This window comes from Xenopus laevis, chromosome 2L, assembly GCF_017654675.1.
Source record: "Xenopus laevis strain J_2021 chromosome 2L, Xenopus_laevis_v10.1, whole genome shotgun sequence".
In the NCBI taxonomy this organism is placed as follows: Eukaryota; Metazoa; Chordata; class Amphibia; order Anura; family Pipidae; genus Xenopus; species Xenopus laevis.
The window spans coordinates 46,280,628-46,424,806 of NC_054373.1; the positions used below are offsets into that span (position 1 = coordinate 46,280,628).

Consider the following 144,179-nt stretch of genomic DNA (forward strand, 5'->3'; position numbering starts at 1 on the left):
AAAAGGAGAACAAAAAACAGCATCTAACCGTGAATCCTTATTTTATGCAAATACACCAAAATGTATTATCCACATAAAAGCAAAAGCCTCACCTTGGTGCTCACCCAATCTGGGCATATAATATGTATAATAAGTGTTAAAAACATAATCATAGCTTAAGAAAGGATAATAATGTAAGTGCAGCAGTAGATGAATCCTTCCAAAGCCTGTCTCTAGTTTTTAAAGGTTCCCATCAAGCTAAAATAAAAGTTTGTGGAGAATGGGGCCCGCACATTTATAATTTGGATGGAGTAGGAAGTGAAAGCAGTGCTTTATTGATCTGGAGCTTAGGACAATAGAGATGAGCTTTGAATCGATTTTTGGTGACTTTGGCTATGGACATGGTGCTTACTGGGCAGGTCATTAAAGGAACAGTAACACCAAAAAATTAAAATATCTTAAAGTAATTAAAATACAATGTACTGTTGCCCTGCACTGGTAAATCTGATGTGTTTGCTTTAGAAACTATACTTTCATTTATATAAACAAGCTGCTGGGTAACCACGGGGGCAGCCACTCAAAGCAGAAAAAGAAGAAAAGGCATAGGATACATTTTAGTATACAATGAGAATCTACATAGCTTATCTGTTATCTACTATGTGTCCTGTGCTTGAATGGCTGTTTCCATGGCTACACAGCAGGTTGTTATATGAACTATAGTCTTTCTGAAGCAAACCAGTGCAGGGCAACACTGCATTATTTATTCATTACCTAATACACTTTTTTTTTATGTTAAAACACTCATTTTTTGATGTTACTGTTTCTTTAATGAGATAAAAACAGTCCACAAATGATACAATTGCCACTGTCTTGGACTCTTGGTAATGTTTATAATGCCCCGCCGTCTCAGACTTGTCATTAATGGGCAGAGTTAAAGCAAACATGACTTCTGTATGAGCTGTCCCTTTCTCTGATGAGCCAAACCCAGCTGGATGAATTACCGCTTCTATTGCTGTGCTTATTGTGAATGGTGCACACCTTACAGACTGTATTCTAATAGGTACACATAGTTGCTATACATACTGTTTGTTGACACTGCAATATAAGACAGTGAGTAGCATCGAGAAAGGCAAATGTAATATTATATATATATATATATATATATATATATATATATATATATATATATATATATATATATATATATATATATATTCAATGCAGAACTCTGAACTGCTCTATCAGATTTCTTCTCTCTCCAATTTCTGAATGCACAGTTCTTTGTATAGCAAATGTCAAGTATGCATATACTGATGACCATCTGTCTGTGACATTATTTTAATTGGTTTAGCACCTGTTTTGCAGCATTTCTTTTGCTTTTAGGAAAGAGTATACAAAATGGTTATCTGAATGTCAAAAGGGTTTAGCAATAGTAAAGTTGGAACCTTGTGTCCTTTATTTTTATCATGAATCACACAGAGCTCCTGTAGGCCTGGGAAAGTTGCCCACACACTTGCACAGGTGATGCCGTCATTGTATAGGCTTTAATAGCTTTGAGCAGGCTGAAATCAGCTCAATGTCTAATTTATTTCTGGGTGATACTAGCAAGTGCACTGGTGCAACTCCTATGTTGATAAATGAGCCCCGATTTCTCATTCGTACTCCTAAGTGTAAGGGCACACCTGGAGATTGGGGAAGATTTAGTCAACCGACGACTCGCGGCGCATTGTTTTCTGAAGTTGTCCTTTTTCAGCAGGATAGGGAAAAATACGTTTTACCTGCAACTTACTTGCTGCTTTCAAAGTAAAACTCCCAAACTTGGCTGCCCTTTTATTAGACACCAGTGGGATCACCTGACTATAGTTGGAGAGGGTGGGAGCTACAACATGGAGCTGGTCACTGCTCTTGTAGAACTATAACAAACAGGGGAAAGTTGTGCTCACCACTAGTTTTTAAAAATCATTAGGCGGGGGTGCAATGAGGGTGTGACCACAAAATACATATAGACAAATACAAGATTCCTCTGCACTCAACCCATTATCAATATATTTAAGACAGAGACATTTTGTGCATACTGCTACTGAAAAATGCCTTACCCTTTAAACAAAACAGGGATTGTTTGTCCATATATTGCAATATATTTAAGCTGGCCAACTACGTCAAAGTCATCCCATATCTGGCCAGTCCTATGCTCAATTTTCATCTGATTCATTAAGAATTCTATTGCTTCATTATACATTTTATAAAAGGGACGAATACGTTTTACCTGCAACTTACTAGCTACTTTCAAAGTAAAACTCCCAAACTTGGCTGCCCTTTTATTAGACACCAGTGGGATCACCTGACTATAGCTGGGAAGGGTGGGAGCTACAACATGGAGCTGGTCACTGCTCCTGTATAAACTATAACAAACAAAGGAAAGTTGTGCTCACCACTATTTTTTAAAACCATTTGGCGGGGGTGCAATGAGGCTGTGACCACAAAATACATATAGCCAAACACAAGAGTCCTCTGCACTCAACCCATTATCAATATATTTAAGACAGCGACATTTTGTGCATACTGCTACTAAAAAATGCCTTACCCTTTAAACAAAACAGGGATTGTTTGTCCATATATTGCAATATATTTAAGCTGGCCAACTACGTCAAAGTCATCCCATATCTGGCCAGTCCTACGCTTAATTTTCATCTGATTCATTAAGAATTCTATTGCTTCATTATACATTTTACAAAGGGACTAGGTTTTACCTGCAATTTACTAGCTGCTTTCAAAGTAAAACCTCCATACTTGGCTGCCCTTTTATTAGACACGTCAAAGTCATCCCATATCTGGCCAGATGAAAATTAAGCGTCACCTGACGAAGGGGCGTGCCCCCGAAACGTTGTGCAAACTATGACACAATAAACACCTAGGGGTTTACCCCATGTTGCAATTGTTCCTGTGTGCCGATCTCTCCTTGTTCTGCTCTACATTGTAGCTCCCACCCTTCCCAGCTATAGTCAGGTGATCCCACTGGTGTCTAATAAAAGGGCAGCCAAGTATGGAGGTTTACTTTGAAAGCAGCTAGTAAGTTGCAGGTAAAACCTAGTCCCTTTGTAAAATGTATAATGAAGCAATAGAATTCTTAATGAATCAGATGAAAATTAAGCGTAGGACTGGCCAGATATGGGATGACTTTGACGTAGTTGGCCAGCTTAAATATATTGCAATATATGGACAAACAATCCCTGTTTTGTTTAAAGGGTAAGGCATTTTTTAGTAGCAGTATGCACAAAATGTCGCTGTCTTAAATATATTGATAATGGGTTGAGTGCAGAGGAATCTTGTATTTGACTATATGTATTTTGTGGTCACAGCCTCATTGCACCCCCGCCTAATGATTTTTAAAAACTAGTGGTGAGCACAACTTTCCCCTGTTTGTTATAGTTCTACAAGAGCAGTGACCAGCTCCATGTTGTAGCTCCCACCCTCTCCAACTATAGTCAGGTGATCCCACTGGTGTCTAATAAAAGGGCAGCCAAGTTTGGGAGTTTTACTTTGAAAGCAGCTAGTAAGTTGCAGGTAAAACGTATTCGTCCCTTTTATAAAATGTATAATTAAACCATAGAATTCTTAACGAATCAGATGAAAATTGAGCATAGGACTGGCCAGATATGGGATGACTTTGACGTAGTTGGCCAGCTTAAATATATTGAAATATATGGACAAACAATCCCTGTTTTGTTTAAAGGGTAAGGCATTTTTCAGTAGCAGTATGCACAAAATGTCTCTGTCTTAAATATATTGATAATGGGTTGAGTGCAGAGGAATCTTGTATTTGTCTATATATATATATATATATATATATATATATATACATACAAGGTTTGGGAGCAGCAGCTAACATTGTTCAATCATATCTTGCCAGTAGCTTTTTTTTTCTTGACTGGGAGAAATGCCAGTATGAATAAATATAAGGCTGCTCATCACCGCCTTCCCCCAAAGAATGTGTTAAGTCATCTTGCATGCGGCTAGATTTGTCAAGTCATTCAGTTCAGCTAAGTTTGCCTCGCCCCGCCCCTCCCGCATGCTGATTGGTCCCATGGGACAGAAATCTGCTTCTGATTGATAGACTAACCTGCTCTTAGCAGATCTGTAAATCTTTTTTTTTTTTTTGAAGCAAGCAATGCAAACTACTGAAATGCTAAAGTCTACATAAACACTTCTGTGAGCCTGAGCAGCCTTACGTAAAGCAAACCAAAAACTCTTTCATTTTTCCTTATATGTGGGAAATATGTTCTTTTGCTGATATAAGCTAACCTGCTCATTACTGGCTGTGAGAAGTAGTAGGCTACAAATGCTACTGTATGTATCATCTGGGCTCCTTTACTCGCACAAGTGACCACAGCCCAATAGCACTGAAGATGCGTGGCTCAGAATATGTCTTCAGTCATCCAGCACCAGATTCTATTACAGAAAAATCCTATTTTTGCCTGATGATTCCTAATTAGCCCTAAGCTTAGCCTCTCAACAACCTAGGGTAGATCTACATGAGCGCTTTTGTAGGATGATGCCGGATCTACAAAACACATCCTATAAGTCGAATGTTGTTGTGTGGGTTAAAATATATTGGGACTGATACAAAAATCGTACGCATAAACTACATGTAAAATTTTCTATTCAACACAACACGACTGTCGGATGTGAACGTTGCATGCGGCGTCTTCATCCGACAAAATAAAAGAGGAATAAATAAAGTCAGAAAGACTTTTTCCCCTCATTGAAATATATTAACTGAAGGATGTAAATGCATGAACTAAAGACTCCATCGGACTTATCTGATCCGACTTTACATTCTAGCCTAGGGGCATCAGATTTTGGAGCATCCTACAAAAGCTTGTGCTGTTGCGAGGAGGATCAGATAAAATCTGACCCAAAAAACTGTTTAAAAGAGCTCGTGTAGTTCTACCCTAACCCTTAGGTTAGGGGCACACAGGGAGATTAGTCGTCTGCGATTTTTAAAAGCGAGTTCTGTCGACAAGTCGTTAGTTTTGCATGCAGCTACATGCAAATCGGCAGCTATTATGCACACAGCTATTTGAGATCGCCTGTAGCTCCAAAGCGCACAGAGACCCTTTTTGGAGCAATTTGTCAGAAATAGCATGTACATAGAGAAGTACTGAAATCTCCTACAAGCACACACACTCAGAGATTAGTAGCCGCGATAGTATGTAAATTCTTGAACTGGTGTAATGAAGTGGAGACAACACACCGGGGGAATGAACGCCAGGACGACTTCCGGCTCTTGCGTGGGAGAACGTAGTGCGTAAATTGCACTACTATTTATATAGTGCAAACATATTCCACAGCACACTTAGTAAGATAAAAATGTTAGGCCAATAGGAGTTAGTTCCTTATTTTGGTAATGTATGGTATCCCAAAACCCAGAGTAAACCCCAAGGTCGCAGTCCCAACTCGAATTTCTGCCTATAACAGCCGCCGTTGGCATTGGGAAGAGCCCTCCGCTACTCAGATGCCACCAGGACTTAACACAAGAGGACCAAAGGGGACGCTCTGGGCAGGCAAGGGAACTGTAACGTGTAACTGGAAAGGAGAACAAGGAGCATGGTCAAGGGACAGGCCAGGTCAATACCAAACAGATAATACTGTACCAAACCAGGAAGCTGAAGCGTAGTCAAAGTCACAGGCCAAGGTCAAACACAGATCAGGAGAGCAGCACCAAATCAGGATCCAAAGACTTGTCAAACACAGGCAGGGGTCAGTTCAGGCAAAAGATTGGCAAGGTCAAGGTCAGGCAGTGGTCAATAACAGGATCAGACAATATATCGCACCCAGGACCTATGGAATATAGACCTATACTGTGCAGTGAATTACATTGCCCAGTATAGCCAGTCAAATGCCTTTACACAAATCACCTGTGGCCATTGGCACAAGTGATTGGCAACAAGTGAAACAAGCCATGCTTACTAGCAATTACCAAGCATAACCATAGGAGTGAACCAGGGTCTTAGCTGTCTGCTTGCATAGAGCAGTGGTAATGCAGACAACACAGAAACACCAGGTCCCTGTTTCAATGGCAGGCATGGATATGCCTATATGGGTGGTTGGCAAGCATGACTGCAAGAGGAGAATGATGAAGCTTGTTGTGTGTGCATATTTAATATTTATAAAATTATATATACTTCTTTGAATGTATCTATGAAAAAGCTTTAGACTGTAAGCTCTTTTGAGCAGGACTCGCTGATCCCACTTTACTTTGTAACCCTTATTTGTCAAATTTCTGTAAATGAATGTAAAGCGCTGCATAAGTTGCTGACACTGTCTAAATAAATTATGCTCTTTTTGGACGTGAAGAGCAGAGCTTGTTCAATTGATAAACCCAAAGAATTTTTAAAATGATAATAAAATGGTGATAATAATCACAAGGACCTTACCAAATGACTAATTGCAGATGTTCAGGATTATGATGTGGCACTGCTCCCGCCAAGCAACAAAAAGGATACTTGATGAAAAATCAGAAATGTCCCTTGTGCTGTGCTTCAACTTTGGAGATAACAAAAGACATCAAATAAAGTAATAATTTTCGCAACTTTGCATAACTAAAGGTATAAAGAAGCAAATGCTAAGCCAAATCTTACAGGGGATATTTATTTTTCCTCCTCTTTGTGTTGGAGATTTAAAGATGAAGCACAAAGATTATTGAAGATGTTTTGTAGTGGAGCCATTGAAGGATGCAGAGTAGAGATACTCAAAGACCCATTTAAATAACTGCAAGTTCTAAAGAGTGATCATTAGTGATATATAATACACAAGAGCCATGAATATCCTGAAAATTAGATCCTTATAAAAGGTGCTTAGTAATGTCATTGGTTATAATCGGAAGCTTAGTGATGTCATTTCTGTAACATGACTCACTGAAACTTGTTTATTATAATAAATAAAAGTACCCCCTGATGCAAAAAACTAGGATATTAGAAGTTACCTCAGAGTTCCATGACCATATAAAAGCATGAGGCCGAAGGCCAAGTGTTTTTATAGAGGTCATGGAACTCTGAGGTGTTTTACAATAGGGGGTACTTTATTCACTATATATTGCACTTCCCTATACAACAGTGCGGTGATCCTCTTTGTGGGGAAAAAGTTCCCCATCTATTTGTCTATAATGTTCTCTAATGTACTTGTAAAAAGTAATCATGTCCCCTCGTAAGCATCTTTTTTTCCAGAGAAAACAACCCCAACCATGACAGTCTATCCTCATAAGTCTTCCATCCCTCTAACCAGTTTAGTTGCACGTCTCTGCACTCTCTCCTGCTCATTTATATCCCTTTTAAGGACTGGAGTCCAAAACTGCACTGCATACTCCAGGTGACCTCTACAGAGGCAAATTTATGTTTTCAATTCTTGAGTTAATGTCCTTTTTTATGCAAGACAGCACTTTATTTGTTTAGTGCCCAAAACTGCACTGCAGTGAGGTGAGGTCTTACCAGGGACCTATAAAGAGGTAATACTATGTTTTCAGCCATTGAGTTAGTGCCCTTTTTTATGCAAGACAGAACTTTATTTGCCTTAGTGGCCACAGAATGACACTGCCCAGAATTAGACAACTTATTATCTACAAAAATGCTTAGATCCTTCTCAGTTAAGGTAACTCCTAACACATTGCCATTTAGTGTATAACTTGCATTTATATTATTTCTACCAAAGTGCATAACCTTGCATTCTGAATGCAATCTTCATTGTCATAGAGATCTTCATTGTCTCCAGGGCTATACAGCAGAATGAAAAAGAGAAAAATAGCAGGTGATTAGTTGCCCATTCCTAAATAAGCATAGTCATTTACCATACAACACTTCTTTTTCTTGCATTCAGTTTTCTCCATTAAATCCAAAACAAAAGCTATGGAATTAGGAATGATAACATTTATACTGTAGATTTTTCAGATAACAAAAGCACTAAATAGTCAAGCAGCTTGGCCTCAATGTTGTTGAGAAAGTGTATCCTCATTATAATCAATATATTCTGACAAAGTGATATTACATTGCTTGTTTCCATTACAGAGGCTGTATCATGTAATAAAAAAAAGTCAAAATGTATATGGTGTAGAGCATTCTCGGCTGTAAAACAAGATCTGTGAGTTCTGGGAAATAGTATTGCAGATAATGTTATATTTCTGACTACAGTCATGCCTGTATTCTGTTCCTCTAAAAACATCAGATCATACCCCTTGTGGTTCTAGTAAGGTAAATGTGAGCTATGGTATGTGAAAAGTACACTATATAGCCAAAATTATGTGGGCACCTTTTTAATTATTGTACACCTATCACTGCCATGATGTCATACAATGACATTCATTTTGTACTTCCTAAATTGTGGCAACACAAAGGGGTATATTTAATAAAGAGTGAAGTTGGATATCACCACAGTAATCTAGAGTGAAATTCCGCCATTCATTTCTATGGGATTTTGAAAGGCATATTTATGAAAGGAGGAACTTTCCCTTTCACCTATTGATAAATACTCTTATAAATGTTAAAAATCCCATAGAAATTAATGGAGAGTGGAATTTCCCTCTAGAGGACTGTGGTGATCTCTAACTTCACTCTTTGATAAATATACACCAAAGGGTGAAGACACACAAAGCTACCAGTAGCAGCTACTTGTCATGGCTACAAAATAGAAAGTAGTGATAATTGGCTTTGCTAAGACACGATGGGGGTTATTTATCAATGGTCAAATGTTAGAGTAATGTGATTTTTTTTAAAACTCTAATCTAATCTAATAAATTGGATTTTATTCAAAATTCGAATTGTATGCTATTTCTGAAAAATTTGGTAAATTTCACCTTCACCACCTTGGGAATGAAACTTAACTATTTGAAGGACTGGCACATAGAGAGAAAAACATAAATCCATAATTTTCTAAAAATTGGACACTTGGTCCCAAGAACAAATTGCAACTAATTTAGAAATATGCACAGATAGCACACTACTTTCAAAGTCTAGGAGGCTCTCTAGCAGTAGGATGTGCTCTTACTTGGTTCAAGCCCCATGTATGACCTAAACTCCTTCAAGGCATGTTATATCCCAATTATATAAATTGCAATTACCTACTGTTTGGTCCTCCACCACTTCCAATAACAAAACCTGATCCAGAGAACTTTATGCTCAACTGGAGGAGTAACAGGTTGGCAACTTGATGGCAAAGCTTCTCAGAAGCTCTAGATGTAACCATTAACAAGAATTAAAGTATAAGATTAGCACAAGATGGTAACACGCACCTTCTAAACTCCAACTATTGTTCAAAAATACTAACAATGGTATATTATCTGATCTTATATATACAGTCATATGAAAAAGTTTGGGAACCCCACTTAATTCTTTGGAGTAACCATTCTCACAATCCTCCGCATATGCAGCTCCTGTATTTTCTTGGCCTGCCAGAACTGGGTTTTACAGCTACTGTGCCTGCTGCCTTCCATTTCCTGATTACATTCCTTACAGTTGAAACTGACAGTTTAAACCTCTGCGATAACTTTTTGTAGCCTTCCCCTAAGCCATGATACTGAACAATCTTTGTTTTCAGATATTTTGAGAGTTGCTTTGAGGATCCCATGTTATCACCTTTCAGAGGAGAGTCAAACAGAAGCACAACTTGCAATTGGCCACCTTAAATATCTTTTCTCATGATTGGACACACCTGCCTATGAAGTTTAAGGCTTAACAAACTAATCCAACCAATTTGGTGTTGCCGGTAATCAGTATTGAGCAGTTACATGCAGTCAAATTATCAAAATTACAAGGGTATCCAAATTTTTGTACAGTCAGTTTTCACATTTGATTAATTTTCATACAACTGAATTATGTGGGCTGAGAGGGGTTCCCAAACTTTTTCATATGACTGTATGTATGTATGTATGTATGTACTGTATATATATATATATATATATATATATATATATATATATATATATATATATATATATATATATATATATATATATATAGATATAGATATAGATATATATTAGCAGAAGGACCCATGTTCCATTTTGTCGTGAATTAAATGTGTTTTATTTTCTATGCATATCCAAGGTTTCGGCCCACACTTGAAAAAGGCCCTAATGTGGGCCGAAACATTGAATATGCATGGAATATAAAACACATTTAATTCACTAATTCTGCTAATCTGTATGACAAACTTTGACCCTTGCACCCAAAATCGTCTCTGATCTGGTAAGAGTGCGAACACTGAACATAAAGTATATACACAATATATATATATATTCTGATATTGTGCCATTCTGTAGCCTTTTTGGGAAGAGTTCTGCACAAGAACAAACCATATCTGAGGGGTTATATCCCAGGGACCATGCATATGTTCTATTATTCCATGAACCCTAACAGGTCTCTACTTTCTTATCTGGAAAGACATATACATAAAGGGGTGTTTCACCTTTAAGATAACTTTTAGTATGTTATAGAATGGCTAAAGCTAACTTTTCAATTGGTCTTCTTTATCTTTTTTATACTTTTTTGCCTTCTTCCTCTGAATCTTTCAAGCTTTCAAATGGGGGGGGGGTCGCTGTAGTTTTCATATTTCCTTTCACTGTTCTACATATTATTAGAATTAAAAAATGTATGCAAGGCTTTCTCTCCAGCTAGGACTCTGGGGTATCTACATTTTTTGACCCCCTTCATAATATAACCAGCCCCTGTGGCAATACATAGACTACTAATTATTAACAGCTTGTGTTGCTAGATTCTTATTTGCTTTGAACATTGTAGGGGTAGGATGTATGTACAGTCAGAATGTAGTTTGAAACTCAACAGCCCCATGAAACAAAACGTGTCACTGTACCAATTATCCCATTTGTTAATTCAGTTTCCTATCTCTGCCACTTGCCTGCTATCCCTGTGTGTAGGTCTTTGGACAAGTTAAATTGCAATAATTTGAATTTTTAACTACAGCAAAAGTTAATTGTGTTTGTGTCCATGGGATCTCCTGAAATGCCTGGTGCCATCTCGGCCCTCTGGAACCCCCACTAGTTATGCCCCAGCATTGCCATATGGGGTATCCGAGGGACTCTGGCACCATGTCAACCACTGCACCCCACTAGCTATGGCACAGTATTGTCATATGAGGCCTACTCCTGGTGCTACAACCACTGCACCCCCTCTAATTATGCACACGTAGTGCAATACTGGCCCTCCTCTGACCCCTGATACCATCTTAGTGCCTGCATCCCACTAATTATTCCCATATAGAGCAATACTGGCCCTCCTCTTGCCCCTGGTACCATCTCAATCCCTGCATCCTACTAATTATTCCCATATAGAGCAATACTGGCCCTCCTCTTGTCCCTGATTAGGGATGCACCGAATCCAGGATTCAGTTCGGGATTCTGCCTTTTTCAGCAGAATTTGGATTCGGCCGAACCAAATTTGCATATGCAAATTAGGGACGGGGAGGGAGAGTGTGTGACTTTTTGTCACAAAACAAGGAAGTAAAAAATGTTTTCCCCTTCCCACCCCTAATTTGCATATGCAAATTAGGATTTGGTTCGGTATTCAGCCGAATCTTCCCCAAAGGATTTGGGGGTTCGGCCGAATCCAAAATAGTGGATTAGGTGCATCCATACACCTGATACCATCTCAATCCCTGCACTCCACTAATTATTCCCATATAGAGCAATACTGGCCCTCCTCTTGCCCCTGGTACCAGGTCCAGACTGAGAATTAAAATAGGCCCTGCCATTTCAAGTACACAGAGGCACAAACAGCCCCACCAGCCCACTAAATACTGACTTTCTATGACACCTTATAGCAGCCCCTGTGGCATTTGCCAGAACCCACAGATTGCCAGTCCGGGCCTGGTACCATCTCAATCCCTGCACCCCATTAGTTATGCCGAGTGTCACTTGTTTTGGATATTTTCATTACTTCCACTGCACAAGTGACAAAGACTAAAGCTAAATGGCTAAACCAGCAGGGGTGGATAAATGACATTCAGATTGCTCAGCAGAGATCACTTCTCTAGTTTGTGCTCAGGCCCAGCTGTGAGTAATACTGGCTCCACACCCCATCTGATTCCAGCCTGGCCTTTGCCATTCCTCGTATCTAACTCACTAGTCACTCACTCCCCTATTAGTACAATGACAGAGAATCCAGCAAATTATAAGCCAGGCTTTCCACAGGGCGAATTCTAGGAAAGTGCTCCCGCCTCACTAGCCAGTACTGGGAAGCTAATGAGCGCAATCTGGATCAGCACTGACATCTATTAGCGCGCCAGACTTCTTGTCATTTGTCTGCGAGAAACTACAACACGAAGCCCCGCCCCCAGTGACGATCACGGGCCGCGCTGACACTCTCACAGTTTGGCCCATGGAATCCTTGCTTTAAAATGCCAACTCATAGAGGCACAGGGAAGCAATAGCGGACTACATATTCCACCGTCCTTCGCGGCGGGACATTTCTAAAACATCAATCACTGGCTGCTTTTGGGAAATGATAGGCGGGGATTTACTAGAACTTGGACACGTCACTGCACAGGACGCAGCGTCTATCGTGGCGAGAGGGCGTGTCCTTTGGTATTAAGAAGGGGCGTGACAGTTCCTTCCCCTCTGTATTAATTATTCAGGAGGGTGGGTAGCTCCTGCGCTGATTGGGCGCGGCCGGTTTTAGTCTCTTTGCGTCATCAGTTTGCCAGCTGATCGGAGTTTGGAGCCGGCTCGCTGGGAGTTGCGGGGAGACAGGACAGGTCAACGAGTGGGAGCGGTCACTAGAGAAGCCCGATGTTTTCTGCCATCCCGGCGGCGGTGTGTTCGGCAGCCCTGATCTCTATTCATACCGTTTGGAATTAATCCTTATAAGAGGGTTTTATGCGATCGGGGAGGGGTGTGTGGGGCATGTGCAAGTAGACTGAGCGCTAGCCTGGGTGGGGAGAATGCGGTACATTGGCGATTGTGTGTTACTAGGAATGTGCCAACAAGCTGCCCACAATCTGAGGCACTACACTTCCCAGCAGCACCACTGAAAGCCTCGGGGACAAAAGGGTTGAGCCATTCACAGACTCTGGAGGGCAGTGGGTTTGACAGCCCCGCTGATTGCTATGGCTTGTGCAATACGACTGGGGGTTTTGGGATAGGTGAGTGAGCTGCAATGGCTCTGGGTGTGGTACATTCAGCTCCATCTGTGACTGAACTGGGTCCCTGGTGATCCCACTAGACATTCGTGCTGCTAGAGGATGCTGGGAGGGGTAGTTTAGAGAGCGCAGCCATAATGGGATCGCCCTATAGAGGGAGGTGAGTGGGGGCTGCTGGTCAGTGGCAGAGAGTTGCTGAGTAAGGTGGTGACGCATGGACAGTTAAAGGGAACTGCTATATGCTGGTAATACAGTGATCTGATAATACAATGTGGTGGCCCAGTAGGACGTAGAGAAGTTTATAGTAGTGCTGCTTGGATTGTATTGAGAGGGAGACTAGGTGTGCCAGGCTCTGCAGGTTATATACAACATGTACAGTATGGTTAGTGTTAGTAAAATCCCTATGCTAGCTGGATATATGGCATAGCAGTTTACTAGCCAGACAGCTGCTGTGTTAGGCTGCTTGCCTTTATCATGAAAATGAATGTATCTGGGTGGCTAGTGGGTGTGGTAGGCAGGTTGGTGGCTAAAGTCAGATCTTGCAAATCATATGAAACCCAAGCAGTTAGTCGATATAGCAGACTGGGTATAAGAAGGTGGGTTTTGAGGAATATATTGATAGATCCTGGAGAATGGAAGGCAGGGTGGTATCATGGGTGTGGTAGGAATGTATGTGGTGGAGGAGGGAGTTGTGGAGGTAGCTGAAGTGCTATGACAGGGACTAAACTGTAAATAGGTGTGGTAGGCAGGCTATAGCTTTAATCTGGTGTTGTTGGTTTGTGATCTTATGGAATCATTAGGTTGGTGGATGTTACAACATGGTATGCTAGCAGCTGTAATGGCTTGAATGCTGTAGTGTGTATGTGGTGCATTGGGGTAGCTTACTAACAAATGTGGTGCTGTAGCAGTTTGTAGTAGTTATTGTGGATATGTGAGGGTGGATGTGGTGGGAGGATGGACTGTGGAATTGTAGATAAGGGCAGGCAGGTGACATAGTGAGTTTGATTTGTGGATTTGACTGGTGACATGGTTTTAGGGTGGAATGTGGTATTGTATATTTGAGTGGTGTCAGTGTGGCATCATTTATTGGTTATGGAGGATTAGGCAGAGTGTATGGGGGCAGTAATGTGGCAAGAAGATGAGGAAGGTGGCCTGCAGTCTAGTGATTGTGAATATGTCAGGCTGGTGGGAAGCTGGTATTGTAGATAAAGCAGGCCCGAGGGTAGCAAGCAGTGGGGGAGTGGCAGATATGTGTGTGGATAGCACAGGCCTGTGGCTGGTTATTGCAGATGTGGCATGTTGTACTGTGGGAGTGTGGCAGGCCCAGACTGTGGGTTCTGGCAAATGACAGAGGGGCTTCTATAAGGTCCCATTGAAAGTCAGTATTTAGTGGGCTGGTGGGGGCTGACTGGGCCTCTGTGTACCTGAAATGCCAGGGCCTATTTTAATTCTCAGTCTGGACCTGGATGGTGGCATGTTGTACAGTGGGTGGTTGGCATGTTGTACTGTGGGAGGGCGGAATGTTGTACTGTGGGTGTGGCATGTTGTACAGTGGGAGGGTGGCATGGCAGCCAGGTAGGATGGTTACATTGGGATGGGGTTTGTGGATACAATGCTAGTGTAATATTGGGGTGAGGATAAGGCAGTGGTGTGGATATGATAGCAAAGAGCATATGGTAATGGAGGAGTGTTGGGCAAGTTGAAGAAAGTTGTTGGCTTCCAGGCCTGATGGCTTGGTTATAGTGAGGGGCATTTGGCACACGCACACACTCATATATAGACTTTATAAAGCTGGAGCTGCATGGGGTGGGGAGGGGTAAAGGTCAGTGTGCGTCCTACACATGAGCTGATGCAGCCTGTAGTGTTGTCACTAGTGACTATGGGCTCCCGGCTCCGGTCAGCGCTGCGGATTCCCACGAATGAAGAGACTGGGCCACACCCATCGCGCAGACGTGCCCCGGAGGCTGAATGTAACGGTAAGGACTTGTCCGAGCACGTTCTGTCTGAGCTGCACCCCGCCCGTCCACTCTCCTCCCCTGTCCTGTCTCCCCTTCTCTTTAGCACCGGTTCCCTTTGCCTTCCCTGCGTCTGTCACTTCGTATTGTATTTCGGCCGCACCTCGCCCATTTGTACTTATTTACACCGACCTCTTGCCTCGGTCCCACTGCTATTTGTCACTTTCTGAGAGTGGGGGAACTGGAGGGGGAAGCTGGCAGTTGTAGAACAGTCGGGAGCCGCTACAGGTTGAAGGCTGCAGCATTTATGCGTTTTCCATACGCGGCCGCCGCTTCCCTGCCCGGATTCATTAGGTCCCCAGTATGACCAGCTGTGAGTGATTCACTCTTATGCAACAAGCTGCTGTTACTCACACCGACACTGGGGGTGATAGAGCGGCAGCCACTTGCCTGGGTCATGCCCCGGGGAGACACAACAGCTGCTGGGACTGCCGACTCCTTATGAAACACTTGCCCCGGTACTTGCCTCTCTGCAGCAGGGGCTTTATTTGGCTTCCCAGTCTCTCTTCTCACTGCCTGACTGCTCACCATTGTTCTTGTTCTTGGCTTCCAAATTCCGATTTCAGCTGCTGCTGCTTTGTAATGTGCATCATCAAGTTCATGGGAATCAAAGGTTGAGGAGCAATCATGCCAAATTATATATGATCCCCTTTATTTTCACTGTCTTGTCAGACAACCTCAATGTGTGCTGTGCTAGTCTAGCAGATAACAACTATACTAACTCCTTGTGTTACTAGATTACTGTATTAACTGGTACAGTAGTGATTGTGTTACTAGATTACTGTATTAACTGGTACAGTAGTGATTGTGTTACTAGATTACTGCATTCACTTGAACAGTAGTGATTGTGTTACTAGATTACCGCATTTATTTGTACAGTAGTGATTGTATTACTATATTACTGCATTAACTGGCACAGTAATGAATGTGTTACTGGAATACTCTGGGCTCACAAAGTGGTACAGCAATAATTGTGTTACTGTTACAGAAGTGACTGCGTTACTCTGCGCTAGGTTGGTTTTGGCCAGATACCATCAGGAATAGAGCTAAAGTGGGGCCCCGTGCAATGCAAGAGGGCACCTACTGCCTTGCCCTTTAACTGGCCTTGGTAATTCCAAGGTAATTTGAGATAATGAAGATATGTTAATGAAGCGATTGAGTCGGTGCGAGGAGCTTTTTTACAGACTATCTTCTGTAGTTCAGATGTATTTCCAATGTTACTACCCTTCTATTTGCCAAGAGAGAGAGTCAGGGAAAGTCAGCAGCAGTAAATCAGGGGCAGTAAAGTGGCACAGCGTTAAGCGCTACTGCCCAAGTTGACCTCACTTATTTACATTGCATTAATCTAATTGGCCAATACACTGTGCAGAGCAGTGTGGCAGAGACATGTGCAGTAGCACTTAAAGCTGCCCACCCTTTCACTGCTCATGACATCCCGTTGCTAGCCTAGTGTAGACTCCTCCTCCAGAAGGGATACCTGTACCTGATAATCGGGCAAGTGCTGACTTTTCTTACAAATATCTTAAAGAGGTTGTTCACCTTCCAGCACTGAGCCTGGCGACTTAACTCCCTGAATCTGACCGTGTGTCTCTACTCTGTCTACTAGAATATCATGTAAACATGATATAAACCCAATAGGTTGGTTTCAGTAAGAAGTTATTAAATCTTAGTTTGGATCAATTACAAGGTACTTTTTTATTATTACAGAAAAAAAGGAAATCATTGTAAAAAATTTGGATAAAATGGAGTCTATGGGAGACGGCCTTTCCGTAATTTGGAGCTTTCTGGATAACTGATCCCATACCTGTATTGTAATACAGTACAATGCAGAGTTTGCTCTCACCCTCGGTTGAGTACTGTGCCTAATTCATTTTCTGACACAGACCAATGTTCCTTTCTGCTCCTGGTGCCCTGGTTAGGTTTATGTACAGGCAGCATGTTGAGGGGTGCAAGGTATAACATCTGTTATCCTGAAACCCGTATTCCAGAAAGCCCTGAATTATGGGAAGGGCATCTCCCATAGACAAAATTTTTAATCCATTTTAATAATTTTGTTTTTCTCTACAATAATGAAACAGTACCTTGTACTTGGTCCTAGCTAAACTGCATGAATCCATATTGGTGGCAAAACAATCCTATTGGATAATATTAAGCAGAATTAAGGTATGCAGATAGAATTTGCCAAAACATCCCTTATCTGGAAGATTTCGTGACCTGGTCATTTTGGATAACCGGTCTCATAATTGTATATGCAAAAGTTTGTGGCTGAAGTCCAGTTGAGCACTAGGTGCAGAAAAAGAGAGTTCAGTTTGGAATATTTTCTGAGGCTTGCTGATAAAGATGTTGTTGCAGCTAAGTCCTGTCTCCAGTGATAAAGGGGACATATACCCTACTACATGACCGTGTAACAATCACTCAAATGCTTTCCTATTAGCGGTTTTTATGTGTAACCTTTGTGCCCCCTACGTATTGACCTGGCAGATTAGGCAATTTTAAGGCAGTAGGAAGCATCTTTTGATGATACCCTGCTCAAGTCTACTGCTCAGTGTTACAGGACCCTTAGAACTGAGCAGCAAAGTAGCAGAAGGTGCTTCCTGTTTTAGTAATTTAAGCTTTTGCATTTTAATCAAATAATTAACTTTTTAAAATTATTTTCCTTTTCTCTGTAATAATAAAACATTGCAGGTATGGGACCTGTTCTCCAGAATGCTTGGGGCCTGTGTTTTTCCAGATAATGGATAATTTCTTCATACCTTAAAGTCTCCCAGAAAATCATGTAAACAATTAAAGGGGTGGTTCATCTTTAAGGTAACTTTTATAGAACGGCCAATTCGAATCAACTTTTCAATTGGTTTTCATTATTTATTTTTTTTATAGTTATTTGCCCTTTTCTTCATACTCTTTGCAGCTTCCAAATGGGTGTCGCTGACCCCTTATAAAAAACAAATGCTCTGTAAGGCTACAAATGTATTATTATTGCTACTTTTTATTACTGATCCTTCTATTCAGGCCATCTCCTATTCACATCCCAGCCTCCTATTTAAATCAATGCATGGTTGCTAGGGTAATTAGAACCCTAGTTCCCAGATTGCTCAAAATGCAAATTGAAGAACTGCTGCATAAAAAGCTAAATAACTCAAAAACCTTTAATAATGAAAGATGAAAAACAATTGTAGATTGTCTCTGAATATCACTCTCTACATCATAATAAAAGTTTTCTCAAAGGTGAACAACCCCTTTAATAAACCAATTAGGCTGGTTTTGCTTTCAATAAAGATTAACCTTAGTTGGGATCAAGTACAAGGTACTGTTATAATTAAAGAGAAAAAGAAAATCATTTTGAAAAATTTGGATAAAATGGAGTCTGTGGGAGATGGCCTTAATTTAAAGCTTTCTGAATAACTGGTTTCTGGATAACAGATCCTATACTTGTACTTGATCCCAGCTGAGATATAATTTAGCAGAGATATAATTTATCCTTATGTGAGGCAGAACCATCCAGTTGGGTTTAATTAATGTTTTAATTAGGGATCAAATCCAGAATTTAGTTTGAACCCAATGCAAATCCAAAAAGTAGCGTGATTTTTCTGTACAAAAACAAGGGAGTGAAAAAAAATTTTTAACCGCATGCACAGCACTCTTTCGTCCCCTCTCCCCATAATTTACATATGCAGATTAGGGTCAGGTTCAGTATTCGGCCGAATCCTAAAACTCGGTGCATCCCTTCTTTTAGTGATTTATTAATAGCAACACTCTTGTTCTGCATAATGTGACAGGGTCATGGGGAAGGAATGAATTTGGTACTGTGCAATGTTGGACCAGGAGACCGAGCATATGACACGCGCTTCACCAAGATGATGGCCACAAAGTCCGCAGCAGTGATTTAATTCAACGTGCTGGTACAAGTAAACTATAGCAAATTGGGTGCTTCAGGGGGGGGGCACGAATGCAACAGTTTGCAATATTAATTTAAAGATACCTTTCATTCTCCTTTAAGGCATGGAGATCCAAATAACAGAAAAACCCCTGATCCGGAAAACTCTCGGTGCAGAGCATTCTGGATAACTTCTTGTGCTTTGTACTTTCATTTTATTTCTCTGTACAGACTGACCAGACACTTTTTCATAGCTCCCAACATTTTGGAAATAGAAAGGGCCGAAATATTTGCCACACCCCCTAATTACCATGTCCATCTTACAAAATTTGGCATTTCTGTGGTTATTTGTTATTACATTTTTGCTAATGAAGGTGAATTGCCCTTTAATCTGTGAGTCTTAAGTTCTCCCAAGAGACTGTCTTATCTTAAATTGTAAGTATAAGTATGTATTCTGGGCTCTCTGCCAAAAGCCAATTAAGTTAGAAACTTTGTATCTTTTTCTGGCTGTTCAGTGCAGGAGATGAAAGAGAAAGTTGGGACATTTCATTAAGGGCAGGGGCACACAGGCAGATTCGGGGAGATTTAGTCGCCTGGCGACTTTTGTAACATTTAGTTGATGCATTTCTCAGCAGAATCTGTGGAGTATTAGCAACTATTGTATCAATTTTAACAGCTGCCTTTAATGAAACTCAGGTATTCTGTTCAGCAGGGACAAAGATAAGAAATGTAACAACTAGGGGCAGATTTACCAAGGGTCGAAGTGAATTTTCAAAGTTAAAAACTTTGAATTTCAAACAATTTTTCAAATTTTAAAAAAACTTCGACATTCAAAATCGAAGTAATCCAATTCACTTCGAAATTCGACCCTTGATAAATCTGCCCCCTAATGTACCAATTTAAAACAATATAGAGAATCAGCGACCCCCCCCCCCTCCCTCCTAAAGCTGCTTTAGAAGATGAGAAACCTGATTTACACTTCAGTATTAGAAAAACACATAGAAAATAGAAAGTTATAGGAAAAAGTCTTTATTTCTGGTAAACGAACTGAAACCAACTGAACTGAAAAAAGTGTTTGAAGGGCAACAACCCCTTTAAGTAAATTCAAATCATGGAAATTCACAGAAATCATGGAAATTCATAAAACTGGTGTGATTTTATTCTGGCATAGAAGCCATAGCTACCAGTCTGCAATTAGTTGTGATCATTCAGACACCAAACAAACTAACATTTTACCATTATTTGAAATTTCCTCATAGTATGGGTGCATCAAACAGGGTTCAGTTCAGGAGTCAGCTGAAACACTGCTTTTTTTCTGATTACTTAGGCAAAATTCTGGGTTTCTGGCCAAACCATATACCTTTAAAGGGGCCATATACAGTACAACTTCTTAACTTGAACAAAACACATAGAACTTTATACTGAAAATACATTCTCCCTATTCTTATAATTAGAAAAATCCATATTTCTAAAAATTACTATAAAGCAGTAGTGCTACCTGTACTGTAGTTAGTTTTAATAGAGCTAATGAGCTCTGTATAACCAACCCCCTCCTATTGGTTGTCTGTGCACTAGTAAACTGATTAGCTACCTTACAGCAGCCCCCTGTCTTTTGCCCAAGTTTGCAGTCCAGTCTGCATCATCCTGTTCCCATGAGTAAAGGGCAAATTGAAATCTGTTTATACTTGGGTTGGCTGCACAGTGGGATGTGTATGAATATACTACACACACACACACACACACACACACACACACACACACACACACACACACACACACACACACACACACACACACACACACACACACACACACACACACACACACACACACACACACACACACACACACACACACACACACACACACACACACACACACACACACACACACACACACACACACACGATTGTGTTTTCTTTTAGATTTTTTTGTTTTTAGGATTTGGACAGTAACCACATGGTGGAATCTTTGTTCCTGTTGTATATTGGGTTTGTTTTGTTCAGCTGATATCTGTATCAAAGTCCTTGTACCAAACAGTCATGTGGTTATGATCTAAAGGAATCTGTGTCCAGTGCCATGGGTCAGGCAGAAAACTGTTGGGTTACTACACTTGGTTAGTTTTGTACCTTTATTTGTAAATGACTTCTTGTTCTGCTGTGGTCACACTTTTTGACTTTTCTCACAGTTGCCAAAACGGCTCATGGTATCAAAAATGACCTAAGACAGGGCAAGGTAGTGGTGACAGTAACCTCTTATCATAAGTTGCTGAAAAGATGCAAAAGCCTTTTATGATTGTCCGAAAGTAATGGGGGGCAGTTAGCTGTCTCGCTGGGTTATCAGGCTGAAGCAAGCAGTCTCTTTTCTTTACCAATGCCGTCTTGGGTGCAGAGCATAAGAAATTAAACCACTAAAGCATATTAAGGAGTGCCCATCACCTAAATCAATGTATGCAGAAATGTTCTACAAACTTCATGCACAACAGATACTGCCCCTACAAAGTTACATTCTCTGTTGTGTTGCAGGTGAGATATATATCATTAATGGGGGTGTTCACCTTCAAGTTCACTTTTAGTATAATGTAGAGCGTGATATTCTGAGACAATTTGCAGTTGGTTTAATTTTTTATTATTTGTGCTTTTGGCGTTATTTAACTTTTTATTCAGAAGCTCTCCAGTTTGCAGTTTCAGCAATCTGATTGCTAGGGTCCAAATTTCCCCAGCAACCATGCATTGATTTGAATAAGGGACTGGAAAATGAATAGAAAGACGAATAATAAAAAGTAGCAATAAAATTTGTAGCCTTACAGAGCATTTGTTTCAAGATGGAGTCCATGACCCCCAGTTGAAAGCTGGAAAGAGTCAGAAGAAGGCAGCAATTCCAAACTATAAAAAATAAATAAATAAATAATGAAGACCAGCTGAAAAGTTGTGTAGAATTAGCCATTCTATACCATACTAACAGTTAACGTAAATCTTTAGCTTTTAGTATGATGCAGAGAGTGATATACTGAGACCATTTGCAAGTTTTTTGTTTTTTTTTTCTTTTCATTTTTTATGTGGTTTGGGTTTTTTACTTTTTATTCAGCTTCTAGTTGGCAATTCCAGCAATCGGATTTCTAGGTGCCACATTACTCTAGCAACCATGCATTGATTTGAATAAGAGACCAAAATTAACTTTGAATAACTCAAAAGGTGAACCACCCCAATAATATACGGACACACAGATATATAGCATAGTTATCGGGGGACCATAGGTGTCTCATAGTCGTGCCATTTTAAGTGTACACCAGCTCTGTGCATTGCTTACCTTGCATTTAACATTGTTTTAACTTGGCAATACATTTCTAGGAGACGGTAACTGTGCAGCAAGAGTTGTCCAAGTAATACCCACTAAAGCTGGCCATAAATGTAAAGATTTTTAAAAGATCCAATCGTTACCGTGAGACCACATTTATCTCGAAATGTATGATTTGTCCATCAACTAAAAAGACCATTTCAGGCGATATTGCCAGCAAAACTGAAGAGTAGCTGCCTGCTTGGCCCTGCAAACATAGATAGATTGCACTGGGACGATTTTAAACCTGGCCGATCAATTTTCTGACAAATGTCGGCTGAAAAATCGTAAGATGTACAATCGTTTGAATCCCACCAACCCGCACGATAATTTGACGGGTTGGTCGGATTGCGCTGAAATCTGTCGTTCCCCAAAGAAAAATCGTTGCGTCTACGGGGACCTTTAGTCCTTAGGAATAAGCGGAAGATGCATAATTAAAATTGTAGCGTATTCGCACACATATGTCTGGTAACCTAGTAATGCCCTATTCTTCTCCAATACGCAGAGTGGAATGTGTCCCTTGTCATATGTTATAGAGTTTTCACATTTTGGGCTGTTTATCTAAATTTTATATACTTACATATATAATATGTCTCTCTATTTCTCATTCTAACACTGATTGACATCTGGTGCTGGGGAAAGTCCTCCATGGCTTCCAGATCCATCTACCTGCCATGTGATTGTCTCCCCCATTCCCAGCCTTTCTTTAGAATGCAGCCTCTGGTTTCCAGTAGAGCAGTGATCCCCAACCAGTAGCTCGCGAGCAACATGTTGCTCTCCAACCCCTTGGATGTTGCTCTCAGGGTCCTCAAATCACGTGCTTATTTTTGAATTCCAAGCTTGAAAGCAAGTTTTAATTGCATAAAAACTAAGTATACTGCCAAGTTGAGCCTCTTGTAGACTGCCAGTCCACAAAGGGGCTACCAAATAGCCAATTATAGACTTTATTTGACACCCCAAGGGACTTTTTTCATGCTTGCGTTGCTCCCCAACTCTTTTTACATTTGAATGTGGCTCACAAGTAAAAAAGGTTGGGGACCCCTGCAGTAGAGGGTGGATGTGAATGGGTCTCATTTGTGATGTGAGCAGACAGGGATAGCTGGCTGATCTGTCTGTCTAATCCTGTGACTTGACTCATGGCATGACGTGAGCATAGCTAAGCTTGCACAGTGACTAATTGGATCAGAAATGGAACCACCAATTGAGATGGCAGAGTTCTATGGAAGCGTGTTGTGGTTGTCCAGGAGATGCCATTCTTGCAGATATTTAGCTAATCTGGAATCTGATTCCAATGATCCGATCATCTATATAATGCAGTTGACACACTTTTCACATTCATCCATTTATACGGACTCTATCAAAGATGGAGGCAGGGCAGGTAATGTTGCAACCACGACTAAAAATTATATAATTTCTGTATGTTCTGCATGTTGCCCGCCATTGGTTGTTCCAACACTGTGCTGAGATCTGGCATGGCTTGAAGAAGGGTGACTTCTTGAGTAATGCCACACTTGGAGTTAGAACAGTGATCTGATAGGCTGGGCCACTGTTTCCATTCGTCCCTCAAGCACAGCATAACTCCGGAATCTGCTCTGGTTCAAGCAATTTCAGAGATTGACACAGGTTAGTAAACAGGGAGCTGAAGTGGGGGTGGGCAGAGGAGAGAGCAACACTAATTAACCCTCGATACTCGACCGTCGAAATAAAATCCTTCGAATATCGAAGTCGAAGGATTTACCGCTATTCCTTCGTTCGAACGATTGTAGGAAAAATCATTCGATCGAACGATTAAATTCTTTGAATCGAAGGATTTTAATATATCGATCGAATGATTTTCCTTCGATCAGAAATTTGTTAGAAAGCCTATGGGGACCTTCCCCATAGGCTAACATTGATGCTCGGTAGGTTTTAGGTGGCGAAGTAGGTGGTCTAAGTTTTTTTTTTTTAAAGAGACAGTACTTCGACTATCTAATGGTCAAATAGTCGAACGATTTTTAGTTGATTCGAAGGTCGAAGTAGTCAATTCGATGGTTGAAGTAGCCAAAAAAAACATTCGAAATTCGAAGTATTTTTTATTCTATTCCTTCACTCGAGCTAAGTAAATGTGCCCCTAGGTTATATCTAGATCTAGTGACATGTTTCTGCTAAAATTGGAAAGGGGGTAACTGTCTCCAGTGGAAGGCCAGAAACATGAGTGGCTCTGGTATGAACACTCCAAATGTCTTATAAACCCTTCAAAATATATACATTGTAAATGTCCCCAGAATATTTTCCTGCAGGGGACACAGTGAAAAAGTCAATATCTCTAGATCAGAAGAACCAACTTGTGACTCCCTAGCTGCCCCAGAACCCGGCAATTCTCCATGATCTAATTTATTTCCCTGACCAAGGCTGTTCCCAGGAGAGACAGCCCCTTTGATTTATTCCAGCTAGCCCTGTGGGGAGGAGCGGAGACTTTGAGAAGGGAGAAGTTCTGGAAAAGGTTACAGGGAGGTGGAGGCTGGATTTTAACATTGTGTATACGACACTATGGGGCCGTCAGCTAGGTTGGAATTCATATCATATGTGCTAGGCATGTGAGGAATGCTCGGCATCCCAGCCCCAGTCCCAGCAATGCACGGAAAAGGAAATTTGGTCTGGGTGTCTGATGAGCACTTTAGCAGATGTGTTTCTTAGCAAGGTAAGAGGTAGCAACAAAAACTGAGTGCTCGAAAGGAGACTTCTCATCAAAATAGCTAGAGTCCAGATTAGTAGTGTGGGATAAGCTTTTTAAAGGAGAACTACACCCTAAAAATTATGTGGCTAAAAATGCAATATTTTATATACTGATCTTTTTGCACCAGTCTTAAGTTTCAGCTTGTCAATAGCAGCAATGATCCAGGACTTCAAACTTGTCGCAGGGGGTCACCATCTTGGAAAGTGTCTGTGACACTCACATGCTCAGTGGGCTCTGAGCAGCTGTTGGGAAGTTAAGCTTAGGGGTGGTCACATATTTACGAGCAGAAAATGAGGTTTTCTTGTTATAAAAGCTGATTCTACAAGGTTGATAATTAAATCATGATGCTAGTTGCACTGGTTACTGTGCTGTCATGTAGTAATTATCTGTATTAATTACTAATCAGCCTTATATTGTGACATTAATATTCCATATATACAGTATATTATGCGTCGGTTCCTAAGTTCAGTAAGTGACGGCAGCACAGAGCATGTGCAGTGAATACACTGAAAAGAAGATGGGGAGCTACTGGGGCATCTTTGGAGACATACAGTATCTTTACTGCTAAAGGGCTGTGGTTGCTTTGGGCTGGTGCAGAAGCCCAAACCACAATGTACAACATTTCTAGCTACTTCTTTAGTTAAGATTAAGTTTTCTTTTAATACTGGCATGTCAAAAATGCTTATATAGTGATATATTATTTTTAGTTACCTGATTAGTTATAATAGTACAGTTTACTACAGAACTGATACTCCCGAACTCTAAATGGTAAAAAAAAAAAAAAATATTAATCTCTTGTGGCTCCATGTATACTTATAACAATAATACAAAATGTTGCTGCAGTTGTCTGGCTGACTTCATATGTTAATATACCCACTGATTAAGTGTTTGTCAAGCACAAGGTAGAGCAACGCACTGTACAATCAGCAAGGCCTGTGGACTCTTGGTAACATTATCATCTATGGTGATTACTAGGCAACAACTAGGCCCGGACTTGTGGAAAGGCTTGAGCCTTGGGTGGGAAGATGTTAAGGGGCAGCAGGTCATCTCATTGCTCTGATGGTCCAACTAATCCAAACAATGGAGCTGAAGAGTGGGATTCAATACACACTGGACTGTATAGCTCTGTTCTAGTGACTTTAATGTAAGGATGCTACCAAGGGATCTACCACCATTGCATGCATTTAAATCATGGAGCTGTTCTTTTATTGCAGAGCGGACGCCCACTCTTTCTAGGCCGCATGTTTCTGGCCCACTAGGAGCAGTTCTTCAGTGGCAAGCTTTATGTTGTTCCTCTGTGCTAAAGCTGCCAGTTGAAGAACTGTTGAAAGTGGCTACTGTTCAACTGGGATTATTGATGTTTTCAAGGAAAACAAATCTATACAGAGGGCAGCTGCAAGTCAATCCCTCTAATCCTGCTGCTATACCCTGCAAAACATGGTAAGTAGATTAGATCTGTTATTAGGCATGTCTACTGGTGCTTTTTTTATATAAGAGCAAATGTATTGGGTCCCCTATTTTTGAAAATGCCCATATTTATAACCCCCAAGTTACATTTACCCACAGGGAAAGCATAATTGCTTTTCAACCAATACATACACACAACATTGCAAAGTCCCTAGTTCTATGGCCCTTTTCAGGCCGGCCAAAAAGCATCACATAGCACCTCCTGCGATTCCCAAATGCTCGAAAACCCTCCATTAAAGCCCAAGAATGCTTGCATTGCTTCTAAATTACAACAGTACCGTAATCCATATTAATCTATCAGACCTTTGCTTTCATTGTGTGCGTTTTAGTAGACTAAGCACAGTTAATTGCTGTTCAGTTGTAGGGGCTAGACAAGGGGTACAACTTTTTTACCTTTATTGTAATATTACTAATGTTTAAAGGATAATTATTCCATATTCTTTCAACAGTGCAATGAATAGGTATTTTGCTGACCATTTGCCTATTTTAGGGGTGTTCACCTTTTAAATTATGATATTCTGAATTTGCAATTGGTCTCGTTGCTTGGATCCAAATTACCCTAGCAACCATGCATTGATTTGAATAAGAGAGTGGAATATGAATAGGAGAGGGCCTGAATAGAAAGGCAAGAAATAAAAAGTAGCGATAACAAATGAGAGCATTTGTTTTCTAAATGGGGGGGGGGTCAGTGACCCCCATTTGAACGCTGGAAAGAATCGAAAGAAGAAGGCAAATAATTCAGAACCTATAAAAAAGAAAAAATGAAGACTAACTGAAAAGTTGCTTAGAAGTATCCACTCTATAACATACTGAAAGTTAATGTAAAGGTGAACCATCCCTTTAATTAAAAAATTGACTTGTTAATTCTTACTAAACCAGGAATTTGCAATGGGAGTTACTTTTGTCCTCAAATAGTTGGTTAAAACTAATCACTAGTCCATCAAGAAGCTCTTTGTTAAAAAAAAAAGCCATTTTCTTTCCCCAGCTGCAGTCTTTTGTTAGGCCTTGTGTTAAAAGAGAAGGAAAGGCTTCGTACACAAATGTTAGGCACCCCCAAGTGATGTATTGACCTACCTGAAACCCCGGGCCGGTGCTCCTATCAGCAGAAAATGGCACCCATCCTCTTCTGTCTTCCTCTTCCCTCTTTCTACTGTGCATGTGCAGTAGAAAGAAAAGCCGAACTTTTAACTAAAAAGTAATATAGGGTCTACTGCCCTTTTAAAAAATTTTTATTGGGGAGCAGTGTTGCCTTAAAGGGACAGTATACACCCCTTTATAAGATTAAATAGGGCTTGTGCTGAACATAGTATTTGCCTGTTTTAATCAAGAAATATCTATGGTTGCTGTTATAAAGCACTAATATTCTTGCTTTATGTCAGAAATCATGGAAAAAATAGGATTTTTTTAAATTAAAACAATAGAAGTCCAATTTACTGTGTTAATCTTTAGCAAATGAGTTTTTACCTGTATATTGTCCCTTTAAAACCTGCCAACTACCAAGGTGTTTTTGCATAACTCTCAAACCAAATCCTGAATTCTTTGCAGAGTAGATCACTAGTATCCATCTTTTATCATTGTATGGCCACCACTCACCAGCTGCCGCCAATAGTGACCTTAGTCCGTTCTGCCACAATGAAAAACAACATCACTATTAGGCAAAGGGTTTCCATATACGGTAACTAACCCCTATATGTAAGTATATATGTGTGTGTATGTATATATGTATGTGTATATATGTATGTATGTATGTATGTATGTAGATAGATAGATAGATAGATAGATATATCTATATAGAGTGCCTGCTATAGATATAAGACAGTCTCCTGTGCAATATAGCACTCTACTACCATGGGCTGCCTTATAGATCACATGCAGATGCTGTATTTTTTGTGTTGGCTTTCAGTGTGTGTTGTAGGAAATGTAACAAGATGGAAGCTTTGGGAGAGAAGGGACAAGACATCAAGCAAGAGTTATAAGAAAAGACTTTATTGGCATCTTGCAGAAGTGTTTGTTTCCAATTCAATTGGTTGTATTTGATGACATTTTCCACAATAAAATCCTTCCCAATTTTTTTTTTTATTAATTTGTTTATTTTTTTGTTGCTGTTTTGAAATAAAGGATCTTTCAGCCCTTACTGAAAAATTCTGTTCCTGCTTAATACAATGTTTTATTTTAGCAGCACCTATTTCACCTTAGTCTAAGCACATTTTTATTTTTGTTGAATTGATAGTCTACTTACACACTGTATCATGTTTTTGCCATTGTATTTACCAGCGAAAACTTTCCCAATCTTCACTAAGAAACTATACATACTTAACCTTCATAAATTGTGCCATGTCCCCTTTCCAGTTCCTATCAGCAAACATTGACGTTCAACTTATACATACATTAAGCATTCCCCTGCTTCAGTTTAAAGCAGCACGCTGGGTTTATTTACTACAGGTTGTGACCTTAATGAAAGAATGCTTCAACTCTGCAAAGACTGTATTTAAAATCCACACCCTGTAAGCTGAAATACTAGTTGCAGTGCTGAGACAATGGTTTGTATTGCTCAAGGGTAAATTCAAAAGAGCAATATTGAAATGCAAGTACAATTCATAGCGTAATAAAAACCTTGGAGTTGGCCGACCAAGTTGCGGTGCCTGTGTCCAATCTGCTTTTCCTACAGGAGCCATAAGTCACAAAAGGCATGAGCTCTCAGTTTTGTTTATTTGTAAGAATTCTGCAGTGTCTTTTTGTTATACAGAGCCCAGACATCCAAGTACCTTGGTGTATGTTTTTAATAGGGATGCACCGAATCAACTATTCTGGATTCGGCCGAACCCCCAAATCCTTTGCGAAAGATTCGGACGAATACCTAACCGAATCCGAATTTGCATATAGAAATTAGGGGTGGTAAGGTGAAAACATTTTTTACTTCCTTGTGTTGTGACAAAAAGTCACACAATTTCTCTCCCCACCCCTAATTTGCATAAGCAAATTCGGATTCGGTTCGGCCAGGCAGAAGGATTCAGCGGAATCCTGCTGAAAAAAGCAGAATCCTGGCTGAATCCTGAATCGAATCCTGGATTCGGTGCATCCCTAGTTTTTAAGTTTCCGCCTACTTCCCTTTAAGCCGTGTCGGACTGGCCCACCGGGATACCAGGAAAAGTCTTGGTGGGCCGAGGTGCCAGTGGGCCTCATGCTGCTAAACATTTGGCCTATTTCATGGTCATTACCTATTTCTATGAGAAAAAAAGGCTAAATAGATGGAATAATAGATTATAGTATGTAAAGAAAAGAGACTAGGAGAATAGAGGTTGAGTGAGGAGAGGAAGAATAATAGTACTGAGTGGGCCCCTGGTCTAAGGTTTTTTGGGTGGGCCCCTGGTGTTCCAGTCTGACACTGCCTTTAAGACTCTGATATTGCTGTGTGTGCAGTTAGGTTAGTGCCCCTTTAGGTGTATTCCCAGCAGCAACCAAATAAGAATGCTTCTCCTACTGGAACCAGCTCTTCCTTGTAGTGCAAGACAAGCAGGTTTTTGCAGTACAATGTGATGGTGAGCATTGCTAGAAAGTCTCCTTGTGATAAAATATCTCCGGCACTTTTCATTGGAGTGCTGAAATCATATTGGGTGTTAAACAGCTTTATACATTACAACATAAATGAACCCACTTTTTTTTCTAAGCAAACTAATGTCAGGGTGATGGTATATTATAAAGATGGTGTTACAAATACTTTCTGCTCACTTTATGATTAAAATGAATTCTAAGAGCATTGGCACACGGAGCATAGGCTCCGCTGCTAACGGCCTGCAAATTTTTTGCAGGACGAGAGAAGCGGATCCAATCTGTGCGCCTTCTCAATTGATTTGCATTAGCTCCACCTGCGTGCACTCACAAGGGGCGGAGCTGAGGTCAGCCCAAATATGATAAATGAGGCATCTTCAGGCTGACCTCCCTCCATGTGACGTGTGTAGAAGCAGGCTGAAGTGGCTTAGAAAATGTAGTAGAGGCACACACAGATCCACTTCTCTCAGCCTGCAAAAATATGCAGGCTGAGAGCAGAGGAGAGTAGGCTCCGTGTGCACATAGCCTAAAACCTCTGCACTAACCCCTTGTCCCATTTGCTGTTCAATGTATTTACAAAACATAAGTAAACAAAACTAAGCTAAACAAAGGAGAAGGAAAGATACAATTATTGGAAGAGTGCAAAGTAGTTAGGAACTCCTCCTGCCCAGTAATATCAGTGGCTTAGCTGCTACCCCTTCATCAAAGAAATTCAGCAGGCAGAGCGACTGGCTCATGAATGCTGCACTGCAATATTTCTTTTTTGTTCCATGTGCCAATTCTAGTAGGGCAAATATGAATATGTACATGTGCCCAGCCAAAGCCAGATGGGGGGGGGTCAGCTGGGGTACACCTGAGGCAAACTTTGAAGAAGATTAAAACCTAATAATTGGGCACATCCCCAGTTATGTATCTTTCGTTTTCATTATGTAAATCAATAACATCACTACGTTGGTCATAGGAACGTAAGGTGCCATATAGCATGTCCCTTTTGTGTGTTTACTCTTCAGATATCCATGTGGCTCCTCCTTGGCATTTTTATTTAGTTATTAGACTCAAAAAGTCTTCTGCCCTGTTGGAAGAAAGGAACCAGTTAGCAAAATCATTTCTGTTGATGTGAAATAAACCATAACCCCTGATAACGCAGTAGTGTGGCTCTGATGCCATCTTTGAGACAGGAGGGGTTTACCTTCAAAGGAAATGTGAATACATATTTCCCTATTGTTTGCTGCTGGAACCCAGTGTATGGTGTACTCTGAAATCTGCAATATAAAACATGCCCTGACTACACTGTCTGACTTCATTAACTATTCCAGAACCTACCCTTATTCATACAGTATATGGAAATTTGAGTTTGGTTTCAGATTTGGCAAAATCCTTCATGAAAGCCAAATCCCAAATTGGTAGATTCAGTGCATCCCTACATATTACAGAAAGGAAAAAATTGTCGTAGCCATAAAAAAGTAAATGGAATACCATACTGGTATTTAGTAAATAAATGAATGAATGAATGAATGAAATGTCAGTTTTATGTGCAAAACTGTAGCACGGGAAGGCTTGGAAATAAGCAGAAGATTGGAAGAGCTACAGTATCACTATAGTACAACCCAGCCTTGCAAGGGCCTCAGCATCCACATAAACAAAGCACGGCATTTCTTTCTCTGTTCTCAATGGTAACTTGCAATGTGGTCAGTCAATCCAATTGTTACACGAGCTTAAAGGCTGGATGATTAAAAAAACTGGGGGAAATAGAGGCTCATGCAGTGGTTTTCTTCTCCCAAATCTTATAAGCACTATATGGCCTTTTCAGGTAGGCCAGACCAGACTATTTTGATGTTGTGGGCGACAAAACAGCGTGCCATTGCCCTTTTGTGTAAAGGGAAGCAGATCCACAGGCAGCATTCTTCCAACCACACCCTGTTCTCACAGATGACATGACAAATACATTTTTGGAACACACCAGGAGAAGCCCTTAGGCTCACATTTTTGTTTTGCAGGAATGCACAAAAAATTTCAAATAATATTTACTAAGAAGTCGCCCATCTGAAAAATCATTACTGATACATATATGACAATTAGGGATACAGGTGTCTGCAAACATAACTGGAGAAAAAAGAATTGCTTCCACAGCACTGTTTTAGCACCACAACCCCCAATATCTCCTCTGAGTGCCATATGCATTAAATTCATTGTAATGTGGGTGAAGTGATAAATAAATGTTTATAGTAATAGTCTTTAAGTAATATCTTTTACCCATCAGCCAACCCAGTGTTACCTTGGGGTTTCAGACACCCCACAATCACTCATCCTATTGGTCGGTCCAAATATGGACATGTTACTTTTCTATGGGGCAGGAGCCACAAATACTGCCCTGTGACATTCACATTTATCACCACAGGCAGAGCTGTAGCTAAAGGCCCATGAACCCTGCTTCAAACTCTTATTAAAGGTGATCCTCTGCCTTACTGACTGCTAGTTCTTTTTACCCCTCTATCTGCCTATAATCTTCAAATCCTGCATTTGGGATCTTGAATTATGCCCTTACACTGCAAGTCTCTTCCTTTATATCCTCATGGTAACTACTAGCCAAAAAGTGGCATATATGTTTTGGTGGATCCCTACAGAACAGTTGGGAGTTCCCTTAACTCAAACAAGATATTATTTAAAAATATGGTTGTGACAGTCACCCTATTATACATCCAATAATAAAGACGACTATACATTTAATTTCAAACAGGTTCAGCTTAAGGACCTCTGGGCCCAGGGCAAAGATATGGTGGACTCCCACAACCAAGAAATTTGTGATAGAACTGCCTTCAAGCAGGTGAACTTGAATAATAATAATACAGCAGGCATTAAATAAATGGTCTGTGCTTAATGGATAACCCATAAGGTCCAGGTGTCACGCTCCATCCTCTGCTTTCAAAGAAGACCACAACAACACAGCAAAGTGGTCGTCTCCTCAACAGGAAAACCAAACCTGCCTGCCCAGATATTGGACAGACAGGCCCATCAACTGGTTCCATACACAGGCTGATAAGCAGCTTTTACTGGCCCCTGTATGGACAATATAATAATCAGCGTAATCCAGTAGAGACACTGCTTCAAGGCCCTAGCTAGAGGTTTGTCAAGGCAACTAATGCATATTATCAACTTTTGGAGTGAGTTAGCAGCTTATTTACCCATGTACGGTACTAGAGGACCGGTCCGGTTAGACTAATATCTAGCCAAAAATTGTCCAGATCAGGCGGGTTTGATTTCTCCATAGGCAAAGGATCACACAAGTCTTGCCAAAGCCTACATTGGCAGCACTTATGATCTGATTGTTGGTCCAAGGGCAAAACCATCCAACCAGCCCTATAACACATACCTCAAGGTGGGCATATTGGGAAAAGAGCAGCTTGTTTGGCCACCTTAAGATGCACACAAGACAAAAGTTTACACCTTATAAGCAGCAGAAGGAAGGTTTAACAATAACACAAAGAGTCCTGTATCTAAACATTCCTTGTGAGCTGTTGAAAGCAGCAAATAGTTATCGTCAGCACTTTTATAGGTACTTACAGCACTTCCTTTTTGGTAATTCTCCGGCCAGAGAGCATGACTTCTGCTACTTGTGCCACAATTGGGTCATAGTTCATGCTGGACACTGCAACAACATACTCATCCCTATATGGGGGGAAAACATATATATACATTCTGTTATGTCTATATATCATAACTCTTTTTAGGCAGAGGTCATGTGTCCACTTACTTGATATAAAAGGCCAGGAACTTCAATTCCTCTAGGTTTCCTTTCAGTTCAATCGATGTGTAACCTTCACCGTAACCTTTAAAAGTGGACATTTGGGTTTGGCTTTTATTTCAAGTACACATCACAACTCCATGACAGATATGCTGACAGATATCCTGCATGTCATTCTTTCACACATGGTGCCATGTTTATAATAATCTTTGTTCAGCTAAGACAGGCACTGACAAGAACAGCTTCCGCCTCAGCTCGGCTATACGAAGTAGAGCCGAGTGGGGATTGGCCCAAAAATGCTAAAGCAGGCAGTGGTGTAAGAAGCTGTGTCTCACTGAAAGCAGACATTTTTGGGTGCATTCCAGGTTGTTTCCACTTTGTGTAGCAGAGCAGAGGTGAAAGCTGATCTTGTCGGTACAGTTTTACGGAGTTAAGATCTTGGATCCGCTTATCTAAAAGCCTGCAAAAAAAGAAAAATACAGGCTAAGAGCAGCAGAACCAACACTCCTTGTGCCCTTAGGCTTCGGGCTTGTAGTAAGTTGCAGGATAATAACTCTCCAAGAGTGTGAGATAGACAAGGTAAGCTACAGCAGCAAGAGCAGTTGTGTGCACCAACAAGGAGAAATAGTGTGGAGTAGTTCCCTATATGACACTTGCTAGACTGTAGGCACTCTAGTGGTTAGAAAGGTAGTATATGCTATGCGGCAACACTGAAAAATCCTTTTATGCTGGCGGCAGAAAACTGGTTGTGTGGGTAGTACAAAGTAAAGTTAAACTACTTTATTCCTGTTCAACCACTGATGTCCAAGAGTTCTTCTGAGAGTTATACAACGTAGTTCAGCATAAAGTCCCATTATCTGAAGTAGCAGTTCTCTGCTTGCAAAGCAGTGAAAACCCCTCAGGGTTACACATTTACTACAGTTTTGGTGCATGTTTATTGCAATGCCAGTCACAGGTCTCCTTAGGGCGGTGGCACATGGGGACATTTAGTCGCCTGCAATAAATCTTCGCTACTGCAGGCGACTAATCTCCCTGAAATGCCATCCAACCGGGAAGAATGTGAATCGCCGGCAGGATGGCATACATGTTACTTTAGTTTTCCGAAGTCGCCCGAAGTTTCCTTGTGAGGCACAAGGCACATTTCCAATCCACAGCCTGGCATATGATTGAAAAGGTCACACTCAAATGTATTAAATAAAAATCTTCAATCATATAAAACTTTACATTTTCAAACACTGTAACATTAGACTATCCAACTGGATCTCCACTGCTTATGATTATCCACCATATCGAAGATCCTTAGGCTAGCCCCCCTTGTCTTTATCCCTTCCCTTTTAACAGCAGCTAATCTCTGCAACCCCTAGCCCAGACAAACTACGTCCACCATAGCTCCTGGCCCCTAGTTCCATACCCGCATGTCAATATCACTTAGCTGTAATTATTAATTTACCCCTTCCCCACCATCATCATCCTAATAAACCCTGACTCCTACTGCTTTGTCCACCTAATTCCCTCTATTGCTTTCTAGGCAATCCCTTACTGCACAACATCCTCCTACAACTGTTTTCAACCTTTTCTTTTCTGGGTCCTCTTCCTAGCCCTGTCATGGCCCTGTCCCTACACTTCCTTACAGTCCTGGAAAATAACGTAAGGAGTATTTAAACCAGTTGGTGAGATTGTAATTGCTCCTGCTTCCTGGAATGAGAGATTTTTTTCAAGCTTCCTAATAATGATCTCCTGTTTCTCTCCCTTTCAGGCTGCATTATCTGCCGACAGTGACATGGTGAGACTTACCTGTGTAACGGATACTTTTTCCTAGCAGTGAAGTCCAGAAGAAAGGCACAGAGTTAATTGGTACCTGCTTATGTAGCATGTTCAGGGCAGCTATACGACCTGTGAGAAAATGCAAAGAACTCTTTATAAAACCATTCGTTCTGCTACTAATTATGTACTGGTATTTATAGTCTCTAAATATATACATTGCCTATTATTTATAAAAGCCAACACATTTTTCAATACCACGAGAGACAGACATTCTTAACCAGTCACCCACAGTTACAGGTCTGTTACCCATTCTCAGTAATTTGCACCTTAAACCTACCTTACCAACTCCAATGAAAAACATAAATGTCATCTAATGTCCATCTTGGTCAAGTGGGACCGAAATGCAGTAATTTGCACCCGAAATCCCTGTAGAAGGGATGCTCTGAATCCCCAGTTAGGCCAAATCATCTCTAACATTTGTGTTCCTTATTATAAGAAACTAGAACGTGAGTACAGATCAATTATCATGATGTTCAACTGTTTTATACTGAAAACCCCTTTAACATAACTATTTTTCCAAGTACCAGTTGTGCAAGTCAGAATATACAACACGATGACAATGCACGTGAGTAGCTGTTTCCATCTCCCAATCAAGGTAACAGGATTGCTACAGCAACAGATGGAATTTTATGGCAGATGCCAGTGATAATGCCAATGAGAACCTTCAGCATAAGTCATGAATGATACAGAGACTGGCCCTGAAACCTCCGCAACCACTTGTTATTAGAACTTGATCCCTCGCCCACACTACATCTGCCATCATAGCACGGCACTGGGCTTCCCCAGCAAGGAGGTGTCCTATGTACCAACCTGAAAATCCCTCTACTGACATCTAAACCAGGATCTCCTTTGCCAATGACTAGGAAAATAACCTGCATATGTCATATATATATATATATATATATATATATATACACATATTAGTTGGTGACATGTTGATGATTTATCAGTTCATTAAAGGAGAAGGAAAGGTTAAAACTAAGTAAGCCTTATCAGAAAGGTCCATCTAAATATACCAGTAAACCCCCAAAGTAGTGCAGCTCTGAGTCCCCTGTCAAAAGAAACACAGCATTTCTTTCCTTCTATTGTGTACACATGGGCTTCTGTATTAGACTTCCTGCCTTCAGCTTAAACCTCATTGCCCTGGGCAAGAGCATGCTCAGTTTGCTCCTCTTCCCCGCCCCCTCCCTTCTCTACTGTAATCTGAGCCCATAGCAGGGAGAGACTCAGGCAGGAAGTGATGTCACACCATGTTAATACTGCAGCTCCTATCCTAAACAAACAGAGAGTTTCTAGAGCTTTTTACTCAGGTATGGTAAAACATTCTACAGAATAAATATAGCATTCTAGCTTGCACTATTGCAGCTTATCTATTGGCAATAAAATGTCTCCGTAGCTTTCCTTCTCCTTTAAAGTGTCTATATATATATATATATATAGTTGAATCTCAAAGCATCTTTATTGTTGTACAATGTTCTCAACACTGCATAAATTGGGCCCAAAATTCTGCTCATGTATAGATTTTGGCTGGCAGAGTTTTTGTCATTTATCTATAACAAATACAAAAGATGAAGTAGATATGGTTCAGGGAAGGGCAATCAAATTAATTAAGGGAATAAATGTAACTCACAGTGAAAGGCTTGCCAAATCAGATTGGGTTTTCTTAGAAATAGCTGCCTTAGGGGGTGTATGAACTTCTATGTACTGCAAATACACACAAGATCAGTATAAAACTTAGACTTTATTTCCTGGGGTTGGGGAAAGGTAACAAGAGGACACTTAGAGGCACATTTATCAAAGGTTGAAATTCATGAGAGTTTTTAAAAACTCCCCTAAACTCCCATAAATTCAAAATTCGACCAATCGAAATGTATTAATAAAATCTAATTTTTTTAAACTCAAATGAATGGAATTGACCACAAAAACTCAAATCGAATTCAAATCAAATTTGATTTGAATTTTCAAAACTCGATTCGAGTTTTTTCTCCGAAAAAACTTGAATGCCAGGAAGGCTGCAAACAACTCCAAATTGATCCCTGGACTTTTCCCATTGACTTAAACAGCAATTTGGCAGGTTTTAGGTGGCGAATAGGTGAATTTCGAATTTGATTTTCAATTCAATTCAATTTTCAAAATGTGGCCCTTACCGGGACTAGAGGAAAGAAGGCACGGGGAATTATCTTTACTATAGGGTTATCACATTTGTAAGTATCCACAGAGCTGGGTTATTTTGGGGCAGGGAGGAATATACATATGTAATGTGGCTTCTGCATTATTCTGTTGATAGGGACCAGTTCAACGAATGGAAAGAACACGTGTACATTACATTTTCTTAAAGGTATTAAGGAAGGAGAGGTAGAGGACTTGGTTTCAGACAAATGAAGGAAGGCAGGGACCGAGCAGAGCTGCTGCTGCCACTGGCAGTTGTGTGTAAATAACTGGGATGCCACATGCTTTATTGTTGTGGTTAGGAATAGGGATGACACAGGGCAGGGATGTCCAGCTCCAGATCTTTACATGACTGAAGTTACAGGAACAGTAACACCAAAATGAAAAATGTTTTAAAGTAATCAGAATATAATGTACTGTACCTGCATTTGTAAAAGTTATGTGTTTGCTTTCGAAATACTACTACAGTTTATATGATTAGGCTGCTGTGTAGCATTTGGAGAAGATTAGTCACCTGCACTAGAGGCGATTTATTGCAGAGCGACTCATTTCCTTGTTTCTCAGGGCCCTTAAGATGGCCACATCAATACTGATGAAATTGTACGGTTATGCTGGCCCGATAAGTATGGCCAGTGGATGAAGAAGTGAAAAAGAGCCACAGCTCCTCTTCCTTTTAGACAAATACAAGAGTCCTCTGTACTCAACCCATTAGCAATATATATATATAAGACAGAGACATTTTGTGCATACTGCTACTAAAAAATGCCTTACCCTTTAAACAACACAGGGATTGTTTATCCATATATTGCAATATATTTAAAGGAAAACTATACCCCCCAAACAATGTAGGTCTCTATTAAAAGATACTGAGTAAAACAGCTCATGTGTAAAACGCTGCTTCATGTAAATGAACCATTATCATAATAATATACTTTTTTGGTAGTATGTGCCATTGGGTAATCATAAATAGAAAATTGCCATTTTAAAAAATAAGGGCCGCCCCCTGAGATTGTAGAATTCACTGTGTACACATACAAACCACATGTAAGGTCACATGAGCCAATTAACAGACAGAGTTCTGCCTTTTGCTTCCTCACTTCTTCCTGTTACAGTTAGTGTTGTAGAATTTCTGGTCAGGTGATCTCTGGGGCAGCACAGATAGAGTCACGAAATGGTGGTTCAAGGCAAGAGATGTAAAAGGGCAATATTTATGTAAATATATATCCCAGTTTGGTAAGATTCTTTAATATGTCATTCAATTTGATATAAACTATCTGTTGCTTAAGTATTCATTTTGGGGGTATAGTTTTCCTTTAAGCTGGCCAACTACGTCAAAGTCATCCCATATCTGGCCAGTCCTATGCTCAAATTGCATCTGATTCATTAAGAATTCTATTGCTTCATTATACGTTTTACAAAGGGACTAAGTTTTACCTGCAACTTACTTGCTCCTCTTCCTTTCCTGCTGTTCTGATCATTTGGCTGTGAGCCCAAATAAATGTAACTGTAGAATGGTGGCCATATAGTGTATAGCGTCTTGTAGGGTATCTGTCTGTTTGGACCCCATACCCTATATATGACCACCTTCAGGCAATGACACATGAGGAGATTAGTCATCCACAACAAAAAGAATCTCCTCTCCTGCAGGTGATTAATCTCCTCCAAATGCTTTCCCACCGACCATAAAGTGAATCATATGAGGCACTTTGTTTTTTTCCACAATTCCTATTATAAATATTTTTGTTCAAAGAGAAAGGTTTTCTGTGAGAAAAAAATCACCTATAATAGTAAATTAACTGGTGAATTAAAGTGCCCCAGGAAGAAAAGGTAAAAAAGTCACAAAACAATCCAGCCTCTTATTATTATTTATTGTTATTCTATAAGAATTGTCTACACAATTTCTAGTTATTTTTTTATTTTCTATTCTCCTATACTTTTTTGTTCTTCAGTTTCATATTTAAACTGTTATTGGATTGCTAGGGTTCCATTTACAGTACTTTGAGCAGTGGTTTAGTGGCAGACTGGATGATCTCTTACAGTTAGTTCACACGGGCTAAAGCACACGCGGCGCTACGTTTTCCGAAGTCGCCCGAAGTTGCCTCACGAGGAAACTTCGGGCGACTTTGGAAAACAAAGCGTCGTGGGTGCTTTAGAGCAGGCGATTTTTCATTATATCGGATGGGAAGACACGCGGAGGCAGTTCGGGGAGATTGTCGCCTACAGGAAGAGGCGATTAGTTGCCAGGCAACAAAATCTCCCTGAATCTCCTCGTGTGAACTAACCCTTACAATTTAGTAATACCAGTAACATGTTACTAAAATGCCCCGTTAACATTTGTGCAGATACCAAAAAATTTACTAGATATAAAACCAATGACCTATCACCACTTCTGTAATGTCTAATTTGTCATTTAGACTTCAAAGTAAAGTCAGTTTTGCTCAATTTCCTCACTGCAGTGCTGACATGACAAACATCTATGCTGTATTCTGAATAAAAAGAATCGCATTATTAAAGGGGTGGTTAACCTCAAAGTCAACTTTTAGTATGTTAAAGAATGGCCAATTCTAAGCAACTTTTCAATTGGTCTTCATTTATTGAATAGTTTGTTTTTAATTATATGCCTTTTTTTTGACTCTTTCCAGCTTTCAAATGGGGGCCACTGACCGCATCTAAAAAAATGAATGCTCTGTTAAGCTACTAATGTATTGTTATTGCTACCATCTATTCAGGCCTCTCCTATTCATATTCCAGTCTCTTATTCAGTATATGGTTGCTAGGGTAATTTGAACCCTAGCAACCCGTTTGCTGAAATTGCAAACTGGAGAGCTACTGAATAAAAAGCTAAATAACCCAAAAAACACAAATGATGAAAAATGAAAACCAAATTGTCTTACAATATCGCTCTCTACATCATACTACAAGTTAACTCAAAGGTGAACAACCCCTTTAAGGTGAACCAGTGTCGGACTGGCCCACCGGGATACCAGGAAAACTCTCGGTGGGCCAAGGTGTCAGTGGGCCCTCCTTCTTCTAAACATTTGGCTTATTTCATGGCCATTCCCTATTTCTATGAAAACAAAGAGGCTAAACAGATGGAATAATAGGTTATAGTATATAAAGAAAAGAGAATAGGGTAATAGAGGTTGAGTAAGGAAAGGAAGAAAATAATACTTAGAGTGGGCCCCTGGTCTAAAGGTTTTTGGGTGGGCCCCTGGTCTAAGGGTTTTTGGTGGGCCCCTGGTGTCCCAGTCCGACACTGAGGTGAACTATAGGGCAAATCATACTGAGTTGTTTTAGTGGAGAGTTTTGGAGACTGACGTAACATATGATGGAGGCTGCATTGTGTGGCACTGATCACAAAGGGCTGCGTTCAGAATGATAAAAGAAACCATGGAACCTGCAAACAAGCTGTTATGCAACAAGGCTAATGTCACACATGCCAGCAGAAGAAAATAAATGGCAAACGCCTATCATTGTGCACACAACATGGATTTTATCCAGAAACATTCAAATGTACATTTTCTGGCATAAATCCAAAATACATACTGAAGCCAGTTAAAAAGGAATCTTTCAGATACAAGTGTCAGCTTCCTACCGTGGGAATGTGCCATCTGCCAGTGACCAATATTAACTCTGTGGCCTTCCATAATGGAAAGTGGGAAAGATACAACATCTCCTGCTGCAAAGACATCGGGGACACTGCTGCGCATGAACTGCAAATGAAAGACAAACTTTAGTGCAAGTGAATGCAATAAACAGAGATGAAGTTTTATTAAGTAACACAGTGTAGGTATTTAGTGGCTTAAAGGAAAACTACTGAACTTATTGCTCCAGCCTAAAGTTTCAGCTTCTCAATAGCAGCAATAATCCGGGACTTCAAACTTGTCACAGGGGGTCACCATCTTGGAAAGTGTCTGTGACACTCACATGCTCAGTGGGCTCTGAGCAGCTGTTGAGAAGATAACCTTAGGAGACATCGCAAGTTATCAAGCAGAAAATTAGGTTGGCCTGTCATATAACCTGACGCTACAGGGCTGATGATTAAAATTCTGATGCTAATTGTACTGGTTTCTGTGCTGCCATGTAGTAATTATCTGTATTAATTAGGAATCAGCTTTATATTGTGACATTTCTATTCTATAAATGTTCTATATAATTTGAGTGGGTCCCTAAGCTCAGTAAGTGACAGCAGCACAGAGCATGTGCAGTGAATCAGCTGAAAGAATATGGGGAGCTACTGGGGCATCTTTGGAGGCGCAGATTTTCCTTGCTAAAGGGCTGTGGTTGGCTTGGGCTTGTACAGAAGCCGAAAACATAATGTATAACATTTATAGCCAACTTCTTTAGTTTAACTTTCCTTGTCCTTTAACTTCAAGGGAGGCTGGGGTGGGGCACCCGATGGGGTGGTGGGGGGCCTGAAGCGGCAGCCTTGGTGGGCCCTGGACCCCCCAGCCTGATGCTGGATTAATGACTTAAAGTCCTATTTAGAGCAATTTTAATTCAGGGGGAAATATTTTCACCACATTTCACCAACATTATGAGCTATCCTGTGTATATCACTGATATAATATCCCATGTAAAACCTTTTTAATATGAGAGGGAGGGACTGAATGTTCTCAGCTATTTCATCAGTGTTTTTCCAGCCAGTATATAAAAACCATATGAAAAATTGGATATATTTGTAGCCTTATAACAGTAGTATAGAAGCCCTTTAGAGGGTTATTAAAGAAAATATACACAATGCTATTCTAAAAATGTTAGCAGAGGCCTAATTACTTTCTTTTTTAGTATTGGCAGTAATGGTGGTTACATCTGTATCAGTGGCATCACTGTATAGAGGAAGCAGAACCAGCATTTGCAGGGGGGCCTGGACTGTGGGGTCTGCTTCCTCTCGCTAATAAGAAAAACCCCTGTCCCCCAACCACTCTCTTACCGGCGAGGAAGAGGGACGCAAGTCACAATGTGGGCTGAGTCGGGGTTGGACGTGGGCAGAATTGGGCGTGACGTGCAAGGGGCGGAGGTGGGACATGGACAGGAGGATGGGGGTTGGAGTGCGACGGGCCCTGAAGGTTTTTTTTTTGCAGGGGAACACAGGCACTCTAGTTACGCCACTGATCTGTATTCTTTATTCAACCACCTTAAAGACAGACCTGATCAACAAAGATGGCTCCTCTGGTATCCACTGCAATTCTGCTGCCTTTGAGAAAGTTTGATGCTGGGGTGACCCCTGGGAGAAGCACAGAAAATAAGATTTAATATTTATCACAGTTCAACTACACACAATAATTTAGCTTGATCAAGCCATTAAATTACTTTTTAATGAAGAAAGTCACAAAACAGATGAATTGGAGAACATTGTGTTCCCGTCAGTGACTGGACAAAACTACAACCAGTTTAAAAAAAAGATAAATGGGCTTTACTGCTCTGCATCTGCTTTTATAGTTGGGAGGAGCACATTTCAACTGGAGTAATAATTACAGACACCTATACGGAGAATAGGAATAAGGCAGCTCCCACTAATAACAGTTTTTAGAAATTCATATTTTGTGCGCAGAGTAACCTTTAATTTATAAAACAAAACAAAATCAATAAAAAGATAGGGATATCTACATAACATTGTTATGGGTTAATTGATTCCGATCAAGGGGCTTGCCCCGAAACGTTGCACTTCCGGTAATAAAACTTTGCAAGGTGTTCACCTGCATTCACAGCTTGTGTGCCAGTGTGCCTTTTCTTAGTATCAGATTTGAGGTTGCCGGTTACCTCTATCACTGTGCACCAAGGAAATTGGAATTATCTACACAGACAGGTGTGCGTGAGCAACTACTACTTTGTATTAATTGATTCCGATCAATCTGTAATGATTTTGGAATTTATTATTCCAAATAACCAATCCAATTGAACCAGAAGTAATCACATTGAATCGAATTCCGGCCAGCTATAAAAGCAAATCTTCAGCTTGACCAGTATCAATAAATATGGATAGGGATTAAATCCACAGTAAAAAAAAAATCAAACGAAAGCATAGCAACAATGGGATTTAATCGCTCGGACATAATGTGTGGACTCTGATAAATATCAGTGTTGATCAAAGTGGCTAAAGGAATTGATAGGCCAGTTGATCAATTTAGGAGAATCCTGGGAATCTTGCCATATTATCCTGACTCTATGGGGCCCATTTACTAACAATCAAATTTAGATTTTTTCCAAATATCTCTAAAAATGTATGGTTTTCCCATTTCTTTTAAAAGCTATAAAAATTTGAGATTTAATTTAGATTTTTTCAAAATATCTTTAAAAATGTATGGTTTTCCCATTTCTTTTAAAAGCTATAAAAATTTGAGATTTATTTAGAGGGTTACTTATCAAAGGTTGAATTTTAGAGTTTTATATATCTGAATGAACTCAACAGTGAACTCACAACTCGAATGGTTTCTATGTTAAAAAAAAAAAAATCAATGGGAAAAACTCGATTCAGCGAGTTCGGGGTTAACAACCAGAAAACTAAAATTGATCAGGTTTTCAGAGGGAAAAAAATAAGTGAAATTGACAAGGGTGCTATTCTTTTGCAATGTACATTCATTATTTATTTATTTTTTAATTTCAGGATATTAAAGGATTCATGTACTGTAAACATAAATGAATTTTGTTACAACAGCACCACCTGCTGGTCATTTTCTGACCAGTCTGACCACCAAGTAGTCAAGGAAGTTGTCTGGAGAAAGAAAGAGGCTGCTCTGATGTTCTTCTGGTTAGGAACACAATTAGAAACCTTTCTCACGTCTTTTCAAACCACAAAAACATCAGACCAGCCCTCTTTCTTTCTCCTGTCAACCTCCTTGACTACTTGGTGGTCAGACTGGTGAGAAAATGACTAGCAGGTGATGCTGTTGTAACAAAATTCATTGATGTTAACAAAACATGTATCCTTTAATATCTTGGAATTAAAAAAAAATGAATGTACATTGCAAAAGTGCTTAGAAAAACTACTCTCATTAATTTTACATTGACTTATTTTTAAGGTTTACTTATACTTAATCATCTTCAAATGGTTCAAGGGACCTCTGCCAATGACTCCTACATGACCTTGACAGGTTTTAGATGGTGTATTTTCGGATTCAAGCTATTTCCAGGGTCGGGGCATAATAAATCTCGAACAATTTTATTTATTTTTTACCCGAAAATGTGAATTTTGACCAATAAAATCAACTCAAAAACTCGAATTTTCGTGGAATACACAACTCAAACTTTAAAGGACCAGTAACATAAAAAAATTTCAAAAATTTTAACTTTAAATTCACAAAGTTTTTATTAAGAAATAGCTTATACTCTGCTTGTGCTCCTCTTCATAAAAGGCGGCACAGCAACGATCCATCGTGCGGTACTCGATTTCTCCTCCCTGCCTTCTATAAGAGATAGCCAGGGAGGAGAAATTGAGCGCCACACGATGGCTCATCACCCTGTCGCCTTTTCTGAAAAGGAGCGCAAGCTGAGTATCAGTAAGTTATTTCTTTTAAATTCTTTGCGAATTTAAAGTTAAATGTGTCTTGGTGGGGTTTTTTTGTTATGTAAAAATTATTTTTTTTTTTTTAAAAAATTGTTATGTTGCTGGTCCTTTAATAAATCTGCCCCAAGTGTAAAAACTACAAAAACCTCTAATACAAAACTTTGCCAGGTGAAAGTTGTCGAGGTCTTATAGAAGTCAGTGGGAGCTGTGCTGATCCTATTGGAAAGTTTTTAATCAATTTGGACTTTTAGAGGTTTTCAGAATTTAAAGAAAAGCTCTACATTTTAGAGGTTTTAGAGGTATTCGGAAGCGCTATTTTTCATTCGGGTCTTTTAATAAATGTCATGACATTTATGGTTTTAGAGAAAATGAGTTTATTTGTCGTTTCAAATCCCTCTAAAACCATTAAAATCTGACCTTTGATAAATAGGCCTCCACATCGAACTTTATAAACACTATCTTTACAGAACAGTTGGTTCTTAATTTGTAACATAAAATTAAAACATTGATGACTGTCGATAGAATTGCTGGTACGAAAGAACACCAATTCCTTTTGCAGTCCTTGGAAGCGATGGTGCTCAGGGCTGGAACTAGGGGTAGGCAGAGTAGGCGCCTGCCCAGAGCGCAATTAGAAGGGGGCGCACTTTTAAGGGGAAACATTTTTTCATTTTTTTTTAATAAACATTTTTTTTCATGTTTGTATGTATCACACCGCCTGGCCGTGCGATATCGCTAGCATAGTGGCATCATCTAGCTCCGGCAGCGCTGTCCAGCCCCCACCTCCCTCTTACTTGCAGGTATTAGCGTCTCCTGCTGGATGCTGCCCCTCTTCTTAATGTGCTGTGGCGCATGCGCTCTAGGAAGCCGTGCGTGCAGACGTCAGCAGCACGCACATTGACACTGACTGAAAACCAGACAACTGCTGGGCTTATTTTCTGCGTCCTGCTGGCACAAACAGGTACAGATCATCTGGGGCAATAATCTTGCTGTTGTTGGCTTCTAGCCTGGCACATATTTAAGGGGTAATATTTTGCTGGCTGGCACAGATATGGGGCAATATTTGGCTGTTGGCTGGCAAAGGTATTCATTTGGGGGCAATATTTGACTGTTGGCTGGCACAGGTATTAATTTGGGGGCAATATTTGCCTGTTGGCTGGCAGAGGTACTACTTTGGGGGCAATATTTGGCTGCTGGCTGGCAAAGGTATTAATTTGGGGGCAATATTTGGCTGCTGGCTGGCAAAGGTATTAATTTGGGGGCAATATTTTGCTGCTGGCTGCAACAGGTACTAATTTGGGGCTAATATTTGGCTGCTGGCCAGCAAAGGTATTAATTTGGGGGAAATATTTGGCTGCTGGCTGGTACAGGTATTCATTTAGGGGCAATATCTGACTGTTGGCTGGCACGGGTACTAATTTGGGGGCAAATATTTGGCTGTTGGTTGGCACAGGTATTAATTTGGGGGCAATATTTGGCTGTTGGCTGGTACAGATATGGGGCAATATTTCGACTGCTGGCTGGAACAAGTACAGATTTGGGGGCAATATTTTGGATGTTGCTGTTGGCACAGGCACAGATTTGGGGGGGCAGTATTTTGACTGCTGGCTGGAACAAGAACAGATTTGGGGGCAATATTTTGGCTGCTGCTGGTGGCACAGGCACATATTTCGGGGGCAATATTTTGGCTGCTGGCTGGCACAGGTACAGATTTGTAAGTAAAATGTTGTGGGCATTTCAGTATTGATGTTAAGTGAACCCTTCATTTGCACTTTGTTTAATAGGATAAAATGGTAGCGCTGATTGAAGCCCTTGCCTAGGGTGCCAAACTACCTTGGCCCGGCCCTGATGGTGCTACAATATACACAAATAAAGGCACATTCCGTGAATCTGACAAATGAAACGCTTTCACTTCATTAGAAGAATATGTTTCGATGCACTCAGTATAAAAACAACAACTGTCACACTAGGATATTAACAGCAGAGTTACACACAGACTCAGGATATGGGCTGGGGGCCAGCCTTACAGGTTATACAAGTTCATTGGGAAAAAGCTCTGCATGTTTCACAGGGGGAACAAAATCTAATATTTTTTCTAATTTACAAATACAGGTATGGAATTCATTATCCGGAAACCGGTTATCCAGAATTTCTTAAAGACCATCTCCCATAGACTCCATTTTAATTTAAATAATTCATATTATTAAATATTATATTATTAAAAATTGTACTTGTTACAAACCAAGATAATTAATCCTTATTGGAGGAAAAACAATTCTGTTTTAAATAATGTTTAAATATTTTTTCATTTTATCATACTTAAGATATGGAGATCCAAATGAAAAAATATTACTTATCCAGAAAACCCCAGGTCCCAAGCATTCTGGATAACAGGTCCCATACCTGTACACAGGGCCGGCCTTAGGCCTATTGGACCAATTGGGCCCAATAGGGCCCCGCACCGCTGGGGGCCCCGCACCACAGAGCAGCACAGATAATATTTCCCTCCCCATGCTGCCTGGCCTACCCCCAACTTTGAGAGTCCAGCCCATCCCCAAATCCATAGGTCCAGCACACCCCCAACTCTGATAAGCCAGCCTGCCCCCAACTCTCATAGGCCCAGCTTTCCTCCAACCTTGATAGGCCCTGCCTGCCCCCAATCCAACCAAGCCTGCTCCCAAGCTGAATCGGCCCAGCCTGCCCCAAACTAATTGGCCCAGTCCACTCTCCTATTTCCTCCCTCTCTCTCTTACCTTGTGTGCCCCTATTATGTGCCCCTATTTCATCCCTCTCACTCTCTTATTTTGTCTGCCCCTTTCCTTTCTATTTTGTGCCTGTATGCCCTTATTTTCCTAAATACTTGGTGTGTCAGTAGCCAGCAACACTTTGTCTAGTGGCCCCGCCAACATGGTCCCAATTGGGCCCCACATTTGATAGGATCAGCCCTGCCTGTACACACAAACTGTGGAACAACATGTATCTTGCAGAATGACACAACCATGCCAATAACAAAATAACCCGCTGTGCAATATGCTTAAAGTGATGCTATAATAACCAGTTATACATTTAGGAAACAGTATATATCTTGCAGAGTTTTTATTTATTATTAAAACAAGGCACCCCCAACTCTAAACAATGTTTTATGTAAAAGTTATTGCCTTGTTATAACAATGGCCAGCAGAGGGCACTGCTTTTTTCTTTTCAAATGAAGTTCCCGTGGCAGAAAATATAGTAGACCCTTCAGATATGAAATTACAGAAATAATAAAATCAATACCTCCTGGTACAGAATATTCATATTTAGGTTATGGAACCCTTATAGGAAAATAGTAAATGTTATTAAAATGAATATTTTATGAGAAATTGCCTGTTTACTGTTTGATAAATATCCCCTAATATTTTAATTTGTTTTTAAGTACAAATAAGAAATATTGATTTTAGTCTGTGTTTCAAGTCTTTCTTAAGGCCCCATCACAAGCAGAAAAAAGGTGCTGACAGATTAAGCAGGCAGTGTATGGGGCCCTCAGACGGGCTTTCACGATCGATATCTGGCCGAGTCGGTCAGATGTTGATCAGGCAGGTTTAAAAATCAAGATCGAGAACTGCCTGTATTCTTGTTGTGATCCGATCGTTGGGCCCTAGGGTCCATGATCAGATAAGTCCAATATTGCCCACCTCAAGGTGACCATATCAGGGAGAGATTCACTCGTCATCGATCTCGCCAAACGAGTGGCTCTCCCTATGTATGGCCAACTTTAAAGGAGAACTAATCCCTAAAAATGAATATGGCTTAAAGTGCCACATTGTATATAATGACCTTATTACACCAGCCTACAGTTTCAGCTTCGCAATAGCAGCAATGATCCAGGACTTCAAACTTGTCACAGAGGGTCACCATCTTGGAAAGTGTCTGCGACACTCACATGCTCCGTGGGCTCTGAGCAGCTGTTGAGAAGCTAAGCTTAGGGGTCATTGCTAATTATCAAGCAGAAAATTAGGTTAGCCTGCCATATAAGTTGATGCTACAAGGCTGATTATTAAATTCTGATGCTAGTTGCACTGGTTACTGTGCTGCCATGTAGTAATTATCTGTATTAATTACTAATCAGCCTTATATTTTGACATTTCTATTCTATGTGTACTGTATATTGTGAGTTGGTCCCTAAGCTCAGTAAGTGACAGCAGCACAGAGCATGTGCAGTGAATCAGTAGAAAAGAAGATGGGGAGCTAATGGGGCATCTTTGAAGACACAGATCTTCCCTGCTAAAGGGCTCTGGTTGTATTGGGCTGGTAGAGAAGCCCAAAACATAATTTACAACATTTTTTTACAACATTTCTAACCTACTTCTTTAGTTAAAGTAAAACTATACCCCCAAAATGAACACTTAAGCAACAGATAGTTCATATTATATTAAGTGGCATATTAAAGAATCTTTCCAAACTGGAATATATATTTAAGTAAATATTGCCCTTTTACATCTCTTGCCTTGAGCCACCATTTCGTGATGGTCTCTGTGCTGCCTCAGAGATCACCTGACCAGAAATACTACAACTCTAACTATAACAGGAAGAAGTGTGGAAGCAAAAGACACAACTCTGTCTGTTAATTGGCTCATGTGACCTAACATGTATGGTTTGTTGGTATGTTTGTGAGTACGGTGAATCCTACGATCCCAGGGGGCGGCCCTTATTTTTTAAAATGGCAATTTTCTATTTATGATTACCCAATGGCACATACTACTAGAAAAGCATATTATTATGAAAATGGTTTATTTACATGAAGCAGGATTTTACATATTAGCTGTTTTATGCAATATCTTTTTATAGAGACCTACATTGTTTGGGGGGTATAGTTTTCCTTTAAGCTTTCGTTCTCCTTTGAGCAGTGTAATGGCCAGACTTTATAAAGCACACTCCAGAGGTCACCTTTACTAAAAAAGTAACTGAACGGGTATTATGAAAATCTCACCTTAGTGTGACTTTTGCACATAGTACAACTTACCAATGCCAGCTACTACAACATCAGCAGGAAGTTTGCTGCCATTTCTCAAGACCACCTCTGTCACCTAAGAAGAAAGAGCCAGACTAAGTCCATAAAAAGATGTTTATGCACAATAAATGGCATTTAGAAGCATCCATTACATTTGAGTTATGGCTAACAGTGGCCCCCTCTCCTCCAGAAGTATGCCCAATCTTCTCTTGACATCTCCACAGATTTGCCTATGTTCAGAAGCCATTACATTTCCTGCAGGCCTCAAGCAGGTACATACCCTGGTGCAATTGGTACCCCCTGCCTGCACCCCTGTAGTAACACCACTGATGGCTAAATTAGAATATGGCAAAATACTTCCACAGAAGGACATAGCATGCTACCATCTCTTTGCTGTGCAATAATTAATTTATTGAGCCAGATTTACCACAAAAATGCAGAACAAAATTTCGCAGGGGGTCTAATCCTCCATTCGTCACAAGGAATAGCACCACTGTGAAAACCAGCACCAGAAAAGTGTGAGTAGTGCTCTCTTCCTATCTCTATTTGTAAATTAGAATGTGTACATATCTTATGAAGGTTCCTGCAGGAACAGTGTTTCCTACTGCCCCCCTAACATTCCTGTTCGTCACCCACAGAAAATGAGCAAACGGATGGCTAACTGGAGAAGTGGCTGGGGAAAGGGAACTAGCATACAGGATCCCGTACTCCAAGTAAGAAATGGAAAAGTGCATGGTCGGCATAGGCCGATGGGACACCAGGAAAAAAACTGTAGAATTCGTAGAATTTGGTTGCATTTGTTTTAAAATTACTTTAATAAACTCAAGAACTGAATCAGACATTTGCACTTTCTAAACTGGCCTTTTTAAATATGGATTGTCTCTGCTGTGCGTATTTATTGTATTTGAACTCTGGCCTAATGTACCGGTCCACTTCATAAAATTCCTTCACATTGATATTTCTCACCATCCATCAGACAAACACACTCTTATTTCAAAGTGTTTTTAAACAATATGTTAAAGATTTTTTTTATAGTTAAAGCCTTTACTGCTCACCCTTTTGTATTAACAACAACAAAAAATAATAAATCATCTGCCTTTTTAACCTGTCTATGGTTAAGCAATGCTTCCATTAGCAGACAGCTTCCTTCTTTTCATATAAAATGCTTTATAAGAGCACTTATTTTCCTCCCACAATCTGATAAAACAGATTAAAGGATTTTTTCACCTTTGAGTTAACTTTTAATATGATGTAGAGAGCGATATTCTGAGACAATTTTCAATTGGTTTAATTTATTATTATTTGTGGTTTTTAAGTTATTTAACTTTTTATTCAGCAGCTCTCCAGTTTGCAATTTCAGCAATTTGGTTGTTAGGGTCCAAATGACCATAGCTTCCATGTGCTAATTTCCATAAGAGACTGAAATATAAATAGTAGAGACCTGAATAGAAAGAGGAGTAATAAAAAGTAGCAACAACAATACAATTGTAGCCGTACAGAGCATTTGTTTTTAGATGGGATCAGTGACCCATTTGAAAGCTGGAAATATTTAGAAAAAGAAGGCAAACAATTAAAAACTGTAAAAAAAATGAAGACCAACTGAAAAGTTGCTTAGAACCGGCCATGCTATAAAATATTAAAAGTTAATTGAAAGGTGAACCACCCCTTTAAATGTTACTTTAGTAGGCATGAATGCAACTGGGACTTTAGAATGATACAAATAATGTATAATTTTGTCGTTATGCACTACAGAAATTTGTGGACGCTATATAAATTAAGAACAATAACCCCCCACCACAAACACACAAAAAAATGGAGGCAAGCAAACAACCTGCCCATTTTCTCCTCTGATTTCTCTGGTGTCTGTCCTCGAGTAGAAACTCACTCCTTTCTCCTGTAGTAGCTGGAAAGATCAAGAGAATAAAATAAACATTCAATATCCTCTCTTTTGTGTGTGACAACAGTTATTTTACCATCTCTTCACGTTTTTCTATGTTCACTATTTGGATTTCAAAGAATTGCTCCCTTCTACCAGGTGTCATTTAGATGCATCTTTTAAGCCAACAATAAAGATTATAGGGAAAATGTGAATACATTTACCGGTATATTTGCATGTGTATGCTACAACTGTATTCAAATGCTACAGATGATAATGTCAATAGAACCCTTGGACTCAATGTTCCCTCTAATTCCTTCTCGGCTATGTGCAAAAATTTTTTTATTTTGTGCTCTCATTTTAAACTTGGGTACACAGTTTTTAAAAACTGTGTTCTCAGGTCAGAATTAATACAAAATTCTTTGTGTGCATCACAATATGTTGTGTGCGCTGGTCTCAAAATTTGTGCGTGTGAGCACGAGCATTGTTTTTAAATTAACTGTGCCAAAAGTATTCTGCAAAAACATAGAATGATAATTGTTAATAATGATGTAAATACCGTGTAAAAGAATCCCATCTATCAGGATATGTTTCCCTCTAAAAGTTAGATAGTAGACCCAGGAAGTGATATATAACCTCTATGGTGTTTGGATATTATGCAAATTAGGGGCAGGGAGGGAAATCGCGTGAATTTTTGTCACAAAACAAGAAAGTAAAAAAAAGGTTCCCCTTCCCACCATAATTTGCATATGCAAATTAGGGTGCATATGCAAATTAGGGTTCAGATTCGGTTCGGTATTCAGCCAAATCTTTCAAGAAGGATTTGGGGGTTCAGCCGAATCCAAAATAGTGGATTCGGTGCATCCCTAATATTAACAGTTTCAACTTTTAAACACAATCCTACTAATGACTTTTTGGCATAAAGGATATGATGTCACTGACATAAGATTGAGGAGGATGAAACTTCATCTTATCAGTTCGCCAGATGAAGCAGACTGGTAAAAGGGGTAACGTAATGGAAAATTTGCACTTTAGTGAATTTGTGTGTGTGTGGACACACACACACTTGATTGAGATTTTAATCAACAATTGATGACTGTTGCTTTAGTCAAAGCAATGGTAATTTTCTAATATTACAATACTATACTTTTACTTTCTCGTGCCATGAATTTGACAAACATATAATATTACGGGAAGAATATTGGCACACAGTTCATTTTCTGCTTATTTCAGACTTCAGTTGTCTGACTGCCAGTTTTAATGATTGTTTACCCGAAAATGCCATCTAAAGCTTTTCAGTTTGAGAACACCAAAGACTGACAGCAATAGGCAATTTCCACTGAAGTCACTGGGAGGCAGCAGGGTGTTTTCTGTAATTTCTTTCCTACTGTGCCATAACCTACCAAATCTATCAATTTTTTTACTTTAGATTTGCCAAATTACTTTGGATGTAGCAGGTAGTAGTTTTTCAGTGTCGACACTAGAGAAAAGGAATAAGCACATCTATTGGCTGGCACATAAAGACTAAGAATACATGTGCAATGTGCATATGTAACTTTACCTTCATAGCCACTTCTCCGATCTGAGGTCCAAGTACAGCCTGGAAAGGGAATTCGGATCTCCCAATTACAGACACAGAGCTTGCTTTGTCAGAGAGAAATGCTGCAACCTCCATCCCTGTATGAAACCACAGATATATTGTTCTTTACTAGAATACAATATATGATTGTCAAAATATGGTAACCTGAGTAGGCCTGCTTTTCGGGAATCATAATTCTCAACAGCCCATCAATACTAGAAGGACTCGTCTTCAGTAGTGCCAGGTCCATCCAGGCTAAAACAAAGTTTGTGGGGCCCCATTTTTTATATAAAGTAGGAAGGGGCCCTTTGTTTGTTATTGTTGATCTACACACTGAAATAAAGTGTTACTCTCTCTAGCTCATTGCCCTGCTATACCTATTATGCTCTCTCATCCTGCTTACAACTTCTACTTTGTGGGTGCCCCTACCATGTAAGAGCCTTCAGCAGTTGCCCGTGTCACCCTAAGTACAGCTCTGGCTGAGCTGGCAGGGATTACTGTGAATTTTATTTCTGCAACTAAACTACCAGTGCTGTTAGGGCTAGGGATGCACCGAATTCAGGATTTGCTCGTGATTCGGCCTTTTTTCAGCAGGATTCGGACGAATCCTTCTGCCCGGCCGAACCGAATCCTAATTTGCATATGCAAATTAGGGGCGGAAGGGAAATCGTGTGACTTTTTGTCAGAAAACAAGGAAATAAAAAATGTTTTCCGCTTCCCATCCCTAATTTGAATATGCAAATAAGGGTTCGGTATTCGGACGAATCTTTCACGAAGGATTCGGGGGTTCGGCCGAATCCAAAATAGTGAATTCGGTGCATCCCTAATTAGGGCAAATAAAAGAAGGACATGCTAAGAATGAAATTTTTTTTATAGTGCATTTCTCTAATGTGCAAGTCACCATGGCTCTAAATAACATCTTAAGTTAGTTACATCAAGTAAAAAATTGTTCCTTGTGCTGTGTGCAGAAAGCATATGCCAGCACTAGATAAAGGAAATGGTTCCAGAGTGAAGGGAATAACCGTTTTTCAGATTATGTAAGATTCACACAAACTATTACATCACAAATTAATACTAAATTTCTGAAATACGCTGCATACTCATCTGGATGTGAGACAAAGTAGGCCCATATAAACTGGCTGGCATTCTGATCATTTGTAAATAGGCTGTAAAAAAATCCAGGACTGCATTATCATTAACTTTATGACACTTGGTTGGTTGTTGTCTCTGCAGGTGCTAAGCAGATGTAACATGCAGTGCATTGATCTACTCTGCAATTCTTAGGCAATATTCCAAGTGCCCAGTTTTTGCCAACAAATACAGCCTTTTAGTGTGTAACATTTTTAGGCTATGATTACTCCTTTGCACTGTATTTTGTTCCCTGTGACAACTGCACACGCTAAACTGCTGGAAGCAACTTCATGATTATAAAAACATGGTCATTTTGTTTCTGTAATTTGTTTCCCCTATTAGGTCTGTTTTGTCATTTCCATAAGGGCAGTAGGATTCAAAAGCACAGAACTAAAAGATACACAAGAGGCCAGTTGGTTGGTTAACAGCACTGTAGAGCAACACAGCAGATCAAACATGGAGAAGTTTTACAAATGGTGCCTTCATTTGAGGCAAACAAAACTGTAGTTTTATTTATACTGAATATATAAATGTGAAATGACAAAGACAAGTAGGTCCTGGTTCCCTGAACCTTTGCATTAAAGGAGAAATAAAGCTTAACTAAAGAAGTAGGCTAGAAATGCTGTATATTATCAGGCAACCACAGCCCTTTAGCAGTAAAGATCTGTTCCTCCAAAGATGCCCCTAAGTCTACCCATCTTTTTTTCTGCTGATTCACTGCACATGCTCTATATGCTGATGTCAAGTTAGTGAGCTTAGGGACCGACTAAAAAATATACAGTACACTAATGTCATAATATAAGGCTGATTAGTAATTAATGCAATGGCAGCAAAGAAACCAGTACAATTAGCATCAGAATTTAATAATCTACCCTGTAGCATCAGTTTACATTACAGTCCAACCTCATTTTCTGCTTGATAATTTGAGATGACCCCTAAGCTTAGCTTCTCAACAGCTGCTCAGAGCCCACATGAGCCCATGTGAGTGTCACAGACAATTTCCAAGATGGTGACCCCCTGTGATAAGTTTGAAATCCCAGATCATTGCTGCTATTAAGAACCTGAAACTCTAGGCCGGGGATCCCCAACCTTTTTCACCCGTGAGCAACATTCAGAAGTAAAAGGAGTTGGGGAGCAACTCTAGCATGAAAAATGTTCTTGGGGTGCCAAACAAGTGCTGTAATTGGCCATTTGGTTGCCCCATGTGGATTGTCAACCTACAATGAGGCTCTGTTTGGCAGTGTACTTGGTTTTTATACAACCAAAACTTGCCTCCAAGCCTGGAATTCAAAAATAAGGACCTGCTTTGAGACCACTGGGTGCAACATCCAAGGGGTTGGAGAGCAACATGTTGCTCGTGAGCTACTGGTTGGGGATAACTGCTCTAGGCTGATGCAGTAAGGTCATTATGCAAAATACAAAATTTTTAGCCATATTCATTTTTAGGGTTTAGTTCTCCTTTAATACACAGTACCAATCAGATATTTGCTTTAAGTATACTAACTTCACTAGAATGATCAAAACAAGCAGCTGATTGGTTGCATTAGTTCAGTGTTGTCTATATTTTAACAAAATGCATTGCAGTGCAAGGACATACAGTATGTTTAGATAGAGTTTATTTTATAAATGAAGACAACATTCAGATAACAGTGTTATATCAGGATAACACACTGACTATACTGTTCCTTTAGGCTAGAGCAATGGAGCTGAATGAGCTTTGTAGGGAAGCAAAGCAGAGTGGGGATGAAGCTAGCAATATATACGACAAGTTTACTGCAGCATCAGTACCTGTGTCCCCCTGTTTCATATTAGGCATTTCCCATTCAAGCAAACAGGAGGTGCAGGAGAAAAGTTTGGACACTTCTGATGTCGATACAACATGTCATGTATTCCATATTTGCTTACCAATAAAAGAAGTGCCCATTATAACCACATTCTTTCCTATGGCTGCTTCACTGATTGCATTGGCATCACCAGGACTACGCAGCAGGAAAACATTCTTTAAACCGGATCCAGGGCAAGTAAGCTCTCTAGGTCTAAATAAAACAGAAATAAGCTGATAAGTACTATATATCTTAAGCAATTCTACCCACATTAAAATATCTATATTAAAACGAACAACATAATGACAAATAATGACACCACCCAAAGTCCCAGCTGTAATGAAAATTTTTAATAAAAAAAAAGCTCAAAATCATATTTATTTTCTTTTTCTAGTTCCATACAAATCAGAGCAATGTAAGCAATGTTGGGTTCATGAATGCAGTCTGCATGTGGGGTTATCCTGTAAATGAGCCAGAGCTGCTGAGTGATGAGTGAGAATGAGTTTAAGGGGGTTATTTATCAAATTCCGAATTTGTCTCAATATTTTCTGATCAAATCTTCTCAGGTTTTTTACGCTTATTTATTATTACATTTTCCCAAAAATTGCTTTGCAGGAAAAAAATCAGATTTTCACAATTTCTTCGGATATTTTCGGATTTTTCCTCCGATTTACGATTTTTTCCGATTATTCAGCCAAAAACACTAATTTAATCATGATAGCCAGCACACATCAGAAAATCACTGGGACTTCTCCCATTGACTTATATGCAACTTCAACATGTCTAAGATGCCGGATTTTCAGATTCTGACTTTTGCATCCTCTGGATTTAATAAATTCCGAAAAAAATTTTGTGATTTTTGCATTCGGAGTTTAGTAAATAACCCCCTAAATGATATGATAGTTTATTTAGTTATTGTTTAGTTATTTTGTTTTTTTAAGATTTTGATAGTGAGTACCTGCTGCCAGTAGCAATTAGAAGTTGGCTGTAGTGAAGGGTTGAATTGTCTCTAAACTTCACTTTGCCTTCATCGGTATTGACGGACACCACCTGTAAGCCATAGGGACAAAATAAGTAAAGAATTAAGTTACCAGAAAAAGTGCAAAACGAAGCAATGTTTGTATGTTGCACTAAACTGCCCCAGTTGGATACTTGCTGCTAAATCAAATAAAGCAGAGTTGGGGGGCAGGGGCAACAGCTTCTATAGCCTAGGTCTGGTGCCTGGCCCTAGGGCGCTATGATTTGTCTTAAAATTAGCTTATTTCAAAACTATTGGGCTCATTTCCAAATAAAATTGCAATGGAATAGGTGCAAAAACCCTGGAGAATCATAATTTTTTCTCCACATTGACACTTTCTTCTGGTGTAAATGTATTTAAAACTGCCCAATTACCAACCCAAAAATTACCAAGCTCAAAAAAATCTGTGTGTGGTTACAGGGCACAAATACAGAACTGTACTGTATGCCTGTTCAGTTCCCTTATGCCTCTGCACACTGCACCTAGCAACTCATTCACATGGTATTTTTAGAAGCGGATTTATGAAATGGTGAACTCTAACTTTCACCCACTGATAAATACATTTCTAAAAATCCCATAGGAATGAATAGAAAGTGGGTGAATTTTTTTGTGGTGAGCTCTTATCTCACATTTTGATAAATCTAATTTGAATGCAATTTTGTGCCTAACACTTGAGGCCACAGTAGTAGATGAGCCTCTGAGTCTGTCATTGTTTAAAAACAATCCAGTAAATCACATTTCAGTATATCCATGCTCCTCATATTTTCACCTTAGAAAACCAATACAAATATACCTCTTTCTCAGTCCAGACTTCAATGTCATAAGATGAAAAAAAATCCTCCGGACGTAAGTAAATATCTGTGGCTTTTGCATTCATTGCCTGGTAATGACAAAAACATCATCACAATTTTTGCTTTACAACATATAATATAATGATATCTATATTTTACATTTAACTAATGCAGACTACATTAGCTGCACTACAGGAGGTAAAATATTGACCAGGTAATTTGACCTTTGTGTCACAAAAGGGTATCACTCTTCAGTAATTGTTTGTGAATAATTTCAGCCTATCTGGGCTACTTACTATTAACTAAAATACTATTACTGAGGGAGTAAGCTATATGTTAAAGGATTGTATTTAGTATTTTATAGGATGTGCTATTCCTAGAACTGTGCAATTGGTCTTCGATATTATATTTATACGGGCAGGGCTGTGACATGGAGGGGTGGGGTGTGACATGGGGGGGCTATGACGCGGCGATCGGCCATTGGACGATTGCCATGTCAATCATGGGGAATCCTGCCCGGTTTTCCTTATTTGGAAGTTTTGACCTGGGCAGCAATTCAAAATACCGGGCTGTCTGGGTCAAAATCGGACAGGTGGCAACCCTAAATAAGACCCTACCAAACAGCTGAATTACCAAACTGGATATCTGAGCAAAAAGCTAACTGAAAAGCCATAAAAAATGAAGACTGATTGCAAATTGTCTCATAATAACACGGTGAACTACTCCTTTAAATCCAGCCTCTGCTTAGGTGTCTGGGGGCATATTTACAATGAGCAAATTTGCATCACTGTAGTGACCAGTAGCATCCAATGAGAAATTTGCTTTTATTATTACCCCTGATCAGATGCTAATAGCTAATTGGTTGATGCATGGGTGTAAATTAAACTTGAGTTAGTAAGAGTCTTGAGGTATTCCTAAGTCCTGTAAGTGGGCAATGCTGTTCCCTTACTTTTCCCAAGGGTAATGGAGGTTTTTCCACATTTTTGAGCAACAAATGTTCTGTAGCTCTGCCCTTTTGTATCTTTCATTTCAGGTATGGGATCCGTTATCCAGAAAGCCCCAAATTACAGATAGGTCGTCTCTCTTTATCATAGAGCGAAGTTAGAGATTGCCACAGTCCTCTAGAGTGAAATTCCAACTCACTATTCACTTCTTGGGGGTTTTCTATGGGATTTTAAAAGGTGTATTTATCAAAGGATGAACTTTCACCCATTGATAAATACTCTTTTAAAAAATCCCATAGAAATGAGTGGAGGAAATTCACTTTAGAGGACTGTGACAATCTCTAACTTCAATCTTTGATAAATATACCCCATAGACTCAATTTTATCCAAATAATCCAAATTTTTAAAAATTATTTCCTTTTTCTCTGTAATAATAAAACAGTACCTTGTAGTAACATATCATTAATCTTTATTGGAAGCAAAACCAACCTATTGGGTTTATTTAATGTTTACAGGATTTTCTAGTACACTTAGGGGCAGATTCATGAAGGGTCGAATTTCGAAGTTAAAAATACTTCGAAATTCGACCCTCGAATTGAAATCCTTCGACTTCGAATATCGAAGTCGAAGGATTTAGCGCTAATCCTGCGATCGTTCGATCGAAGGATTTTTCGTTCGATCGAACGATTAAATCCTTCGAATCGAACGATTCGAAGGATTTTAATCCAACGATCGAAGGAAAATCCTTCGATCAAAAAATCACAGGCAAGCCTATGGGGACCTTCCCCATAGGCTAACATTGACTTCGGTAGGTTTTACCTGCCGAAGTAAAGGGTCGAAGTTTTTTTTAAAGGGGAAGTACTTCGACTATCGAATGGTCGAATAGTCGAACGATTTTTCGTTCGATTCGTTCGATTTCGTTCGAATTCGAACGAATTTAACCAATTCGATGGTCGAAGTACCAAAAAAATATTTCGAAATTCGAATTTTTTTCATTCGAATCCTTCACTCGAGCTTCATGAATCGGCCCCTAAAGGTATGAAGATCCAAATTACAGAAAGATCCATTTTTGGGAAAACCCCAGGTCCTGATCATTCTGAATAACAGGTCCCATACCTGTACAAGCTTACCAGACATAGTTTTTAAAAATCTCTTAACCAATGATACATGCCAGACTAGGCTGAGCCTTGGTTTAATAGATCTTAGCTGCAGTGTGTTGCTGAATATGTTCCCTTTCAAACCTTAGCACATCCACACTATTATTTAAACAGGCACCATTGTAGGGACAGACCTTGCTAAGTTTTGTCCTGTCATACGGTAGATGCTTCTCACTAGTCACCATGACAATTCGTCCCTTGTAACCTTCTTGGCGAAGCGTTTCTGCGCAAACCAGTGCTGCTGGCCCTTAGGATACAAAAGTGGTCAGAGTTAAAAAATTAAGAAAAAATTACAAAGTTATCTCCTCTGTAAAACTTCTGGTCTGATGAAAAGAAAAGCTTTCAGTTCAAAACCAGTCCAACGGCTATGCATCCAATCTGGGTGAAAATTTATATTATATTACAGGTAAGGGCAAAAAAAAACAACAAAGAAGAAGCAAATCAAGAGAACAGGCAGTAGGGCCTGCTTTAACATTAAATAGCTTTCCTTCTTCGTACTGTACACATGTGCCTAATGTAATTAAGATTTTACATATTATATAGCAGTACTGTCCAACTGGGGCCCCTGTAAGCTTTAAAATGTATCAGTACTTAGATTAACTGGCTAAAATCCTGCATTGTTCATACATATAACACCTTTAATTGTTCACACCTGTAAAGTACTGTTAACACCTCAGACCCAGATTGCAACTGCCCACATAGTTCACAACTCATACAAAATACTGAAGGGAAACAGCACGGTGTCACTGTAAGTAGTACATCTTAGAGTGGTCCTGATAGGGTTCCCTGTCTCCTGCTCTTTTCTGCCTTCCCTATGCCCCCTATGTATGCCATACTCTGACTGCCCTATGCTCCCTATGTGTGCCATACTCTGCCTGCCCTATGCTCCCCGTATGTGCCATACTCTGCCTGCCCTATGCTCCCCGTGTGTGTCATACTCTGCCTGCCCTATGCTCCCTGTGTGTGCCATACTCTGCCTGCTTTATGTTCCCTGTGTGTGCCATACTCTGCCTGACCTATGCTCCCTGTGTGTGCCAATCTCTGCCTGACCTATGCTCCTTGTGTGTGCCATACTCTTCCTGCCCTATGCTCCCTATGTGTGCCATACTCTGCCTCCCCTATGCTCCCTGTGTGTGCCATACTCTGCCTGCCCTATGCTCCCTGTGTGTGTCATACTCCCCCTGCCCTATGCTCCCTGTGTGTCCCATACTCTGCCTGCCCTATGCTCCCTCTGTGTGCCATACTCTGCCTGCCCTATGATTCCTGTGTGTGCCATACTCTGCCTGCCCTATGCTCCCTGTGTGTGTCATACTCCCCCTGCCCTATGCTCCCTGTGTGTGCCATACTCTGCCTGCCCTATGATTCCTGTGTGTGCCATACTCTGCTTGCCCTATGATTCCTGTGTGTGTCATACTCCCCCTGCCCTATGCTCGTTGTGTGTGCCAAACTGTGCTTGCCCTGTGCTCCTTGTGTGTGTCATACTCTGCCTGCCCTATGCTAGTTTTGTGTGCCACATTCTGCCTGCACTATGCTCCCTGTGTATGCCATACTCTGCCTGCTCTATGTATAGTGTCCCATACTCTCTCTGCGTGTGCCATACTCTGCCTGATCTATGTTCCCTGTGTGTGCCATACTCTGCCTGCCCTATGCTCCCTGTGTATACCATACTATGTCTGCCCTATGCTCCCTGTGTCTGTGTGTGTGCCATACTCTGCCTCCCCTATGTTCCCTGTGTGTACCATACTCTGCCTGCCCTATGCTACCTGTGTGTGCTATACTTTGCTTACCCTATGCTCCCTGGGTCTGCCATACTCTGCCTGTGTGTGCCATACTCTGCCTGCCCTATGTTCCCTGTGTGTACCATACTCTGCCTACCCTATCTGCCTGTGTGCCATACTGTTGTCTACCCTATGCTCCCTGGGTCTACCTTACTGCCCTATGCTTGCTGTGTGTGTGTGGCATTTGTTGTTAGGGGGCCCTAAGGTGTTTAATCATGTGCTGGGGGGTTGCTGTGTTATCCACAGGGGAGATTGAGGCATATGGATTTAAAGGTATGTCTTAATATGACAAGATTTTTCACATATGAGTGATGAGTGATATCCCTGCAGTGAGCACCAACCATTTGGTTTTTTGGTGTGCTACCACCATTAATTTGGACGTAGTCTTATCCTTACATGGGTGTGGGGGTGGTTTAAAAAAATTCTGCCCTCGGTAACACAGAAGTTGGACAGCACTGTTATATAGTATTATAAGTATGAGTATGTTGTGTTGCAATCATTCCTTCTCTGGGTATGATCTGAAGAAATGCAACCTCTATAGCTAAATGAGATAAAAGAGAGCAGTTACAAAGCAAAAAAAGGTGCAAAGTGAAAGAGGCCAAATTAAAAAAAATAAAAATAAAGAAAAAGGAAAGTTAAGCTGAATTAATATTAATACAAATACAGTGCACGCCATCCAGCATTTAAAGCACCATGAAAGAAACTGCAGAAAGGCAGCGATGCTGGAGCAACAGAAGCCAGCAAGGAGCAATTAATAACAATTATAAATACTGTAAGGTACAGTGGGGGGGGAGGGGTTAAAGTAAGTGATCAAATCAAGTTTAAAAATATGGAAAATGGACACTAACATAACTTATATCAAAGACTGTAGAATATTTTAATGTTTGAGAGTTGTAATAATGATATGATTAAACATTTCCAACACTCAAAATACAAATGCAATACTAACACTAACAGCCTTTAAAAGATAATTACATTTATTTTTCTTTATCAAGAATATTTAATAGTTGCAGTATATCCGTAACAATGGAGGGCTACATATTTAACAGCTGATGTTACAGGCTAAAGTGTTTAAAGGGGACCTGTCACCTTTAGAAATAATTCCAAATCCTATTTTATCATACCATTCATAATTATAGCAAGCAGGCAGCTGCCATTTTGTGGACATTGTTATTAATGCAAACCTTGCATTATCTCAAAATCTTATTTCTGTGCCAGATTGGGGGACCTGATTGCAAACCCGATGTACAGGTTACATAATTAGATGCTAAGGAGGGAGGGGGAATGTAGGGAGAGCAGTGACATCTGGGAAGTGCTGAATGGAAACTGAAAGTAATTGCCTGCCCTGCCTCTATGCCTAAGGCAGGGGTCCCCAACCCTTTTTACCCGTGCCGTGAGTAAAATGCAGATGTACAAGGAGTTTGGTAGCAACACACAAATGAATTATGTTCCTGGGGGTGCCAAATAAGTGCTGTAATTTGCCATTTGGTAGCCCCTGTGTGGTCTGGCTGCCTACCGGAGACTCTGTTTGGCGGTACACCTGATTTTTATGCCACCAAAACTGTCCTCCAAGTGAGAAATTCAAAAATAAGCACCTGCTTTGAGGCCACTGGGAGCAACATCCATGGGGTTGGAGAGCAACATGTTGCTCACGAGCCAATGGTTGGGGATCACTGGTTTTAGGCATAGAGGAAGGGCAGGCAATATATGATTGACAGCTGGGATTTTTAAATGAGTTTACAACAGGTATGGATATTATAATAAAAAAGAATTTGGATTTCATGTTTAATTCGAAAAGGACTTTAATTATACAAGTTTTTATTTCTGGGTGACAGGTCCACTTTAAAGGGGTGGTTCACCTATAAGCTAACTTTTAGTATGTTATAGAACAGCCAGTACTAAGCAACTTTTTAAGGTTTTTTAAGGAATTTTCATAGTCTATTTTTAGTAGTAGCCTTCTTCTTCATATTTCCAGCTTTTAAATTGGGGTCATTGACCCCATCTAAAAAGCAAATGCTCTGTAAGGCCACACATATACTGTTTTTGCTTCTTTTTATTACTCATCTTTCGATTCAGGCTCTCTCCTATTTATATTTGAGTCTCTTATTCAAATCAATCCATGGTTGCTAGGGTAGTTTGGACCCTAATAATCCGATTGCAGGAATTGCAAACTGAAGAGCTGCTTAATATAAAGCTAAATAGCTCAAAAAACACGAATAATAAAAAAAGAAAACAAATAGCAAATTGCCTCAGAATAGTATTCTCTACATCATACCTAAAGTTATTTTAAACCCCCTTTAAAAAGCCTAGTCTTGGCCATTGTTGCCTTGCATTTATGTTGGCTCTGTCTCCATATTATAGATATGATAATGAAATTCTAATTATAAGTGTTTAATAAAAATAATGACACAAATAATAAATATCACTTATGGTGTTGACTTAACATTCTTAATGAGTGCATTTTGCACCACTGGGGACAAAAATGAAGGTTTTGTGCTATCCTTTAAGACTGCATAATTGTACCTGATCCTATTAGGACTATGTTAGTCCTGTCCCCGTTGTTGTGTCTGCTCATTTCCTTCACTCTCTTGGCATTGTCAAGGGCCTAGAAAAGGAAAATTAGAGTTATATGTTGAATTCCCATGATGCTTCTACTTTGCTGGTTCCTTTAATGATTTACCTTCCTACTGGCAGTAAGTAGCACTTTTCCATTCTGTATGGTCACCTGGGGATTAGAATTATACATTTAAAAGAGAAATGAATAAACAAATGAAACTGAAAAATCTGCATAAAACATAGCATACATTATCATTGATTGCGTTCTTCTCTATTCTCTCATGCTTTGTATGCTCTTTAGAATATACAACAGGGAGTTTTACTAAGAAAACGTATGTTGCTAACCTGGATTTTTTCTCTTGGATTTATTTATGGAAAAAATAAAGCAAAGTACGGTACATTATTTCTTCAGACATATGGAATGCATACAGTCATCCTAGCGATATGTTACCTCAAAGCAAGGCAGGCTGTCCAGTCCCGGGTATTCTTCAATATCCCCAGTCTCAATATTGAAACAGGCTCCATGCCAAGGACAGCGGACCCTATTGCCTGACAGGACTCCTGCAATTCAGAGCATGCCATTTGTAAATACCAACAACAGATGCCCATAATATTTACATATGGTATGAACCTTTGTTATATATGTACCAGCAGCAGTTATGCTTAACTAGGAGTTTACTTTACAGCAGATGGAGTAAATCAAGATTCCTTGTCATGTATACAGAGACTTGGAGAGCTATGTTAGTAAAATAATGGCAAAATGCCTGATGTTGTGATTTTGAAATCTTTCAAGACACTCAACAGCAGTGGTTTCCAAACTGTGGGACTGGCTTCCCTAGAGGGCCTCTAGAACAATGGCTGGGGGAGTACCTACCTTGAAGGCTAATTAAAGGGGAAATATTGTGGCAATGAAAATATAAACTTCATCATACTAAAATAATAAACTTTCTAAATATTATCAATTAAGAAGGCTTGTTTCTGAAATAATCAAATTACTCTTCACTCTCTTCCTCTGAGCATCAGTTTCTCTTCATTCTGTCTTCATGTAGAAGTTGGGAGTCAGTCTGATTTTGATTGACAGTTAAGTCTAATACAGCTTTTGGGGGGCTCCATTTGCCTTGATGATGCATTATAGCTCACGCTTTTAAAATCTCAATAGTTCCTCTTTAAGATGAGACTGGAGGAGAACCACTGCTCTACGATATATTAATCCAACTAATAAACTATGTGCAACGATCACGTTCCTATCTGAATCTATATACAGGTATGGGACCTATTATCCCGAATGCTCGGGATCTTACGTTTTTCTGGATAACAGATCTTTCTGTAATTTGGATCTTCGTCTCTTAAGTCTATTAGAAAATCATGTAAATAAACATTAAACAACCCCAATAGGCTGGTTCTACTTCCAGTAAGGATTAATTATATCTTAGCTTGGATCAAGCACAGGGTACTGTTTTATTATTATTATTACATATTATTATTACAGAAAAAAATAATTTTTAAAAATATTAATTTATTTTATTAAAATGGAGTCTATGGGAGATGGTCTTTCAGCAATTCGGAGCTTTCTGGTTAACGTGTTTCCAGACAACGGATCCAACACCTGTATGTGGCACCACCCCAGTAAATGGGAGAATAAAGAAAGATATAGACTTGTTTAATGGAAAGGTGTGAAATAAAAAAACTCCACCTCTCCACCAATCATTCAAATGACACAAAGAGCAGACACATGCAGAAAGCGGTTTTCATGGTAATAACATTTTTCACATCTCTAAATGTAACTTTTTTTGGGTTAATATAACTCCTAATGGCTTAATTTGACGGCACTTGCTTTGTATGTCAGTTGGGTCTACGTAACACCTTCCTTTTAGTATTACCTAAATAAGCAACAATCTTTTTCATTTCATAAATACAAAACAATATATAAGAATTTTAATGTAATCACAGGTCACTTCAGTTTTAGAAATGTCTCTACTTAACAAGGAACTCAGTTTGAAAAGTATTGTAGAAGTATTCGTCAGGCAAAATACAAATGAAAGCTAGAAAGGCACAGTATATATTTTGTTAGATCAGTGAAAGTAGATAACTAAAGAACGTAAGGGACAGTGCAGTCACATCAAGCTTGCAATGCACAGAGGTCCATTATGATTAAATTCACTTAAAGGGGGATGGCACACTTTTGGAGAAGAAATAATATAAGATGCAAGAGGATGCCTATACTTCCAATTTAGATTTTTAATAAAAAAAATTAGTTTAACTTAATTAAATTATGTGATATTGAACTTTACACTTGTGTTGTTGACTTTAATGGAAATCTCATTGACACCAGCAGTATAAGGTAAATTTCCATGGGAGCCATGAGCTTTAGGCTTCTCAAACAATTCATTTATTTGACTACAGAGCATTCTGTTTTCTTTACTTTTCTTTTTTTAAGTACAAGTTCATTCCATAGTCAGAGCTGGAGGCATTGATATATTCAGTATGGAATAATATGTGTTTTTTTCACATGCAGATCCTTTATCAATACCTTATGTTTCTTATCCATATGAAAACAGAGACATTATTCAAAAGAACTTCATTGTTCAGTTTCCAACTTATTTTTTTTTTTAGCTGAGCAAACACACCATAATATACATTTGTTATAAATATAAGGCACTCAGTATGACACAACAGGAAAAAAACTTAGATTACCTTGACATATGTGAATGGATATACAGACAAACAGGTAATTCTGACCTTTACTCAGAGGTGCACCGTAATGGGTACACTTGCCGCCAACCGCAGTGAAAACTCCATTACTCTTCACTAGCAGGATAGTCTGACCTTGAACATCAAACTCACGCATCCTGTGTGTAGGATAGAGAGAGTTTCATTAATTATCGGATGAAGAATGAAAATCTTAGCTTTGGCATACCCCCTCCCTGCTGACCTGATATATTTCAGTAGAAAAAAGCCCATCAGCCTATTATGATCCTCCATGTCTAGTCTACTACTTACCATTTACACAATTCCAATGCCCATTTTTCATGTCTTTGACTACTGCACAGGACTGTGGACATGAGTATTTCCATATGACTTCAACGGATGACACATACAACGGATGACAAGTCGTGAAAGGCCTTCTAGCTAGCCACATTGCCTTAGAGGCTATAACATATTCATGGGGGAAATAGTATAGGGAATATAATAGTGTTACAAATCTTTTGTGCATTTCTGCTGGCATACAAGAAACAAAAGTAGGAGAGCCTGCTCAAGGAAAAAAAAGCTGTATATGTGAGGGATAGCTATAATGTGAGCCAGCATATTTGGGCGGCTATTTAAGATCCATGCAGCAGTGCCAGCGATGATGATATTCTCAGCTTGCCTCACCACATGGCTAAAGACCACCTGATTACCTCTGCAAATAATTTGGTTTTGCCACTTAATCGTATTCTTTAGTTCTGATTAACAAAGCTAACATATATTTTGAGACCCTGAACTATAAAAAGCCTATATAAAAAAAGCACCAAAAAAGGCTACTCTCGTCAACTCTACAGCTGGTCATATATGGGCTAGTAGTAGTTGCCACCTTGGTCCATCCAAACTGAGTCCACAGCTTACTGACCCATGTATAGGGCCCACTAACTTGCCTGCCAGACAGATATCTGTCCGGACGAGGTCTTTACTAGCACCTTGATGATGTTCTCGTCTAACAGGTGACCATTTGTATGATGTGTCCGTGGCTAAATTGGGCTGAGATCTGTTATTTTGGCAACTTCTCCAAACAAGCAGATTTTGCAGTGTATGGACAGCTTTAGTCCTGTATAACACTTGTAGCATTCATCAGTATCTAATCTAATTGCAGTGAGGCACTGGATAATACAAGTTCTAATTGCTAGTCTCTGATCCTGCAAGTCAAACACTATGTACATACAATTAATGTAATTTTGCGCATGCAGATGTCAGAAGTTCGCAACTGTTGAAAAAGTTCAGATAAGATGTTAAAGGAACAGCAACATCTAAAAATGAAAATTGTTTTAAAGGAATGGCAATAAAATGTATTATTACCCTGCACTGGTAAAACTGGTGTATTTGCTTCAGAAACACAATTATAGTTTATATAAGCACAATGCTGTGTAGCCATGGGGGCAGCCATTCAAACAAAGGATACACAGTACATAACAGATAAACTCTGTAGAAACCCATAGTATACTAGAGCTTGTCTGTTATCTGCTATGTCCCAGTACCTCTTCTCCATTTTCAGCTTTGAATGGCTGCCCCCATGGCTACACAGCAGCTTGTTTATATAAACCAGTGATCCCCAACCATTTGCTCATAAGCAACATGTTACTCACCAACCCCTTGAATGTTGCTCTCAGTGGGCTCAAAGCAGGTGTTTATTTTTTAATTCCTGGTTTGATTGCATATTTTGGTTGCATAAAAACCAGGGGTCAGCATACATCACTCTGGAGAACCACATGTGTTTTATTTTTTCCTGTACAACATGTTTTCAATACAATAATCCTTCATCAGGTGATGATGAAGGATTATTGTATCCGAAACATGTTGTGCAGCAAAAATAAAACACTGAACTGTGGTTCTCCAGAGCGAAATTTATTCGGATTTCTAAAATTGGATGGTTTTGATGCTGCCAAACAGAGGCCCCTATAGGCTGCCAGTCCACATACCAAATGGCTAATCACAGCACTAATTCTGCACCACCCAGGAACATTTTTCATGCTTGCATTGCTCCCCAACTCTTTTTACATCTGAATGTTGCTCAAGGGTACAAACGGTTGGGGACCCCTGATATAAACAATTGTAGAGTTTCTGAAGCATACACACTAGTTTTACCAGTGCAAAGAAACAAAACATTTATTATTTAAACCATATCTTTAATTTTTTGGTGTTACTGTTCCTTTAAAGGTCAGCTGGAAAACCTACCTGCTTTTTTTTTTAAGTAACCACACAAATGAATGGGTGCAGCTTAGAATAAAACACAGGCAGCAAACACAAACAGTAAAAAAGCCAGCCCTTTCAAAGGTCTTATCAGTCTAACGTTTATCTGAAATGCCTTTTAGGCTAATGGCACACTGGGCTGTTTCTCCGCCTGTGCAAAAAAAAAAAGCAGATCAAACCTGATATTCTTCTTGCTGTAAGTGCACAGCATTGGCTTATATGTGCACACAGACTTTTTTTCGGGAAAAAAAAAAGCATACTTTCCTGTTCACATACCGACTTCTGCTCCATGTGAACAGGCCCTGCCTGTAAGTGCACATACTGCGAGAAACAAATGGAAGTGGATTTCATTGGACTTTGAGTATTAAAGGAGAACTAAACCCCCCACCAGTAAGAAAGGCCCATACCAACTACCCTACATAATCCTCCCCACCCTGCTTCCCTCCCGCAAGGTTCATTACCCCTGAAAGTGTCCCGAATACATTGCTCACGTATCGGTGCAGAGTAAGTGCAGCGGAGATCATTGGCTCCATCTTCCGGATCTTCTGTCTTCTTTGGGTCCTCTTCCTGCCCTTTGAAAATTTACGGCACTTTTGGCACATGTGCAATTGCTACGAACTGGAAGACTGCTCCAACTGCGCATGAATACCGCAATCCCTTACAGATGAAGACCGAAGATCCAGAAGATGGTGCCCATGAGCTCCACTGTGCTTACTCTGCACAGATATGTTGTGAGCAATGTATTTGGGACACTTTGAGGGGTAATGAACTATGTGGGGGGGGGGCAGGGTAGTAGATAGGGGATTTCTTATTGGGGGGGGGGGAATTAGTTCTCCTTTAAAGGTATAATTCTCTGTTCTTAGTACTTACTCTCCCTCTTTCAGTTCTGACTCTCCACACAGCTCCTGTGTGATTCTCTCATTTCCACTCATGTTGTGCTCTTCTTTGTAGGTGACTGTGAAGACAAAAATTTAATGAGATTACTTTATGTGTATAAATCTGTATGTTCAGTGTAAATTCAACCATTTATTGTACAGCACTGAAAAATAATGGTAATAATAATAGGCAACAGTAATTGGGATGTTAACCTCAAGGGAATACTCAGTAGCCAAGGAAACACCTTTTTCTGACTATGATAAACCCTGACCTGTTTAGGATTAGCTGTTGTTGGGAGGGTTTTAGCATAATCCACATTTTTACTAGATAAACCTTCTGAATAATTATGCCTCTCACTGTGATCATCTGCTATATATATTATCTAGAAAAACTTAATATTCAGTCTTCTGGGTTCTGAGCGATAAAAGAACAGTCTTCATACCAACAGCCATTTTATTGTCTGGAGCAGAACAAAATGTAAAGTCCTGGAATTATGGAAGCACACTGTTATTCTCAAATCAGTACAGACTGCAAATGTAAAGGACAAGGCAATCCCCCTAAACATGTCTTCATCAGTTTGTTGCTGCCCCTTTTACCCCTCTAAAACGTTATGTTTTTTTTAGATAAAAAATGTACTTTATTGATAATCCAATAGCAATATAATCAGAAGACTTTTGGGCAGGTAAATTAACTGTTCTTGCTTAATTCAGAACCCAGGAGACTAAATATTGATTTGCTTATCACTAATCTAGATATATATATACATATAGGAGATGATCAAAATGAGAAGTAGCATTATTCAGAAGGCTTATCTAATGAAACTGAGGATTAAGCCATGATCATCCTGACAACAGCTAATCCTAACAGATCAGGTTTTATTATAGCCAGGCAAAAGTGTTTCCTTGGCTACGGTGTATACCCTTGAGTACACCCCCTTTTAGCTGTAACTGTAAATGTTGCCTATGCCAGACGTATATATTCAAATACTGATATATACACCATTGGTGAAAAACATCTGAATGCCATTAGCCTTAAATTTTATCAATGTGGATATCAACACACAATGCAGAATTCCAGTGCCACTGACAATGAGCACAAAGCCCTTTTGGCAAATAGTGTATACAGTGGGATGTTGCTCTTCTCTCATATGTTTTCCAGTTCCACATTATTATGTTAGCTCAAAAGAAACATTGGGTAAAAGCTCATTTTTAATTTTTTGTTTAAACGGTGTATTTTTGTGATTGATCAGTTCATCAGAGTTCAAATTTAGATCTAGATTGCATTGCTTCTAATTCAGTTACTTCTTTGGCTACAGAGCATTACATTATTCAGTAATGTGACATTATAATAATCTACTGTCACATGATGTTTTCAGAACAATAATTCTTTGGTGGTTCTATCAAGTTACCTTTACAAAAGACAACAAGCATTGTAGGCCGCTCAGGATCTCGTATTAGTTACATAGATCACATACATGAATTGTAGGAGAGCTGTATTCAGCGAGTCTCACCTTTCCCTTGTTGGCTTTCACACCATGACACAGCAAAAAATGCTATAAATAGCTGCTCCCATTTTCCAGCCTTTTACATTAAATAATGTTATCAGGCCACAAGAACTGATTGATTCTGCAAGTTAGAAATCAACCTTTCCACCTGGTATTATATCTTTTTTCATTGCCATTATCTTTGTTATTATGATAATTTCCACTACTAAAGAAGGTGAAACCAGCCTATTGGGTTTAATTAATGTCTATATGATTTTCTAGTAGACTTAGGGGCAGATTTATCAAGGGTTGAAGTGAATTCGAGGGAATTTTCGAAGTAAAAAAATTCGAAGTAATTTTTTGGATACTTCGAACTTTGAATAGGATACTACGAATTTGAATTTACTTTGACTCAAAGTAAAAATCGTTGGAATATTAGACCATTCGATCAAAGTACTGTCTCTTTAAAAGAAACTTTGACTTCAATACTTCGCCAAATGAAATCTGCCGAAGTGCTATGTTAGCCTATGGGGACCTTTTCTAGACCATTTTTCTAAGTCTTCAAACAACGATTTAATCGTATGATCGAACGATTTTACTTCGATGGTTCGATGGCAAAATTCGGTGAAAAATACTTCGACATTCGAAGTCGAAGTATTTAAATTCGATGGTCGAATTTCGAGTATTTTACACTTCGAAATTCGACCCTTGATAAATCTGCCCCTTAAGGTATGAAGATCCAAATTACGGAAAGGCCCATTATCCGGAGAGCCCCAGGTCCTGAGCATTCTGGATACATATAAATATATATATATATATATATATATATATAGATACACACATATATATATAAATATACATATATATATATATATATATATATATATATATATATATTTATATATATATATATATATATATATATATATATATATATATATATATATATATATATATATATATACAGATTTGCAAAGATCAAGGAAAATAGGTATCAAAAGAATTATTAAAACATAGTTCCCCACATACCATCACACATCAGTACCAAAGTATCATTGCTACAAAACATTCAAAGAACAGAGTTGAGTAATAAAAAATAACACCGTTGAGTGAAAAATGAACGCCCATAAATCACCATTAGTCTGGGAATAATCCTCCTGTTTAATAAAAAAAAAAAATTGTGCTCACACATAAGCATTTGATAGACTATAGTATTGTGCAATGAGGGTATGGCCATATAAATTAAAAAAAAACATAGATCCTCTGCATATACCTCAGCCATATCAATATGTTAAAGGACATTCGTAGCTTGTGGAAGTATACCCAGCGTAGTCATTTGCACAAAGGCCTTAAATGCAATGTGGTTATTACATCACATGTGTTATCATTATACACTTGACTCACGGCTCTCAAAAGCATCAGTATGCATTCATTTAATATGCTTGAATTATTTTGTAATACATGCAGTCCCCAAGTTACGTATGAGGTTCTCTAGGTTTGTTCTCAAATTGAATTTGTATGTAAGTTGGAACAGTTACATTTAGCTATTAAATGCAACTTAATCAGATGTTTGTCTTAACATAATATTTATTTTTACCTTTCTGTGCTCTGCAGTAGACAACACACGCTACAGGGGGTTGGGGTGGGTGGTTTATTGAAGCTAAATTCTAATAAAGGCCCTGCAAACACAGCACATTACTGTTTCTATGGTTTTTAAGTTATTTGTGTGTATATATATATATATATATATAATACACAAAAGCCATGAATATCTTGTAAATTATATCCTTATAAACGGTGAGTTCTGATGTCATCAGTTATAAACGGTGAGTTCTGATGTAATTTCTGTCACGACTCACTGAAACTTGTGTATTATAATAAATAAAGTACCCCCAGTTGTAAAATATGAGGATATTAGAAGTTACCTCTGAGTTCCATGACCTGTATAAAAACACTCGGCCTTCGGCCTCGTGTTTTTATATGGTCATGAAACTCCTCGGTAACTTATAATATCCTTATATTTTACAATAGGGGGTACTTTATTCACTATATATATATATATATATATATATATATATATATATATATATATATATAAAGCCATGTGGAGCCTTTGAGAAAGGCTGAGGAGTCAACCGAAACGTCAGTCTGCTGCTATTTTATTAAATAAATTCTGTTTAATTTTTAAGACCTGAGTAGTGCTGATCCGCTTCTTGCGATTGCGCGTATATATATATATATATATATATATATATATATATATATATATATATATATATATATATATATATGTTTTTGTCTATCCCTTTCTACTCTTTGCCCTGGTGGCTCAGACTGTGGATACGATGTAAGACAAGGCAGCTGATTAACAGACCTGCCTTTGCAGGAGTTAAGGTGGCCATACACGGGCCGATAAAAGCTGCCGACAGACAGAGTCGGCAGCTTATTGGCTGTGTATGGGCTCCCCCCCCCCGATAGGCTTCCCCGATCGAGATCTGGCCGACTCGATCGGAAGGGACTAAAAATTCCGTCGGATCGCGGCCGCATCTGTTCATTGATGCGGTCCCGCGATCCGACCGCCCGTTAGGCATCGTTAGGATCCGATCGTTGGGCCCTAGGGCCCACAATCGGATCAGCCCGGTATTGCCCACCTCAAGGTGGGCATATCGGAGGGAGATCCGCTCGTTTGGCGACATCGCCATACGAGCAGATCTCTCCATGTATGCCCACCTTTAGGCATATGTTGCTTTCAATAGCAATTGGTTTTACAAATAACTTTAAAAACACTGACTTTTTAAAAAAAATAAATGTATTTTGGAAACTTGTTCAGAATTAGGTTTTCTTTTATTAAGGAAATGTCAAAGCTTCCCTTCTTTGATGTAAGATCCCATGCACTTTGTCGTTTTCAACCCGCAACCTAGCAAAACAGGGTGACAACTGACAACTGCTTGGTTCCCCCTTTCTTTCATACATACCTTATAATAGAGATCTAGGAGGGCAATGTACAAAGATCAGATGCAGACTCTGCATATGGATGCAATTTTCTGGTGCAGATGAGTTAATATTCGATGTGGTTGGTAATCAAATGATGAAGTTGCAAGCGACCCTGGTCAGTTTAAAATGGGATCAGGTCAAAGCATGACTGTGGTGCTGTCAGTACATTGCTTGACGCTAATCATATCCAAATAGACTTAGGCTGGAATTGCAAAAACTCACAAGTGCGCATGCGGCCTAAAAAACTTTTAACTTTGAGGTATTTGTGTTAATTTACTAAAGTCTATTCGTATTACTCATAGGAGGAGGCAGACTAAGATTAGAAGAGACAGGAGACAGATGCCTATCCAGAAATGCTTAACTAGAAGACATTCAGGGGCTGAGAAGCAGAAGTAAATGAAAGTGTAATGAAGTAGAGAGAGAAGGCAGAAAGAAAGTTGGTTAGATGTGCTGAGGTGACTCACCCTGTGCTTAGGTAATGGGCTGCTGGTTAGAGCACCACAAGGATCTAGTGCTTATTCCAAGGCGTGAGACAGGCTGTGGCTGCTGCTTTCATTCACACATACACCAACCTACATCAGCAACTACTGCTCCGGCTGCAGCCAGATCTGCCTACTCATGCTGCCTTTATTTATTCCAACGGCCAATCACAAGCTTGCACCAGGCACTTTTAACCCAGCAACTAACCCCACCCTGAGGCAGCCACTCACAGTAAATGCAGAGAAATGTCAGACAACTGGTTCTGGTTAACAGAGAACTGGAAAAGTGTCTCTTTTGCACAACATAACGTTAAAGAGCAGGGTTTTCTTTATACATTTGCCCATCAATAACTATGTAATCCAGAATGGTATATTGTCAAAATATACCAGTTGTAACTAGAAATTCATGAAGGAAAGCACTCCCTCAGCACGTGAATGTGTTACACCCAGCAATGAATCTGTTGGGACCTGTGTCCTGTTAAGTAATTATAACAGACAGGATGTTTTTTGGCAGAACTTTTATTCTTACATTGTTCTGTTGACATGCTTCAAAGGAGAGGTACCATCATTTATATGAATAGTGCCCCAAGGGAAAGTGACGCCCCACCTGCTCGATTCTGGCTCGTGGGGAGCTTTAATGAGAGACTGGCAGTTGGTAACACCCTGGCAAAGAGCCTCAGCCTAAATTGGTTCTGTCATAAGGAAAATTTTCATTCAAATAAGGGGCACTTCTTTTTTTCAACCCATAGCAACTAATTTGAAATTAGCACTTAACAGTGAACTGTCATAAGAGTGATAAAAGCTTATTTTCATCTGTTATTAGGACTAGGGCACACCAGGCATTTTACACAAAATAAGATTGTGTTCTGTAGTCCAACTCCAGTTCCCCACATGGATGTTGGCAGAGTTAAGGTAGCCATACGACAACTTACTGGCTCATGTATGGGGCCACAGATGGGCCAGCCAGAACAATATCTGGCAGAATATAAGGCAGCTTTGAAATTGCCATTTGACGAGGGACACACTGGCGAATTGATGTGGTCCCTGTTTGAGGTGTCTCTGATTCAGTCATTGGCCCTTATGCCAACAATAAAGTAGTTTGATTGGGCCCACAATGTGGGTGGCCAAAACAAACTCAGATAAATTTGTTTGGCAACCTCGCCAAATAAATTAATCTGGCCATATGTCCACCTTTAGAGTCACATTTTCCACATAGTGAATGGTATAAAGGCCCTGTTTACTTCACTGCAAGTTCCGTGGCACACCCATCCTCTGCCTGTGTGCCCTGACCCTAATGATAATCACTGGGGGGGGGGTGTCTGAAATTTGCCACCCTCACTTTTCATACCTCATTAAGAACATACAAGTTGTTGAATAAGGACTGCATCAAACGTCCATGTAACTTACACCAACATTTTCAGACTTGCTATCTTGCTCACCAGACAGGCCATAAATGTGGCCCCTACACACCTTCTTTATACATTGTCCCATCAATAACTAAGAATCTGCGGATTCTGGCAAAGGTAAGAGGTGCTGCTTTAAGATGCAACACACAGTCACAATCTAGTGAGCTAGTGGGGGGGGGGGCTGTTTAGGCTTTATTGTACTTGGAATGCCACAGCCTATTTTGACTCCCAATGACAGCTAGGAGCACATTTACTAAGAGTGAAGGATTAGAATATAAAAAACTTCAACTATTCGACCATTCGAAAATCTAAGTACTGTCTCTTTAAAAAAAACTTTGACTACATACTTCGGTAGTTCAAACCTACCAAGGTATAATGTTAGCCTTTGGGGAGCTTCCCCATCACTTTCCTAAGCTTTTTTTGATTGAAGAAAAATCGGTTGATCGATTAAAATCCTTCGAATTTCGAAGTATTTTTTTGGGTACTTCGACCATCGAATAGGCTACTACGACCTTCAACTTCGATGCAAACGATTCGCATAAAATCGTTCGATCAATCGATTAAAATCCTTCGAATCGTTCTAACGATTTGTACTTCGATCGATCGAAGTATTTGCGCTAAATCCTTCGAAATTCGAAGGATTTAACTTCGAGGGTCGAATTCGAGGGTTAATTAACCCTCAATATTCGACCCTTGATAAATGTGCCCCCCAGTGTATGCTAACTTTTCGTAAGCTATAAAATGGCCTATACTCAACTGCTTGTCAGTTGGTCTTCCTTTTTTTTTTTATTTGTTTTTAAAGATGTTTCCATCTTACAAATAGGGATCACTACCCCGGCAGCAAACTATGTTCTGTGAGGCTACAATTTTAGTGTTATTGTTACTTTTTAATCATTATCTTTGTATTCAGGCCTATGCGTCTTTCAGTCTCTGATTCCCACCACTACCTGGTTGCTAAGGTAGACAAGGCCCTAGCAACCGGATAGCCACAGAAATTCCAGACTGGAGTGCTGCTGAACAAAAAAAGAAATTAAAAAACACAAGTAATTTAAATTGAAGACCAATTGCAGACTGTCTCAGAATACCACTCTGTACATCATACTAAAAGCTACTTTTATGTTGAACAATTTAGTTTAAGACTGAATGTACAAATTAATTACATTTTGAAAAAGTAATAGTTATGTTTAACTTTACTGCTGCAATTCACCCTACCTATACAATAGTGTTCAGACCACAGTGGTCCAAAATCACTTTTTTATTTAGAAGTGGTGACAACCCTGCTTGCACTTTAACAAGGCAACAACTCCTTACTTGAAACTGTTATGAAAACGTGTTATATCTATTATCAAAATGCGGTCAAGCATTCATTTAACAAAGTTAGAACTACATAAGAGATTTTTTCTTGGTATAAGATCAGTTAGCTAATTTTTAGATCATTTGGGCTCAATGTGCCAAGATGAGTGCTAAAGAGTCCATCTATAACATTAGAAATAATTGTGCACACACTCCTGCAGCCAAGGCGGTTGAGGTAAAAACTTGAAGCTTTATTCCATCATGTTAAAAGATATACGTCCTAACGCGGTTCGTATCAGATGATACGTAATCATAGGCACTAGTATTACAAAGGACCGTTACAGATATTTAAACTTAATTGAAGGAAATGACGTCCAGCTTGACCTTACATAAGGTTTTTCTCCAGACTCAAAACTAAAGCTGTCACTACAAAATGCATATCTTTGTCGCTTCTAAATGTCAAGTGAAACAAGGAAAATTAAAAAAACAAGTGCATATCGGTTATGCTAAAAATTACAATTCACAAATCCTTACAAATTTAGTACAATTAAAATCTACAAATAACAGATATATTTAGCATTTGAATTTGTATTATATGTCCAACAAGATGCTGTTCATATAATTATTGCGGTAATTAAATTAGTATAAACTTGCGAATATAGTTGCAATGAGATCATAGATTTTATGACTTTTCATCAAACCCAATTACATTCATTAACTTAAAAGAACTCATGGCAAGAAATCATAAACGATGATATACAGAGAAACAGAACACCATCAAGCATAATATTTACATTATTAACAAAACTATCCAAAACCTTAAATCGGTGCTACTAAAGCCCTCCAAACATCGGCGTTTAGGTATAGATGTTGTATCTTATATTGTATCTAAGCCAACACCAAGTGCATCAAACAGTATCGAATACCTCATAAATAGCAATATATGGGGAAAGCAAACCAAATCAATCAAGTAGTTAAAATCATTCTTAATATCTTACATTCCTCTCTGACAATAACCTGCTGGACCCCCTACAATCTGGTTTTAAGCCACAACACTCCACAGAAACTGCCCTGACTCGACTAACTAATGACCTTTTAACCGCTAAAGCCAACAATCATTTCTCACTACTAATACTGCTTGATCTCTCAGCCGCATTTGACACTGTAGATCACCCTCTCCTCCTCCAGTCGCTTGGCCTTCGTGACACAGCCCTAGCCCGGTTCTCATCTTACATCACCAATTGTTCCTTCAGTGTCTCCTACAATTGAGTATCATCTTCTCCCCTACCTCTTTCTGTTGGAGTTCCTCAAGGCTCTGTCCTGGGACCATTACTATTCTCCCTCTATACTTCCACCCTTGGCAAATTAATAAATTCGTATGGTTTCCACTACCACCTCTATGCTGACGATACTCAGATCTATATCTCATCTCCTGATCTCAACCCAGAACTCCTAACTCGCGTCTCCTCCTGCCTGTCTGCTATCTCTACCTGGATGTCGCAACGCTACCTTAAATTAAACCTCTCTAAAACTGAAATGGTTCTCTTTCCTCCAACTAACACCGGTAGCATCCCCGAAGTATCCATCATAGTTAACAATTCCACTATCACCCCCTCTCCCCAGGCCCGGTGCCTTGGGGTTATCCTAGATTCTGCCCTGTCATTCACTCCTCATATCCAGTCACTTATTAAATCATGTCACTTCCACCTAAGGAACATATCCAAAATACGATCATTTATCACCCAAGACGCTGCCAAAATTCTTATTCACTCTCTCATCATATCACGTCTAGACTACTGTAACTCTTTTAATTGGCCTCCCCCTCCAGAGACTGTCACCTCTCCAGTCCATAATGAACACTGCTGCGAGGCTCATACACCTCAGCAACCGCTCCTCCTCTGCCTCGCCATTCTGTCAATCCCTGCACTGGCTTCCGTTACCTTTCAGAATCAAATTCAAATTAATGACACTGACTTTCAAAGCACTTCATAACTCTGCCCGACCCTACATCTCTGAACTCCTCTCTATATACTCACCCACTCGCTTACTACGCTCCTCTACTGACCTGCTACTCAACTCTTCTCTCATTACCTCCTCACATGCTCGCATTCAAGACTTTGCAAGGGCTGCACCCCTCCTCTGGAATTCTCTCCCACGGTCTGTCCGACTTTCTCCCAACCTTTCTGCTTTCAAAAAATCTCTGAAAAAACACTTCTTTCGAGAAGCCTACCCTCACTCTGCTTAACTACCAAACGCAACACCACATAGAATACCACATTTCTCACCCACTTAATTCGATCTTGCCCACTCCCACACCTTGTGTATTACTCCCTTCCCTTTAGACTGTATGTCTATGCATAGGGCCTTCCTCACCTGTTTGTACCTGTATTGATTGTGATATTTGTTACTCCATATATTCTATATATGTAATTCATGTGATGTAGTTGTATAATCACATTTACTTTACAGTGCTACGCAATATGTTGGCGCTATATAAATACATGTTAATAATAATAATAATCTTACCACCATATTAATACTGCTGATATTTCCTAAACTATGGGTCTAAGTTGTAGGTTCTAATGCATCTAGGCAGCCGCCCGTTGCATCCAAATGTCACATACATTCACGTCTCGCTTCCACGTTATGTGTGAAACGGGCACGTGTTTGTGTGCTCTAAAGCAAATGCTTTCGATTCTCCATCCATGTTTAAAATCTTAAAGCATTAAAGCAGTTGTTAATAATTAATACTAGAGTAATACCAACCATATCAGGTATAACACGCAACGTCAAACTGAAAGTTTAACCCTCTAGGTTGCCTGGTATCTAAAGTAAAAATCCAGTATGCTTCTCTATGTCGGAGCTTTGACATCTTATGGCTGCCTCTTGGTGATTGATAAAACTTTTCTATTCCCTGGATCTTTAAGTTATTGATATCAAAATCACTGCATTCTAAAAAATGCCTAGTTGTGCTGTTACTAAGGGATTCGATACTATGAATGTGTTGTCGCATTCTACATTTAAGATTTCTAGATGTGCTCCCCACGTACTGAATGTTACATTTCTTGCATGTTAACAAATAAACCACATATGTGGTGTTGCAATTAAAGTAACATTTGTTGTTGTATCTGATGTTTGTGCTGTTACTAACAAACTCAGAAGATTTCTCCATATAACTGCATGTTACACAACGAGTTGCCCCACAACAATATGTTCCCACTGTACTTAACCAAGTTCTATCGCATACATCACTGGGTAACAAGATATTCCCAAGTTTTCTGGCACGCTGAGTTACGTACCCACACCCATTCTCCATCACTTTCCGCAATTTCTCATCTCCATTCAAAACTGGGAGATATTTTTGCACTATTTTTTTAAACTTGTAAAATTGTTTGCTATAGGTAGTGATAAACATGGGTATGGTACTATGTGCAGTTTTTTCAAGAGATTTTTTTAGTTTTGTATAACAAAGTATTTCTATTCTCTTTAAAGGCCCTAACAAAAGCTGCTTCCAAAAGTGGTAATGAGTAATATCTGTAACGGTCCTTTGTAATACCAGTGCCTTTGATTACATATCATATGATACGAAATGCGTTAGGACGTATATCTTTTAACATGATGGAATAAAGCTTCAAGTTTTTACCTCAACCGCCTTGGCTGCAGGAGTGCATGCACAATTATTTCTTATGATTTACATTGCCTAAGCTACAGGTTCGGGGTATCGTGTGTATTTGACCTTTGTTATATGATAGCAGTGTACACAACTAGAATGGGGTCCCATTTTAGTTTTCTGTAAGAATCTAGTGTAGGATTTCTTTCTAGATCAAATATTTGCATTTGTCTAATAGTTGTACTCCTAAAGCTGAATAAGGCTATGCTATTGAAACGCAAGCATTTTTTTTTTTTAAATAACATTTTTAATAAAATCTGCAAAGGTTATTTGGTTTTCCTTCTGCTCGTCCGTTCACATCCATGGACTAGACAGAATCTAAGTGGATGTCCAACAGTTACAATTTTTATAGGTAACTTTTTTTGGATCAAATTTAAATTAGGCACCATTTATTATTTATCTACAAATCTACAAGATGAGGGCAATTTTAAAAACACTATGCCTCGCCAGGCTTTTTCAGGCGACTGTTGAAAAGCGCATCGCCTCGTGTGGTTAGCACAGGCGTTTTTACATAGGCGCCCATACAAAACTGTCGCCTGCGCCGGTCGCGGCGACTGGCGCGGCGCTTTGTCGCCGCGACCGCAAACGCGTGGCTATCTCCCCGTGTGGACTAGCCCTAAAACGTTACAACTTGAGTTGGCCTGTTTAAACAGCTTTCTCAAGCTACTTTTCAGAATCATATTTACAATTTTGTACAGATTTTCAATGAAAGTAAAAATATTGTATACAGCAAATACACAGTTAAAAAACTACACACACAGTTAAAGAAATGATTGGAATATGTATTGTGTCAGAGAGTTTGAATTGTACTCACCAGCACACCCACATCCAATCTTCATGCACACACAAATACTTTTTCTTGCTTATTTAAAAATAAATAAATAAATAAATAAAATTAACGTCTATCACCTATTTTGCCCCTTTCACACAGGCTGCAACAGTGTACCAACCTACATATTCTGGTGCATGCATTTTAAAGAATTTAGCTCTAGTCAAAGGACTGACAATTTTCCCTGGGGGTCCTCAACTACAAAGTAGATCCTAGATGTTGCTTCATATCTCCACACTGCTTAACTGCCCTGAGAAGCCAAGTAACCAGCTCTACTAGGCTGAGATCTCCGGCAAAACATGCATCATTACCACCAAACTCCCAGCACAGATTGCACCACCTGAACATTGGGCAACATTCTTCATGGTACTGGAGCATGTGAATGAATAAGCTGAGCGAACACCATGCAAATGCACATACACGCAGATTTGCACTTGGCATTCTTAAGAAAACGTCACAAGTCATTATAGAGTGTAGAAATATTAACATTTATACACAGTATGGTTCTCATACAGCTGGAGTCTACAGATATACAATTCTTCAACAGAAAGAAATTAAACTCTTGCTTGTGCAGTCTTGGATAGTAGTTTCAGGTCTGTGATACATTTGGCGATGCTTTCCGTTTGCTGTAAGAGAAAAAAAAACCCATCATTTTAAAAAAAGATTACATTTCTAATTTGACCAAAAATACTAAATATAAAGGTAGACAACCTGTGCCGTGGCCAAAGATATAAAAAATATAAATGGAATGGCTTTCTGATAAGCTATGGTTTCTCTTATTCAATGTAACAGAAGGAGTCGTGGTCAGGCTTGTGTATTTTACGATTGAGTTCTATTTTCATATATACCACTAGGGAGCATTTTTGCAATACAGGTGTCAGGAAGCTATTATCTTGTTACCTTTGCATTGTTTTTGCGCATAGGCTACGGGGGGGGGGGTGACATCACTCCAACTTGCAGCGCAGCAGTAATTTATCAGAGCACAAATCACATGGCTGAGGACACCTGGGAAACGGACAACTTGGCTAGCTCTATGTCACATTTCAAAGTTAAAAAAATCTGTTTGCTCTTTTGAAATGGATTTCAATGCTGGATTCTGCTGGAGGAGTTTTAATAATGGATGCATTTTGTAAAAATATGTTTTCCCGTGGCAAAATCCCTTTGGCATGAAAGTCTTCATTGAGACACAAAGTATATATATATGATTGTTTTTTTCACTGGGTTGGTAACGAACATATAGGCTTTCATTTTCCCTTAACAAGTGAGCATCACTCCTTGGAGATCTAGACATATTGGGGCTCATTGCATAACCACGGAGCAGTTACAAAACACTTTTGTTTGCACTTTTTGAATAGCATGGAAATGGAGGGTGTGAAAGAACAGCCAAGCTTTTGTGATGCCCACAGCATTGAGGACACAATTTAAAGAATTTTTAAATTTGCACCTTGCTGCAGGAACAGTGATGATGCATTTACATTATGGCTACAAAAACAAAACATAATATGGCAATTAAAGCACTTTGCATTTGCCTGCTCTTGCCATGCTAATTCAGTGGATATTTTTAAAGCATGATTGAAGACATATTTGTACACTCTGGCTTTTAAGTGGGGTTGAGTGATAGTTGATGCAATGTAGTGTTGCTGGTATGGATTATGGGGATGAAATGATGTTTTTATAATGTATTTGGATGTTTATTTTTATGTGTATATTTTAATTTTGTTGTAAAGCACTTTGTAGCTATGCTTTGAAAGGTGCTATATAAATAAACTTTTACTTACTTACTTAACAAATGAGGCTTATTTATTTTTTTCTTACCTGCTGGGGTGTGATACTCTGGACCACATTCTTTTCTACCCAATTGATCATATGATCCTGCTCCTTGCGGCGTTGGAGATGCTGAAGAGCTACCTGGTAGTCCAAGCGCTTCTTAACCTCATTATAGACATTCAGGAGTCTCTCTCGGTAATTAATTTCCAGGAGCACGGTCACATTATTCTGTGGTAAAGTATATAAAACGTCACTCATGTGAGAACAAATTATCTGCTATGCAAAGTAATCCTACCATTACAGCGTCCTGTTATTTATATATGAAACTTAGGCCATTATTCACAAGTTTAGGAGGGAACCGGATTATTATACAACAATATTATAAAGAACCAACATATTCTACAGCACTGTGTACAGTGCCGTTTTTTTTATCAATAATTATCTCCGTGCATTTGACATATCAAATGGTGAACATTCTTTTTCATTATTCCCGACAAATGTTGATTGAATGAAACATCCTGATGCTTTTAACACATTTTTCATTCTCTGATATTAATCATTTGTTGCTTACATTTTTTGACCATGAAACGGCTCGAGAAAATTTCCTTCACATGCTAAGGTTTGGCCTACATTCATTTTAATAGTAAAGCATTCAGCTGGGAGTATTATGTTGTCCTGTTTTTTCTTTCTTGACGACTCTGATACCAAAAGGAAAGTTTAGTTTTTAGAAAGGTTCTAATCAACTATTAAGTGGATTTTCATTTTTAAATTATTGTCTCTCCTCCTGCTTTAAGGCCTGCAACTAAAAATGCTATCTGGTAGTGATATTCATCGTAAGATTTTAGTTTTATCACTTGTTTTTTTGCCAATATTTCTATTCGAAAGCTATATCATTTTTTTCAACTGCTGCTAAGCTGCTAGGATAATTAAGTCCAAGCAACCAAATACACAACAGAAAAAAGTAAATTATTCAAACCCATGCACAATAAAGAGCAATTGCAAATTTTACAAGATTACCATTATCCTGATGACGGTTAATTAAAGATGAACTAAACATGGTGTACACTGTATTTAGTGATTCATTGATATGGCCAGATGATCAAGCATTGTGTTAAGACATGACAGGAAAATGGACATGTTGCCAATTTAAAGTGCTGTGTTTAAAACCGTTTATGTTTTAAAATTTATAAACGTCTTTTCTTAGAACAAAAATAGCTACAAAAACCCTTCCTGGTGTTTTTTGTGTAGCAGCTATCCACTGTTAAGAGAGTGGTATCAGTTGGAGGGCACCAATTAAACATGGCAGAATCATACCCTTTTTGCATCGAAGAGGTGGTTTCTTCCTTCAACCCTCCACTGTTCTTTCTTCTCTTCCTCAATAGCTCGTTCCAGATTCTTAATTGCAGAATCTTTTACTGCCTGTGCCTTAGCAACTTTCTCCTACAAGATGAAAAAAACATTGCAGTTACTTGTTTCTAAATATTGATCAATGCCTCCAAATGGACAAATTTGCTTGGATCAAAAGTGTGTAAACCCACAGTTCCGGTGGGTTATAAGTCAGCCCATTCATCATTATGTAGAAGTTTATTCTTCCCCCCAAGTTATTTTTATTGCATTTTAACTTTCCCACAAACAAACAAAATAAATATATTGAAGGTACAAGTTAAAATCGGGTTTCTTTGCTTAGTTCACATAGTGTATCAATGACAGCATATAGATACAATTATTTCGTTTTGCATGTCTTAAATTAACAAATATTTTCCTTCTTGTATATAGAACCTTATCCCAAAGTATCTTACTGTCTGTGTCTGTAATGCAAAAGAGAATGGTCTTCAGTTATTTCTGTCAACAATAAATTAACATTTTCCCTCAATTTATGTCTACTGTCTATCTTCGACCTGGGGAGGGGGGGGGGATTGAATTAAATGGAGTATGCACAGGGTAGCAGACCTGGAAGATGTTCAGTCAGCCATGGGGACCATATTTTTTCAAACTTTTTGGGGCATCCCCTGCTTAGGTATATAAGTTGGTACATGGGTACAGATTAATTCACCATTTCTACCCATTGTTTCTACTTGGGGGTTGTTTAGATCTCCAGTTGAGAGCTATAAGCCTTTTACTATGAAGAAGTCTAGCTCTTTCCATTCAGCATTTATTAAGGTGCCCTCTTTAACTCTTGCACGACTCAGCAGAACCAACAAAATACAAATAAATAAAAATGCCCTTACTTCATTGAGCTTGTCAGCAAAGGCTGCCACACTGGGTCCAAATTTCTTAATTCCATACACAATAACAATACCAATAGAGGCAGCAGCAAAAGTCTCATGATTTATGACATACAGTTCCTTTGATAAAATGTAGACAAGGAGACCAGTACCCAGCATGTAAGGGCCTACAAGAAAAAAAAAATTGTATTCAGGTAATGAAAATTATTATGGTTTCAACCATTTTGCTAATAACGGCAGGTCACAAACTATATTAATAGATAATAATACAAAATGATATATTAAAAAGACAGTAAATTCTGTACTTGATATGAAGAACAGTATTTAGTAAATGATGTACAGTAATAGAAGAAAAAAAAAAAAGTATCAAGGAAAGGTTTAAAAAAAATCTTCATTGCTGATACAGTGTAAAAAGCAGTTGTATCAGGACTCAATGCACACCATTAACAAACAAGCACAAAACAGGCTATTATCTATGTTGCAAAAAAATAAATAAAAAAAAAACGTCAATACTAGTGAAAATATTAAAAAGATAAAGAATCTCTTTCATAAAGAACTAAAGATGTGCATGATAAACGAGAAACCTGACATTCTGGATTAAAGTCCTTTAACAGTATTTTTTTTATAAAAATTTTTTTACAAAAAGGTTTCGTTTGGAGTACAAATAAATATTCTTATGCCAAATGTCAGAATATGTACATTCAAAAACATGGCTTTTCTGGGTTCAGCTTAATGCTATTTGGCCCCTTTTGTCTCATACCTTTTCTCTGAATTCTCAAAATTTTGGACACCTCCTAATAGTATCTGACCATATGTGCACCTATTAGGACATGTTCAAAGGCATTTTATTGTTAGGAACAATTAAAGGAGAATTAAAGCCTAACTAAAGAAGTAGGCTAGAAATGTTGAACATTATGTATGGGTTTTTGTACCAGCCCAAGGCAACCACAGTTCTTTAGCAGTAAAGATCTGTGTCTCGAAAGATGCCCCAGTAGCTCCCCATCTTCTTTTCTGCTGATTCACTGCACATGCTCTGTGCTGCTGTCACTTACTGACCGACTCAAAATATACAGTACACATACAATGTCACAATATAAGGCTGATTAATAATTAATACAAATAATTATTACATGGCAGCACATAAACCAGTGCAACTAGCATCTGAATTTAATTATCAGCCCTGTAGCATCAGCTTAAATTACAGGCCAGCCTCATTTTGTACTTGATCATTTACAATGAGCCCTAAGCTTAGCTTCTCAACATCTGCTTAAATTCCACTGAGCGTGTGAGTGTTGCAGACACTTTCCAAGATGGTGACCCCTGTGACAAGTTTGAATTCCTGGATCATTGCTGCTATTGAAAAGCTGAAACTTTAGACTGGTACAATAATTTCAAACCATATTAATTTTTAGGGTTTATTTCTCCTTTAAATGTTAATTTAGACTGACATGACAAGTTTTGAGATTCACCGAGGTCTGGCATGGTGCCAAGAGACTGGCGAATTTCTAATGTAGAGCTAATATTCAAAAAGGGATGCCATGCTCAGCCTCAAGACTATAGGCCAGTTAGTCTGATGACAGCAGTAGGGCAAGGGATAAGATACTTGACTTTATTGCAAATAACAATACTATGGGTTTGTTGCCAGTGTGGTTTTATGCTTAATAGATCTTGCCAGACTAATTTAATTGCCTTTTATGAGGAGGTGATCAGGAACCTTGACGCTGGGATGGCAATGGAGTTAATGTATTTAGACTTTGCTAAAGCATTTGACACAGTACCACACAGAAGGTTACTAGTTAAATTAAGGAATATTGGCCTGGAACATGGTATTTGTACTTTGATTTGGCAGAATGAGTGGTGGTAAACAGAACAATTTGTAATTGAACTAGTGTTGTTAATGGAGTCCCGCAGAGTGAATTGCACTTTGCAAAGTGATTTAACCAACTTGAAAAACTGGGCAGCAAAACGTAAAATGAGGTTCAATGTTGATAAATTCAAGGTTATGCACTTTGGTAGAAATAATATAAATGTGAGTTATACACTAAATCACACACTAAGGGGATTTTTTCTGGTTGAGGGTCTTTGGGGGGAAAAAACTCAAATTTTTCGAGCTTCATTACACCCGAAGCTGCTAAATATCATAATATCATGACCTGTGCTGGGTTTTATTCAATAATCCGAAAAAAATTGGTGTCTCTGGAAGATAACCCAGAAAATCTAGTAATTTGAGCCGTCAAATCCGAAAAATTCATATACAATTCTAGTTTTGGCTCCTACTAATTGGAATCCCCCTGGGTAAAACCCAATTGAATAAATACACGATTAAGACACAGCCATTCCAATGGCAAGTGATTTTGGGACGTTTGCACCCCCCAGGGATGGGAAGGTTACAAATGCTAAGGCAAAAAAAAAAGACTGCATTGTTAATTTTGCATCTTTCTCATCAGCTTCTAGACATCAGTTAGTTTGTAGAGGACCTGACAAATCATCAGACAGTTCATTCTATGTGCATGAAAACAAGCAAAAAGATGAGTGTCCCCTACCTGTGACTCCTGTCTTGGGGTATAGGAATTGGAAAAGCTCTTCAGGGATCAGACCAAAACGGACCTTCCCTGATTTCTCTGGAAGTGGGGGCACCGGAGCCATAGCAGGCTGCCCCTTGTGAAATGCCCTGCATTGGTTCACAAGTCTGGTGACAGAAAAAGATGTTATGAATAAAGTAGACTGTCATAGTCTCACACCTTATTTACACCTTACACCTTATCATGTATACTTACACCTTATCATGTATACTATGATACACACAAGAGTGGGTTACAGAATGAGGGTAAAACCACCTACAGACTTTTTGTAGAAATAGGATTATGCCCTACAAAAAACCCAGAACAAAGGAGGAATAAATTTGGACTTACCCAACACTGAGAGGGGCGGTTTTCCTGAGGGCAATAGCTGCAAAAATAAACATTAACTAATAAGATAAATAATATACAGTAAAACAAACAATGCCATTGTACTTTGTAAAATGAATATATATATATTTGTGTATATTGTTACTTAAAGGGGAACTCAACACAAACATAAATTAAGCTTTTTGAAAAGTAAACAATTTTAAGTAGGGATGCACCGAATCCACTATTTTGCATATGCGAATCCTGGATTCGGTGCATCCCTAATTTCAAGTAACTTTGCAATATACATCAATTAAAAAATATGCAGACTTTCATGATTTTTAATGGTTTGGAAAAGTTCCCTAAGCCAAGCCCCTTGCTCTCCCACTGATGTGTCTGACTACTTTGCTGAGCTGGCTGACTTCTGTTACTTTGTAAAAGCAGCCATACGGAACGCATTTTAGGACATCCTGCTGCTAAATACATGTCTTGCATGCACTGTTCTATGCCTTCGGAATGGCGCATTGGTTGCTTTTACCGTCACTCATCACCCAAATCTGCAGTCACACCTCCGTCGTCTACCCTCCCTTCTCAGCCGTCAGTCATACGAACTCCACCCTCACCCTTCTGCCTTCAGACTTCCGCCCTCAGCCCTCATTCCTCTGCCTTCCACCGAGTCCTCTTCCTTCCGCCCTCGCTCACCACTTTAGAAACTTATGGATAAGACTGTCTGCTGAAAAGAGAGATCTGAGGGGGGAGGGCTGAGCAGTGAGGGCGGAGGGGCGGAAGGAAGAGGACTGAGGGCGGAGGATTGAGGGCGAAAGGCTGAGGGCAGAAGGATGAGGGCGGAGTTCGTATGACTGACGGCTGAGAAAGGAGGGTAGAGGGCGGAGGTGTGATTGCAGATTTGGATGATGGGTGACGGCAAAAGCAACCGATGCGCCATTCTGAAGGCATAGGACATTGCATGCAAGACAGGTATTTTGCTGCAGGATATCCCATACAGCATCCTCCACGTGATTTCAATAAGGAATGAAACATCACGGTGAAATGCATTTTGGGTTATGTAGTTCCAGCATTCTGTCTGTAAGCTGTGGAGAAGTTGTTACAATTTGTAACATCAGTGTTTAGTCCCTCCTTCCCTGCCAGGATTTCAAATGATGCAGAAAGAGAAGAACTGTTACACAGCTGGATTTCAGCATGGAAAATGGGATTCATTCATACTTTTTGAAGAAACAGGTAACTGTGATGGGTATATTATGGGTTTCTGTGTTATGTGGGCCTCTTTATCAAATTTTGGTTTGGAAGCCGAGTTCCCCTTTAATATTGTGACAAAGTAAGTGTTTCCTTCTGTTCATAATGTCTGTGAATCTATAGTAAGTAGAAGTGGTATGCAAATGCAATTTTTTACTTGTGCAAGTCAACTTTTTTTTTTATTATTTATCACATTTGTTATCATACTGCATAGTTAATCAACAGTTGCAGACTGGATTGCTTGTAGCTAAATTAAGAGAAATTTTGTTACTAAGCAAAAAAAAAAGTATGTGTCCAGTAAGTGTCATGTGGAGACAGGCACTACAATTGGCTTTAAATTGATTCCACTATTTCCTATAGGGCAAATGACAGAGCTTTTATCTGAAAGTATGTGAAACTAAATGCAAGTGGCAAGTTGAAGTGCTCATTAGACTAAGGGAAGAACTCCACTGGTGATTTCGGCATGATCAGACTCGCTGCGCAAAAACGTAGGCGTCAAGTCAGATGCAACGGAAATCAGGTAAGCAACCGGAACATCGGATGGTGTCGCAGCGTTCATCAGCACGACACAACTGGCGGATGCAGACGATGTGTCTGCATCTGACAGTCATGTCACGTCAGATGAACGATGCGACTTCATCTGACATTTCCATCTCTTGCCATATTTCCGTCACATCTGACTTGACGCCTGTGTTTTTGTGCAGTGTGTCGGATCGCGCTGATATTGCCTGTGGAGTTCTACCCTAAAACTATGCAAGGTGGGTTTTAGGTTTTTAGGCATTAGGTTTTACACCCTTAGTAGGGTCAAACATGCCAATTGAAAATACTGATGATTTAACCTACAGTTTAAATTAAATAATTCAGCTCTTTAAGAATGTATTATATTAGATTCACAAAACCTATCACGCAAAAAGCTTCTGCTGTTGCCACTTACCCAAAATGTCAAAATCGTTTACAGATAAATACATTTTAAAAACACTATGATTTGACATTAATAAAAAAAAGCTCTAGCAATTGGTATTATGGGCCTTTTATCCTTCTTCTGCACCAAGAGTGTTGGTGCTCATCTAATAATCAATGACACAGACTATGACATTAAACTCTATGGAACTGCTTGGGTTCTATGCCATAATTTCATGAAGTATCAAACACACATGCAATTGCTAAGAGAGATCTCCCTGGGTACTTTTGGAATTGACATTTTTCTTATTAGCAGTTTCACACAACTAATATCATGAATTAAGAACAGGATTGCCACTGCTGTTCTGTCCACCAGAAGAGGGTCAAGTATAGCTTAGTTCTACCAATAAAAGGGAGCAGAAAAGTGCCAGGAGATGATTCCTTAACAGGTTACTACTGAAGGACAAGTTTACATTGAACTGTTTGGAAGTGTTTATTGAACTCAATTACGCTACCAAATCTATAATGTAGTTGTGAAAACACTCACACATTTTAAACAGGGAAAAAACATAATTTGTATATTTTTAAATGAAATTGTACAGTAACAGTACCTAAAGTTCCAAAATCATATAAATGTACGTGGTCGGGAAAATGATGGGACTCCTTAGTGACGTCTAATATGTTTTATATGTGGTTAAATAATTCCCTATATTTAAAGATAATAGACACGATAAGAATTCCTCAGGGAATCGTGTGACAGACATGAGAGCAAGGAACATTATTGCTGAACAGTGCATGCAAGCGATGAAACGTTTCAAATAAGGTTTCGTGTTAATACGGCTTCATAGAATAAGTTGGTACTGCTGGAAAGGCTAAATCCAGTGTATCCCAGGCCAGCCATTTCCTTGGCACTCACCTGAGGTCAGGGCGGCTCTGGACAGCATGGTGCAGCGGGGAAAATGCCTCTTCGAGACCGGAATTTGCTGTGTGGCCTGTCTCCGCTGGTCACCCTGTGCCCTCTGTGTCCCTGACAGAGCGTAGGAAACAAGATGGCGCTAAGCACGCCTTTTCCGGGCCGGGAGTGACATCACTAAACTTCCGCCGCCATGTTACTTGATGGCAAATCTTGACACGAGTAGCCAAGGCTGCTGTCTGCTGAAATGGCCGAAAATGGTATGTGGAGAAGTGTAAAGTTAGGGATTATCTGCAAATTCCACATTCAGCAATATTAATTTCAAGATGTGACACAATGCACGACTGGAGTTTTCATGCGCAGTATGAAATTGGCAGACAATCCCTAACTCTGCAATCTCGTCCTGACCCATTTTTTTTCAGCCAATGACAGCTTCTCCCTTTCTTAGATCACTCAGCAGGCTCTGTCCTGCCCCTGTAAACTCATTATTCCTGTTTGGGCTCCTTTCTCTATGGCAGAAAGAGAGCTGAGTGCCACCATCCTGGAGCTTGTAGAGAAGCAGAACATGAGAGAGACAAAACAGTGCTGTGCATGTTGTGCTTAATATCTGCCTAGCTGTGCAGTGTGATATTACATGTAGCTACCACAGTGCCTATGTACAGTTTGCCTAGTGTTGGTATCAGTAGAAACCCGGATCCTGATACAGTATGCAATGCCCACTGACCACCAATGTTTTTTTAAAAAAACATTTGTGGCCCCTGGCACCAATTGTTTTTTTTTTAACTTATGTAAAAAATGTAAAAAACCAATGTTTTTTTAAAAAAAAACATTTATGGGGCCCTGACCACGAATGGTTTTTTTAAAAACTTTTATGTGGGACCTCTGCCGCCAATTTTTTGAATTTTTAAATTATGACCATCAATGGCTTTTTATAACTTGTGAGTGAGGGGGTTTACCGTTTCTAGCAGCGGTGTCTTTGTGGACTTTTTACTGTGGTCTGGGGTGGGCGGGGACCAGGGGCAGGCCCGGACTGGCCATTTGTGAATACGGGCAAATGCCCGTTGGGCCGCTGCCTCTGTATGGGAATTGGGCCGCACGGACAGTGTGCTCTTGTGCGCAGGGCTCAGATGAAGAGAGTCCCCGCATGTGTGCAGCGCGTGCAGAAATTTAATTTAGCAGGACCCGCACTAAAATTTTCTACCACTAGAGGGCGTGCAGCAGAAGTGAGCCGGAAACTGAAGACCTGCACAGGGAAAACATTAGCACGTTTGCAGTGCTTTTGAAACGCCCCATTAGTTCCTGCTGATGAAGGGAGGGATAGAATTTTCTGCTGCTGTTCTGCATTTCCCCCCTTGCCCCCCCCCCCAACTGTACAGAGAAAGGGCAGGTAAGAACAACTACTTTGCTGTTAAAAAAGTTTGGAGTTTAATTTTGCAATCTGTTCTAATCTGCCAGAATAAATCTAGCTTCTCAGCACGATCCCACATGGAATAGCCCAAGATCATGCTGCTGTAAATAGTTATAGTAATATTATGGTGTGTTAAATAGATCTTTATGAAAATCCTGTTTGGATACATTTTAATGCAGATTTAGTTATCCCATTTGGGATACTTGTCATAACTGTGTTATGTCATCATACTGATACTATCACTGCACAGTTTAATTATTCACAGCAGTCTTGCCCTGCTTTATGACAGCTGAGATTCTAGCTATCTATGTGTAGTTTTCTATGCAAGAGTCCTCTGCACTCAGCCCATTATCAATATATTAAGGACATTGAAACATTTTGTGCCTTAAGCTACTAAAAATGCCTTATCCTTTAAACAAAACAGGGATTTTTTGTCCATATATTGCAATATATTTAAGCTGAACAACTACGTCACAGTCATCCCATATCTGGCCAGTTTTCTATGCAGGACATGGCAGGCTTTGGGCATCTGTTGACAGGTTTTTATCTAATATTCCCCTGTATAATTGTCTCCAAGGAACGGATTAAAAAAAAATTTGCTCCCAATAAAGACTTATTATGTATTAGTTTGGCTAAAACTACTGTTTTATTATTACAGAGAAAATGAAATCAATTTTAAACATTTGGATTGTTTGCATATAATGGAGTCTATGGGAGACGGCCTTTCCTAATTTGGAGTTTTCTGAAAAATGGGTTTCCAGATAACCAATCCAATACCTGAAGTGGGCTGCTTTAATTTTTTTTGCCAGGGCTGCTTTTTTCTCCCAGTCCGGCCCTGACCAGGGGGCCCAGAAAATGTTGCTGTACAGGACCCCATGATTTCTGTTACACTGTTACACAGCCTGGAATTTTTTACGGACCATTTCACTGCTACTCAATATATTTGATTAAATGTTTTTATTTAGGAGGGTGCTATTGTAGTTGCCACTAAAATGCCCTCTCGGCTAATTTATGGTAGTTTTGGTGTGATACTGTCTCTATCCTTCCTATAGAGTTCAAGGGAGGGGGGGTCAGATTAGTGATGTTACTGAGGGGCGGAGCCAGTGTGCGCGGTGACAGCTGGGTAGTGTGAAAGAGGCTGGGCTGGCCGGCGATTGCGTCCCAGTGCACGTACAGTAGATATGAGCCATACACAGGGGGAGGCCCTGGGGTAACCTGGTCACTACACCGGAATGCATGGAGGCTCAGATCTGTGCGATGAGGTAGCGGAGAGATGAGAGTGAGACACACAGAATGAGACGAGAGATGGAGGAATTCAGTAGCAAAACGTCCCACCGGAGGCCTTGTAGTGGGTTATGGGAGCTTTAGTTCAGAAGTAGCAGGAGGGCACTGCTCATTTCACATGATTGTACCGTGAGTTGTATGTTGGTGTGAGAGAGCAATAACAGGATAGTAACACTAAATTGCTGCTGATTCGTCACAAGCCACTAAGCTACAAAAGACACACGTGGCCCTAATATCTTGATGCAGCTTTTATCTCGTTAGGGTGGTGGCACAAGTAGCGTTTTGTGGAGATTAGTCTCCCAGCAACCAGGGGCGATCCTGGCCCCTCCGCTGCCTGAGGCAACAACAGTTGCTGCTGCCCCCCTCCCCCGCAAATTCGCTCTTAAAGTACCAGGAGCAGCATTTTTGCTGCCCCTGGTACCTAGTGGGGCGCTGCCGCCTGAGGCGACAGCCTCAACTCGCCTCATTGGCGAAGCACCCCTGCCAGCGACAAATCTCTTCTTAGGGCGGCTAATCTCCCCCCGAAATGCCTTGCCACCGGCTAGAATGTGAATCGCTGGCGGGATGGCACTGGGATCGTTTAAGTTTTCCGAAGTTGCCTCACGAGGAAACGTCGCGTGACTTTGGAAAGCTGAAGCGATCCCAGTGCCATCCCGCCGGCGATTTACATTCTAGCCGGTGGGAAGGCATTTCGGGGGGAGATTAGCCGCCCTAAGAAGAGATTTGTCGCTGGCAAGGGTGCTTCACCAATGAGGCGAGTTGAGGCTGTCGTGGCTTGAGAAAAGACCGTGAGAGGTCTGAAACGTTGCCGGGTGTTTGGGGTCAGAGCCTATGTCCCAATAAAGGCATTTTAAGACAACATACCAATGATTGGTGCCGTCTATTACTACAATTAGGCATTTCGGGGAGATTAGTCACTCAAAGAAGTATCAATTTTTCGCTGGGGACTAATCTCCCAAAATTGCAGCGTCTCTGCCCTTAAGGGGCTAGTTTAACTTTAAGGGTTAAATCGCTTCTTCAGGCGACTAATCTCCCCAAACTGCCTTCCCGCTGGCTAGAATGTAAATTGCCGTCAGGATGGCACTCGGAACACTTCGGCTTTACTAAGTCACTCGAAATTTCCTCGTGAAGCAACTTCGGAAAACGAAGCGTTCCGATTGCCATCCCTCTCGCGATTTACATTCTAGCCGGCAGGAAGGCAGTTCGGGGAGATGAGTAGCCCGAAGAAGAAGCTATTTGTCGCTGGGCGACTAATCTACCGAAATAGCAGCGTATCTCTGCACTTAATTAACATTTATTAAGGATTTTCTGAGATACATTTTTAGTGCTTTTTGAATGATCTAGCTTTTTGTTCAGCGTCTTTCCAGTTTGTAATTTCAGCTGCTATCTGGTGCCTAGAGTCCTGTTTACCCTAGCAACCAGGCAGTGGTTTGAATGAGAGACTGGATGATGCATAGGAGAGGGACTGAATACAATGCTAGCTAATACAAACTAACAGTAAAATTGTAGTCTCACTGAGCAATGGATTTTTTGGTTGCTGGGGTCAGTGAGGCTTAAAGCAAATAATTCAATAAAGAATTAAGACCAATGCATTGATTTTATTATTTATATTGTGCCATCATCTCCATAGTGCCATACAGAAAGATTTGGCCAAATACCAAACCAAATCTGCATATGCAAATTAGGGGTGCGAAAGGAAAAATGTGGGGGAAAATGTTTACTTCCTTGTTTGTGACGAAAAGTCATGATTTCCCTTCTCGCCATATGCAAATGCAGGATTCGGTTCGGCCAGGCAAAAGGTTTTCCGAATCTGTATACTACTGAAAAAGCCAGAATCCCGAACCAAATCCTGGATTCCGTACATGCCTAGTAAGGAGACACAACTGCAGGACTACAATGTTTATACATACAAAAATTTCACCGAAATGAATTAAAAATAGTTTGGAGACAATGCGGGGGTGGTAGCACGGCACTGCTGTGTTCTGCTCATGAGAGCTTACAATCTGTGGTTAGTAAGAAAGGACATGTATAGAAATAATGTAGCCAGTTTTCCTCCAGGTAAAACACCAGTTCCCTCAATGCGTTGCATGCTCCTTCATGGGCCTGTTAGTCAGTTGGCTTCTGCTACATTGTTTTAAGGATCAGAACCAGCATCAGAAGGCAGAATAGAAAGATAAATTCTGCAAATAGCATTTAGGGTTGCAAATATCTCTAAAACCATTGGATATTGGTAATACAGGTATGGGACCTCTTATCCACAATGCTCAGGACCTGGGGTTTTCTGGATAAGAGTTTTTTTTTTGTAATATGGTTCTCCGTGCCTTAAGTCTTCAATACACTAGTTAAGTGGTTCTAATTTTAGTTTGGCCACTTCATTATGGCACAAACTGTATATTATATAGGGATAATGTACTCCCTGTGCTGTGGTAAAAAAATAATGATATTATAAGCCACGGCCGAAACTAGGGGTGTGCAGAGTAGGCACGTGCCTAGGGCACAAAAGCTGAAAGGAAGCCAGGCAGGTACTTCCTCTATCACCTACCCCATGTCCGGTCCCTTCTCTCTGACTGTATTTGCTATCTGCCGTTCAATTGCGCTTCCGCATGTGCACCGCAAGTGGCATTTTGCTCATGCACGCCGCAAGAGCCATTATGAGCATGACCAGCCGGTGCTGCTACCGGCTAGGGTGCCTGGCCCAGCTTTGTTATAAGCCACCAGGACTAAGGCGGGAACTAGGAGTAGGCAGACATGGCCCCCTTACTGAGGTGTAAGAGTGCACACGCGCAGCATACAATGGGATGGCTGGCCAGGTTATCTAGGGCCTCTAGACCTTATTTAGCAATCGCCAGAATGGCTCCCCAATACCTTTACACAAAAGACTGTGGCTTCAAAGATCATGATGATTGGATACCTATGCTCTAACATCACTATATAAGTTAATAATATCTGTTAACACACCCCACTCACAGATGTAGGTTCAAACTACATTCTAAACTTATTGATCAGTGGCAATTGCAAATGGGGAACACAAAATAAAATGTAACGTTCTGATGGCAGTGACACACATATATTTTGCATAAGTCTGCATGAATCAGATGTAAAAAGACACACATAATAACAAACCCTCAATCCACTATGCATTTTAATCCATACAGGGCGAAGTGACTAACGTTAGTGAAAATTCGCCAGCGTGACGTCATTTCGGGACTTCGCTGATTTACTAACGGGTGCAGACGTAAATTCGCTAGTGAAGGAGATAGACTGTAGCGCTACATTGCACTCTACCGCCAGGCACATTTTTGCTCTGGCGAATGGGCGTAACTACACAAATTCACTAAGATGCAGATTTTAATGCGCCAGACTTGCCTTCGCCACTTCAGACCTGGCGAAGTGCAATAGAGTAGATAGGACTTCCTCAATAAAAAGTTGAAAATGTTTCTAAGTCCCAAAAACACTGGCGACTTTTCAGTTTTTCAGGGTGATAGGCTGCAAAAGATTGTAAATTTTTTTTAGGGTACCCGGCTTCCCCCCTACATTTCCTTACATATGGCACATAAACTATACACTGGGCACATGTGTAGGGCAATATAACAACTCTATTTTATTTTATGAAGGTTCCCTGGGCTTGTGTAGTGTAATGTATTTGCTGCAACATATACGTCCATTGAAATTTAACTTGCCTCCGTATGCAAATTAGCCAACGCTTTGCTTGCCGAATTAACGCTAGCAAAACTTTGCCATCGTTCGGCGCCCTGGACACAACTTTGCATTTTAGTGAATTAGCGCTGTCTTGGCGAATTTTCTTCTGGCGAAGTGTGGCGATGTGAGTGAAGCCGTCGCTGGCGAATTTCCACAGGTTAGTGAATTTGCCCCTTGGTGTCTGTTTATTTGTTGATTACAGAAATTGTATTGGTCACCTGTTCTGCTGCAGGCTTCCACAACTAAGTTATGGTCTGGGCATCATTTCGCTGTTCCTCAATCTGCAATAATGTTGCTTGTACGCTAAGACGCTATGCCTGTAATTTTTCTCCTTGCCATTGTTGCCTTGCCTTGTTGACTTTTCAGGTAGTACCTATTACACAATTGATCTTGAGGCCATAAGAAATGTATAAGAAATGTATTTTCATTTTGTTTCTTTCTTCTTATAGCCACTGGCAAAGGACTTTGTTAAAGATCTACCAGCATTTCCAATGTATAGTTCCTATAAACGTAACTACCGGGAAGATTCTCATGTGTGGATTACAACTGGAATTGGCAGGAGTAAGGGCAATGGCACCACAGGAATTGAGTTGCCTGCTTAAAATAACACTTATGTACTACAAAGCAACTAGAAATACCTTTCTATTGAATAGCATTTTAATCTTATATATCCTTGCTGGTTTACTCTATGCAGCAGTGAGCATTTTCAAGCAGTAACACAAGTTCACTGGCAGAGATATAGACAGAAAGGTATTTCTAAGCATTTTTTTGCCCACCCATGAGCTTGTTTTCACACAGGCAATAAAGTGCTTTTTCTTTGTTTTCATATGTACAAACTTAATTGATAACCACTGATCATATACATCTATAGCAAACTGCAATGGTCTTGGAAGCAAGTACTAGAGTATTAAGTGTCTCAAAATCGCTCCCCATAGTGTTCATTCATTAAGCACTTGTGTCCATGATCTTGCTATGCTCTGCCACACATTCAGGACTAAACATTTGATGCACGGGACAGAACATAGTGCAGACATGTGCCCTAGGCCTGTTTTAAGATGCCGATGAAAGTAATTAATTTCTTGATTTTCATTAAAGCCCCAGTACCTTGTTGAATTGCTTTTGCTGTTTTACAGACCTTGCACTGCATGACTATCAGTTCTCCACCTTCCCACTTGACTTCTGTTCTCATCTCTTCTGGTTTTGACTAAAATCTGATCTGAGTCTTGATACCTGCTTGGAGTCAATTCTGGCTACCTTGACCTCGTCTTGATGTCTGTATCTGAGATTCTATACACCCATCTTCTGTCGTGGGGCCTCAAGAGGGTATCCTCATTGACTAATTCTATTTTCAGAGGTGCAAAAGGAGCTGACCTCGATTTACACTATACTACAATGGTAAGCATGGCAAGTTTTGGTGTTCCTCAGTCATCTACATCAGGCTGATACCAACAGGTCCTAAAGTTTTGACATGTTCTGTGTGTTATGGATGATTTTATGTGGCGTTTTACTATGTGATTTTATCTATCCCTTTAGTGGTTTTTAAATCAAGAGAAACATTACACTCATAAAACATCATACATATATAAACAACAATTTGGACTTACTAACTTGTTTATGTCTGTATGCATGTATCTACAGTATATAGTGAAAACTTCAAAAAGACAATTAACCCCAAATTAATATAGCCACTGTGAAGATTTTGAAATGATCGACCTCCAAACGCTTTATTAAAGCTAGGCACATGGACTCTAACTTCAGTGATAAAGGAAGTTGCCACAATTTCTGGAGCATAAACCTTATAGCTTGTAACCCAGTGGTTGAAACTGAATTGCATTTCTTCATCCTTTTCCTTGCCACCACCACTTTAGTAGGAAGGCTATTTGGTATTACCTACGTTTTGATTTGAATTAAATATTCTTATTTGCTTTAGGTATTTAACACTGTATTTTCAATACAGCATTTATCTTTGTGGGGAGCAGAATGCTGCCTTCCCTGCAAGAACTAAGTTTTGTGGCTTATTTTTATACGTACATTATAAAAATGTAGCAGGCTAAATGGTGCATTATGTGCAAAGGGCATAAAGGTAATTTTAATAGGAAAATGTGTTTGCCTGTGTGTGTGACATTTAAACTCACTTTAGTAACTTTATATATGCATATTCACACCTGTAAATAGTTGTTCAGTAAAATGTATATCTGTTATTATTGGAATTTGCAGCGTTAATATTGTATTTACAACCAGTGCTGCCATTAGAAATCACAGGGCCCCGTACAACAAAACTTTCAGGGCCCCCGCCCACCCAAGCCCCACCCCAGATCCCGCCCACTCCACACCACAGTTAAAAGACCACAAAGACATCATTGCTAAAAAAGAACCCCCCCCCCACACACAAGTTATAAAAAAGCCATTGATGGTCAGGGCCCCCCTATAAGTTTAAAAAAACTGTGGCCCCAGAGAATATTTTTTATAAAAAACATTGGTGGCAGTGGCCTATTAAAATATAAAAATAATACATTGGTGGCCAGGGGATTAAAAGAAATAAAAAGACACACATTGGTGTTAGTAGAATTGAACTCATGGCTTCAGTACTTCAACTTGCCTACTTTGGTGACTTTGGGTCATTTCGCCACTGTAGGACTTCAAGTTCTGCTGTTTTCGTGACTTCGGGACTTTTTACTGCTTTGGGATTTCAGGAGGGCAGAACAGCATTGGCGCTGTCAAGGGGGCCCCAGCTCTTTCAAAAAGTGCAGCATAGCTGGGCCCCCCTTCAGGCCTGGGCCCGATACAGTTGTACCCCCCAGGTGTTGCTTGGCTTATGTAAGAAATTCACTGGTTAGGGGTATTTTTTAAGGCTTTTACCAGGGATCTCTTGTTCTATGCATGCAAACTATTTTGAGATTGGTTTCTAGACATGCTTATCTCTCGCTCATCTTGTCATATTTAAAAATTTCAACCCACAACCTTGTTTACTATAATTTTGTGATGGATCATTACATGGAAATCATGCATGGGAATAATGTTCTGCTTTATTCATACAAAACTTTGCTTCTGAGGTGTTGGTTTTCACTATGTAGTCTTTTACTGTGAGTGATAAAATATCCTATATTTATATATATCCTATAATAAGGGTTTCCAGAAGGGTCTTATAATAAACTGTTAGGAGAATATTATGGAGATTATTAGGGGAAATATGGAACTGTCCTCAAAATACGAAATGTGTACTTTTGCCTAAACATGAAAAATCCATTTGGAAACCCTTTTTTAATTCCTTACATACATTGAGAAATATACCTAAAAGCCTAATGTTACACTATAACCCCCACTGCATAAACCCTGCAGTAAAATTGGTTCCTGCAGACAGAAGACAATAGACCAGTTGAAAGAGACAATCTGCATAAGAGATTTTTTTTATTTATTTGTAACCAGAAAGACTTTTTAGGAATGGAATTTGTGTTGGATGAATAGTTTAGATAAATGGACGTGCAGATATCTATATATTTGCATAAAAGTGTGCTTTATAAAATATATTTTGAGCTATTGATTGAATTTGTTTCATTCCAAAAGGTGGAAGTGGATGTAAAAAACCCTGCCTGGATGTCGAAAGACCAGCCCCCCTGCAAATCCAGAACTACAAATTCCACAAAGAACTTGGAAAAGGCAACTTTGGCCAGGTGAGTGGGACCTCCTTTTATTAATGTTTGTGTATTGCGATATTAAAACATCCAGAAAATGTGATGGAGAATCAAAAATGTAGTATATTACAGGGGTCTATTTATCAAAAGGTGAAAACAAACTTGCCACATTTTAACAGAGAGCGATTCTTCCAAACATTCTTCACTTGTATGGGATTATAATTGTCATATTTATCAAAGGGGGAACTCTTGCTGCCACCATTTATTAAATACTCTATGACCTTCAAAATCCCATGCAAATGAATAGGGAGTGGCCACTCTGGTGACCTTTGGTGAGATCTAGTTTATCATCTGATTGATAAATTCAATATGCATACTCTGTAAGAACAGTTTTATCAATATTAATGTAAAGATAATACAAATAATTTTAACAAATACAATCAACCCTTCCTTTAACAACAAACATGGCCACCTTCTGAATACTACATGTATGGGATCCTTTGTCCGAAAACCTTTTATCCAGAAAGCTCTAAATTACAGAGAGGCCATTTGCCATAGACTCCATTTTATCCAAATATTCCAAGTTTTTTAAAATGATTTCCTTTTTCTTGTTAATAATAAAATAGTACATTTTACTTGTTCCAAACTGAGATATAATTAATCCTTACTGCAGGCCTTTGGTTTTATGTAATGTTTAAATACTTTTCTAGTAGACTTAAGGTATGAATTATGGAAAGACCTGTTATCCCCAAGGTCCCATTCTGGTTAACAGGTCCCATTCCTGTACTTTATAAGTAATTCATTGTGCTAGAAGTAATCCAGAAACCTTTTAATATTTAGTGTTTTTCTCTCCATTCCTAGGTGATGTTAGCATCGTTTGCCCCAAAGAAAAAGCTTGTGGCAATTAAGAAGATTTACAAGAAAATCGACAAAAACAACTACAAGAAATCAGTAAAGAAGCTCGGATCTTGAAGATGGCCAAAAGTTGCCCCTTTTTATGCCATTTACATGCAGCCTTCCAATCAGAGGTAGAGAATACAGTTTGTGTTGCCACATGTTTCATTAGAATTCTCTCCAACTTTGGTCAGCCTAATCACATAACACATTTAATGCTCACCTAAGTCTTAAATATTGATATATAATGTGTCATTAATATAGAAAAAGCAGGGTTAAAATCACAATGAGGGGTGTCACTGCACGTGGTGTGAATATTGACAAGAAAAAGAGCATAGTAACAGGTAGATTACATTCACATCTGTAACTATACACACACAGGGCAATATCTGCATTTTTATCCACCAGCAAAAATGAATCCTGTGGCATTAGCTTGAAATCTGTTTCGGGCCACCATATTCATCACCACTATGCTAGTGAGACAATTTGCAGCCAGATTGACACCTGCAATATACAGATGCAATATGCTTATGGTCAATTTAATTGACTTGAGAAAAGAAATGGTATTAAGAACAGAGCTCAGCAACACTCAAAACTAGTATCTATTCAGTCTCTACTTCTCATACTGTGTCTCACCACTTCTTAATTTGTCATTATAACCAGGTTCAGGCCTTTCTTGTGCTGGAATATGCCTGCGGGAGATTATTAGCCAACATGATTTCAAAGAGTGGAAAACTACCAACTGAAACAATCCAGTAAGTTTTAATATCCTTACGTAAGAGCATTATTTGTGTTGTAAATGATGTATTAAAGAGTATTATGCAAACTGACATAAGAGTTCAGGTTGTGTTCAGAGTTGAATTTAGCTGTAAACTCTGTTAATTTTGCTTCTAGATACATATTAGGGCTAATTTACATAATTATAAAAACTGGGCACAAACCACTGAATTTTTTGCATTTTTACAGTCAGCCCACATGTTGCACCTGGGGCACAGGTCCTTGCACTTCATAATGCAGAGCAAAGCTCTGTGCTTTCCCTATGAATACAGCAGTGCTATATTCATGATCATGAGGAAAGGATAGGGTGGCATTTAGGCATTCCCTATCCTGCTGCTCTACCTGGCCTCTAACTTGTGCATCATTCAGACACACAAGTGAGGGAGCACCAGCAGGCACAAGTGTAGCAGATATACTTTAATAGAATCCAAACTCCATGGATCACGTTCTGTGGTGCTCTATTTGGGAACTTTGCTGCTCAGCAGTTCCATATACACAGCAATAACCAAGGATAATCAGATGGCACTCACCCCCTTTCTCAAGAGCACTTGAGAAAGGGGGTGGATCCCCTGAAACGCTGTGCAGAGATCTGAATAAATCACAAAGTTCAAGCACATTCTGCTGTGTGAGTGCCATCTGATTATCCTTGGTTACGAGTGTAGCAGAGCCTTGTACTTACTGCTTGCCCCAGGAGATTCCTAGGATGAAGATGGCTGCCTGCCCTGCCATAATCTACCCCAGACTACTGCAATTTTTCTCCAGCCCAAGGTATGAGGTAAGGGATTATGCTCACACACCAGTGACTATATTTCCTTGTCCTTTAATGTCAGCCTTTGGTCCCAAAAAAGTGTTGTTATTATTATACAATACATGTAAATGTCTTCATTCCTGACATTATATTAAGAAGAATTACAGAACTATATGAAATGTGTATTAAAGAGTAAAAACTATTTTGTTTTAAAAGGTTCTACACTGCAGAGATTGTAATTGGCCTCCAGTTTCTGCACTCAAATGGCATCGTGCATCGGTCAGTAAAATTTCAGTTCTCTTCTCTAGAATATTGTGTTATGTCTGATTTACATCAAGGGGCAGATTTATCAAGGGGCGAATTTAGAAGTTAAAAATACTTCGAAATTCGACCATCGAATTGAAATACTTCGACTTCGAATATCGAAGTCGAAGTTTTTTTCATCGAATTTGGGTATCCTGCGGTGGAAGTAAAATCGTTCGAACGATTCAAAGGATTTCAGCGATCGATCGAATGATTTTACTTCGACTTCCAAAAACTTAGAAAAATGCTCTAGAAGGTCCCCATAGGCTAACATAGCACTTTGGCAGGTTTAATTTGGTGAAGTATTGAAATCGAAGTTTTTTTTAAAGAGACAGTACTTCGATTATCGAATGATCGAATATTCGAACGATTTTACTTCGAATCAAATTCGAAGTCGTAGTATCCTATTCGATGGTTGTTGAAGTATCCAAAAAATTACTTTGAATTTCGAATTTTTTTTACTTTGAAAATTCCCTCGAATTCACTTCGACCCTTTATAAATCTGCCCTTATAGTCACTGTATAGCTACATTAGGCTCTATATGTAAAGGTCAGATCAAGTCATAACATATGTGCTTTACTTATTCAAGCACCCTTGCCCTTCTCAGAAGTGTATCTCAGGTATCACTAGGGTTACCACCTTTTCTGGAAAAAAATACCGGGCTTTGTATATATTTATATTTTTTCCCTATTAATAACATTGGGATCAACCATCATTTTTACCAGCCATGGTATCACCTACACCTACATGAATTGTTCCTATTGTATATCTTGCAGTGATCTGAAGCCTGATAACATCTTGGTGGATAGGAGTGGACACATTAAAATCTGCGACTTCGGTTTCAGATGAAGGGCTGTTCGACAAGAAGATCATCTGCGGATTGGCAGCAACCCCTGGCTACCGGGCCCCAGAGGTCTGAAATCTATTTAATGCATTTACGATGTATTCACAGTAGTATCAATTTTTTAACAAGGGATTGTGGTCATAAAGGATGTGCAAATGTCTAGGCATGTGTACTTTTTTGGATATGGTTTGGGAACACCGGTGGCAGGGGATCATGGCCCTGCAGTGGGTCGCTACCCGCAGGTTACCTGCAAAAAAAGCTGGTACCCTGCGGAATGAGGGTAGGATTTTCAGGTGTGGGTATCGATGCGGGTTGGGTTTCGGGTCCATTCTAAAATTCATATCTTATTTATCTTTATTTATTTTTATTTAATTTATTGCCTATATTTTAGTACTTTTAAAATTTAACAAGACTTATTTCTGTCCCTGCCCACTTTTGATGATGTCATTTCCGGTTTGCAGGTGAGCGGGTTGCAGGTTGGGTTGCGGATAAGGCAGTTGCGGATCTGGGTCGGTCAGTGGATCAAAGTGGGTAAATATGCGAGTTGCAGTTCGGGTCGCGGGTTCCGGTCGGTCTGGGTCTTAGAAATTGGTTCCGCCCAGTACTCTACCATAGAGTATTTGGAGAAGCAACAGGGCAGGACTCAGAGGAAGGGTCTGGAGCAGCTGTTTCTATATATTTTAAAGGAGAACCAAACCCCTTATTTATAAAAACACCTACCCTACATAGTCCCCCCCTGCTGCCCCCCAGCCTAGGTGTAAACTTCGGTAATTGCAGCTTAGTCTTTACTTACCTCACTTTGCAGATTCAGTGCAGCAGAGCTCACGGAGCTCACGGGCACCATCTTCCGGCACTTTGGTAATCTTTGGTTCTTCTTCCTTCACTTCGGCTATCTCCAATGACTTTCGGCGCATGCGCAGTTGTTCGGTACCGGAAAATCGCTACAACTGCACATGCACCGATATGGCACTTACTTGCTGAAGATCACTGAATCGCTTGAAGATGGCCCCTGTGAGCTCTGCTGCAAAGAGAGTAAAGTAAAGGCTTAGGGGCAATTACTGGAGTTTACATCTAGGTTGGGGGGGACTATGTAGGGTAGGGGGGTAGGAGTTTTTATGAGTAAGGGGTTTGGTTTCCCTTAAGTGTTTGTCATTTATGAGGTATGAAAATGTTATAGGAGTATATAGTGTAAATAAAGATTTTTGTTTAATCATTTTTTTTTTCTGCAGGTTTTGTTAATGGAATATTATAATGCGGGGGCTGACTGGTGGTCATTAGGTGTGATCATCTATGAAATGGCCACAGCTAAACAACCATTTAGCCCATCTGTCAGTGCTATGAGGGAGTTTATGTCAATCAAAACTCCTCAATATCCAAGTTACATGAGCCAGGAAATGCAGGACCTCTTGTCAAAGGTCAGTATAAATAATTAAACAATGGTAAATGGAACAACAGAATATGTATAAATACAAAGCTTTTGTTATGCTCTACAATTTATGTGTTTAGTGTTATACTAAAAGGGGATGCTTATCTGCTTACTCTCTTGTATTTGGCAAGTTTGTATTTGTATTTGGCAGTTAGGAGTGTCCAATACATACTTATTGCTAATATTTTGGCTTGTCTTCTTATATGGTTATCTGGATAAAAATAATTGAGTCTCTGACCATAGTACAAATCTGTCAATTTAAGCACTTTGACCCCATATTACACCCTATCTGTGGCATTGTTAACAGGGAGAAAAACACAGTGCAAACACACATACTTGAAACAAATGCCACTAAAAATGTTGCTAACTTCAGCGAGAATGCTTTGGGCAGCCCATTATTTTCTGTGTTTAGAACAAAGATAAGTGATGGCTTTTTAAATGTTTATTAGTAATGATGAGCATAGTCTGGAGCACTAATGTAAACACTGTCACCAGCCTTTTTCCCAAGTGAATTAGAATTACTGAGACAGTCGCATCCAGTTCCAGTACTTTATTTAAATATGCCTCTGTCATTTTTTCAGCTTCTGGAGATGGACAGGAAGCAACGCTTAGGAGTGAATGGCAACATCAGGGAGCACCCATTCTTTGCTACAATCAATTGGGAAAATCTGGAAAAGATAAGAGTGAAGACACCTTTCCAGCCAAAAATGGTAAGTACATGACTGACCGGGCAATAGGAAACTTCTCTCACATTTACACTTTGGTGTCGTAGCTACTACTTTTTACATATCCAGCATGGGTAGGGCAGCAACAGACTTAAGAAGGAAAAAGGTGTGCCAGTTTTACAAAAATTAATCTAGGCACTCCCCCCCTTTATTATTTCATAACCCTTTTAAGTCTACTCAATGACCTGTTTTATGTGGGTTTTACATCCTTCCATGATAGCCACATTTCAGCTCCTTTTACTACATTTTAGTTAGTGTTTACTTTCTAACAGAGGAAAAGGACATAACATGTTATTTGTAAAGGCAAATAGGCTGTTGTTTATATTGGAGCTTTTCACTCAATATCGATATGCAGTTGATTTTTGCACAGACTAAGCATTTGTATTTCTTCATTTTTATCCTCCTCTGTCAGGCTGTATGTGACATTAGGGAAGGGATTGTAAGGGACCCCTTCTAGACTGTATCTGTATGTGACCATCAGTTTATTTCCCCATACAACATTGGCCAACATTATTTTACTCTACATATTTGAATAGCTGCTCTCTAATACATAGTTTGAATAAATGTTTCTAAGGACTTATTTTAAATGGAGAAGATGGAAGAGCATCATGCAGCATGCTAAATACTGTGCAGCTGCAGAAATTCTCTACTTCCAGGTTGGGACCTGGCAGCTGATGAGTTGAGATCTTGACATTGAAACAAATCATGACTCCACTCCACAATGAAATACACATTTCAGCCACAAATAAATATGCCATATTTTAGGATATTTCCTACCCTTATTATTGACAGTACATATAATGTAACAGTGTTTTGCTTTCTTTCGGTAGCCATTCACAAGTGAGCTTAGAGTGATTTCACCAGGATTGTCCGCTGATACCTCCAAAAGAGAGAGGGTAGAAGAACTTTCCTACATGGACCCCACCTGGCATTGGCAGGACTAATGCATTCTCCTGTACTCATTTGATCCAACATCATTACTGCCCGGATAGCCAGCGACCAAGCCAACATACCATCTATGGGAAACTAAAGCAATTAACATCAGATCTGCCCCGATTATAAATCTGCAAGTGTCCAATCACCTACAGCAGCACCCCACTGTATCCACCAGTTACTTCCACAAACAACTTGAGTCAAAGTGGTGAGTGAAAGTAAAGTAAAAAAAATGTATATCTATGATTAAATAGCATGATATTTAGAAGAAGCAATAAAAAGCTAGTAATGATAACAAATGTAGACGATTTTTAGGAATTCAATTTAAGATGTTTAAAAACTGGTATTAGGCTATTTGGGGATCACAGATAGATGTTCTGTTTAATATATATAGCATGACATATGGTATAATTGAATTATACTTAATAAGTTAAAACCAAATAGTAGAAGGTAAGGGGCATCTGGTGACTGTTATGTATTCCCCCTTTAATGATTTTTTGAGATTGTATAGTTTCTGCTCATGCAATGTACTCATGCATTTTAGACAAATTGTACTCCTGTAAGAGATTAAAACACATCCCAAAGTGTTTCATCTGTAATAACCATACTAATACACAAAAATATACAGTTCTCCAGCATGCTTATAATCTTAGTGCTGCACAGTCTTGTGATGTTAAAGCAATATGCCTTAAGTCTAATATAGAATGTTAAATATTATAAAAAAACATCCAATTCCATGAGAAAGTGTATTCATAAGAAAGTTTCTTGTAGTCTATATTGTAAGGTCTGTATTGTAATTTCCTATGTAACCATTTTGTCTTTTGTTGATTTTTAATGGTTTAGGCAGGTAAGTACCCCATCTCTACAAGGGCCTGGATCTTCCTTGACCATCTATTGAGCTGAATTTCATCTTCATTCATCATCTTCCTTTTTCATATTCATTTTTAAAACCCTAATTATAGGAAGCGTGGTAGGTATAAACTGAGTTTTTATTTATTTGAATTTTATTTATGAATGTGTAATTTTTCTAAATTTTTATAGTATGTTATATATGAAAAAAAACAAAAAAAACCCCAAAAAATTAGATTAGATTATATAGAGAATATATATAGTGATGTGTAGAGTCATATAAGAGTTTATATAATGTAAACATTTAGGGTATGGGTGGGATATATGGGATGCATTATAAGTTGGGGTAAGGAACATATACTGTGATTTTTTTTGTAATAAGTATGAATGGAAATGGTGTGTGAATATAGAGAATATATATATAGAGAGAATATATATTACGTGTGTGTATATTTATATATTAATGTGTAGAGTTATATGAGTTTGTATAATGTATATATTTAGGGTATGGTGGGATATATGGGATACATTATAAGTTGGGGTAAGGAATATATACTGTATGATTTTTTTATAATAAGTATGAATGGAAATGGTGTGTGAATATAGAGAATATACTGTATATATAGAGAGAGAATATATTGTGATGTGTATATATGTTATATAGTGATGTGTAGAGTTATATAATAGTTCATATGATGTATACATTTAGGGTATGGGTGGGATATATGGGATACATTATAAGTTGGGGTAAGTAATATATACTGTGTCATTTTTTGAATAAGTATGAATGGAAATGGTGTGTGAATGCAAACAGGGGTCCCGACTGCACCAATTTACAAGGTGAGCACACCAGTTGGCTGCACATTGATTGTAAATCACTTTTAAAATGTAAAAGAACCGATATGAGGAGGTTGCTATATTTTTAATTTGTTAGGCCCAATTTGAAATTATAATGCAGTAAATATATGCCCATATTACTAAAAAGCCCAAGTGCTATGAATTTGTTTAGTGAATGGTTTAGGGAACTTATGACTGAGGAGCAAAGTGATATTAATAGACCAGGAAAGCTGTATGGCCCAAAATGCTGCCTAGTTACAACCTCCTCCTTTTACACCCAACCCAGAGCCCTATAGTTAGTAACAAACTAGAACAAAAATAATCTCTCATCCAGGCCTTTTATATAATAAAAGGTTACTGGAATAGCATTTGTACAATGTTGATCCAGGGACTGGTCCGATTGCCGTTTTGGAGTCAGGAAGGAATTTCCCCCCATCTAAAGCAAATTGGCGATGGCTAAAGATGGGGTTTTTGCCTTCCTCTGGATCATCAAGAAGTTAGGTAAATTTAATTTGATGGACACGCTCACCCTCAATTAATATATAACAGTGTCCTTTGATTTGACCCAAATTTTACACAGAGAACATAAATCCAAAGTGGAGAGGATTAAAATCCCAGCTAAGTATTAGCTATAGAAAAAGAGATAATAGTGTGTGAATCAATATGTGAGTATATCTGTGTGTGTTTATTAGTGCAAATATCCCAATGGGGAACATTTGTTCCTTACACCTCTCCCAAAGCAGCTTATATAAACTGCTGCCCAGCCCAATAGGAAACTATTGCAGCAACTAATAGGGTGAGCCATTTGCTGCAATAGGTGTGTGAATGAACAGTAACAATGGTTGAAGCCTTGACGTGGCGTTACTGCTCACATGGGTAACCATGTGCCAATTCAACCAACTGAGAGGCTATAGTTTGTAGTAGCAGCTGTAATAGAAAATATCTTGATGGGTAAATCATAAATATCTAGGTTTAAATGTCAAGGTGCCCTCATGGAGAATGTATATTAAAGAGAAACTTATATATGTGTGTGTGTGTGTGTATATATATATATATATATATATCAAAAACGGGAAAGTTGTGCACCACTAATTTTTAAAACCATTAGGTGGGGGTGCAGCGAGGCTGTGACCACAAAATACATATATACAAATACAAGAGTCCTCTGCACTCAACCCATTATCAATATATTTAAGACAGAGACGTTTTGTGCATACTGCTACTGAAAAATGCCTTACCCTTTAAACAAAACAGAGATTGTTTGTCATATATTGCAATATATTTAAGCTGGCCAACTACGTCAAAGTCATCCCATATCTGGCCAGTCCTACGCTTAATTTTCATCTGATTCATTAAGAATTCTATTGCTTCATTATACATATATATATTATACCCTAGTTTATATATTCTGGTAATGAAAATCCAGGTATTGTAGCCTAAGACAATATGAAAAGCCTTCATCTATTTATTGTAGGGCACACGTTATATAACTGCCTTAACAAATAAACCATGTGTCCAACCTTTTGGCTTCCCTAGGCCACATTGGAAAAAAGAAATATTGTCTGGGGCCACACTTTAAAAAACACTTTTGATTTGTAAAACTGAAGAAAATTCACAGAAAAGAACTACAAAACCATTTGGATAACCAGATGGAACTATACACTGGAATATGGGACACCTGGATATTAAATAGACATTATTATTATTAACTGGGCAAAGGGCAGTGTCCCCCTTACTCCATAGGTTACCACATTGTTACAACCTGGCATAGTAAGTCTGTTCCTAACAAGACGAAAGACTGAGGTGGTTAATGTGTCTGGACTTAGAGAGCACAAAGTGTTATTTCACTCTCTTGTTTTCTCCTTTATTTCTTCATTTCTTTCTTTTTTTTTTCCCCCTTCTCTTCCTTTTCACTCTCCTTTTATATACAATGTGAAGCAAATGTATGTAAGTCATGTTTTTGCAATGCATAAAAAAGGAGATAAAACTGTTTAAAATAACAGCCAAATGCTCACTTGCAGGTTGATAAGCTCAGTGTTTCTGCTTTAGGAAGCTGCACACCGCACGGGAATGAATAACCAGAGCTAGAAGAAGAATGCAGAAACTGAAATAAAGATGATAGAGACCTTAGATTGTAAGCTCACTTGGCAGGAACTCATGAAAACGTGATAGGGACATTAGATTGTAAGATCTCTAGGGCAGGAACTGATCTAAATGTGATACAGACCTTAGATTGCATGCTCACTAGGCAGGAACTGATGGAAATGTATATACACAGTTACATATAAATACACAGTTACACACAATTCAGTGTGCATTTCATTTTTATTTAACCAATTTTAAATTTAAACAGAGGCAGAAAACTGTAAATGAGCATGAAAATGGACAGTCACATAAAAAAGTGGAGCAGTAAATTTTAATAGGCAAACAAATTAAGATATACAGTAGTATAGATCTTGCGCAAAAATAAAATAAAATAAAACACTAGATGCGCAAAGTACAAAGGGATTCCGTCCCTAAAAGATTAAAACAATTGGTTTGATATGCGCTTCCGTTTATAGAATAAAGTACACCAACTTTTGTGTCCCCCAAATGTCTCAAAAGTTCCCTGTATTCTACAGGAATCCGGAGCCAAAAGATTTGTCCCGATATTGCGTTCACACCTGGCGATCGCTTCTTGTCTTTAAAATAAAAGACAAAACGCAACAATGTGAAATATCGTAAGAGCCGGTATCAGGGCCCTGCTTAGTTAGTACTCACAGGATTTCCCAGACACGGCTACAGATAGAAACCGATCCGCAGTGTGGCAAGGCTCAACCCGTCCCTCCAAGCGGTGTTGCTGCTCTCTTCACGGTATGTTGCGCTCACTATCTTTGCGATCTCGCTCCTGGACGCACTAGTTGCCTCGTGTCCCACAGTCTCGACGTCTTCTCATCCACTTCCTAGTTCAACCAGGGTCAGATCCTCACGGGATAAGTTAGCGGATAAGAGATGCCTTGTACTGCCCTGGGTGAGGGGGGAATTGTAAAACAGCGTCAGAAAATTCTCTCCCTCCCCTTCATCAGCAGGAACTAATAAGGAGGGAAATTCAAAGCACTGCAAATTAAGAGTCATCAGGGGTTAATGTAAAATTAAATTTTGGTGGTGGGCACTCAGATCTGTGTGGATTATGTGGGTAATTAAGCAATTAAGGACCACATTCACTGCCCCCCCCCAGATTGGACGAAAGTCAAAAAGGAATTAAGGCCCACAGACCCTCTCACCACCACTGCCCCCCCCTTGTTTGTTTACCGAAGTAGTAGAGGAGCCATGCAGGTCTAATGCTAAGTGTTGCAGAAAGGAGAATGTATAGCAGCTTGGGGGGAATTCAATGTCCCAATTCAGTGAAGCGCTCAGCACAAGCTGCCAGAAACCACACTGATTTTGCTCCACAGCCGTTCCCTCCACCAACACACCTCTCTCTGATTCTCCCGCACGTGAAGAGCACAAGTCAGACATGCACACAACCGGGCCGCAGGTTGGACAACCCTGATGTAAATCACCGCAGTGCATACAGTGAGGGTGGCGTAATCATTCTGTCCCTTGGTGGCTTAACCATGCCATGCACATCTGCTTTAGCAGGACAGACATAAATATGGGATTTTTTTGATATTTACTGTAAATTGCAATAGACCCCTCATTACATGTTATCATTTTTAAAATAAGAACTTATTTTTGTGAAAGTGAACTGCGGGTATTGGTGTTTGGTATTTGGTAGTGGCCTCCTACATTATTCCTGGCTCCTCGCACACTATGACGCACTTCAGTATCTGCCTTACAGAGAAGTCATTCTCCCAGGTACAAGAAAAGAAATGGGTTAAAGTAATGTATCCGCTGGCTCCATTTACTGGACTTATTCATAGAGTAGACCTATGGGAGAAATGATGTCTAGTACTAGCAAAGACTAGAAAAGTATAGTCGTATAGCAGGACTCACTCTTTCATCTTACCCTGACTTTCTTCTGGCTGAATACACAGCAATATAATGATTATCCCTTCACTTGAAGCCCTTGTGGTATCTCTGAGGACACATCCTAAAAGAAGCTGTTCCTGTGCATACAAAATGCTTTTTTAATTGACTCAGATGTTATCCTCATATAAAACACTCTAGTACAATGTCCCATGGTCCCAAAGGAGGACCTTTGTTTTATGTGATAAATCAATGTTTTGTGTTGAAACACCTACTATATAGCTACAGTATATATATATACAGTATATATATATATATATATTCCAACAACTCTCAGCAGCAACTGGACTGGATGTGGGGCATCACTAATATAGTAAAGCTTTGTCATCTTGTCCTATTCACACCACATTCCATTCTGCCTCAATCTTGCCCTATATGTAACATAACAGTGCAGCTAGTTATGAACCCATCTACAATGACTAACCATACATAATGTATTAAGAAAATACTTGTAGTTGTGATAGAAAAACAATTGAACTACAGTAAGTGGCAGTTAGTAAGTGGTGATGTGTAAAGCTGTAAAGGCCTTTTTCCTTTTTATGCACATTGTACCAAAAGGTGCCAAAAGTGTTTCTGGCAAAGTTGTAAATTCAACAAAAAGGCTCATTAACACTCCAGGACTCATTTACTACAATTGTACGATGACTCTTGTGCTGTGATCCAAATCAGCCAATCAGACATCTTCTTTGATTACTCCGCCTGCGTTAGACCAATCACATCTAATTGGTAGTTTGTTGTTTTGAGTTCCTGTACTAAAGTTAGGGTAGGACTTCAGTTTTCTTTAGAACATCCGAAACGTCGATTGCGTTTGCGACGTGTCGGCTCCTCTTGCGTCGTCAAGTCCTACCCTCAATCTGTGCTATGTTAAAAATAAAGTTTTATGGGATTAAATTAACAGTGTACAGTACAGTAGGGTACAATGAGAGCATCTTGGTCTGTACTATTTACTCATTTTTATAGCAGATTTTCTGCAGTCGTTACTGTCATTTCCTCCTAGCTTCAGCATTGCTAATATAATTAGGTAAGGGCTGGTTGCCTCAGATTTAATATATCAGTCTGCTGCTGAATGAGCCCTCATTCAAAGGCAACAAGCTAAGGTGAGTCGATATAGTTTAAAAAAAACCATATTTAGTTAAAGAAACAAATACATAATTAGACCTATATTACACCCATATTTATTTTGGTCCAGTTGGGGCAACTTCAGTTCTAAAGGTTGTATACAATTTATCTGTAATTAGGTACAGCTATAAATTCCTCCTTTTCTACTGCCTATCTCGTCTTCTAACCACAGATCTGCCACTCCTATGTCCCCACTCAATCCCCTATTCTCCCACCCACTTTCCAGCCCCATCCACTCTTTCCTGCCCAAGACACTGATTTCCTCTGCCTTATACTTATAACCCCATCCTCAAGTAGTATCACCATCCGCCCGACCTGAAGGCCAGTATTAGGGGGAGGTACTATGGCAAACTTAACAGCGAATAATATTATGAAATGAAAAGTTATTGGCTCTGTTAGTAGCAAGACTTGCTAACCTTATCTAACCTGCTGTTTGATTCTCTGACTTCATGGTATCTGGTGTAATCTAGCACACAAAAGGTTAAAAATCACAGCATCAACAAAAGTGTTTACTTGACCTTAAATATATGACAAACTCAGATATTTTTCTCTAATAAACATAATAATCAACAAAAGCCTGTGTGGTGAAGCATAGAGAGACTAGGAACAGAATGTTAAGGAAATTATTCTTGCTGACTTTTATCAGCTTTGTACAGACTGGTAGGTTGTACCAATGGTCTCTGCTTCTGTAGGCATTTTGGAAAATACTGGGGGTCATTTATCAACACTAGGCAAATTTGCCCCTGGGCAGTTACCCATGGCAACCAATCAGATTGCTTCATTCATTGTTCTACTTGCAGCTGGCTTTAAAAACCAATCACTGATTGGTTACTATAGGTAACTGCCCATGGGCAAATTTACCCAGTGCTGGTTGGTAAAGAGAATGAGCAACCAACCCAACAGCACAAGTGTTTCCTGAGTACTCTGGTTTTCTTCCACACTCCAATAACCTTTGGTTTGGGTAATTGATAAAACTGTGCCTAGTGTGTGTGTGTGAATGTAATAGGAATGCTTTAAGGTCACTGGGTTGCTCACGGGCTACTGGTTGGGGACCACTGCTCTAGAGGAAGAGAACTTTCATCTGAAGCAGAGTAGGTAGAAAACCCTTGAGTCCATGGTTGTCAAACCGAGCCTGTAATTCACTTTCAAAAAGCTTCAAGTCAAACAACCAGGCAACATTTCGTTTTGAGCTTAGTCTCACCCTTTCTTGTCTTGGTTGTCTTGGTAATAAATTAATCGTTTCACTTTTTGTAACAAAAAGGTGCTGCAGCTGTAATTTCTAGTATATCTATTTAACCCCTGGCAAGAGTTTCTGGACTACTTTGCACCCAACTCACAAGGTTATATAAGGAGGGTGAAGCACACACAATTTCTATTATTCTGTAACCAGCTGAAGGCATGCATCATGTTGAAAAGGAATATGGGGAAAATATTCTCTACATGATAATAATCATCTATAGTTTCATACAGTAATATAAAAATGGGTCAAACTCTTTTTGCTTAAAACTAATGTGCTTTTGGCAATGAAAAAAGTAGATAACAAAAAATGAATAAGAAAATATATTTATTCAGTGTGGAAATGTCAAAGTTTGACTTTTCAATTGTATTTTGTTTCCAATACACACCACTGGTACTGTCCATCGGGAAGTAGAATTTTCTAAATATTCTGTTTATTCCGACATGCAAATAACACACTGAATTGTGATACTGTCTCTCTGATCATCCTAAAATTAGAAGAAGGAAAAGGAACTCCAGCAGAATTACTGCAAATAAACTTTAATTCCGAGTGGTGGCATACACGACATGTTTCAGGTATAATACCCTTTATCAAGCGAATGATTCACTTGATAAAGGGTATTGTACCCGAAACCTGTCATTGTAGCCTTACAGAGCATTTGTGTTTTAGATGTCTGGGTCAGTGACCCCCATTTAAAAGATGGAAAGAGTACGAAGTTGAGGGCAAATAATTCAAAAAACGATTTTAAAAAAGAAAAAAATGAAATGTTAATTGAAAAATTGTTTAAACTTTTGCCAAGGCAACTCATTCAAAAACTATAAAAAAGAAAGCCCAATTGAAAAGTTGCATAGCATTAGCCATTCTATAAAAGACTATAAGTTAACTTAGGTGAATCACCCCTTTCTTTAGATATTTAGCAAATCTTCTGGTTTGTGGATGACACAAATGTACACAGACTCAACATCCACAATGTTTTATTTACATACAAAATGCTGTTCATATAAATAACCTCTGACACTTTTGTGGCTGTAGTAAACTTGTTTCTATTTGTTTAGACCTTTGGATGTAACCTGACAACCAAGCCAATCAATGGAGCCACTTACATGTTGGAGAGACATGTTGGATCCAAGAGAATGATTGATTTTCTAGCCTCACACAGGCAAAGCCCATCTAAGGATTTCTGAAATACATTCTCTAAATTAGCAACAGTGGAGTAACTATAGAGGAAGCCAACAAGAACCCCCCTCCCCGGCTGCTCTCTTACCTGCGTCAGGGAAGCAGAGCGTGTCCGCACAGGGTGCATAGTGAGCGGAAGTGACACAGTTGTGTGTGAATAGGGAAGCCTTTAGAAACTCACTATGTTCACTTGGGTTCTGTACACTATTTGGGTAATCTTGGCTTACTAGATATTTCTTTGTATTGACAGTAACCCCCTTCCTCCCGCTGTAACTCCCTTATGACTGCATTGTATAGGGAGAGCACAGCGGTGTTTTAGAATTTATTTTGCTTTCTATTTTTTCATTAAGTTTTTGATACATTTTCTTTGCCCTGCTGCAGGAGGGTCATGTGTATTTGGCTGACTGGGAAGATCTTTATGCATACATTTTCCATAAGAATATTCAGATGACTTGGGTGACTGTTGATTTGAACATTTAGGGGCACATTTACTAAGGGTCGATTATCGAGGGTTAATTAACCCTCGATATTCAACCATCGAAGTAAAATCCTTCGACTTTGAATATCGAAGTCGAAGGATTTACCGCAAATAGTTCTATCGATCGATCGATCGAAGGAATTAAATCCTTCGAATTGAACGATTCGAAGGATTTTAATCCATCGATCGAAGGATTTTCCTTCGATCAAAAAAAGCTTAGAAAGCTTATGGGGAAGGTCCCCATAGGCTACCATTGTAGCTTGGTAGGTTTAAAGTGCCGAAGTAGGTAGTCAAAGTTTTTCTTAAAGAGACAGCACTTCGACTATCGACTATGGTCGAATAGTCGAACGATTTTTAGTTCGAATCGTTTGATTCAAAGTCGTAGTTGAAGGTCGAAGTAGCCTATTCGATGGTTGAAGTACCCAAAAAAAACCTTCGAAATTCGAAGTTTTTTTACTTCGAATCCTTCACTCAAGCTTAGTAAATGTGCCCCTAAGCGATTTAGTACCGATCCCACACAGACTCCTCTTAGTTTTTCCTCCTGTGGCTAATAGCACTTTGCTTCAGTTCCTGCTGAATCTGTATAAAAAAATGTATGAACAACTTTATTGATAGTATCTGTGGAAAACATAATGCTCTGTATTTACAAATATTGATGAATTTTTTTTGTAATAAATATTTGTTCACACAGTGGTGCATTTTTTTCTCTTTAAATTTAAATTTAAAACCATGTAATACCTAGTCATCCCATTTTCATCTGCCATATAGTTAATTTCCACCCCAAGTCTGTTTTTGCACCGGCCCGGGGTTATACCAGTCAGCACCACGGAGTGATCTTCTTCTGTCTTCTTCTTTCTTCAAATTTTCCAAGGCAAACGCATGCGCAGTTTGAACGAAATAGCTGACTTTTTAGTTAAAGTTTGGCTCTTCGTTCTACTGCGCATGCGCAACCGCACTAAGATAGAGGAAGACGGAAAATACTGATGCTGATAGGAGCACCGGCCCGGGGTTTCAGGTAAGTCAATACAATCACTTGGGGATGCCTAACATTTGGCACCCCCAAGTGCACCAAGCCTTTCCTTCTCCTTTAATAAAAACAGGTCCCTGAAATGGAACCACAAATGTTCTACAAGTGTGGGAATACACAACATACCCTCCTACCTAGAAAACAGAGACTCCATTATTTCCACAATTAGAAATGATTAAAGGAGAACTAAACCCCCACTGTGATTAGTTCCCACTGCCCCCCCTCCCTGCCTCCCCACTGCAAAGTGTTACCCCTGAATTGTGTCAACAAGACAATGAGCCTAAACACACTTTGAAATCTACAAAGGCATTTATGCAGAAGGAGAAGTACAATATTCTGGAATGGCCGTCACAGTCCCAACTTGAATATCATCTAAAATCTATGGAATGATTTGAAGCAGGCTGTCCATGCTCAGCAGCCATCAAATTTAACTGAACTTGAGAGATTTTGTATGGACAAATGGTCAAAAATACCGCCATCCAGAATCCAGACACTCATCAAAGGCTATAAGAGGCGTCTAAAGGCTGTTACATTTGCAAAAGGAGGCTCAACTAAGTATTGACCTGTCTAATTTTGTTATGACGCATATTGCATATTTTTTGTTAATCCAATAAACTTTATGTCACTGCAGAAATACTACTGTTTCCATAAGGCATGTTATATATTAAAAGGAAGTTGCTACTTTTAAAGCTCAGACAATGATAAACACAAATCCAAAGAATTAAGAGGGGTTCCCAAACGATTTCATATGACTGTATTTTTAATCTGTGCAATTTTTCCAATGTCACATTTAACATAGCTGAGTGAAGCACAATGTACTTAATGCAGCAGCTTTTAAGCCATGGGTGAAGAAAACTGCACAGACATGATGTGACTTTTATTTAGGAAGAAACTGGCATAGCTGCAAATAGATAGACAAGTTATTACACAGTTTTACTAAATATACAAGTTTACTAGTTTCAATTCTTTTTTTTGCCAATACACTTCACTGGACTGCTCCATTCTAGTGTATAATTTGACGTATGCACTATTATAATTAGCACAACTACTGCCATTAGATTTAACCTTTTGACAGCAAAACATGTACAAACATAGTTGTTTACTAAAAGGGCCCTTAGCACCTGTACCAGTCAGAGAAACCACTGCCCTGGATTCTACATAATAATGTTATAACAGATAGGAGGAAAGAGGAAACATAGGAACAAATTGTGCTCTAATCACATTAATAGAAAACTTACTCCACATTACTTTGTCATATGGACTAACCTGATTCAGCCAAACAAAAAGGACCAGTAGCTAGAGAATGATCTATTGCTTGTGAGCTTAACAACTGCTTTGAAAATCTATGTAAGCAATTTATTTCCGTTCCCTACGACAATAGAAAGCAACCCTCCATATTTAATTGTCCATACTACAAGGGCAGACTTTTAGACCATGTCAAGGCACAGCAATGGCAATAGCTGTGGTTAATAAAATTTGGTATATTTTGTCATTTAGATTACAATAGTCCCACTGCTAGTAGGATTATATCCGGTAAGAGCTGATGTACTGCGCCATGTCAGCTGCTTTGGAGCAGGGACTGCAGCGTTACAGCACCGAGATACACAATGGATAAGTAATTGTGATCTGTGCTTTCGGTAGTGGTATCACTAGATATTAATGTGATGGGACCAATAAACCAAAAGCTTTTATTATAACAATGACCTGCTACATTACGGCAGTCATAAATGCCATTCTATTCCCCCTCTTGCTTTTGTTGATGGTAATGAAAATAAATATTTTTTAAAAAGTCACAAATTCTCTCAAAGATTTGCAGTTGGTTACTACCCTATTTTGACTGCAAGCATTCTGTAAAGAAAGTACCTGGTGGTCTAGTGGGGGTGCAACGGCGATTCCGCGTTTTACATGCAGCGGCGCTTGACATCATCAAGCTGCGGCATGAAATTCAAATATTAAAGGGACCTTTGGCAAATGTTCATTGCCCAACGAAAAGGTCTTTTTATATCTCCTGGGTGCTTTGTAATATATTCTAATTTGTTGCTGACCTTGCCTGTCCCTGACTTCGTGCAGTTTCCTGCCTGTCCTGACTCTTTGCCTGTGTATTGATTACTCTTTGGATCCTGCTCTTGTACTGCGTATATTGGTGTGTTTGACCTCAGCCTGTGACCACGACTATGCTTCTGTCTCCTGTTATTGTACTGCTCTGCTCGTTTGGTGTTTGACCCAGCCTGTGACCCCAACTACGCCTCCTGTACGACATTCCTGTACGATGTGCGGTTCCCTTGCCTGCCGATAACTCTCCCTGGTTCTCTCGTGCTAAGACCTGGCGGCACATGAGCAGCGGAGGGCTCCTCCCAAAGCAAAAGGTGGTTGTTATAGATGGAAGACTGAGCCGCAACTGTGACCTTGGGGTTTGTTCTGGGTTTTGGGATACCAATCGTAAAACATTCTGACTCTAAGATCAGCAATCGGACCAGTCCCTGGATCAGCTTTGTACTAACAGTTAATTTTAGTGAGTCTCTTATTTCTCACTTTCTAAAAAGCCATCCAACCCATTCTTTAATCTTCTTAAAGGACCTATTTTTGAATAAAGAACCAGAGAGTTTATGGTATGGCTTTTGCACGCCAGCTATTAAATAATGGAAATGTCAACTGCAAATTTGTCAGTGAATTCCCCAAAATTTCAGAGATAATACAACTGCAGCAAAGTTTACTTATTTTGTTAAAAAGCAAATGGCAAATATTAGCCTCATTGAGTACATAAGGCAGGTATTAGAACCAGGAGAAAATATGATCAAAGAAGTTTTTCAATAAATTATAGAAATTCTATGCTTCCTGAATGCCTGAGACATGCGAGCCATTGAAGTCGGCATGATAATATCGTTTAACTACAAGGAAGGAGAAAAGCAAGTGGAGATATACTGGGAAATAGACTGTAAGCCCTACGGGGTAGGGTCCTCTAGCCTTTTGTTTCCTTGACACTGAGCACTTAATCTGCATTGTAATTATATTTTATATTTTTGTGAATTGTATTCTAATAATGCACTTATTGTTACTTTTTATTCCAATGACCCCTTGTTTGTTACTACTAATTTATTGTTTTGTTGTACAGTGCTTTGCCCTCAAGGAGCGCTTTACAAATAAAAATATACATACAAAAACATGTTTAAGAAACAAGGATGCAAGAAAATCTCACCCTTTGTACATAACGTCTTTCTTATTAAATTTTTAATTTCTACACAAATGAATTTAAATGTATTACCTTATATATTATTTTATATTTTTCGTTTAAACAAACAAAATGAATAGAGCCTTAATAGCATGATATGTGATTTTGTTGGGCAGATCATATAATTATCTAACCATTAGGCTGATTTATAAACATAAGTGTAGTTGCAAATAGCAACGTATTAGTTACTGTATAAGCAATGACTTTTCAATCTGTATTAAATTGCTCAATATTAATTGCTGATTGGCTCCAATGCTCAGAAATCAGCCTCACATTTAAATAATGAAGTGTTGCACAAATGCATTTTAATCAAAACTAGTGCTGTGATTATAGTTGGAATTGGCTTCAAAGATGACTACCTTGCAGTATTTAAAGAAAAGGAGAACCCAGAACCTATTCATGCTAGTATTCATCTCTAGTGATGGAAGAATCACTAGAGATGATTCTAGTGATCACCTGTTTCGCTTTGCCAGAAAATGTGCCAATTTCCAGCGAAATTCGTGAAACTGTGAAAAATTTGCGAAACGTGGAAATTTGCAGCGAATTTGCCCCTGCTGAATAAATTCGCCCATCACTATTCAACTCAGAAAATGTCTAATTTCTTTTTGTTAATACTACAAGCGCCAATATTTTTGCACTTTGCGCTGCTTAGTAAATGAGGCAGTGGCAGAACTACCGGGGGAGTAGGGGGTGCGAGCGGGCCAGGGCTCGCACCCCCTCAGGGCCCCCCGGCAAGCCGTATGGAGTGGGCGGGGCCCCGGCTGCGTATCATGCACCACGGCCCGCCCCCCTTTAGTTACAGTCCTGAAATGAGGCACAAGATACAAGCTTTCACATTAGTGATGTGCGGACATGGGTGTCCATAGAAAATTTTCAAGAGAAGGCAAGTAAGCTGATATCACATAGGGTAACATCCCACTAAAGATGAACCTTTTCACAATGCAGATGTAGACACAATGAAGATAACCTAATTAAGGCTTGCCTTGGGGTGGGAAGTATAAAATGTGTTTTGTATTAAATTTACAAACAATTTCCTGGAACTAGCTAGAGAAGTCAGGGTGGGGCAACTGTGTGTGTGCTGGTTGACCAAAATCCAGCAGTGACCCATAAGTTGACCACTGGTTGGGCGGGTTTGGGTTGAAACTTGGCCAAACGGGCCTTGACTGACAATCTGTAGATTCTGGCAAATGTCAGAGGAGCTGCTGTAAGATGCTATAGACAGTCACTATTTAGTGGGCTGGTGGGGAGCTGTTTTGGCCCTGTGGCCAACCATTGTGGGTTAGGGTTGGGTGTGGGTCAGACTGTGGAAATACATATCTCCATTGCCCCCAAAGATTCCCTTACTTGGAAAAACATGCACAGAGCTAGAATATGCGAGTACAGTTTGGGCACAGGACCTAAAATGGCAACATTTTGCAGGTTAGTCGGATGTGGGTTAAGATTTTGCAGGTTAGGGTGGGGTGAGAGTTTTTCCTGACCTGCACATCACTACTTCACATATAATACTTCAGACATGTTATTTAATATTATGTAATTTAAGTCTGAGGCTAAATACCATAACTTTCTGCTATGCAAGTCCTCTGCTCATGGCCGCCTTCAGCAATCACGGGGCCCTGTACTACAAAATTTTCTGGGCCTCCTGGTCCTGACCACCCCCAAACCCCACCCCATATCTCGCCCACCCCATACAGACATCAGAGCTAAAACATTAAACCCCCCTAAGTTATAAAAGTCATTGGTGCTTAGAGGTCCCCCTGCACAAAAAAAAAAACTAATGGCCTGGGTCCCCCACAAGTTATTAAAATTCACTGCTGGCCAGGACCCTCCTTTAAGATAAAAAAAAAAAAACATTGGTGGCAAGCCCCTCCCCCCACAATTTAAAAAAAAAAATAGTTTTTTTTCTCTTAAGGAGGGCCCAAACTGCTTCACTTACTTGATTATCCGGGCTCCCTGCTGTCAGCATGCAGCAAGCTTCAGAAAGAAGGTCTGGAGCTCCCATACGTGCATTGGTCGCATACGTTTAATGCATAAATTATAAGGATTCAATATGTAGTTCAATTACTGGCGCTTCCGTCCAACGAAGCCAAGTAGAATAAGGAAAATAGGAATGAACTTCAATTAAGCGCAGAAACTGCTGTAAAAAGTTGTGCTGTTTATTAAGCACTACATGTTTCGAGCATAGCTCTTTGTCAAGCATGGTCGCATAAGTTTAAGTCCTGGTAAAGCTGCATTGGGATTGGATAGACTGGAGTAGAAGATCCTACTTCACCTATCCAATCCCTGTACAACTTTACCAGGAATTATCCTTAAACGACCAATGAGGGCACAGAGATCTGAAAAGGAGACTGATCATACATGCACCGGAGCTTCTGTGCTCTTTTCTGAAGCTTGCAGCTCGCTGACAGCAGGGGGGGCCGGCTAATCAAGTAAGTGAAGCATGGTCGGGCCCCCCTTAGACACAAAAACCTGCGGGCCCGGGACAACTGTCCCCCCTGATGGAGGCCCTGCCTATGCTCGTGACTAACTGCGACAAAAGCAGTGTACAGTCCCTGTGCAAAAACAGTGCAAGCCCCCCTGATCATTATCCCATCAAATTATAGTTTCTAAGTAGGGAGTGGAGGCTTGGTTCAGTGTTGCAAGTGATTGGACAACTGATACAAATGTTTGGTTCATAAACTTACATGACAAACTCATGGCATAAACTCAACATCAGTGACATCAGTGACATCACAATAACAATTCAGTTATCCCATAGCACTGGACACTCATGATATCACAGTGCCTCTGTAAGGTATAAAAGCTGCCAGCGCAAACAGTTTCATTTCAAACTGACCAGAGGTGAGTACAGGAGGGATGTTTTTGATGGTTAAATTAAATAGTTTTATGTTGATCTTTTAACTGTAATTTTCATATTTGATCTTTTAAGCTACTTAAACAAAAATGTAGATTCCATAGAGCATAGATCTGTAAAATCTGTAGATTAATAGGTTGGCCAGTTTTTTTAACATTCAAATTCTTTGTGTTTATTTAAATTCACAAATACTTTAATAATTTTTAATTGTGTGCTTATGAAAAAACTAAAATATCTGAATGTAGTAAAATATAATTCTATCTTATTTTAAAATATAAATTCTATCTTTATTTTCATTGAGTCTGCCCATTTCGAGTTAATCTTGAACTCTCCAATTGAAAATTAACTTGAAAATACAAGTCCCTTTGACTTTAACATAAACTTGCCAGCTTTTAGGTGCTAAATTTTTGTATTAGAGTTGTAGAGGTATATACAAACGTCAATCTGAATGTTGATAAATACGTCCATACTAATATAAAGAAATCTATTTTTTATCAACCAAAATGTTCAACATGGGACATGTATTATCAAATTATTTGTATCAATTAATATATTATTAACACATTACAATATGTTATATTGCAAAAAATTATACAGGTATGGAATCAGTAAACCCATTATCCAGAAAGGCCGTCTCCCATAGACTCCATTTTATCCAAATAATCCAAATTTTTAAAAACTATTCCCCTTTTTTCTGTACTTATAAAACTGTACTTCTACCTTGTACTTGATCCAAACTAAGATATACCATCGTTTTGGATGCAGCACAAAAACTTCTTAAAGAACAGTTTAAAGCTGAGGGGCTTCAGCCGTGCATGACACCTTTGTCCAATTTGCATTGTGTGTCTGGACCAGCTGTACAGATCCATGCCGATACAGAAACAGACCACTGCTATACATCGTGTTACAGAAAGCATAGAGTCGAGATTGCAGATAGTGATCCGTTCTGCATTTCAGGGTCCGTTTGCCAGCAGATTGAAAGGATTTATCAAAATGTGGTTCCAGATCCTTTGCGCAGTGTTGCGTATCTGATAGTTGACAGACAACGTCCTGATTCTTCTGACTGTGTATTATATGCAGTAGCTTTTGCATACGAGCTACTTGTCACGATCGCCGCCCGGAGCAGGTCCAGGAGCTCCGGGCGGCGCGTCCTTCCCTGCCGGCGTCGCTTCCAAAATGGCGGCGCCCATGGCCGCCACGTGGGTAGCGGCGCCGGCGCGATGACGTCAGCGCGTCGACGTCGGCGCAAGGACGCCGATGACGTCAGAATGGCGCCAAATTCAAATATAAAAGCCTTATCAAGAAGCCAGAATGGCGCCCAAGTATAGGATTCATTCCTGCGAAGTTTCCTGGGTTTCCTGTCTGCTTTGTTGAAGTTATATCTTGTTCCTGTTTGTTGCTGACCTCTTGCCTGGACTTTTGGACTTTGCTATATTCTGCCTGCCTTTGAACTCTTGCCTGGATCCTGACTACTCTTTTGATTAACCCTTTGGACACCGCGACCTTGCTCCCTCAAGAGGGCTTCCTCCTCGATCCTGACTACCTCCCTCGAGGGACCTCCCGGCTCCCTGACACTACTAAGCAATGGAAATGTCCACTGCAGGTTTGACGGTGAGAAAATGAGGGATCACCTTTTAAAATGTTTCGAGAACAGACAGATTACTGCTTTCCCAAAAATGTGAAAGGGACCACACAAGTACAGACTGTAATATTAACTTATTACAAATACAAATCACTGAGTAGATAAGGCAGAGGAGAGAATCGGGAGAAACTACCATCCTCTTAAGATGAAAAAGTATCAAAAGGGCGTCCATGTTTCCTCCTAAAAGACTCCAATGGAGTAAGGTATCACCGGCAAACCAGACCACATGAGGAGAGCAACGAGAGGCAAAATATGTTTTGCTTTTATATTTTTTTACTTTTTATCAATAAAACTACCATCAATGTATCTTGTATTTTTTAGAGTTTATTTTTCATTTAACAAACATTCTAACAGTCTAATTAGATGTTGTCAAATCAAGTTTCCTTAGGCAGTATAAAAGATGTACATCACACTGGCAGGGATTAACAACATTTATAATGGAAACTTTGAAGTTGAAAAAAAAAAAAGAAAAGTAAAGGAGAGAGCACTATAATACAATACATTGCACCATCAGTTTTTTATTACAGAGAATACATCAGGCTAAAGGATAAATGTCAATCCACATTCCCCATATTTTTTCATACTTATCAGGATTGTCTCTGGCTTTATAAGTAAGCTTTATTACGAGAAGGGTTTTGTTTGTTTTGTTAACCAGATTGATCCATTAGGAGATATTAGGATGAAGCCATAATATTGTAGTATTATGGCTTTTTTATGTAAAACAGTAGCACAATAAGCAGGATTTATTTTGTGGAACAATTTTGTCCATAACTCTAAATACACAGAATTCGAGAGCCATACTATGAAGGATAGCAAGATTATCATTAAAGAAGAAGGAAAGTTGTTTCACACTTGGGGCCAAATGTTAGGTACCCCCAAGTGATTGTATTTACTTACCTGAAACCCCGGGTTGGTGCTCCTATCATCAGAAAACTGCACCGGCCGGGGGTTATTCCAGCGAGCACCACGGAGCGATCCTCTTCCGGCTTCTTCTTTCTTCAAATTTCCCTGGGCAGTCGCATGCACAGTAGAACGAAATAGCCGGCTTTTTAGTTAAAGTTCAGCTTTTCGCTCTAATGTGCATGTGCAGCCATGAGAAGAAACCGGCCCGGGGTTTCAGGTAAGTAAATACATTTACTTGGGGGTGCCTAACATTTGGCACCCCCAAGTGTGAAACTACTTTCCTTCTCCTTTAAGAGTATTTTTTTCTTTTAATTTTATAAAATAACAATAAAAAGTATATTCATTAGGCGACACATTTCGATTTACCTATGGAAATCCAAATCTCTATTTCCCTACTGTACCTGAGCTATTTTTTGATGATACCATGATTATTCCAAAAATAGACAAAAAGCTCTTGAATTTTGTATCTGCAGTGATTAGATAAACGACCTTACAAACTTTGATATTGTCATTCCCTCCCCTTTTAGAACTGGAAAATAATAAATTAAGTTGGTATATCACATGGATTGGTTGGAAACTACTCTTTGAAAAGAAACATAAGTAGAACAACGGGTCCTTTCTTATGCTTTTAGGGCTATGGCTCAGTATGCTTCTAAAGAGCTGGCAGGCAGAAACCCCATTACCTTTGATTACATTGGGGTATAATGATAGTGGAGGGGTATACCAGGCGCTGTGTACCAATAATTCAATAAATATTTAAGATGTGGAAAAGATGGGGTAGCTGATCAGACACCTTTTATATATGACTTGTTTTAAAGGGGTGGTTTGACTTTAAGCAAACTTTTAGTATGTTATAGAATGGCTAATTTTAAATTATTTAATTATTTTAAATTATTTATTTTTAAATTAAGCAACTTTTCCATTGGCCTTCAATTTTCTCTTTTATAGTTTTTTAATTATTTGCCTTCTGCTTCTGACTCTTTGACTCTTACCAGCTATCAAATGAGCGGGGGGGGGGTCACTGACACCCATCTAAACATAAATGCTCTGTAAGGTTACACATTTATTGTTATTACTCATCTTTCTATTCAGGCTCTCTCCTATTCATATTCCAGTCTCTTTCAAATCAGTGCATGTTTGCTAGGGAAATTTGGACCTCAGAAATCAGACTGCTGAAAATGCAAATGGAAAATGCTGAATTAAAAGCTAAATAACCCAAAAACAATTTGCAAATTGTCTCAGAATATCACTCTCTGCATCCTACTAAATGAAGGTGAATAATTCCTTTAGATTACTGTTATGTTATGGTTTTGCTTGGTTTACGGTTAAGCTTGGTTCAGTGCGGGGTAGAACTGACAGACTACAATGCTGGTAGGCTGAACCAAAATTACCAATAATGATATTTTAACATAAAAAATGAATGGGCTATCTGAATGACAGCGCTCACACAGGAGACTACTGTTTATCTTATCTTCTTATATCTGAAACTGAAAAATGATTTCTAAAGACCTTGGTGTTACAAAATGTTCCAGTAGTGCTCTTGTAAAGATCAGTGTCTGGGCAAAGGGAGCACCCCAATAGATGTATTAGGCCTAACTGTCAATCAAATTCTGATTCCTGAATTAAGACAAAAGACAGATTGCTGAGAGAGGGAAAAAAACAGGGTTTTTTTATTGATTATATTTAAAACTGTTTTATTTCCATGAGATGACGCTTATGTTAAAGGGATTGTTCACCTCTGAGTTAACATTTAGTATGATAGAATGATATTCTGGCACAATTTGTAATTGGTTTTCATGTTTTATTTGTGGTTTTTCAGTTGTTTATCTTTTAATTCAGTAGCACTCACGTTTCTAATTTCAGCAATCTGGTTTCTAGGGTTCAACTTACCCTAGCAATCATGTATTGGATTGAATAAGAGACTGGCATTGAACAGCAGAGGCCTGACTAGAAAGACGAATAATAAAAAGTAGCAATATTAATACATTTGTAGCTTTATAAGCATTTGTTTTTAGATCGGTCAGTGACCCCTATTTGAAAGCTGGAAAAAGTCAGAAGATGGCAAATAATTAAAAAAAACTATAAAAATTAAATAATGAAGGCCATTTGAAAAGTTGCTTAGAATTGGCCATTCTATACATACTAAAAGTTAAATTAAAGGTGAACCACCTTTTTCAGATAGTTCCCCTTTAAAATATCAGCTTGCAAGTGATTAGACAACTGAAACATGCAAACAAACTCATGGCATAAACTCACAACATCAATGACATCACAATAACAATTCAGTTATCCTATAGCACTGGACACTCTTGACATCACAATGCCTCTGTAAGGTATAAAAGCTGCCAGCGCAAACAGTTTCATTCCAGACTCTGACTAGAGGTGAGTACAGGAGGGTTGTTTTTAATGATTAAATTAAATAGCTTTATGTTGATCTTTTAACTTGTAATTTTCATATTTGATCTTTTAAGCTACTTTGTCTGAAAATGTAGATTCCATAGAACGTAGATCTGTCAAATCTGTAGATTAATAGGTTGGCCAGTTTTTTAAAATTCATATTCTTTAAATTCAAAAATACTTTTTATAATAATTTTTTAACAATGCTTTAAAATAATTTTTAATTGTGTGCTTAGAAAAAACTAAAATATTTGAATGCGGTAAAATACATTCTATCTTTATATATATTTGAGTCTGCCATTTTGAGTTCATCTTGAACTCTCCAATTGAAAATTAACTTGAAAATACAACTCCCTTTGACTTTAACATAAACTTGCAAGCTTTTAGTTGATGAATTTTTGTTTCAGAGTTGTAGGGTAGAACTACACAAACGTTTTCGACAGTCGTGTCACGTTGCCTGCGTTTTGTCGAAGTGCGTTGATCGCGCCGAAAACGTCCGTGTAGTTCTTAGAGCTTTTACAAACGACAAACATCTGAATGTTGATAAATACGCCAATATCAATATAAAAAAATCTATTTTTTATCAACCTGGGACATATATTATAAAATTATTTGTATTAATTGATATATCATTAAAACATGACAATATGGTACATTGTAGAAAATGATACAGGTATGGGATCTGTTATCCTAAAACCCTTTATCCAGAAAGCTCTGAATTACAGAATCCCATCTCCTATAGACTCCATTTAATGCAAATAATCCAGATTTTTTAAAACGATTTCTCTTTTCTCTGTAATAACAAAACAGTACCTTGTACTTGATCCAAACTAAGATATAATTAATCCTTATTGGAAGCAACAGCCTATCGGGTTTATTTCATGTTTCTTATGCAATTTGCATTACACGTATCATTAAACCTCTTTGTATTTTGTATTTAGTTTTTTGTTCCAAGAGAAATCAATATGAAACTAGAAATATTTACAAGAAAAAGAAAAAGAGAAAATACAACTTCATGTAATATATTGAATAACAGCAATGAACTTTCAGAAACCACCACAGAGAAAGCCGTAGAACAGCCCCTAAAAAATGATAACGCTGTGACGGAATCAAATAGTAAACGGCAAAGAACTGACAGTGATTGCAGCACTGAGAGCGTGGCTCCTATTGAGAAGCAGGCTGCTCCTGTTAAAGATATCACACAGGCAGTGGTGGAATGTAGTACTACACCTTTCTCTGATGAAGAGAAACAGAAAAGCACCAAACCGTGTATTCCTGTGAATTCTAATGAGTCTGCCAACGATATTCCTCCCTCCGTTCAAGAAAGTTTTTGGATCCCTGAACTGAACCTAAGAATGAGGCATAAAGCAATGCTGCAGACTGACACTGCCGCTTTGAGTACCATCGTTTTGGATGCAGCACAAAAACTTCTTAAAGAACAGTTTAAAGCTGAGGGGCTTCAGCCGTGCATGACACCTTTGTCCAATTTGCATTGTGTGTCTGGACCAGCTGTACAGATCCATGCCGATACAGAAACAGACCACTGCTATACATCGTGTTACAGAAAGCATAGAGTCGAGATTGCAGATAGTGATCCGTTCTGCATTTCAGGGTCTGTTTGCCAGCAGATTGAAAGGATTTATCAAAATGTGGTTCCAGATCCTTTGCGCAGTGTTGCGTATCTGATAGTTGACAGACAACGCCCTGATTCTTCTGACTGTGTATTATATGCAGTAGCTTTTGCATACGAGCTACTAAGCAATGGAAATGTCCACTGCAGGTTTGACGGTGAGAAAATGAGGGAGCACCTTTTAAACTGTTTAGAGAACAGACGGATTACTGCTTTCCCAAAAATGTGAAAGGGACCACACAAGTACAGACTGTAATATTAACGTATCACTGGCAAGCCAGACCACATGAGGAGAGCAACAAGAGGACAAATAATTTTGCTTTTATATTTTTTACTTTTTATCAATAAACCTATCATCACTGTATCTTGTGTAGTGTAGTCATTAGGCGACGCATTTAGATTTACTTATGGAAATTCCAGTATGATCTTTAATTATTCTATAGGGGGTTATGTTGGGCTTACCAAATTGGACCTGTCACCTTGACATACAAATCAGTATTATAAAAGTCCATTTCAAATTATACATGAGACCCAAATTCTTTTTCTAATAAAGCGCCCATGCCTGTTATAAAGGTATCTTAGCTGTCAGTCATATATTACCTGCCCCTCCTCTATGCTTTAAGCTGGCCATAGACGCAAAGATCCGATCATTGAATCCTCGAACGATTGGACTTCCCCATCTCCAGACCTGCCACTTACCTTTCAGATCAAATAAAGTAGTAAAAGAACAGATCAGCCGATGTTCTGCCCCTGACAGCAATCGAATGAAACTTATGTCCGACAAAAACTAGTGACAGTCTCCCATGGAAAATCGTCCGATCGGCAATACATGCAGAGATATTATCAGCAGCTGACAGAAATCTTTTAACCTAGCCGATCATCCAAACGACCGATATCCATAGGACGAAAAATGTCAGGACTCTCCACACACGGTCAGAAAATCGGATCTTTGCACCTATGGCCAGCTTTATGCATAGTGGTGGGGCAGGCAATTCCCCTCCCTCTTCACTGCCTATAATTGTGTAGCAAGTGTATAGACATGGGCATCAGGATCCCATTCTAGCAAATAAATAAGATTTTAGGAAGATGCAGAGCTTGTCCACAAAGTGGCAGCTGCCAGATTGCTGTGAATGTGAATTCCCAGAATAAATTAAAGAAGTTCTATATAATTTATATAGTATAAGTAAAATTTATTTGGTTTGAGTAATACCAGAGGAAAGGATTAGGAATTATTTCTTAGGGTGACAGGTCCCGGTTAATCAGGAATAGTCGTTGCATCTTGCACGGATACAAAACAAGTTCCATATAGGAGGAAAACACCTTCAAATAAGACTGGTAAGTAGAATCATGTGTTGCATAAAACAAATTGTCATGCTCAGAGAGCATTGCATTTAGTAGAATTCCCCATTGTGCCTATAAGCGTGAATAAGGAACACGTCATGGTTCGAAGACATGCAAAGGAGCTCCATACAATACTCCCTGTAATTATATGTACATGTCCTGCCTGTGTCATGCCCATTTTGCTGAGGGTGCCATTGCGTTCAATTGCCAACAACCAAAACCAATGTACTGGTAAAATAAGAATTTTTTACTGATTGCTTATTCTGAGAATGTTACTCATTATAATGTTATATAAATACATAAATATAGAAAGTGGCATAAAACATAAACCCCTAATATATTCTACAATAAGAGTGTGGTGGTTAGCCTGCACATGGTCTTCCTTTTTAGGTAATACTTGCTAGTACGCTGTTTTAAGCATTGGGCGCACGCTGTGCACAGGTTATTTCCTCAGTAGAATAACGCCTCCAGCAGCACTTCGATCAGTGAATCAAACCTTTCTTATCTTAGTGTGTTCCCAAACATAGTCAAATTGTGCATTTTCTCATACTTCTAATCTGTACGTACATCTGTTATCCAAAATGCTCAGGACCTGGTGTTTTCCCAAATAATTTATGTCTACTAAAAAATAATTTAAACATTAAATAAACCCAATAGGATAGTTTTGCCTCTAGTAAGGATTAATTATATATTAGTTGGGATCAAATGCAAGGTTATATTGAGAGATGGAAATGGGAAATCATTTCAAAAATTGGAATTATTTGTTTATGGAAGTTGGCCTTCCTGTAATTCAGAGTTTTCTGGATAATGGATTCTATACCTATACTATAGGGGTTATTTACTAAAATCTGAATTTATCTAATTTTTTTTATTAAACAAAGCTCAACCAAACTCCCATCCACGATAGTACCTTATTTATCAATAAAATAACTAAAAAAAGTTGGGTCTTGAAAAAGCTACATAAAATAGAGAGAAAATTTGAATCGTTTAAATTTCTTCAGACTTTACTCCCAATTTGTTTGTTATATTCAGGTTATCGCCCGAAACCCCCGTATTTTTTGGATTATAGAGCTAAACTCAGCGCAGACCACAATATCTTAAAATTGGGATAGGGACAGCTGCGATTGACTTATACATGATAGGTTTGAAATTCCTGGTTTTTGGATTCTTTGCAGCATCGGGGTATAATAAATCTCAAAAAATTTACGTTTTTTTTCCAATAAAAATTCGAGTTGTTGCCCCAAAAAGCCCGACTAGAAAAAAATTGAGGTTTAGTTAATAACCCACTAAGTGTTCTGTTCAACTCCATAGACCCTGTCTCTTTCTTTCCACCAAATGAAGCCAAGGAGACCCACTACATTGATTCTGACTGCTGCCATTGATTTTTTTTTACTCCTGGAATCACTATAACATTCCTAACCATTCCCTATGTCTTGTGAACATGGTATTTGCTAAATATGTATACTCTTTTTCTTGGGGTCATAAGCTGTACATGTGATGAATAGGGATAAATATATTGTCATAAGGCAAATTTGAAAAAACAAATGGAACAAGATATTAGCATGAAACTTTTTTGCCTCTGATCTCATAAATTTGTTGTATTTTTCTATTGTTTGTATTTCTCCACCAATTACTTTTTTAATCAACAGGCAAACAAATATCTATCTTTTTAGGCATGGAAATCAGAGGACCGAAAAGGCAATTGAATGAATATTTGCTGTTAGTTGGTTTCCATAAAAAAACTTTGGAAACCACAGTCCATGCCACAATGTAAATGCATGGAACTGTTTAACATGGCAGAAGTGCCAGTAAGAGTTGATCCGAATTATGAGGTACCACGTTGTCAGATGGAATCCAAGTCAAGATAGGCCGAAGGTCAGGGGCTGGCAGCACAGGATCAAGATTGGGAACAGGCAGTCAGTAAGGGTTCAGGAGTCAGATTAGTCAAGAATTCAAGCCAGATTCTTCAACAGGTTCAGGAAATCACTTTCAGAAAGGCTGGTAGGCAACGATCACTTTGCAAGGAAATGCAGGCCTTAGCATCTATTTAAACGCATTGCTCCTGCACCAATGTCGCGACGAGCATGTACACGCACACTGTGGCCAAAAACGCGCACACACGCCAGTTCTGATCTTCACTAGCAGGATCCTAGCACCCTACATATGGTGTTTATGTAAGACTGAGGTAAAAATTAAAAAGACTTACCCATCCAGAATTACTTTTACTGCTTTCACCGTATAATTCTATTTACAAATAATCTGCAAGGGACAAAGCTGGGGTCTTCCTGAGATTTGGTAATCTCCAGCCATCTGATGCCTTTGCTTAGTACTGTAAAAACAGATTGTTTACACTGTGTTTCAGTATGTATAATAGTAAAAAAAATCCTAGTGTTACTCAAGGGTGGAATTTAAAGTATGTATTTGACTGCTAATATTTGACATATTTATCTATAAAGTGATAGATATTAATAGGACTTCAGTTCTGAAAATTACATTATTTGCAATCAGAGATTAGGCAGAGGATATTACAGAGCAACTGAATATAGTTTCAACTGATGCATTTGATGCACACAGTCCCCTCCATTTTACTAGTATAAATAATAGTGATAAAGCACAGTGTTCACCAAAAGCATAAAGCCTCTTTCTGCATTACAAAGCTGTGCATCTTTTTCTCAGTAATAACAGGATGTGGGTTTGGAAAGTTATGCCCAACAAGTGATTGTTTCCTTAGAGCAAGGCTTCTTTAAGGTACCAGTAGTCCCAGTTTTTAGCACTTCTTAATAGTAATGAAACAGTTATGTTATAGAGCTCTACTAGCTAATTAAAATAAAGGACCTGCAATTTCTAGAGGGTGTTTCATGCTAAAATTATAGCAGATAAAAGTTCTGATGGTGAGCTTTGGGCAAATGTCCCTTAAACTGACACTGTCTCTTGCCTTGGATCTATTTCCTCACTTCTACATTTTATAACAGTGTACCTATAAAAATTCAGTTACAAATTTTGTCTGGCAAGATGCGGTTTATGGCGTATTGTATATGGGTTATCTCATCAAACGGATAACTGAAGTAAAGTTCAATCTAGTGTAATGAGCCTATTAATAAAATGTTTATATCAATGAACCTCAATGTGCGCTTTCACTTGAAGAGATATTCTCCCGCTCAGGGAAGAGAGGCCTTAATTCTCTCAGGATACAGCAGGACTTAACCTCATATCTGTGTGGGCTTACTATATATTCCTGTAGACACAATCAAGGGATCCCTTGAACTTTTCCCAATCAATGGCCACTCCTTTAAACAAAACATGGATTGTTTGTTCATATATTGTAATACTGTATATTTAAGATGGCCAACTACATCAAAGTCATCCCTGGTCTGGCCAGTCCTACCCCTACTCTCATCTGATCCATTAATCTCAGGCACCCCACAGCCAGGTGCCAATGTGTGCAACAAGGATTCTGTTCCTACATAACTGGGCCAGGGACTCGTGATGCCTACTGGACATCAGGGTCAGACTGGGCCAGTCGGACACCAGGAAAAAAAATCCGTGAGCCCTGGCCCTCATGGGCCCCCTTCAACCCAGACCTGCTCCCCCGGCTGCCCCATAAACACACGCTACTGCGCCACTGCGGTGGTCGCGCATGTGGGCACTGGGCTGAGAGTTTGGAGGGGGCCCCCAAGGACTGCCAGGAAGGGGGCCTTCATTTTTCAGCCCTGGTGAGCCCCCAAAGCTCCAGTCTGACCCTGCTGGGCATGGACCCCCCTAACTCCGCTGACACACCCAGCCCAGAAAATACTTCACAAAATACTTTTTCAAGTCCGTAGACTTATAGCCCAGCATTGGAAGTTACCAACCCCTCCCAAATACTCTGCTTTGGAAAAAGCAGTAAATGAATGCAAAATGTTGAGCAATTAATAGCTGGACAGAATGGTACCTCCAAACATTTGGGAACCGCGGTTAATGGAAAATGCATGAATGTTCTCATACAGGTTTATTTTATTACTGATTTACACTGTTTGTCATTACCAGCGATATTCTTTATTGGTAAAATGCAATCCAAATTTGGCCAACAATTGCAGATTAGGGTTGGGTGCGGGTCATACCAGAGAAATACACTCGTCCTTTGCTTCTGAACAGAACCGACATCAAGGGGGCACAACGCACGGTCCCAGGCATGGGGGCTTCTATATGTTAAGGGGGGCTCGGCTAATTCCAGAAAATGCAGCACGGCTGTGCCTAGGGTTGCCACCTGGCCGGTATTTTACCGGCCTGGCTGGTAAAAATGATGGTTGATCCCAATGGTATTAATAGGGAAAAAATATAAATATATAGGAAGGCCGGTATTTTTTTCCAAAAAAGGTGGCAACCCTAGCCGTGCCCCCCTTAACATATAGAAGCCATTGGGTCCCTTGAACTGCCAAAGTAGGAGCCAGTTGCGCAGAATTAGGAGCCGAGCCATGCCAAACACCAGTTGTTTTTATTAAACCTTTGGGCACACATTTATTTTTTTAACTTTGGGGGCCCTGGCAGCAGATTATTAGTGTGAGCCCATATTGAGGGAAAATGAGAGAGAAAGCAAAGAATATTGTCATAGTGAGAAGTCCATCCCCATAGTGACACTCCCTCCTTCACACTGACTGGGGGAACTGGGAAGACACAGTTGACCAAACAAGAATAGAATGTGCAGGTAACACTGGCCTAAGCCTCACATCGTGTCTCTTATAGAAATGTAACAGAACTACTGTACATTCCATACTAACAGCCCATCCGTTCAGTAATTGCTGGATTGAAACCTACAGCCCCGGTGTTTTTTTCACATAAGCCAAAGTAACATAAACTGAAAAGAAACATCATTTTCCAAACTACGCATCAAGTAAAAACTATTAGGGGCGGCACTACGATTATAGCTAACCCATTGGTGGGCGTGAGTGCCACTCAGGTGACAGCTGAAGTCCCTCCCATAAGATTGGAGACTAGAGAAGTGGCTGCACGGGATGGAGTAGTCGCTATGGGTGAAGAGCCCGGGGTCCGTGTCGGTGCAGGATGTGTACAACATGGCGGTGTGTCTGGGAGCGGGGCTGCACTGAGGAAGAGATGCTCATCAGAGCCGTGCACAGGTTGTAGTTGAGCAGCAGAGAGGAGCCGGCGGTGAGTGAATGGCTGTGTGTCTGTCACCCTGGGAGTGTGTCAGTCTGTATGTCAGTGTCAGTGTGTCTGTATGGGTATGGCAGCTTCTCTGAACAACTCCCGGCACCCCTAGGCTGTATTGGTAGTGTCCAACAGCCTCTGAAGTCTCCTATAGAAAAGATCAGCGGCCATTTGTGACAGATTGATCTGATCTCTGGTACAATGTGCATCTCTTGGCTCCTTGTTTAATCTGTACATTTCTAGCCCCCCCCCATCTCACATTTACATCATGTTATAGACGAGTATAGTCCTAATAACAACACTGGCAGCTTTGGTACCTAACTGCTGCCTTTGTACCTCTTGCCTTTGTACTGGAATGTTTGTATTTAGCCTCATTGTGCATGAGGAAGTGTAGGGCCAAGCTAGTGCAATTCTACATTCACATCATCCCTAAGTCACGACGGAGCTCTTATTCCTTTTCAGCCTTGTCTGTCACAGTGGCAGGATCTGTTACTATTTGTTCCTTCTCCAAAACCATGTGCTTCATTCAGTGAAGGCAACTACAGAGCCCTGGAAGCCAACATGCCGCTCCGTCAGTGTCTTTTTGTAGCTTTCTGGTATGTTGGGCCCCACGAAACTAGACGTGTGTTTTTGGCAAGAGACAGGGGCTTTATGTAAAGGAAAAGCTGCGTGTCCTGCCCAGACAAGCTGTTGTGTTGTGCAGTTGTACTTGATACACCAACAGCTCATTGTTTGTACATAAATGTGCATGGAAGCTCATTACTGATGAATGGGGATTTTAATAATGAAAAGCCCAATCTAAAGATATTCCTGTTTTAGTGAAACATCATATTTTTATATATGTCACTCAGTATTGTTTGCCTTTTACTTATTTTTTCTTGTTTTGCATCCCTTGCTTCCCTTACACACCTGTTAACAAGTACAAAATAATTGCACACAAGGTCACCAATTGGCAAGAAGATGTATAGTTTTATTTCTTTTTTTTCATTTGAACACCAGTCCTTTTGTTTTTAAGATGCTCTAGGTTTGTAAGATAAAATACTTATCTCACAGCACAGATAAATAAGGTTTTGGATTGGCAGAGAACATCCTATAAGTCGGATGTAGTTGCATAGGTCAGAATATAATGCTGCTGCTTCTTCATCTGAGAGAAAATCTGATGGTGTCTGAGACTTTTTTTTGTTATTGAAATACATTAAGGGAGTTATTTATTAATGTCCGAATGCCAAAAACCTGAAAAATTTGTGTTTTACTCAACTGTATATAACTCAACTGTATAAGTATTAAATGGGACTTATGGTTTAGCCCCTCTCCCTTTGGAAGGCAATGGTTACTTAGTTATGGATGTCATTTGCTCAGAGACTGGAGATTTTACAACTGTACTTGACCGTAGTGATATGCGACCCGATACTCGTGGGTTTACCTGCGGGTCAGGCAGGTTCGGGACGACTTCGCACTGCTCCTGGCGGGTGCTGGTTGAGCTCTTCTCCTGCTCTCCCAGCCCGCCACCTTCAAATGCCGGCATCCGGGTTTCCGGTTTTATAGTCTCGCGTCTGCTCACCCCGCCCCTTTTGTGACGTCATCGGCGGGGTGGGTTGGCGCGGGTCTATAAAAGGACCCGGAAGCGCGGGTGCGGGCAGCAGCAGGGCGGGTTAGGGTCGGTTGTGGGTCAGGTTACCTTCAGCCCCGCTTCCTAAATCCCCTGTTTACTTGAAGTCTGGTGCTGTGGTTGTTCTGACATGAACCCGGTGCTGACATTTCCCTTCTTGCAAAAAAACTGCTTTCCCACAGGGAAGTGAGAGAGAGTCACATAAGCATTCAGCCTTTCTGTAAGAAAATATGAAGGCGTGTGGTGTGTATTTCCATTCTTCACTCTCCAATCATTCACCAGGCTGACTGTTTCTATTACCACGTAATGCTTTTACTGCAGTTTTCATTTTGCTGGCAGATTTTTTTTTTTTTCCAAATCATTCCCAACATTGTGGTGCAAAGTTTAAGCTTGGCAGTCAATTTGTCCAGACCAGGCATGTACAAAATCAGGCCCGGGGGCCAAATTCGGCCCGTTTTCAAATTTACATCGGCCCTCAGCCTCCATCATGAAATGAATAATAATGCGGCCTGCCAGCACAGTGCAATCAGGAATCACGTAGCAGTAATATTTGGGCACATTAGTGAGATGATCTGCCACTTGGTCTATACTGCTGTCTGTGTGCTGAAGGTGTTGGCAATAGACACATACTGGCACGGAGTGACTCGCCGCTTCACATACGTCTTTAGGGCTGAAGGTGCAATAGACTTACTGACGTGCCAGTACAGTAAACTAAAGACGTATGCGCAAGTGGCACATCACTACATGCCAGTACGAGTCTATTGCGAACACCTTCAGCAAACAGGCAGCAGTATTTTATGGGTTAATTTAGAGTGTTCTCTCTTGCCTCTCCTTCCGTATTAGAACAGTTTTTGCAGAGGCCGGTGGACTGTGTTCTTCTGTGAATATCTCATGTAGTCCTACTGCCTTCTGAAAGAAGAAGAATAATATGGCGCTCAAAACCAGGTGGGAGAAAAAAAATTACCATATCTTTTTGTTTCGTTCTGTGATCTTGTAATTAGTACTGGGTAATTTTGTAAATAATTATATCAAGGGCCAAATTTAATCATAGGGTGCCCCTAGGCCAGGACCACGGTCATGTCCCCAGTGCTACCGAACCCACTGAAATGTGGCTGGGCAGTATGCTGTCCCTAAATTTCTGCCTTCCTAGGTCCAGGCCTTTGTAAAGACTTGATAAAATCGATAGGACTTGCACTTTGGCAATACACCGCACTGTCCTAGTGCCTTCTGTTAAGTTTCTTTTTCTTGGTGCAAGTGAGGTGCAGGCAGCAGAGATGCTGGGTGGCCTAAAAAAAGTGCCTGGATGATCCTACTGGCAAGATGCCTTGGGGAGAACACTGCCTGAGTGGATTCCCCTGAGAATCTGGACTTTTTATTGTATAGTTATCACTTTTTTTTTATGGAATGAATATTAAGCCTATTAAGATTTCCATGCAGCATGTCACCCTTATTTTGTTCTATACTGATACATAGTTTTTTTGGGGGAAAAAGGCATTTTGAATATTTAGTCTGAAGTTGAGGGCAGTTGGTAAAAATAATTTGTTTACTCAACTCCAAACCATGCTGTAATTCTGTTTATACAGAAAGTACAGTTTAAATACTGTATAAATAAAGAGCTCTTGTTGAATAAAGAAATGGCAATTGGTGAGGGTACTGGTTATAATGAAATTAATATAATTCACATTGCATCTTCACTGTCTTTCCCCCATGTGTAGTATCTCCAGGAGCAACTGCTTGAAGCTCAGAAGAAGGAGCATGTTCTACAGAATCAGCTCTCCCAGCTCACAGAAGAGAACCAGAAACTTCTTGGGCAGTTGGCTGAGCACAAGTCACAGGAAGGTAAGACTACCAGTTTCAGATAAAAGAAATGACAATAAAAGCAAATTAGTCCTCTATATAAATACATTTTAAAACATACCATTAACATGCCTCCTCCTCCCATGTGGATAATACAGCACCCCCCCCCCCCAACACATGATTAAACAATTTAGGGGCCCTTAATTACTAAATGCTAACAAACCCCCATACAAACTCTACCAGGCTCATGTCTAACAGGGAGCATAGGGAAAAGCAGAGCATGGCACACACAGGGAACATAGAGCAGGAATAGTATGGCCCACACAGGGAGCATAGGGCAGGAAGAGTATGGCACACACAGGGAACATAGGGCAGGGAGAGTATGGCACACATAGGGAACATAGGGCAGGAAGAGTACGGCACACACATGTAGCATAGGGCAGGCAGAGTATGGCACACACAGGGAGCATAGTGCAGGAAGAGTATGGCACACACATGGAGCATAGGGCAGGCAGAGTATGGCACACACAGGGAACATAGAGCAGGAAGAGTATGGCACACACATGGAGCATAGGGCAGGCAGAGTATGGCACACACAGGGAACATAGAGCAGGAAGAGTATGGCACACACATGGAGCATAGGGCAGGCAGGGTATGGAACACACTGGGAGCAGGCAGAGTATGGCGGGATGGCATATGAATCGCTTTGGATCTCCAAAGTTGCCTCACGAGGGGACTTTGGAAATCCTAAGCGATACATATGCCATCTTGCCAGTGATTCGTATTCTTGCTGGCAGGAAGGCGCTTCAGGGAGATTAGTCGCCCGCAGAAGCAAAGATTTGTCGCTGGCGACTAATCTCCCCGTCTGCAACCACCCTTAAAGCTAACATATGGTAAGCAGTCACAGCTGGTAGACTTTCATGTAAGGGGCCACAAAAGGGCTGTCAGTTGATCAGCTCTGGTCTAGGAGATGCTGCTTGAAAGTCAACAATTAGACCAAGGCAGCACCCAAAGTTTCAAGCCAGAAATAATCACTGTTTTACTTTATTTGTGTTTCCAGTGGCAGTAAACCTTGTACTGCGCTCCAGTCCTCCTCTCTTTAGAACTCCCTCTAGTACTTTAGTTAACTCAGGAAGAGCATCTAACAAATAAAAAGTATTCTTATTAGTGTACTGAGCATCTGTCCTGAAGCATGAAATCATTTCTATATATCCTTGTCTAGAGTAAAGAAAATGAGGTGCATTTAATTCTCTAGCTAAGTAATATCGCTGCAGTTTTGTCAGTCATACACAACACCTGTGTATATTTACACCCCTGATGGCAGATGCGGGAAGGAATATTCAACAAACACA

The 144,179-nt window shown here is 39.5% G+C and overlaps 3 protein-coding genes and 1 long non-coding RNA gene across 7 annotated transcripts in view; 2 read left to right on the forward strand and 2 right to left on the reverse strand.

The window, feature by feature from the left end:
* Nucleotides 1-31,010: 31,010 nt before the first annotated feature.
* LOC108708025 (apoptosis-inducing factor 3) lies at nt 31,011-76,153 on the reverse strand. Of its 2 annotated transcripts, none has more exons than XM_018246274.2 (19): nt 75,720-76,153; nt 70,773-70,857; nt 67,701-67,810; nt 65,413-65,522; nt 65,086-65,130; nt 64,929-65,010; nt 60,762-60,874; nt 58,529-58,615; nt 57,676-57,767; nt 56,800-56,930; nt 53,746-53,861; nt 52,140-52,211; nt 50,321-50,384; nt 42,965-43,041; nt 41,410-41,527; nt 35,616-35,714; nt 33,831-33,906; nt 33,641-33,745; nt 31,011-31,151 (listed from the first exon to the last, which is right to left on the reverse strand). In XM_018246274.2, exons 2-19 carry the CDS (start codon nt 70,832-70,834, stop codon nt 31,118-31,120), a joined length of 1,593 nt encoding a protein of 530 aa, XP_018101763.1. In that variant the 5' UTR covers nt 70,835-70,857; nt 75,720-76,153; the 3' UTR covers nt 31,011-31,117. The 2 variants fall into 2 exon arrangements, with proteins under 2 accessions (XP_018101763.1, XP_041437759.1); XM_041581825.1 differs by lacking the exon at nt 75,720-76,153 and adding an exon at nt 75,237-75,423.
* Nucleotides 76,154-83,401: 7,248 nt separating this feature from the next.
* On the reverse strand, nt 83,402-92,988 carry atp5pb.L (ATP synthase peripheral stalk-membrane subunit b L homeolog). The gene is given in 7 exon segments (NM_001094543.1): nt 83,402-83,558; nt 84,748-84,927; nt 86,014-86,139; nt 86,928-87,091; nt 89,468-89,613; nt 89,837-89,873; nt 92,883-92,988. Coding segments are annotated over 7 exon segments (753 nt in total). The 5' UTR covers nt 92,911-92,988; the 3' UTR covers nt 83,402-83,486.
* A 905-nt stretch (nt 92,989-93,893) lies between these two features.
* LOC108707679 lies at nt 93,894-112,068 on the forward strand. Of its 3 annotated transcripts, XR_005965314.1 has the most exons (13): nt 93,894-94,266; nt 99,720-99,831; nt 100,404-100,665; nt 102,835-102,941; nt 103,764-103,930; nt 104,460-104,551; nt 105,538-105,600; nt 106,401-106,537; nt 106,930-106,999; nt 107,698-107,883; nt 108,476-108,604; nt 109,450-109,760; nt 110,396-112,068. It is a non-coding gene; the product is annotated as an uncharacterized LOC108707679 (long non-coding RNA). The 3 variants fall into 3 exon arrangements; XR_005965312.1 differs by lacking the exon at nt 106,930-106,999 and having other exon boundaries at nt 93,895-94,266; XR_005965313.1 differs by lacking the exons at nt 99,720-99,831; nt 106,930-106,999 and having other exon boundaries at nt 93,897-94,266.
* Nucleotides 112,069-139,281: 27,213 nt separating this feature from the next.
* Nucleotides 139,282-144,179, forward strand: part of LOC121399704 (RILP-like protein 1) — a 6,904-nt gene continuing 2,006 nt past the window's right edge. The window contains exons 1-2 of the mRNA XM_041581242.1: nt 139,282-139,320; nt 142,746-142,869. Coding sequence (XP_041437176.1) covers nt 139,282-139,320; nt 142,746-142,869 — 163 coding nt within the window. The remainder of the gene's footprint in view (nt 139,321-142,745; nt 142,870-144,179) is intronic.

Coding starts and splice junctions, on each gene's coding strand:
- LOC108708025 (XM_018246274.2), bottom strand. CDS start 70,834: ATGAGTGGAAATGAGAGAATCACACAGGAGCTGTGTGGAGAGTCAGAA. Junction 60,875..64,928: donor CATAGTCCTAATAGGATCAG/GTACAATTATGC, acceptor TTGTATCCTAAG/GGCCAGCAGCACTGGTTTGC. Junction 35,715..41,409: donor GCAGATGGCACATTCCCACG/GTAGGAAGCTGA, acceptor ATTTTCTCACAG/GTCGTATAGCTGCCCTGAAC.